General features: G+C 38.7%; 2 long non-coding RNA genes across 2 annotated transcripts, besides 1 other annotated feature; both read right to left on the minus strand.

The window, feature by feature from the left end:
- Positions 1–29,381: 29,381 nt before the first annotated feature.
- LOC105377706 (uncharacterized) lies at positions 29,382–79,486 on the minus strand. The gene is made up of 3 exons (XR_941182.1): positions 79,414–79,486; positions 29,516–29,674; positions 29,382–29,418 (listed from the first exon to the last, which is right to left on the minus strand). It is a non-coding gene; the product is annotated as an uncharacterized LOC105377706 (long non-coding RNA).
- Positions 66,256–67,455: an enhancer, noted in NCBI's record as "MED14-independent group 3 enhancer chr5:166309500-166310699 (GRCh37/hg19 assembly coordinates)". NCBI's record gives its function as "activates an origin of replication core promoter dependent on BRD2, BRD4, P300/CBP and CDK7 cofactors, and independent of MED14, by STARR-seq in HCT116 cells {active_cell/tissue: HCT116}" and the evidence as "EXISTENCE:reporter gene assay evidence [ECO:0000049][PMID:35650434]".
- Positions 79,487–88,982: 9,496 nt separating the features above from the next.
- On the minus strand, positions 88,983–110,131 carry LINC01947 (long intergenic non-protein coding RNA 1947). Its single transcript, NR_108020.1, has 3 exons — positions 109,724–110,131; positions 91,686–91,772; positions 88,983–89,053 (listed from the first exon to the last, which is right to left on the minus strand). It is a non-coding gene; the product is annotated as a long intergenic non-protein coding RNA 1947 (long non-coding RNA).
- Between the last annotated feature and the right edge of the window lie 34,048 nt (positions 110,132–144,179).

Genomic DNA, 144,179 nt, shown 5'->3' on the forward strand with positions numbered 1-144,179 from the left:
CCAGGGTGAGGTTCTGTCTCAAACGAATAAATAAATAAAATAATTAGTGTTTGTATGAACTTAAGAAATCTTTGCTTATCAAAGTAGTCTGGATGCTATTTCAATTCTTTTAAGGTGTCTGTTTTGGAATACCAACAATCAGAGACCTGTCAAAAGTCTTCAAATACTTGTGATTCCCAGTTAAAGGATTTGCCTAAGGTATGTCAGATCTTATCACTACTATTTTCAACCTTTTAATCCAAATGTGAGAGTTTTTAAACCCCGAGCTCTAAAACTCGGTGACTCTGGGCAAGTTTCAGAACCTTGTCTACAGCCCACCACCCATGGCTGGGACACTGTCTGGAGCTGCTGGAAACAATTCCAGCTATGGGATGAGGATAAGGGCTTTTGCTTCCTTCCTTCATTTTTGTTGAATAAATGCATTTATTCCCAGAATAAATTTGGCCCCAGATGACTATTATACAATTGTGAGTCTGTTCTTTTGTTCTGTCTTCCAAACATTTTCTAAATGTTTGGTGAAGAATATCTGTGACTAAGGCGGGGGCTGGGGTCGGGGGCGGGGTTCTGTCTTGTAATTATCTTCACCAGGACAGAAATAATTGGTCTATTACGAATCCAATTTCCACTTCTTTTTAACTTATATGAAACATCAGAAAGCAAATTTCTCCCTAATCTATAAAGAATCAAAATAGACTTCTTAATAATGAAGTTTGAGGCTATTTATTTGAAAATATTACTTATTCCCCTTTATAGCTCAATGTTCAGTGTTAATGGAGGAATGGAATTGAAATAAAACTGTATTAGTTTGCTAGGGCTGCCATAACAAAATACTACAGACTAGGTAGTTTAAATAGCAGAAATTGATTTTCTCACAGTTCTGTATACTGAAAGTCCAAGATCAAGGTGTTGGCTGATTTGATTCCCTCTGAGGCCTCTCACTGTATTGCAGATGGCCACCCTCTCACTGAGTCTTCTCTTGGTGTTTCCTCTGTGCTCATGTAACCATGATATCACTTTTTGTGTCCAAGTTTCCTGTCTTATAAGGACACCATTCATGTTGGATTACAGCCCACCCTAATACCCTCATTTTAAATTAATCACCTCTTTAAGGGCCCTATATCCACATGCAGTCATATTCTGAGGTACTAGTGTTTAGGACTTCAACTTGTGATTTTGGAAGGTTGAGGGAGGCACACAACTGGGCCCATAACAATCACTAATGGGTATTTTAGAAGAATGTGTTGGGGGAAAGTGCCAGATTAAAAAGCAGGCCGGGTGCTGTGGCTCATACCTGTAATCCCAGCACTTCGGGAGGCCGAGGCGGGTGGATCACGAGGTCAAGAGATTGAGACCATCCTGGCCAACATGGTGAAACCCCATCTCTACTAAAAATACAAAAAATTAGCTGGGCCTGGTGGCATGTGCCTGTAGTCCCAGCTACTCAGGAGGCTGAGGCAGGAGAATCGCTTGAACCTGGGAGGCGGAGATTGCAGTGAACTGAGATCGCACCACTGCACTGTAGCCTGGGCGAGAGAGTGAGACTCTGTCTCAAATTAAAAAAAAATCAATAACAAAATAAAAAACTAAAAACAGAATACATTTGACAATCTACAATATGTAACTGTCAAAGAAGCCAAGCGTTCAAGTAACGAATTAAACATGGAAACCCCACAAAACAACATTAACTGAATGTGCAAATGAGTCGGTAGGAGACTGAATAGATGGGGTGCTGAGGAGATCAGGTTTAGTGGCACAGCACACATTAAGCCAAGAGGGATCACGAAGAGAAATTTTCTGATTGAGAAAATTTGAGAGCCGGCTTCAAAGGAGATGAAGATGATGCATTTTCTGGAAAATGGAGGATATCATCTCAGAGAAGAAAATTAAGTACACATACCAAGGCTGTCAGTTGAAATGATAAGATAGTAAGTTATCTTTCCTTGGTTCTTTTCAAGTCTGCCTTCATGGAACTTAGTTTGATGTATACAAACGCCCAGGCTGGAGTGTAGTGGCGCGATCTCCGCTCACTATAAGCCCCGCCTCCCGGGTTCACGCCATTCTCCTGCCTCAGCCTCCTGAGTAGCTGGGACTACAGGCGCCCACCACCACGCCCAGCTAATTTTTTTTGTGTTTTTTAGTAGAGACGGGGTTTCACCATGTTATCCAGGATGGTCTCGATCTCCTGACCCTGTGATCCGCCTGCCTCGGCCTCCCAAAGTGCTGGGATTACAGGCGTGAGCCACCGCGCCCGGCCAAGAAAATAAAAATATTACTAAAGCACCTCTGCAACCAAATTCTCATGAGATTTAAGCTCTTGTTTCTTGAAGGAGAAAAAATATCCCCTCACTCTACTCTTTAACACTAATCAAAATTTACAACTGTGCTCTTAGGAATGTCTCCAAATCCTAGGACCCAGATACCTTGTGGAAGACTTTAATTTCCTGTGGGCATGTAAGAACAACCATCTAATACAGCAGTTCATGCCTGCGATCCGTGAAAGAGAGAAACGTGGGACTATAGCCAGCTCCTCCTGTCATGGCTCAGGACCCACAGCCTTTCTCATGTCTACCAGGGCTCAAGCAAGGCAGCTGTTGGGTATATCCGAGGAGTAAAACACTTGAGAACTGCTTGCCTAATGAGCTACACGTCAAAAACGTAGCAGACTACTCTGTCCATTAAAAATGGAATTGTTATGAAATAAAATTGGACTATACATATTGTTCATTTTTCTCCTTATAAAACTATGCCCATTATTTAAAATAAGTCAAACAATACAGCAGAGGATAAAGAAGAAAAAAAAAAGTTGGCTGAAAATCCCCCACCCTGAATTAACCATTGTTATCTTTTTGGTGACTATTATTTTCAACATCTGTCTATGACTAGGTATTTATAATATTTTACATAATAGAGATCATACCATACTGGCTTATTGGCAAGCTGCTTTTATCATTTAACAAAAAGTCATGGACACCTTTTTATGTCAACATAGTTAGAGCTACATCGTTATTTTTAATGGCTGCATGGTACTCCTTTGTGTGGATAAACCCTCATTTTTAACACTGATTCTCCTTTGAAGAACCTTGAAATTGTTTCCAACTTTTTGCTATTATAAGCAGGCTTTAATGAACATCCTTGTGCACCATTGTGCACTGGTCCTGCTATTTTCTTTGGATAAATTACTAGAATCTCGAGACATTCTTAAAATGGCTGTTTGTGGATAAGATGTAAAATTGTCCCAAAATATATCCAAATATGTCAGCCTTCTCTTCTATTTTTAATCATTTTGTGTAGAATATCTGTGGCTCTTTTTGGATGCCTTTCTCTTTCTTTTTCAAAGGTTCCGCAATGCAGCCCTTTCCCTCAGTCCTTCTGGGTTGGCTGGGATGAGAGAGTATGCATTGTTCTTTATATTTCTAGTTGTCAGTGATTGCTAGTAATGGGTGGGGATGATAGAAACTCTTATGGTAGTTTAGTGGAATGCAAGATCACTGTGAGGTTGGTGATTTTTGCCTAAGTCTTAAAAAAAAAGATAGAATTCAGGTAAAGCATTTTAGGGAGAGAAAACTGGAAAATGGGCAAAGTAATTTTAATGTGCTTGGCATTTGGGGAGAAAAGGAGGGAAGTAGTGATTAAAATACTTTTATATTTTGGCCCAAGATCTGTTCCTCTTTACCTCTCCGGACACATCTCTTTTCATTTATCTTCTTGATGTGAACACCATCTATGGAATGTCTTTCAATTCTTCAAACAGGGCAAGGGTACCTCTGTTTCTGTTATTTTATCTGCCCTATGCCTGGAACACCCCTTCCCTATCATTCTTCTCTCTCTAGAATACACATCCTTCACTTGACTAAAAAATATCACCTACTCAGGTGTTCATCTTATGTTCAATTTTGGAAGACAGTATTACTAGGAAGCCTTCCCTGAATCACTCAGACTGAGCTAGCTGTCCTTTCTGTTTGCATCCATGCTACCACTAACATTGTATCACTTTCATTGGATTTAAATGGCTTATTTTAATTGTCTGCTTCCTTCCATTCAAAGATGACACTCTTGAGTGTAAGCGACTGTGTCTGTCATATTCATCCTCATATCGTTAGAGTCTAATCCGGTGCTTGGAAAATTGTGGACATGGATGAATGTTTTCAATGAATGAATGAATAAATGAACAAAATGCAGTGACAAAATAGTCTTGTTGGAACGGTCACTTATGCAAGCAGATAGTCGGAACTGAGCCTGTAGAATCAGATAGAGCCTCTGTTTTGGAAAGTCTTGGAGGCTGACAATGGAATGTTAAAAACCATATAGCATTAAAATCTTAATCTAGAGGTACCTACAGAACTCTAGAGTATAAAACAAGAAATACCAAGGCTTTCAAAGCCTGGATAAATATTGTAATTAATTGTCTTTTCTTGCAAGATCAATGAAGGCCAATGATAGGCTTCAGACTAGCTGCTGGGGGATGGGGTTATTGCAAGCAACTCTAATTTGTTGGGGGAAACACCTGCTTCTCCAGAAAGCTGTCAGAAGTGTAAAGAAAAAGAAAACTGTAGATAAGATAGGATTCTGTCCAAGTCATGATTAACCTAAAAGAAACTTTTACAAAATGGCGTTTTGTGGAAAACAATTTCAGAATATAATAATAGATGTGTCCAAAGACATTTAAGTTTGGGAAAGTGTCTATAAAAATTTACTTCTTGGAGATTTATCACATGCATTAACCCATTAGACCCTTTGAGGACTTCTATGAGAAAGCAAGTTGTGTGGCTTCTTTTACCATCATATTTCCCAAACTTTATATGACAGCATACTTTTTCTGAAGCATACCTATTTATTTGTTGCAGAAAAACAGTGTGAGAAATACTGTTCTAAGAAGTCAGAGCTTTCTGAGATTATTCAGGACTAAAATATTGATAATACTTGTGCTTCATAGGGTTTATATAGTCTTATGTGCTTTGATTATAATTAAGTTGCTTATTTTAGATTATTTTAAATGCATCTCAGACTCACCAGTTTAAGACAAATCTATAGAGATAAATAGTCGAAGCTAAAGTATACTAATCATAAAATATGTTTGTCATTCTTTTTTTTTTTTTTTTTGAGGGGGGTACTGAGTTTCAGTCTTGTTGCCCAGGCTGGAGTGCAATGGCATGATCTCGGCTCACCGCAACCTCTGCCTCCAGGGTTCAAGCGACTTTCCTGCCTCAGCCTCCTGAGTAGCTGGGATTACAGGCATGTGCCACCACGCCCGGCTAATTTTGTATTTTTAGTAGACACTGGGTTTCTCCATGTTGTTCGAGCTGGTCTCAAACTCCCGACCTCAGGTGATCCGCCCACCTTGGCCTCCCAAAGTTCTGGGATTACAGGCGTGAGCCACTGCGCTCAGCCTGTTTGTTATTCTTGGGTACACATGAGACCCAAATATATTGACAAGGAAGAGGTACTACTAGACTACTTTTAATAGTGATGTAAAAATCATTTGAGATTGGCATACTGTTTGTAAACAGCTACAAGATTTCTATTTTTTTAAGTGCCCCAAATGTGTTTTCCTAAGGAGGATAAATATTCCCACTGAACTTCTACTTATCCTTCTAATTTGCTCATTTCTAAAATTCTATAAGTCAATGAATTTCAAATTGGCAGAGTCTGAATTAATGTGATTTAGATCATAGATCAAAGACTTAGCATTTTAAATGAAAATATATTCTTTATTATGCTTCTATGCCAGAGTTTTGTGAAGTGTATAAAGCACCCTTCATATGAGTAAGCAACTCTTAAGAATTACATATTCCATTCAATTTCAGACTTCTTTGAGAAAATATATCTACTGCTAGAAAGTTATTCATGTGTAAAGAAACACAGTATATAAGAACAACAACAAAAAAAGTAGAGCATTGTGTTTGAAGTCAGGATCATCATCATTACACAATGACCCAAAGCTAGGTTCCAGAAAAGTTGTTAAATTTATTATAAATGTATCTAAGGGCAAAAGCTACTGTATATATAAAGAGTACAAAAGATAATACATTGCAATGGTAGCAAATGTGTGAGTGGGTTCCAATCACAGCTCTACTGCTTAGTAATTCGTGACCTTGGGGAAGTTTCCATTCATAAAATTGGGACAATACCATTATCTCCTCCTATTTATTGAGAGCTAAATGAGAAAATAAATAGAAAGCTCTTAACGTAAGTCAGGTACATAGAAAGTACTAAAAATATTATTTATCATTATTCAAAGGTTATTATAAGCTAGAAAACAACTTAGTCCTGATTCTTTAATTTTCTTACCATTTTCTACTGTTTCAGAAGGCAATTACCTTGTTTACACCTTTCAATACTCAGTGATACACTTTGATACACTGAGGTATTCAATATTTCCTATTTATGTATTAGTATTTATTAATTAGTTGCTTTATTAGTATTTACTGATTTGATAGTATTTAGTTGCTTACGTCTCTAAAATCTATTTTCTTTTTAAATCAAGTCTCTATTTTCCAGGCAATACTCTATTTGATAGCATTTAGTTGCTTATGTACCTACAATCTATTTTCCTGTTTTTTGTTGTTGTTTGTTTTTACCTAGTCTTTATTTTTCAAGTAACAGGGAGAAGTCCATCTCTTCTTTCATTCCTTCATCTCCTCATATCATCATTAATTTATTTTTCCTATCCCAAGATGTTGTCTTTTTCCTTTAGAGATTACTGTTTTTATTTTTATTATTTTATTTTATTTTTATTTTTTTTGAGACAGGGTCTTTCACAGTTGCCCAGGCTGGAGTGCGATGGTGCAAACTTGGCTCACTACAACCTCTGCCTCCCGAGTTCAAGAGATTCTCTTGCCTCAGCCTACCAGGTAGCTGGGATTACAGGCACTTGCCACCACACCCAGCTAATTTTTGTATTTTCTTTTTCTTTTTTCTTTCTTTCTTTTTTTTTTTTTTTTTTTTTTTTTAAGTAGAGACAGGGTTTCACCATGTTGGCTAGGCTGGTCTCGAACTCCTGACCTCAAATGATCCACCCACCTTGGCCTCCCAAAGTGCTGGGATTATAGGCATGAGCCACTGTGCCTGGCCTGTTTTTACTAATAACAATATTATATATGGACAATGTCCTTTCTACTCATTTTGGCCTATTCTCTAGTTAGATTCTTTCATTAGAATTGATTCATCATTCTTACTGCTTCCTGTTTTAGTTTTGTTTTGCTTTCCTTAGAAGAAATGAAAAATGAAGAAAATATTTTTGCCTTGTCCACCAGAATGCACTCTCTGATGAAAGATACTGATAAAATAATGGACTTTGGACACATGCTGACCTGGGCTTGTATTACCTGCTCTTTCCCTTCCCAGCTCTCTCAGCTTGGACAGGTTACTTCACCACTGGCAACTTCAGCTTCCTCGTTGTATAATGAGCATGCTACTAATAACTTTGTAGAATGGTGAGGATGAGAAAACATTTGTCTAGAATAGAGGGAATCTGTAAATGTTAACTCAAATCATTGTCATTTCTCTGTTTTATTATAACAACTCATCATGCAGTTGGCAAATCAACTGCCACAATTTATTTCAATATTTAATTTCAGCAAAATGGGAATATGCTTAATCATCATGTATAATTTAAACCTGGCAGTCTAACTTCAGAATCTTCTTCTATTTTACCTGATGCACTATTGTTTCACTTCTTTTCTTCATATCAAACAAATAGAATTAATTTTAAATTATAAGATCTCATTTTAAAGATTCTAACCAGTGTATGCCTCTTTGTTTGGTGGTTTGTCAACATCTTAAGTAGATATTTTGAAGAGTATGAAGAGCGCAAGGGTTCCTCTAGAAACATAATCTAATTTTAACCTCCAATTTGAATTATATTTCAAATGTGATGCAGTGTAAATGAGCAAACACAAATTTGATGTGTGTATATGTGTGTCTATGTATGATGTAATCTCCTCCTTCCCTAGAGACAGGTAAAAATCTAACAAAGAGCTGAAGAAACCAGACTTTGGGAAGTCAAGTGATTTGTGTGATAAAAGCCAGAGTTACTCAGCAGTAGACCCATGCAGAAATGCATTTGGTAGAGCAGACACCCACAGCGCTGAAGTGGAAGACCTTGGTTTTGGAAGGTACCATTCTGGGTCCACACCATCTTGGCCACACACTGGCTTTGTGACCATGGGCAAACATGTTAGCCTCTTTGATCATCACTTTTTTCTTGGGAATACTAGTAGCCTTCTGTACAACGTAGTTGTAAAGAATAAGTGAGATAACATTCTTGCCATATGGTGACATCTCTCTAATTGCTAGTTTTTCATTTCCTACAGCCCCTCACTACGTGCCAGGAGTGGGTTTTAAAAAAGGATGACTGGCCAGGCTCAGTGGCTCACCCCTGTAATCCCAGCACTTTGGGAAGCTGAGGCAGGTGGAACATGAGGTCAGGAGTTCAAGACCAGCCTGGCTAAGATGGTGAAACCCCATCTCTACTAAAAATACAAAAATTAGCTGGGTGTGGTGGTGGGTGCCTGTAGTCCCAGCTACTCAGGAGGCTGAAGCAGAGAATTGCTTGAATCCGGGAGGCAGAGGTTGCAGTTAGCCGAGATTGTGCCACTGCATGCCAGCCTGGGTGACAGAGCAAGACTCTGTCTCAGAAAAAAAAAAAAAAAAAAAAAAAAAAGATAACTAAAAAACAGTCCCTGCCCTCACACCTCACAGATGCTCCAGTCTAACTACTGTTGGGAGGGAAGAACAGGATAGAGGAAATGAGAGCAACAGTTAAAGATGTTCCATCTGAGGCTTACCCTGTAGGCTAATTCCACACATTGGCAGAGTTTGGACTTGAACATTGATTTGCTTAGGTAATTCCTAGCCCTTCCACCTGTAACTGTGAGTTTACACATGCTACTTAACTCCTTTGAACTTTAATGTTTTTCACCTATATAATAAAATAATAGGAGTCATACATTGTACATTTATATGAAAAGTTTAAGGGCAAAGTGAACTTTTATATTATCACTATTTAAAAATGACTCTGCAGCAAAACAGAAGATATACTTGAGTCATTATTTTAAGAAGAATTTCTTCCAGTTATCCCTAATTCTAGGGGAGCTCACAAGGAAGTTAAACAAGCATGGACAGGAATGATCATTATTATATTCCATCTTTTTCAGACACTCAGACAATGGGTTCTCACTGAGCACCACACTGGGGGCACTGAAGTTAATATTAATAAGAAGGATGATGACCCCTTTATAGCCTCAGAGAAAAGAAAAAGTCATCAGTGTTTTAATGTTCTTCTCAAGAAGCCTACCATTGCCTCCTCTAAGTGCTCAGAACATTATCTTGCTATAGATATCTCCACCCTTGTGGCAGAGTCTACATTATTGTGGTATCTCTAATCATAACACAGTGAGATTCAGATATTTTACTCTAATTAATGTCATTCTAGAGGGTGTGCTGTGATGAATATATGTAAATATCTTATGAATTTGACCATGCTTTCAGCTCTGAACTCTGGCTTCCAGGAGTCAGTGTGAACTAATTGAATAACAGAAAACTCATAATTTAGCAACTGTAAAGAACCTGAAAGTATCCTGTAAACGATGCAACTGGGTCAGGATACATGATTATCTTTAGAATAAAATTTGAAATAATTTTCCAGTTTCCCTGTGCCTTCTGAATATTAGCTGTAGATATTAAATTGAAAGAAAGGACAAGATAAAACTTGGAAAACTGAATTACATTTTAAATGTAATTCCTATGGTACCCAATGCGAAACATACTACTTAGGACCTCAGTGGGGGCGCTCCATAAATGCTTGTTATCCGCAAATAAAAACCACTGGAAAGCCACGAAGGAAACCAGTAAGATTTCTCAGTGTTCTTTTTTCTGGTTTGTATTGCTGTGCATCCTCAGGCGATTTCCTGGCTTTCTCTCTCTTAGCTTAGAGGGATAACAGCCATGTCTCCTCTGTCCCCTAAGGACAGACCTTCATCGAGTCCCACTTAGAATGCTAAAACTGCGCTCTGGTTTGTCTCTCTGAGTATGGCCTCTCCCAGCCTGCCCATATCCGTCAGACTAATCACACTACCACAAGGCATACAGCACATGCCCCTCTTAAAAGGATTTTAAAATGCTCTGAAATACTCTTATCTAGTTAAATAATATGTAGATGAATAATATGTAGAATCAGATCATAACCAGAGATTACAGGCATGAAGCGTGGTAGTAATACTTGTTGCAAGTAGGTAGAACCATGTTTCAGCTGATGTAAACAAAAGACAAACAGGCCTGGCATGGTGGCTCACACCTGCAATCCCAGCACTTTGGGAGGCCGAGGCGGGTAGATCACCTGAAGTCAGGAGTTCGAGACCAGGCTGACCAACATGGTGAAGCCCCCATCTCTACTAAAAATACAAAATTAGCTGGGCATGGTGGCACATGCCTGTAATCCCAGCTACTCAGGAGGCTGAGGCAGGAGAATCGCTTGATCCCAGGAGGCGGAGGCTGCAGTGAGCTGAGATTCCACTACTGCACTCTAGCCTGGGTGACAGAGCAAGACTTATCATTTTAATGATAAAAATACACATTTCACGAAGTAGCGTGAGGATTAAATGAGCTAACATAGTAGGCATTTGTTGAAATGAATTATCCATTATGATTAAAAATCATTATCTAGCCATGTGTGGTGGCTCACGCCTGTAATCCCAGCATTTTGGGAGGCTGAGCTGGGCGGATCATGAAGTCAAGAGATCGAGACCATCCTGGCCAACACCGTGAAACCCCGTCTCTACTAAAAATACAAAAGTTAGCTGAGTGTGGTGGTGCATGCCTGTAGTCCCAGCTACTTGGGAGGCTGAGGCAGGAGAATCAATTGATCCCAGGAGGCGGAGGCTGCAGTGAGCCAAGATCGTGCCACTGCACTCCAGCCTGGGTGACAGAGTGAGACTCTGGCTCAAACAACAACAACAATAACAACAACAAACAAAAAACAGAATTTACTGGCTAAATCAAATGAAATATTCAGCAGGTCATTTGGCTTCAAGCGCACCAGGCAATCATGTTAAGAAGGTCTAGTTTCTTTTGATCTCTTGGTCTCACCCTCCTCCATGGTTTGACGTCATTTTTAGAGGCAATTTTCCTTCACGGTGATACGGATGATTACTAGCAGATTTTGTGAATATTATTGTCCAGGAGAAACAGGTCAGTCTCTTTCCTGATGATATGCACAGATGTCTTCAGATTCTCTCTCATTGGAAAGCTTTGGTCACATGCCTATCCCTGAACCAATGACCGTGACTAGAGGAATGGAATTCACTAATAGGTTTAGGCCCAAATCACATACACCATTTCCAAAGTCCCCCAGAAGTGGTAGACACTGAAAGTACTGGATGGGCAGATTTCTTAATGATGATCAAAAATTATTGTCTAAAGTAGGGTGCATAGATGCTAGGTAGCCCAGACAACATATGTGTATCATGCATGTCTTCTGTCAACTTAACGCTTTGTGTATAGCGTTAGAACAGCTTTTAAACCACTGAACTTTTGGGGATGCAAAGATTTAGATGGATACATAAACATCAAATGCAAAACATACCATTTGCTATAAACTCTTTCTAAAAGAGGTTAAAAAAATACTCTCACTACTTAGAAAATATGCAAAAATAGTTTGTGAACAAATTAGCAAAAACCATAGAGTATCTCCCATATCCACCACCCACTACCCTGAAAAAAAAGAAAGAGAAGGAAAAAAAAGACTAGCTTTGGTGTGATATTTTAAGATAAACCGATTATTCAACAAGTAGAAATGGGATAAGAGGAATAATGCAGGAAAATAAGACAACTTGTTTACCAGTTACTATGTAAGTCAAGAAAATATTTTAATAAAAGATTGAATATTTAACATAGCAATCTTTTTATTTCAAAAAGATAAAGCATATATAGCTTTTAATAATTTAGCTAATTCTTGCCATTTCTGCTAAGTAAGGCAGATGCTTCCAATGCCACACAGGAGTTGTAAGTGAGGGAAAAAGGAAAAGAAAAAGCAACTTTTATTCTGTTTCTGATGAGAGCTATTTCCTTCATACAAACAGAATGCCTGTGGATTCCCCTCTGTAGATTGGTGTGTTGAGCTGCATCTATTTCCCGGATGGTAACTAGCCTCTGAATACGACACTCCCCACATCCTTTTTCCCTTCTATGTTGTTGTACGTGGAATTAATCACATCCTAATGGAAACGCTGGCAATTTCAGAGCAGATTATGATTTTTTAAAATCCCCTCCAGGTAAAAGTTGCCGTCCTTTATAATTTTCAGAGTCAGCTTTCCTATCTTCTCCCACGTAGGAGGCTATCTTGCTGGTATAACCTGCATGAAGTGGACTGTGCAGGGTTAGATATGAAAGCGTCCAGGATCCAGCTGACTCTGTTTGAAGTATTGCCACTCTACTGTGGCAGGAGATGTTTTAAATCAAAGGAACAGAAAGCACCATAGAGAGAACACTCTTTTTTTTCCTGGAGATTTGTATTCCTGGAGATACTGCTTGGAAGCCAGGCTTCTCCCTCCAAAATTGTGATTTCCTGACAGTGAATGAATAGCCTTTACACCGTTTGTAGAGTCAGGGAAAGAAAAATACAATGGAACAACAGAATATGGTGTAGGTTACTCTTGCCACAGTATCCAACAGAAGGGGAAGGGTGAGAAGAAAGTGTTTATTATCTTCAGGATTACAATGGAGATTGGCAACAGCAGTCATCTAAAATAAAAGCAATCACATTGGCCGCGTGCGGTGGCTCATGCCTGTAATCCCAGCACTTTGGGAGACCGAGGCGGGTGGATCACCTGAGGTCAGGAGTTCGAGACCAGCCTGGCCAACATGGTGAAACCCCATCTCTACTAAAAGTACAAAAATTAGCCGGTCATGGTGGTGGGTGCCTGTAATCCCAGCTACTCGGGAGGCTGAGGCAGGAGAATCACTTGAACCCAGGAGGAGGGAGTTGCAGTGAGCCAAGATGGCACCACTGCACTCCAGCCTGAGTGACAGAGCAGGACTCCATCTCAGAAAAAAAAAAAAAAAAAGCATCACACTGTAGGACACATAGAATGTGTGGTCTGGAGCAGAGGTTGAAAAATTAAATCACACCAACCAAATTTGGACCATCACCTATATTTTGTACTACGTGTAAACGAGGAATAACGTTTACATTTTTTAATGTTTCGAAAAAACTACAAAACATTCCATGGACAAATGAAAATTACATGAAACTCAGATTTCTACACACGTAAACAAAGTTTTATTGGCACATAGATACACATTCATATTTTATTGTGTGTGGCTGCTTTCATGCTATAGTTGCAAAGTTCAGTAATTGTGACCTACAAACTACAAAGCCTACCATATTCACTAGCTGATCTTTGACAGAAAAAGTTTCTCAACCCCTAGACTAGAGGAAAGAGGAAATTTATGAGAGGACAACAGATAAAGCTAAAGATCTGGGTGTACTTTGTATGACTTTTTTATAGTTTTAAATTACTTGGTAAAGATGATTTTGCTCACGGACGACTCCTCATTGTTTAAATACCGCTTTAAAAATTCAGTCATTTATTTTATTGTTGTTGCAGGATGAGAATTTGTGGAGATAGAATTTAGGTTCTAATGGGCAACGTCTAATTTAATCTGGCTGAAACTTTTATCCTTCTGGTGGAGAGGATCAGGTGGACTCCTCAAAAATGGATATATATTTTTTACATTGTTATCATCTTCTGACCAGAAAGTAGAACAGCGATGCTCTTCCTCTGCTTCTAAATAAAATAAGTCTAAGTCTCTTAGCTTTGTACACCATTGATCCTTTGTGTCACGGGCACCACTTGACATAGAAAGTACTTCTGTAGGAAATACATGAACATATGAAGTATGTGTGAGCTAATAAAGTATAGATTTTGAACAATTTCACAGCTATCAGGCTTTAAGTGAGTGAATTTTAGCTTTTAATACAGATACTTTTTTTTTCTTTTTCCTTTTCTTCTTTCATAATTTTTTTTCTTTTTCTTTTTTCTTTCTTTCTTTCTTTTTTTTTCTTTTTTTTTTTTTAGAAACAGAGTCCCACTGTTGCCCAGACTGCAGTGCACGATCATAGTTCACCGCAGCCTCAAACTCCTGGGCTCAAATCACCCTTCCGCCTCAATCTCCTTAGTAATTACCACTACAGGCATGCACCACTATATCTGCTTAATTTTTAAATTTTCTGTAGGGACAGGGTCTCACGATGTTGTCCAGGCTGGTCTCAAAATTCTGGCCTCTAGCGATCCTCCTACGTCAGCCTACCAAGCCTACAGGCATGAGCCACTGTGCTCAGCCTCAGAGACGTTATTTAAGTTTGAAGGGAGGAGGCCCAGGTATCATGTTCATTAGTACCTTTATTGTTTGACTAACACAAGAGCTCACATTCATTAGAGTGAGGAAATTAGCCTACTTTTTTTTTTTTAATGATGTGGGAAAATTTTAAAAACTAATCCTATTTGAAGTGAAGATAAATGTAAGCAGATAGACATTGTATGTGCTGTTCTTCTTTAGCATATACGTTTTGACTAATGATTGTGTATAAAAGCAATTTTAGGCTGGGCGCTGTGGCTCATGCCTTTAATCCCAACACTTGGGGAGCCCGAGGAGGGTGGATCACGAGGTCAGGAGATTGAAACCATCCTGGCTAACACGGTGAAACCCCGTCTCTACTAAAAATACAAAAATGAGCCAGGTGTGGTGGCGGGCGCCTGTAGTACCAGCTACTCGGGAGGCTGAGGCAGGAGAATGGCGTGAACCCGGGAGGCGGAGCTTGCAGTGAGCGGAGATCAGGCCACTGCACTCCAGCCTGCGTGACAGAACCAGACTCCGTCTCAAAACAAAAACCAACCAAACAAACAAAAAAGCAATTTTACCCAGTTGGACATTCTCAGAGTTGATAGATATCTATATATTTCTTCTTAATTTATTTTTACAGAACCATTTGATTTCAGTACACGAAGACACATGAAAAGTGCTTGTTTTAAGCAATCATTTCTAATTTTTAAGGAAGACTTCCTAATTGCTTGTCAATTAAAGCTCTTAGCTTCAAGGTTTTACACTTTAATAGGAGGGACATGAACAAGTGACTTAAAACAAGGAATCTAAAGGGAAATGTGGATGGATTTCTTTCTTTTATTCAAATATTTGATAATGGTTCATAATGCCTTATAATTTACAATTGAAAGAGTAATGGAGATATCCAATAATTTAGAATTAGAAATAATTGTTAATAATCTTAGTTTCATACATTATTCACCAATAAATGTAAAGTTGTATGTAAAGATATCTATTAGCAGTCTAGATTTAAATTTTTAATAAACTTGGGAGCCCTTAAATGCAGAGAATCTTAGTCTCAGGAATACTAAGCAAATACCATGTGATTCTTGAAATAATTCAATAATCATAAGTAATTATAGAAAAAATAAAGCTATAATACACATCAAGTCATTGTGTCATGGAAAGTGAGAACTTTAACTCTGTAGTCAATAGTCATGTCCTCTAAAACGTGTGAATATTGTGTATTGATGAAATATAACAATTTTTGACTTTGGGGGAAAACTACAAAAAAAAAAAAGAAATAAAATGGAACATTAAGTTGTAATTATAACAATGTGACCACATAGGCACTACCAGACAAAAGGAAAGGGATATATGTCTGGATGAGTCCATTATGTTACCAGATAACATGCATGTGGACTAAGCGCTGACAATGCACTTACGATTATATAAATCAAGATATTCTACACGACTCTAAAAGAAAAGTAGAATATAGAATTGGACCACACAGGTATATAACTCACGTTAAACAAAACAAAGCAAAGCAAAAACTTATTCTGTCAAAATCAGGTGTTGTAAAGCTATAGTCCATGGGCCAAATCTGGTGTACTTACTGTTTTCATAACTAAAGTTTAATTAATTAATTAATTTTTGGAGACAGGTTCTCGCTTTATCCCCCAAGCTGGAGTATAGTGGCACAATCTTGGCGCACTGCAACCTCTGCCTCCCAGGTTCAAGTGATTCTTCTGCCTCAGCCTCCCCGTAGCTGGGGTTACAGGCATGCACCACCATGCCCGGCTAATTTTTGTATTTTTAGTAGAGATGGGGTTTCACCATATTGACCAGGCTGGTCTCAAACTCCTGACCTCAAGTGATCTACCTGGGTCGGCCTCCCAAAACGCTGAGATTACAGGCATGAGCCACTGAGCCCAGCCCAATAAAGTTTAATTTACATAGCAAATAAAAGACATAAAGAGGCAATTAACAAATGGGGAGATAATAATTATTATCAAATTTGTGGAGAAATTCTCAACATCATTACTAATCAGAAGATGCAAACTAAAGCAAGAATAAAATACCAATTTACATTCATCCGATCAGCAAAAATTAAGAATCTGGACTTTATCAAGTATTGCAGAGGGTATTGCCAAACAGGAAACTTCACCTCCTGTCTCATATGCATTTGAGCAAATTCTTGATGGCGAAGCTGGCAGCAACTCATGAATTTAAGTCTGTTTATTTTTATTTATTTATTTATTTAGACAAGGTCTTGCTCTATTACCCAGTCTGGAGTGCAGTGGCACTATCACGGCTTACTGCAGCTTCAACCTCCTAGACTCAAGCAAGTCTCCCACTTTAGCCGCTGCCTCCAGAGTAGCTAGGACTTCAAGTGTGTGCCACCATGCCTGGCTAATTTTTTATTTAAATTTTTTGTAGAGATAAGATCTCACTATGTCGCCTAGGCAGGTCTTAAACTTCTGGGCTCAAGCAATCCTCCCCGCTCGGCCTCCCAAAGTGCTAGGGTTATATGTGTGAGCCACTGCACCTAGCCAAGTGTCTTAATATTTTGTCACTCGGAGATGTATTTCTGAGTGCTTATCTCAGAGAAATAAAGAATCTCTCACAAGTCCATGTTAACAGCTGTGAAGTGAGATACTTAAGATCCCAAACCAAAATAAACAAAAAACCCCACAAATACCAATAAAAAAATTTAATCATAAAGCACCCTAAAATAAATGTTATTGTGAAGAACTCACTTGGGGTCTCTAGTATAATAGCAGCAAGGAAATTATATAATTTTTACTTTCTTAGTATCAATAGTCTATTAGTAGCATTTGGCTTCTGCAAAATTCTTAGTAACTTGAATTTTAAAAATCCTAAATTGTATATGTAGATGCATTAATGACCAGAATACATCATCTCTTGTGGCACAATTTTTCTCTATTCACAGAAGAAAGAATCTTTTTTTTTTTTTTTTTTTTTTTTTGAGACGGAATCTTGCTCTGTTGCCCAGACTGGAGTGCATTGGTGCAATCTCAGCTCACTGCAAGCTCCACCTCCTGGGTTCACGCCATTCTCCTGCCTCAGCCTCCTGAGTAGCTGGGACTACAGGCACCCACCACCACGCCCGGCTAATTTTTTGTATTTTTAGTAGAGATGGGGTTTGTGTTATCCAGGATGGTCTCGATCTCCTGACCTCGTGATCCACCCGTCTCGGCCTCCCAAAGTGCTGGGATTACAGGTGTGAGCCACCGCGCCCGGCCAGAAAAAGAGAATCTTTACATTTAATCCCCCCTACCTACCCCTCTCCACAAAATGTGAGTTACATGTTTAATAAAAGTTCTTCTAATACAGAGAAAATCTGGATACATTGTTTATTCCTTTTTCCATTGTCCATTTGAACATGTTTAATCACTACAGCAATGATTCTGTAATTCTTACAAATTATCTTGCAAAAAAAAATTGTTGGTAGGAAGAGGCTATCATAGCACAGAAAAAAAGATCATGTTCCTCCCTCATATTTATTTTCAAATAAACTTCATAGGCACTTCTCAAAGTGAGTTAATCATGAATGATCCACTCTATTTTTTTCATTTGATTCACAGAATACCCCCATGTGTACATGCACACACACACACAAATTTGAATATACTCAATTTTGCATAGACAGAGGATTGCTCTAGTCTAAGGCAGGATTCATTGGCCCAGATTCCCTAGTTTCAAGGGAAATCTGCCTCCCGTAACTTTTTCACTTCCTAATGATTACTTTGTGTGTTGGTATTCTTTTGGAGTGATCTTCCTGCCAGTTATGCTTGGTGAACTCTGCCTTTTCACAGTTTGTACAGTAAAGCCCTCTCTAGTCATAACAGTTGGCCTTCTTGCATACTTTTCTAGTAACAAGTACTGCTGCTCTGACAGTATTGAAAGCAAGAACTAAGGTCTGTCTGTGATGAATTGTGGTAGGAGAAAGAACTAGGATTAGTCAAAGATTCTTACGTAACAAAATCCAAAGTAGCATTCCACAGTTTTCAGGAATTATATTTGTGTTAATAGGACTGGCTTTGGAGAATCAAGAATATTAGTGGCTTTTTGTTTTTGGTATCTTAAAAAGAATAAAGAAACATGATCCACAACTTCTATTTGTACCACCTTTAAGATTGTGACCCTTTTACAGTAATGAATTATATAAAGCAGGAACAATTAAATCATTACAGCAGGAACAAAGTGATTGTCATGCATAGCTAACAATTTGAGAAACTATTGCCACTTTGTATTTAATTTCATTTCCTTGATATATTTTAAGCCTGTTTCATGAGAAGTTATATCCATGCAATTGCAAATATGACTTGCCTGCATTTTCAAGTGGTTCCAGGGGGCATTTTCTACTTTCTATGTCTCTCACACTTAAACATAGTCAACAAAGTTAATCATTTCATAGCTGTTGAAACGGTGCCATTCATCTCCTGTGATGTAATTTTACATAGTTGGTCCAAACCGTAGCTGTGCATAACAATTCCATTGATATTCTGTCAAATGTCACAAGCTTTCAAGTTCAGCACCTACACATTTATTGCATTGAAGCTGGAGATTACCTGAAAATCGTTTTGTCAGTGCTTCTTCCTATTAGATATAAAGAAGATATAGAGGGTGAGGGAGGAGGGCCTTGCTGCCTTCATATGCATGGTAAAAAAAAGTTTTCTAAACACTAGCAGTGCTCCAAAATAATGATGGCAACTTATTTATTTTGGTAGCTCAAAACCTAGCAGAATTTCTGGCTGTATTCTTGCATTTGCAAAGAAATGAATAAATGAATAAAATGACGGAAAATGTCTATTGTGAGTCAGCCAAACATTACTTTGCCATCACTGACCTCTGAGTCCTCTACCAAACACTATGTGGATGAATACAAAAGGAAGTAGAAGGAAGAGGAGTAGGAGAAGAAGAGAAAGAAGGAAGAGGAGGAGAAAGGGGTAAAACCGTGTTGTTTTTAACAATATATCATAGTACTTAGGATCAGAAGCTTTGGAGACGAATAGATCAGAGTTCTGAATTTTGACTACGCTGTGTCCTTGTTATGTGACCTGATAGAACAAAAACAACTCTTACTGAATTCTTATTTTGTGCCAGGAGCTGTTTAAGAGATTTACCCATGTAAATTTATTTAACCTTCACAGCTCTATGAAATACACATTATTCTATCATAATTACTAGTAGTAGTATTGCTATTATTATAATCGCTATTTTGCAAATGAGGCAACAAGGCGCGGAGAGTATAAATGACATATTCAGCTAATAAGCGGCAAGCTTGAACTTAATCCAGTCCTCATTCCTTTTTTTTTTTTTTTTGAGACAGAGTCTCACTCTGTCGCCCAGGCTGGAGTGCAGTGGTGCGATCTCAGCTCACTGCAAGCTCCGCCTCCCGGGTTCATGCAATTCTCCTGCCTCAGCCTCCTGAGTAGCTGGGATTACAGGCACCTGCCACCACACCTGGCTAATTTTTTGTATTTTTAGTAGAGACGGGGTTTCACTGTGTTAGCCAGGATGGTCTTGATCTCCTGACCTCGTGATCCACCCACCTTGGCCTCCCAAAGTGCTGGGATTACAGGCGTGAGGCACCGCGCCCGGTCCCAGTCCTCATTCTTAACCGCAATGTATAACCACTAACTCTCTGTTACAATGCTACCTCTCAAGTAATTAAACTTTTCTGAGCTCCACTTTGCAAGCACAGAAAATGGAATCATTATATCTACCCTGTAAGCTTGTTGTGAGAATTATATCAGGAAAATCACAAAGAAAAAAGTGTCTCCAGGACTCCACAGACTGCAGATAGTCATATTAACAACATACATTTTCTGTGTTCTTCCTTTCATTGGGTAACTCAAGGCCTCCAGACCTTCTGTGAAGTCACACCTCCCCAGCTGGCCTTGATGAGAGTCCTCAGTTATGCCTCATATGAGCTCATGAGCCTGCCATCAGATAGAGCTAAATCCTCTTTCTTCCTCTTTTGCTCAACTATTTCCTTATTAGTGACCTATATCCATAGACATCTTTGAAGATGCATTTCTTCCAAGGATATTATCTCTAGACATTCTCCTTCAGCCACCAGTCTTGTAGAAATTGCACGTTCCATGCAAAAACAGTGAGCATCTCTCTACTATAATTTGACCTTCATCATGATGCTTCAGGTCCTAAGCATTTATAAGCAGAGAGTCTTATGAAAATTAACCCTGAGGTTTTCTCTCCAGCCCATATTCTTGATGGGGATTGAAACCAATTCAAAAACTCTAGGCAAGGTAAAGATGTTCTTTCTTTCTTTTTAGTGGTCTCTTGGAATCCCCAGAGCATGCACACATATGCACAAACTTCCTGATTTAGCTTTCAGACAAAAACCAAGAAACTTCAGGCAAGTCTACTTATGCAAATAGATACTACAGATCCTTGTGGTACTGACTAGTCACCAGCAGATGCATTGACATAAACCTAAATTCTTTTAAACTCAGATAGACCAGCTATACACTAAGTACTTATAGTAAACATAGTAAACATTCATTTTTCTCTATTATCATTAGCCCTGGAAACAGACCAGCTCCCCAACCATAAGTCAAGTCATTCATTCAGCAGCTTTCTTTTTTAAAGTACAATCTACAAAGTGTAAAAATAGAGAAAAAGAAGCCACAGTGTCTGCAATCCAGACATTGATAATCTCCTTGAATAAAGGAGACACACATGCTAGAAGCAGTGATGTAATTAAGTAAATAAGTGTGTGAATGTTAACATCCATTCATAGATTCAGCCACCAACTATGCATTGTTTACCATGTAGCAGCACTGTATTAAGAATCAGTAATACCATGATGGATAAATAGATGTGCTCTCAGCCCTCAGGGAGCTTATATCATAGTGGGGGAGATGACAAAAAAAAAGTAATAAGAAAGATTGTGAAAATCTTTATGCGAACAAATAGAGTACAGACTAGAAGAGCAGGATTTTAGAGGAGGAGGCTGCATTAGTTTGCTAGGGCTGCCATAACAAAATACTACGGAGTAGGTGGCTTAAACAATAGAAATTTATTTTCTCCGAGGTCTAAATTGAAGTGTTGGAATGATGGCTTCTTCTAAGGTCCGTCTCCTTGGCTTGCAGTTCCCAAATTTCTTGGTCTTAAGACTCTTTCAACTTGGTGAGGAACTTTTGTACATCTAAGTTGTATCTATCAATGTTACTACTCTAGAAAGTAAAACTGAGATTTTTAGAAAATATTTATTAGTATAGTAAAATAATAATCCAGTATGTGTTGACATAAAAGGTATGTTTTTTATCACTAAGTGTATATATCTTCTAAAACAAAGAAATAAGTTAAAAGAGTGCCATTGTCTTACATTTTTGCAGCTCTCTTTAATAGCCGACTCAATATAAGACATATATCTGGGTCTGAATTCAGTCTGCTGTGATATCACTTATCATGCAGCCTCTAGAAAACTCCACCGTACACTTGTAAATGAATGAAAGTGAAAAGGGCTAATAATGTCTTAATAACATTACTAAAATGGCTTTGATCTCACAGACCCCTCAAAGGGTTTCAGGGATTCCCAGGGGTCCCTAGATCTTGAGCACAATTTGTGAATCACTGCTGTGAATTAGAAGGGACATTTTGTTTTGTTTTGTTTTGATTTTGCTCTTGTTGAGCAAGCTGTGTGAGAAAACATTTCCTAACAGGAATGGCTATGACCTGTTTAAGGATCATATGGTTATCTTGGCTAGAATATAGTGAAGGCTTATTTTCCTTGCCCCAGCTTGTTGTTCTTAGACATTATTCTCCATTCATAAATGGAACTGTCCTTTGTTTGGAGAGATATGCATTTGTACTATTTGTATAGCTGATGTTTTTCATCCCAATTGTTTTATCATTATTGTATTGTAACCCTTGGGAGACAATATAGCCTAATGGTTAAAATCAGGGGACTGCAAACTCTTTCTGTAAAGGGCCAGTTGGTAAATATGTAATAGTTGTCCCTCCATATCCACAGTTTCACTTTCTGGAGTTTCACTTATCAGCAGTAAACTGAGGTCTGATCTTATTACACAGAAAGTTCTAGAAATAATTCATACGTTTTAAACTGTGTGTTGTTCTGAGTATTGTGATGAAATCTCATGCTGTCCTGCTTCATCCACCTGGGATGTGAATCATCCCTTTGTCCAGCATCTGCACCCTGTAGATGCCGCCCACCTGTTAGTCACTTAGTAGGTACCTTGGTGATCAGATGGACTGTTGCCGTATTGCAGTGCTCGTGTTCAAGTCCCTCTTATTTTACTTAATAATGGCCCCAAAGCTTAAGAATGGTGATGCTGGCATATTGTTATAATCGTTCTATTTTATTAACAGTTATTGTTGTTAACCTCTTACTGTGCCTCATTTATACATTAAACTTTATTATAGGTGTGTATGTACAGAAAAAAGCAGTATATGTAGGGTTTGCTACTATTCATGGTTGCAGGCATCCACTTTGGGGTCTTGGACCATATCCCCCTGCCGATAAGAAACTACAGTATTTTAGACTTTGCAGTCTAAGTGGTCTCTGTTGCAACTACTCAGCACTGCTATGGAAGTGTGAAAGCAACCACAGACAATATGTATATACATGAGTGTGGCTGTGTTTCAATAAAACTTTATTTACAGAGGCAGAAATTTAAATTTTATATAATTTTCATATGTCATGAAATGTTTTTCTTGTTTCTTTTTTGAACCACTTAAAATGTAAAAACTATTCTTAACTCTATCTAGAACATACAGAAACAGATGATGAGCCAGAATTGGCTGCTGGGGCAATAGTTTGCCTCATGGTTAAAAGTATGAGATTTGTTTGCAGTCAGATTGGGAGTTAAACAAACACCTATTCAAGAATATTTAGCTGAGCGATTCCAGGCAAGGCAACCCCTCTAAGCCTCTCTTTCCCTATCTGAAAATGGTAATAATGATAACAACTCCATCAGAGCGCCCTGAGTTTAATATACATGAAGTATTAATGGTAGTGCTTGGACCAAATAAATGCCCAATTACTGGCCATTACAACCATTGCTGGTTATTGTTTTGACCAACTGATGTAACGTTCTAGGTTAATGACTTTGAGCTGAACCCTAACATAAGCTTACTTTTTGATCTTATAGTGAGAAAAGCACAATTTTATTACAGGAAAAAGACCTAAACTAATGGTGCATAAATTTGAGCAAGGCGTTTTTCTCTCTGGGTCTCATCTTCTTCACCTTTGAAATAAAGTTGGTGGGAGGCCAGGTCCACTCTAAAATTCCAATGACTCTGAATCCAGAAATGCTAATTGGCTTGCTTGTGTCCTTATTTCCCTATCAAAAAATGAGAGTGAAACAATATGGCTATTCCTCTGGGAAATATAGGAATTTTTAGAATATCCTCTAGAGAAAGAAAGTTCAACATTTCAGGTCATTTTAATTAACCAACAAATATAAGGTCCCATGAGACCATGGAAAAGTATTGACTCCTCTTCCATTTTCAGTTGATTATCCATGCTGGTTGCAAATTTCCAATTTTCTAAATTAACTTTCATGTTTGAGTGAATAGAACATAGCATGCATTTCATTTCATTTCATTTTATTTTATCTCAGCGTACAATAATTTAGTCTGAGTTGAAATAGAGTTCTGGAACAAAGAACTTACAGTTGTGTTATTTAAGCATATTTGATAGGAATAAAGACCCAATCAGGCCAAATTAATTAAACGAGGATTTATTGTATGGTACACATGGAAGTCTCCTGTGACTTGAAAGCTTAGGCTTCCTGAAATCCAGTTTGCCACATCTTGACTTTGTGTTAGTGTCCACTGAGATTTCCTTTCACTCATCCAGTATGCCCAGTACATATGCAGTATTTACAGTAAGTCTTAGAAAGAGCCATTTCTACTGATTTTGACATTATTAGGCAGAGTCCTTTAAACCAACCATACCGTGGAGCACCAGCTCAATATTTATTGAGTATATACTATAGGCAAGGTCATCCATTATGCCCTGGGGATGTAACATTAAGCAAAGCAGAAGACCCTACTCTATGAAGAAAGTAGAAGGAAAAAATGAAAATAAATAAGATATTTTGGAGAGGATAAGTGATAGGAAGAAAATGGCTGGAGAACTGCTTTAGATAGATTGGCCAGTGCAGGACTCTCTGAGGAGGGAATATTCAAACCCAGACCTGCAAGATGTGAAGGGGCTAAACATGTGAAGATGGTGGTGATGGTGGTGGTGTTGATGATCATGATGATAGAAATGGACACATATAGTGCAGATAATGCTCTAAATGCATTACATACACCAACTAATTTAATCCTCAGAATCTTTCTTGGAGGTAGATAGTATTATTAACAAGCTTTGCGGACAAAAGTCAGAAATACATAGAGATTAAATCATTTGCTCAAGATCAGAGCTTATAAATGTTAGGCCCAGAATTGCAACCTAAATCTTAGCTTTTATTTAAAACATTACAGTGAGACAAAAGAACATTCCAAGCAGAAAAAAACAAGTGCAAAATCGGTTTTTTGAGTCAGTCTTGCCCTGACACGGGCAGTGGCTTCCTTGAGCTGGATATTGTTGGTGAAATGGTTTTAGTGAGAGGGGGATGTTGGTTGGGCTGTCATCATGACCAACATGTTGGGTGTAATTCAGCCTGTGTAAACCCCCTCACTACAGTATATTTAAAAAAAAAAAAAGATAATGAGGCTAATTTACAACCACATTGAAAAATGATATACTGGTGCAAATTACTCTTTGAAGTTATTTTCAGGAAAACTGGTTTGACCATTTTTGCTTAAACGAATTGGACCATTTGGATTCAAACTTTGATATTGATGATGTAAAGTAAATTATGCTTTCTATTAGCTTATTTATTTGTTTTGCTAGCTTCTAAAACAAATTTGTTCTTTTATCATACATAATGTGTCACTGTTTTTCTGGCTTTAATTTATATCCTAAGTAACTAAACCATAGAGATTCTCTCAGCCAAATCAACATAAAAACCAAAGAGGTCCTAGAACTTCCATTTGTGTTGAAGATGTGTGCATCACTGCACTGTCAGAACAATTACATGGCATCCTTTTGAAATGTCTTAAGTGTTGTTGGAAGGTATATTAGAAATTGCATCATTCTGTGGCCATGAATGCATAGTGATTTAATAAGAATACCAAACATAGTAGTATATTACAAAGGAGAGGGAAATGAATTCATTCAAGTAACTATTTTGAAAACAGCAGTTAGTGATGAAATTAATATATTTTAATTTCCTAGATATTTTCCAAAGTGCTTATAACCCATCTATTTTACTGTGGGAATTCTTCCTCTGAAAAATCTGTTGCGGTTTTTAGACACAGCCAAAGCCTGAGTTTTCATTTATTTGTAGAAAAATTTTACCTCTTCAACTGAGATTGGGTCATTACATGACATGACAATGGAGAATGATTTAAATAATTGTTCCTTATACTGTATCTCATCCCTCTAATATATACATCATACATTCGACCCTGTATTAATTGAGTACAACAATGTACAAGACAGTCTATCAAAAATATCTGAGTCGGCCAGCGCGGTGGCTCACACCTGTAATCCCAGCACTTTGGGAGGCCGAGGCGGGTGGATCCTGAGGTCAGGAGATCGAGGCCATCCTGGCTAACAAAGTGAAACCCCCTCTCTACTAAAAACACAAAAAATTACCCAGGCCTGGTGGCCGGCGCCTGTAGTCCCAGCTACTCCGAAGGCTGAGGCAGGAGAATGGCGTGAACCCGGGAGGCGGAGCTTGCAGTGAGCCGAGATCGCCCCACTGCACTCCCGCCTGGGCGACAGAGCAAGACTCCGTCTCAAAAAAAAAAAGAAGAAAAAAAATATATATATATATCTGAGTCACAGAGACTACAAAAATCCTGTAATGTAACCTATGTAAGAGACTTGCATAATTTTCATACAATAATAATGACATTGTTGATACCAACATTTATGATGCACTTTCTGTGTGATAGATACCGTGTGATGTATTTTATTTACTTTATTCTCTTTAATCCTTAGGAGATGGCTTCAAAGTAGTTGTTACTATTTCTGAAGAAGCAGAAGATCAGAGAGGCTAAGTAGTTTGCCCACAGAGCTAATAAGTAGCAAATTCAGGATCTAAACAGGTTTATCAGACTCTGAAGAAAATGTCTCTGTATGTTGTGATGACATTTTCCTGTCCGTTCAACAGGATGTTGTGAGGTCAAATCAGTTCAGAAACATTGGGTTGAACAGTTAAACATATTTGTTAACTGAAAGGCTTTTTCAGAGCCTTTAATATGCAAAGTAAAGCTCCAAGGAAATAATATAGTATAAATATTGACCAGGCATATTTAATTGATGAACCCCACATCTACCACCATCCCGCACCCCACCCTCCACATAGTATATGGTATAAGTGTATTGATCCTTGAATACACATTGACAAGCCTACTCCACTTAATATTTTAATGTAGTAAGTTGAAAGAAGGGGTGGCCAGGTGCGATGGCTCACGCCTGTAATCCCAGCACTTTGGGTGGCCAAGGCGGGTAGATCACAAGGTCAGGAGTTCGAAAACATCCTGGCCAACATGGTGAAACACAGCCTCTACTAAAGATACAAAAAATTAGCCGGGTCTGGTGGCACATGTCTGTAATCCCAGCTACTCAGGAGGCTGAGGCAGGAGAATCACTTGAACTCAGGAGGCGGAGGTTGCAGCAAGCAGAGATCACGCCATTGCACTCCAGCCTGGGTGACAGGATGAGACTCCGTCTCAAAAATGAAAGAAGGAAAGAAAGCAAGAAAGGAAGGGAGGAAGGAAGGAAGAAAGGAGGGAGGGAGGGAAGGAAGGAAGGAAGGAGAGAGAGAGAAAGAAAGAAAAGGAAAGAAAAGAAAGAAAGAAAGAAAAGAAAGAAAGAAAAAGAAAGAAAGAAAGGATAAAATGAAAAGGATCTGAAGGACAGAATAGAAAAAAGTTAAAATGTAAAATTTTAACCATGCATTGGGAAAATACAAAAATTGAAAAGGATAAAGGAAAGAGTATGGAACTAAGAGGAAATGCTAGTTTTCTGAATAAACATAGGAATAATCAGAAAGCAATAAAGTTAAAGAAATAGAAATTTCTCAGAGAAAGCACTATAATGACAGAAGATCAAACTTGTAGAGACCATCTCAGTTGGGATTAGAAGAAGCCAAAAAGTAGAGAAACAAAAGAGAAAATTGATAGCATTGAGGAATGGATGCACAGTGAAAATTGTTGTGAACGTGGCAAGGGTTGGGATGACACTGAGGGGGGAAAAATGCACCAAATCTGTCAATTAAAGAATCTTCAGTGAATCTTGAGCCATGAGAGCTGAAACTACATTACGTGGGGTTAAGAAAAGTAAAGGTAGAGAATGTAGAATATCCTTTCTGTTTTTTTTCTTAAGTTGGCTGATAGCTCAGGAAGCAGTTGCAGTGTCAAGGGCAGCTTCAGTTAAGAAAGAAAAATCTGAATGGATGCAAAGGCAAAACACAGGGCATGGTCAAGTGGTGAGAGTGAAGATGATGGATAATTAAGGAACAACATTTCAGATGTGAGTTTAGGGCTTGAGTATAAAAATGTGGTGGGTCTTAGTAGATGTGAAGCTGGCGGGATTTCTGAAATCAGTGAAAAAGTAGATATCAGGAAAAAAATAGACAAGTTCTAAAGAATAAAAATAGAGGGAGTTTCTTTCTTGTGAGCACCTAAATTATCCAGTGAAATAGAAATAAAATAATTTATTCAAAGAGGGGTTGGTAATTCGAGAGTGTTGAAAAGATTTTCAAAACTCTACTGAAAATATTATTTGGAATAAAAAATTAGTTGGGTAAAATCTTATAAAATTGCTTATAATTTGACCTTTTTCCTCCCATATCCATATTTTTAAAACATTTTGTTATGTAAAATTTCACATGGTTTAAACTAATGTTATAAATTAGTCACTGGTGGGATTCAACTGAGACTGACTAACATGAATTTGAAGTCTAAAGATATTCTCTGCAATTCTTTGAGGATTAAACAGTGAAAAGAAGCAGAAAGAAGAAACCAGGAAGTGATCCTGAGAAGGAGTCAAATCAAAATATTAAGGGATAAATAATACGTGGTGCCAATGATTTTATTTATTCATTTATTATTTATTTATTTATTTATGATGGAGTCTCGCTCTGTCACCAGGCTGGAGTGCAGTGGCGCGATCTCGGCTCACTGCAACCTCCACCTCCCGGGTTCAAGTGAGTCTCCTGCCTCAGCCTCCCGAGTAGCTGAGATTACAGGTGCACGCCACCACGCCCAGATAACTTCTGTATTTTCAGTAGAGACAGGGTTTCACCATGTTGGCGAGGATGGTCTCGATCTCCTGCCCACGTGATCTGCCCACCTCGGCCTCCCAATGTCCTGGAATTACAGGCGTGAGCCAGCATGCCCTCGCCGAATGTCTTTGAACAATTGATCAATTAGTAATGGGGTATTTGAAACCAGAGAGGGTTGGTTTGGGAGAGCAGGTCATGTGTAAAGAAAGAGGCTCAAAGAAAATAGACAAATTTATAAATGACTTTTAAAATAAAATAACTTTTAAAATAATGATATACCATTTGTACTTTCCTGGGCAACCGATGCTACTGTCCATGGTCCTGAAACATCAGTGTGCATTCAAACTTGGCTGTTCTTTCCTATCACTTGGAGGCGGGTATTCAAACCTGGACTGGGAAAAAGCAGAAGGGAATGACAGAAAAAGAGAGACAGCAGGTTGAGGGAAATAAGGAAGATGAATGAGCCGGGCGCAGTGGCTCAAGCCTGTAATCCCAGCACTTTGGGAGGCCAAGGTGGGAGGATCAGGAGGTCAGGAGATCAAGACCATCCTGGATAACACGGTGAAACCCCGTCTCTACTAAAAATTCAAGAAATTAGCTGGGTGTGGTGGCGTGCACCTGTAGTCCCAGCTCCTCAGGAAGCTGAGGCAGGAGAATGGTGTGAACCTGGGAGGCAGAGCTTGCAGTGAGCTGAGATCACACCACTGCACTACAGCCTGGGCAGCAAAGCGAGACTCTGTCAAAAAAAAAAAAAAAAAAAAAAGATGAATGAAATAGTCAAACATTATTATTGTACATAGAGGTTTTAAGTAGGTAGAAGAGAGCCATTTTACCTGATTTTCAAGCAATTGTTGTTACTAGGAAACAATGATGAGTTAGGGACCTGTGAGTAGCTTATCTTCCCCAAGTCAACAACCTAGATGATCCTTCCCCCATGTCTCCTACACCGTAGTTTAGGTTCTGGTTCCAAATGGAGACCTTGGTGTTGGTTCCTGAACAGGAAAGGAATTGGAGCTGTTGTATACTAAAACTTTTTTAGAGGCTGTGAGGCTAAGTTATTAAACAGACAATGGATTTTTAATTCTTAGGGGAAAAACTGGCAATACACTTAAGAAAAGTGCATGCTGCTCTTATTCGTCTCATGAAACAAGAGAAATGAGAGAAGGAGAGTCCAGCAATGATTGTTCCAAACAAAATTATATTTGAGAAAGTTTAATTTCACTTAAAATGAGAATATGAAAGGAGTCCATTTTTTAAAGGTGGATGATGTAGTGAAATATGCTTAAGTTTTAATAAAAAATGGCTCAGTATCAGTTTTCTATTTGCTGCCATAATAAATTACCATAAACATAGTAGATAAAAACAGCACCTTTATCGCCTTACAGTTTTGTAGAAGTCAGAATTGTCAGAGGTCTCAACATAGATCTTACTGGGATAAAACCAAGGTGTCTTCAAGGCTGTGTTCCATTCTGGAGGCTCTAAGGGTGAATTCATTGCCTTTCTTTTTCTACGTTCTAGAGGCTGCTGACATTCTGCAGCTCATGACCCCCTTTCTTCATCTTCAAAGCCAGGAGTGCTGCATTGTTATGACCACTTATGCATAATAACATCTTCTTCTGACTCTCTCTTCTTCTGCCCTCCCCCAACTTTAAGCAGCTTTGGGATTACTTTGGGGCCACCTGCACGACCTAGGATACTCTCCCTATTTTAAGGTCAGCTGATTAGCAGCCTTAATTCCTCTTTGCCATGTAATCCAACATATTCACAGTTTCCAAGGATTAAGACACAGACATCTTTGGGGATTAGTACATGAGCACATTTGGAATCAGACATTATTCTTACTATGAAATAGACAGAAAACCCTGCTAACGTACTATTTCATCTCCCGTGATTCCATGATTTCACTGGGCAGATACACTTTCCCTTTGTGAGAGTAAAATGAGAACATGCATATAAAGTTCTTAGAACAATGTTTGGCACATGGTAAACTATGCTGAGTGGTTTTTATGTTTGTTTGTTTTTTCATTTTCTATCTCTTTCCAGGAAATAGTGATTCCAAGGAGAAAGTCAAACTCAGGTCTGATTGACCCAAAGCCTATGCATGTAAACATTACAAGTCTCTAACAAGATTAGACTGTAAATAGAAGAAATAGTATACTGATGTGCTATTGCTTTAACTCTTTCCTAGTAAAAGACAGAAAAAGTAGCAGGGTTTATGGAGGCACTGATTACATTCAATATTTATTGGATAGTTATTGAACACCTACACTGTATCCGGCTTTGTGGTAGGCATTGGGAAAAAATAATAAATAAAAAAATTAATTTCAGGCTTCGGTGGAACCTACATTCTATTGTGTGTGCACGTGTGTGTTGGGGGGAGTTGAGGAAGAGGACTGGGATTTACAATAAAACCAGTAATATAGTTTATGTTTTGGGAGTTCAGAGAGAAAGTGGCTGGTAGAATAATGCCCACCCAACCATTTCAAAGATGTCCACATCTATTCCCCAGAACTTGTGAGTATGTTAGTTTACCTAACAAAGGGAGCTCTGCAGATGTGCTTAAGATAAGCACTTTGAGATAAGAATATTATCCTGGGTTATGGGTCCTTAAAAATGAAAGAAAGAGGCAGAAGAGGAAGTTAGTGATGCAATGTAAGGACTCAACCTACTGTTGCTATTTTTGAAGATAGAGGAGGGGGAAAATGGACCAAGGAATGTGGGCAGCCTCTAGGAGCTAGAAAAAGAAGGGAAATTGATTTTCCCCTAGACTCTCCAGAATGGAAATACCATTATATCAGCTACTCTGCTGATACCATGATGTTACCCCATTGAGATCTATGTCAGACTTTTGACCTCCACAACTGTAAGATAATAAATCAGTGTGGTTTTAAGACACTAGGTTTGTGGTCATTTGTTACAACAGCTATAAACAACTAAAAAAGACAGGGAGAAGAGTAGAAAAGATCATTGCTGACAATCATATCTCCTAAGACATTTTATATACCTAAATACATTTTCCCCTGAAACAATCAGGAATATTTTTTATCATAGGTAGCAGACTAAACTGATCTATATAGAACAGGGAGAGCTTATTATAAGGATACAGGGATATCTCACAAAACTTAAGGAGAGCAGTGTTGCTAGTTCAGTAAAACAGATCCAGAACCAAGAGCAGGAAGATTGTCTAGACGGTTGCCCTTCACATTTGCTTTCTGCTCCTCTGAAAATATTTCTCCAGACTACCTTTCCTAGGGTTTTCCCTCTGTACAACTGAATACAATTGACACTTTCACAGGAACTGTCAGATCTCAAGGTTGCTTGCTACAAGTAAAGCCACCCAAAGGTAGAATCTCAACTGAAACTTCTCTCTTTCTTTGTCTCTCTCAATCCTCTCTGGCATCCTTATTTTTGGGAGAGAAATTTTCACAGTTCTAGCTTGGGTCAGATGCCTTGCCCTGGACCTATCCATCATACGTGGTGAAGGGTGGGTCATGCTTGACATAAAATGGCTGCTCAGAGATCATGTCCTTTGCAGGGACATGGGTGAAGCTGGAAGCCATCATTCTCAGCAAGCTAACACAAGAACAGAAAACCAAACACCGCATGTTCTCACTAGTAAGTGGGAGTTGAACATTGAGAACACATGGACACAGAGAGGGGAACAACACACACCAGGGCCTGTTGGGGTTGGGGGTGATGGGAGGGAACTTAGAGGATAGGTAAATAGATGAGGCAAACCACCACAGCACACATATACCTATGTAACAAGCCTGCACGTTCTATAACATGTATTTTGTTTTTTGTTTGTTTGTTTTTGTTTGTCTTTTGTTTGCTTGGTTTTTTTTCTAGAAGAAATTTAAAAAATGGCTGCTCAGAAAAAGGAAGATTGTTAGAAACTGGACACACAACCCAATATGTTTATTCTCCCTTCTTGATTCTGCAACGGAGAAGATAATTTTAGGAAAATATAGCATTTTCTCTAGCCAATGTTATTCAGTGTTTGTTCAGAACAAAGAATTGTGTGAGGTAATGAGTAAGATACAAAGGCAACTGAGAAACATTTACCAAATATCTATCCTTATGCCAAAAACTTTGTTAAATCCTTGGGTCATAAAGACATAGAAAACAGCACACTCAAGGAATGGAGGAGAGAAGGCAATTTAGACTATTGTGTGTCATATGCTGAACAGAAGGTACCTGCAGAGTGCTGGCACAGCACAAGCAATGACACCGTTTATCCTACTTGGTCGGGGTGGAGTAGGACTGTGGCAGAATTCCAGAGAAGGTAATCAGAACTTCCAGGTGAACAAGGGAGGAAAATGCAGCTCAGAAAGAAGGAGAGTATCTGCTAATCCCACAGTCATGAAAATAATCACTGAGGCCCAGACCCAATGAGAGTGGCAGGGTGGTCAGAGTGGCAGGGCTTGTAGGGGAAGAAGATTCCAGCTCTTGAAGGCTCACAGTCTAGCAGTGGAGACACGGTGGGTAATAAACAACTCTTACAAGATCTGAATACATCAGAATAATATTGAAGTGACAAAGAAACACACTTTGTGAGTTTTGGAGGTAAGCTTGGAGCTCAGGGTCAAGTTAAAATCCAGTTAGGAAGACTAGAAATGTTCCTAGGACAAGCTGGCTTTTAAATAGTTTCATAAATAGTCTATGGTTGACAGGAATGAGCAAAATAGAACTTCAAATTAATTAAAATGCTCCTCTTCGATTTCAAAGCACACAAACAGTATGCAAAGCAACGTACCACCACGTGTACCATCCCAGCATTGACATAGTGTTTGCTCCCCAAGGTCATACAGTTTCTGTAAAACTGACTCTGTAATGATTTGTATCATCTTCCTCTTTTATTTCCAAGAATTGTCTGACTTCTTTAGAGGAAAAGGCTATACTGTGCCAGGGAAAATATGGGAAAAGCATCTTGAATATCGAGTGGCAATGAGAATGCCCAAAGGAAAAGAATTTCCATCACAAAGTACTCTCTTCTCATGGAATCTTTGAAGTATGCCACTGGACTGCACATACCAAATTCCTCCTGCTTTGTTTCTGTTTTAAATTAATCATTTGTACATGTTGGGGCTTCAAATGTTTACTGGGTGATTATAAACACGCTGAAGTACTGAAAGGAAACTCCCGGGACACGATATTCACCCTCATCATCTTCTTAGATTTTATTTTGACGCGCCATCAATTGGAATTTTTAATTCAGGCTATTCTCCAATGTTGCAACAATTTTACATACTAGATTATCAAAGTTCCAAGTCCTTTTATAAGGGTAATTAAACATGCCACGTTTGTTTCTAGAGCTCTGAGCCTGCAGTTGCTCCTCCACTGGTTCTATTACTATACTTAGTTTACTGCTTTCTGTTTTTTAATTTATGGTGCTTGAGAAATCTACTCACTTTTAATTTCTCATAAATTTAGCACCAAAGCTAGAGAAAAAGAAACCCGATCACTTACAGGCTAGGTGGGTGACATTCTCAAAGACATGCCATGCTTCTGAGGCATTTTTTAAAACTGTTTTTCTTCTAAGGAGAAGGCTCCATTTTCTAGGAATCCAATATTGATTATATCACTCTTTTTGACATAATCCCATACTCCTTATGCAGACAAAAACACCATTGATTTTTATAAACTAGTGGCATTTTTTTTTTCTATCACTGGAAGTTTTGTTTGGAAAAAAGAGAATGGAAGTGAGTTCAGAGCAATCTATCTTTCTACATAAGTATTTCTGTGGCACTTATCACAGCGGTACCTGGGCACTCAAAAGCTCTATTAGACTAAAACACATACACTGGAGGAAAAAAAACCTAGATGCTAAGAAAACAGAAAGTTAAAAACATCAAGAGAAATACGAAAAATGTTCTTTGTTCTTGGACAACCAATGGGAGTTGAAGACAATTCTCAGGAGCAATAGGAAAATATATCTTTTCCTACATCCATTTATTTATTTAAAGGTTTCTAAAGGACTATTCTGGGCCTTTGATTTAAGTGCAAAACACCACTGAGATTTGTGTCTAATCAAGGATGGAATATGACTCTCATTCTGGCATTCTGGGTAGTAGACGAAAGATAAAGCATACACATACATACACAAAATGAGGTAGCGACTGATGCTAAGAATGTTTAGAATTCTCCAACAGGACGGTCTTTTTTTCCCTTTGTACTCAAGAAAATGGGCCTGATGCTCATGCAGTTGGATTTCCATAGATTCTGGCATTTGTTATGAGAAATACTTAGGAAATGGATTGTTTGATGGTGAAACTTGCAGAGCCAACTAAAGAGAAAGGGGCTGATGTCATAAGTCAAATTTCACATTAATTTTGTAAGTTAAGTGTCTTTTATTATTTACTGTAATATTAGTAAAATTATAGTAATATAGGCCTCATGTCATACAAAAGGGCAGGACAAATTGTAGTGTCAATGGCTATTTATTCCACTATTTTTAATATATGAGAGAAATTACTGAATAATTGCCTGATTTTTAATCAAAAATATCTGCTGCAATATTATTATATATGAAAATTCATATTTGAAAATAAGCCAGTTTCTTTTGCATATGTAATTTATAGGTTTATGTTACAGTCCAAGCCAACATATTGAGAAAAGCCACATTCATGGAGAAGGAATACATATCTAATTTACAGGAGAGTCACTACTGTAAAGTTTTATTTGTATCGTGATGTAATTTCTGAGTAAAAATACCTCCTGCTCCATTTCATGGTGGGTAATCTGCTGATTCTTAGGATTTTCATCCTGGTTGGTTTAACAAAAACAACCAAATTTTTATGTGACATTTTTATATCAAAAACACTTCGATAGATATTACATTTCAAAGAGTAATGCCATCTTCATTTCGGATTTACGTAGAAATTGGCAAATTAAAAGTATGTTAATAAGGCCAACAGTGATAGTTCAGGAATAAGATTTAAACTGAGCTTCTGTGCCAATGAGTGCATTAACTTTATTCAAAAATAGTGTATGTAAAATGGCGCACAACTGACATGAGCTGATTATGATAATGTCTTAGAGCAAATTTTTGAAAATCAGGTACCATAAAAATATACCATTAACTTTATGTTAATAAAATATTTTGCTTGATGCCTTTTAAATTATTCATTTGAAGTAGTCTAAAGATATAAAAGAACTCTTATTATCATTCAATTTACATGATTACTTTTAAGTTCACTTTTTTGGTTTAACATAAACAGAGTATAAAATTCACATCAAGCTTTTGGTATTTAAAATGTGTAATTTTAATGCAAAAATTGAATGCTGTGTTACATTTTTAAGGTTGTCATTAGTATAAATATAATTTTGACTCCTGATTTGAAACAATTTAACCCTTAGGAGAAATTATGATGTTTCTTAGGTTGACTCATTCTTGCTGCTTTGATTATAGATGAATTTCTTTGTAAAAACACTTTTAAAAGAATCTAAGCACAGGGTTTTCCACAGATGCATTTGAAGAAATGATGGAAAGTACCAGGAGAAGAGGATCCTTTTCTCCCAAAAAGCCTGGCTTTGATTTTAATTATTATTATTTTATTATTATTTTTGTTTTTGAGACAGAGTCTCGTTCTGTCACCCAGGCTGGAGTGCAATGGCGTGATCTTGGCTCACTGCAACCTCCGCCTCCTGGGTTCTAGCAATTCTCCTGCCTCAGCCTCCCAAGTAGATGGGATTACAGGCATGCGCCACCACGCACGGCCAAATTTTGTATTTTTAGTAGGGACCAGATTTCACCATGTTAGCAGTCTGGTCTCAAATGATTTTAATTATTAAACAACCTTTACGTGCCCAGGAATGTGTGGAGCTCTTCATGGCTTTATACAGGAAGACAGCACCCTGGCGGCCTCTAATTGCTTACAGTCAAACTGAAATTTCTACCATGGAGTTGCAACATTTATGGCACAGTGTTAGGCACATAATGCTACCCAGAGAACTGGATTTATATTGTCAAAAAATAATGAGACAGCAAAATTGGATAAAAGTTCTAAATATGGTAGGGTATGACTTGAGTAGGGTGGATGTAATCTATATTTTTAAAGAAGAGAGGGGATAGCCCTTTAGATGGGAGAGGTATTTGAATAAAAGATCACAGCCATCTCCTTTAGAATATATACAACATACAAAGCCTAGTTTCTGTTCTCAACATAAATAATTTAACATTTACATATATATTTATATATGCTTTAGTCTATATGCAAATATAAAACAAGTTACATAAACAAGTACTTTAAGCCACACACAATTCCAAATATATACAGATACACAAAAAATTATCCAAATGCCAGACAATGGGTCACTTATTTCAAAAAGTGTTTTAAACTCTATTCTTGGGAAGGAAGGAGGAGAAGAGGAAAAACGATGGAGAAACTTGACTTGAAGCCTCATGCTTCTTTCCCACATGTGCCCAAGTGATGATTGCCTCACTCCTGTGTATTTAAGAGAATGAGATTCTATTGCATCTCATTTGGGCAAACCATCAATTATAACCTTCAGCATAGTCAGATATGAATTTTTGACTTTTGCGTAATGCTATAGTTTGTGTCCCCAAAAGTATGTCTTGGAAACTTAATTCCCAATGCAACAATGTTGGAAGGTGGGGTGTAATAGGAGGTGCTTAGATCATGAGGGCCCCATGTTCATGAATGAACTAATGCCAGAAAGACATCATAAAAGGACTTGAGCCTGCAAGTTCAAGCTCACTCTCTCTAGCACTTATGCTTTCTTGCTTTTTCACTACGGATAATGTAGCAAGAAACTCCTTGCCAGATGTGGGCCCCTCAACCTTGGACATCCCAGCCACTGGACCTGTAGGAAATAGATCTCAGTTCCCTATAAACTACCTAGTCTCAGTTACTCTGTCATAGCAGCAAAAAATGAACTAAGACCCATGGCTCAGTACAACACTATCTCCAGAATGTTACTAATTTGACACGACTGGCCAAGGCATTAAATGAGGTTCCCAAGAGCTTGGTAATATTTGTAGAATTAACATGCCTTATTCCATCAAAATTGCAAGGAACTGTGCAAGCTAGTCATCTCTCCTCCTACCCAGTTGAAACTCCTTGTACAATATTATTTACAGTGGTTCATCTAAGTTCAGTTTGAATGGTTTATAAAAAAGAGAGGGCAATATTCTGTGGGCACTACTTGCTCGTTCTACTGGTCTTTCAAACATTTGAAGACATACATCACATTATTTTAATATCTTCCTTTGCTAAGCTAAGCGTGTGTGTTCCTTCATCTATTCTTCTCATAAAAGAGCTCTTAAGTTAACTCCCTTCTTTATCTTCTCTGCTTCAGAACACTTTTTTGTTTTGTTTTGTTTTGTTTGAGACAGGGTCTCACTTTGTCACCCAGGCTAGAGTGCATTGGCATGATCTTGGCTCACTGCAGCCTCAGCCTCCCAGGCTCAAGCAATCCTCCCACCTCAGCCTCTTCAGTAGCTGGGGCCACAGGTGGGCACCACCAAGTCCTTCTAATTTTTGTATTTTTTGTAGAGACGGGGGTCTTGCCATGTTTCCCGGGCTCGTCTCAAACTCCTAAGCTCAAGCAATCGGCCCATTTCAGCCTCCCAAAGTGTTGGGGTTACAGGAATGAGCCACCGTCCCTGGTCCAGGGCACTTTTAGGTTTTCTTTTATTTCGTTCTGTAAAGCATATTTATCAATGCTACTCTACAGCGATCCAGTGGAAACACACACACACACACACACACACACACACACACACACACAATGAACTCTGGCCTCAAGAAATTTATATTCAAGAGGGGGAAGGTAAATATGTATCAAAGAACAACACAAATATACCATTATAAGTTGTGTTAAATGTGAAAAAGGACATTACCCCAATCAAAATATAATATCCAGAATGCTACATAAAATTCTCTATCTGATCAGACTTGCACAGAAAATAAAGAAACTATTATTGACCTTGAGCTGAATACTACATTTTTAATACCGCAACCTAAAGATTGCTTTCACAAGTTCATATTGACCACGTGGTTAACTCAAACCTCTGGGTCTTTTTCAAATGAACTACTGTCATACTAACTTTCTTCTCTGCTTATATAATTAATTTTTGAACATCAGTAGAAAACCTCATAGATATGCCTGTAAAATTCCATCATCTTGGTTATGGCCCTAAATGTCTAACATGTCAAAGTCATTATTGAGTCATAATTAAGACAGTTGAAACATTTAGTAAACTTTTGTGTCAGTGAAAAATGTGATCAATGTTACTTCAGTGACTTCAGGAAAGTACCAAACCAAAGGTAGGACCACGAGGTGTGTATCAAACACATGTTCAAGTTGATTTACTGATTCATATACTTAACTATATGTACTAGACTTTTGTTGTTTTTGCTATCCAACATCTATTTCTTCCTCCTCTGGCCATATATTTTTCTTGAGGAACCACCGTTCTGCATTCTCACTCTATATGATTTTGAGGGCTGAGTTTATCCCTGGTTCCCATGCTGTCATGTCATCAAACTTGTCAATGAGAATACCGACTTCCACTAGCTAAAAGATTGGAAACATAATGTAAGTCAGTCTATTGAGTTTAAATTCCTGACCTTTGTAGAAGTGCTGGGAAGAGAGACTTTGTGACTGGAATTGAAACTGGGAAGAAGTAAGATTAGAACTGTTAAGAGTCACCGTGCTTAGCATGCAAGTGACCGAGGCCAAAGTGGAGCAAAGAGATAAAGAGAAAAAACCCAAATCCTCATTGCACCTCCCACAGTTTTAGATCCAGTCATTCTAGAATCAAAGCCGGGTCTAGACTTTTCCGTTACATGAACCAGAAGAAGAACTCTTCTGCTTCAGACAGTTAGCATTAGGTTTCTGACGTTTGCCAAAAATATCCCAACTGATATGCCATGTTACTTAGTCCACATTTTCCTTTTGGTGACCGGAATATCACTGGTGTCTTTGTCATCTCTCTCTCTCTCTCTTTTTTTTTTTTTTTTTGAGAGAGAGTCTTGCTCTATTGCCCAGGCTGGAGTGCAGTGGTGTGATCCCAGCTCACTGAAATCTCTGCCTTCCAGGTTCAAGCGATTCTCCTGCTTCAGCCTCCCAAGTAGCTGGGACTACAGGCCCACACCACCACGCCCGGCTCATTTTTGTGTTTTTTTTAGTAGAGATGGCGTTTCACCATGTTGGCCAGGCTGGTCTCGAACTCCTGACCTCAGGTGATCCGCCCTCCTCGGCCATCCAAAGTACTAGGATTACAGGCATGAGCCACCATGCCCAATCTTGTCATCTCTTTTATAGAAATCCAGATATAGGATCTCTACAATGCTTTATTGGCCAATGATTCTAGTAACCCTTTTGTCTAAGAAAATTAGATTTGTTAGCCACGATTTGTTTGTCTGTAGTAAATTGATGCTGGCTTACAGTGATCATCTCTTTTCTAATACCATCTGTTTAATAATCTACCATAAAAGCTAACTAGTTTATTAGACAAATTCCATTGCTCTGTGCATCATTCACAGTAGAATAATACGTATTTTTTCTCTGATCTTTTGGATATTTAATTTTCTAAGGTCTCAGGCACATGGTTCCCAAAGTTATTGAGTGTGAGCAATTTTTGCAATTGTCAAAAATTATCTCAGACCCCCAAAGTCTGGTAGTTGTACTTTAATAGTTGCTGTTTATTAAAATAAAATACATAATGGTAAAAATGTATTAAGTAACTGTCATCTTTAAATAAAATTCTGTTTTATTAATCAAAGCATTCCTGTAACTTGGAAAGACTATTCCACTTATGTATAGGAAATATTACTTATTCGATTTGTGTCTAAATCTAGTATGAACAACTTTTCAATCTCTTTCAATCTGGGCCCAGGGATAAGTGGGCCGGATGAGGAAGTCCTGTAACAGTGCATTTGTTTGACTATGCCTAACATTTTATCCCTGGCCCCTTTCAAATAAATGCAAGACCCCATTGTCCCTTTCTTCTCAAATCCCCTTCACTTCTTCCTGTCAACCTCTATGGAGGCTGCTCTTTTGACTCTGCTCAATAGGCATCTTGAAATGAAAAGATGACCTGATGCGGAAGAACATTTAGGCCCTCAAGCCCACAAAGAACCTGGGGCATGAGCTGACACTAGAAAAACTTCACTTAGAACCAGAAAGTGCGGTTGGGCATGGAGCAGTTCTTTTGGCTTCCTCTAGCACAGAAAAAAAAAAAAAAGACTATAGTCCAGATACTCACAGGGGATAATTACCTGACAGACTGACCCTAATGAAAAAGCATTGCACAGCCCCTTCTTAAAAGCTTTTGGTGTGTGCTTTTTTAGATAGCAGTGCTCAAATGTGGACAACTGATAATGCCCAAATTTTCTTTCTGTCTGCTTTGGGCAGTTTATTTTTAAAATGAGGTTAAGCAAACTGCAGTTTAGGGGAAAATACACTTATTTTTACCTTAGTAAACTGATTGTCATTTTGACATATCACCTTTATGGTTGACACAACCTTGACAACGTGACACATTAGCTCAGAAAAAAAAAAAAAAGATTTTTCAGAATCAGATCCATACCAAGCAGCAGTATTTTTCTTTAAAAATGTTATTGTTGTTATTAGGATTTGCTCTCTGTAAAAGATTGTGGACTGGAGTCTGACACTCCATAATTCATGGTTGATAATTAGTGTGTTGGGTGTCAAAACCTTGGTTTTTTGCTCCCCATGCAGCAATGGGATACACACTTTGTCCAGTCTCTGCCTTAATTTTTGAGATCATGGTACACAGTGAACACAAAACTGCTGAACGCACTCAATGTCTCCACATTGCTGATTGAAATCTTGGCAAAGGTTATCATTGTCTCCGAACACCAAGACATAAACTGCTTGAATGAAGGGCTTTGTAATGCATAGGTTTTAGTCAAACTTGTCACAAGAGGTGTAGCACATGAAGTTGAAGGATCTCAGAAAATGGTCCTCTTGATGTCTGGATTAATGTGAATAGCTAAAGAGCTGCCATATCCAAGTTAAAATATCTTTGTAAGTGGCCAGTTGTTTGAAACCTGGTAATAATGACACTTAAATTATAATACCAGGCCTTTTACTTTTATTTTTCCCAAATATCCTCCTGCAGAAGCAGTTGGTTGTGTGACTCAGATTAGGGGAATAACTATCATTCTACAAACATTCCAGCAGCTTGAGACTTCGACACCTGATTATCCAACTGGTCTTCTTGTTTCTGATCCACTTCGCTTCTTTTCTCCAGAAAAATCTTCCTAAAATACTCCTTATAGCACATATTTTTTTTTCCATCGCTCTGCATTTGCATTTCAGGTCTGCAGCCTAGGAGGGAATAAATAGCCTTCTACATGCTGGTTATTACAAGTCTCAAATTTAAAGTGATGAGGAAGGCCAGGCGCAGTGGCTCATGCCTGTAATCCCAGTACTTTGGGAGGCCGAGGCGGTTGGATCACCTGAGGTCAGGAGTTCGAGACCAGCCTGGCTAACATGGTGAAACCCTGTTTCTACTAAAAATACCCCCCCGCCCCCCCCAAAAAAAATAGCTGGGCCTGTAATCCCAGTTACTCAGGAGGCTGAGGCAGGAGAATCGCTTAAACTCAGGAGGCGGAGGTTTTAGTGAGCCGAGATCACGCCATTGCACTCCAGCCTGAGTGACAGAGCGAGACTCTGTCTCAAAATAAATAAATAAATAAATAAATAAAATAAAAATAAAAATAAATAATGAAGTGACGAGGAAATGTCCTTCACTTTTTTGTGATATTCTTGTACCCTAGCTGACCTTCTTTCTCAACTCTGTGGGATGGATATGTTTTAGGGATAGCAAGACACAATGAGAAGCAGGGTGACATAGTAGAAAGATCACGATTTAGGACAGGGTTGGAAAAATTTATCTGGAAAGAGCCAGACAGTAAGTATTTTAGGCATTGCACACCAGACAGTCTGTGTTGCAACTACTCAACTCTGCTGTTATAGTATGAAAACAGCCATAGACAATACCTAAACACATGGGCATGGTGTTCCAATACAATTTTATTTATGGACACAGTAATTGGAATTATAGAATTTTCATGTGTCATGAAATATTCCTCATTTAAACATTTCAATCTTTTAAAAATATAAAAAACATTCTTTTCACAGGCCACACAAAAACAGGTTGTCGGCCAGATTTGGCTTGCAGGCTATAATTTGCCAACCTCTAGTTTAGGAAAGAGATTGATTTGGATATGAATCCCAGCTCTGTCATAGAGATGACCCTAGTGATAGATTGTTTAGCATCTCTGGACTTTAGTTTAACAGTTAAGTAAGTGTGTGTGTGTGTGTGTGCATGTGTGTGAGAGAGAGAGAGAGAAAGAGAGAGAGAGGTATAGAAAGGGAGAGAGGGAGGAGAAAACCATCTACCTGTTGCAGGAGTATTTGACATTTGATAAGTTATCATAAGTAGAACAACTAGCATGGTATCTTGATCCAGTAGGGGCTCCAGAATTATGACATGCCTCTGTTCTGGGAAATCAGATATTATGTCTCTCGTATGTAACCATAAGAACACCAGCAACTAATAATCACTCATTAATTACTGCTAATGTGGAAAAGACTAGATTTCATCTCTTTACTCTCTTACTCAAGGAGCTATGGCACCAGAGTGAAGAACTAAAGTTCTGAGGTCACGTATCTCTGATTCCAATCCCATCGTACAGACCTGGGGAATTTTCTAAAATTCTTTGACTTTTTAACACTTTATCTTTTTTTCTTTTCTTTTCTTTTTCTTTCTTTCTTTTTTTTTTTTGACGGAATCTTACTCTGTCACCCAGGCTGGAGTGCAGTGGTGTGATCTTGGCTCACTGCAAGCTCCGCCTCCCAGGTTCAGGCAATTTTCCTGCCTCAGCCTCCCCAGTAGCTGGGACTATAGGCATGCACCACTGTCTCTTTGTGTAGAGATGCGGTTTCACCATGTTGGCTAGGATGGTCTCCATCTCCTGACCTCGTGATCCACCCACCTCGCCTCCCAAGGTGTTGGGATTACAGGCATGAGCCACTGAAACCGGCCAACACTTTATCTTAAAATGGGAATAATCGTGATTCCTACCACATGAGGTTGCCATGAAGGTTATACGAAATACTGCATGTAAAATGCTTAGATGGTGCCTATTCCTGAAGGATTACTCAATAATAAAAACTTGGCCAGGTGCGGTGGCTCACGCCTGTAATCCCAGCACTTTGGGAGACTGAGGTGGGTGGATCACCTGAGGTTGGGAGTTCAAGACCAGCCTGGCCAACATGGTGAAACCTCGTCTCTACTAAAAAAGTTCACTGGGAGTGGTGGTGGGCACCTGTAATCCCAGCTACTTGGGAGACTGAGGCGGGAGAACCACTTGAACCCAGGAGGCAGAGGTTGCAGCAAGCCAAGATCACGCCATTGCACTCCAGCCTGAGCATGACAGAGTGAGACTCCTTCTCAAAACAAAACAAAGCAGAACAACCTATAATAATAATAATAAGTTAACTATTAGTAATAGTACTACTACGACTAATATTATTAAATAGCTTCAGGGAGCCTACTGAACAAAGTTCAAATTACACAGCTTTATTAAAACTGTCTTATCAACCAGTCTATCCTAAACTTTCGACGTTCTCCTCTCTGTGTGTCAAATACTTATCTGCTTGTTTTACCCTATCCTGCTCATAACTTCCTCATTTCCACTGAAATGTCGTTGCTCATGAGCTTTCTCTTATCTGAAAAATCTTTGCTCTAACTTTACTTCAATGAAACGCTGTCAGAATTTCCTGATTTTGGTTAAATTCAACCTCTCCAGGGCCCTTCCTAAGAACTGTAGACCCTGCTGATTTTTTTCTGCACTTTTAATATCAATTACAGTTTTCTAGTGTCTAATATAATTTTGCACCTTATTGTATATGACATTGTTTCATTCTCTAATTATTCCACATTTATAGGTCTTGTCTTGGGAACCAGAGTGCAATCACCTGTAAAGGGAGGGATGGTGAGAACTGCTTCTTCTGGATTCTGCTTATTTCTAATATAACCTACATCACTTTGCCCGCCTATCTGTTGATTGATACAGTCACTCGAGCAGATCAAATCTACAGTATTCCTGATCCTGGATCCCACCCTGATCCTGACCCTTAGTACAGACCTCTCCATATGACGAAATACTCTGTACCCACTGGGGGGATGTATTACATAGTCCATTTTTCCTAATGCCTAATTTCTATAATATCACTGTTCCAGCCCTGGCTGAACCCACTGCTTCTGGTGACACAGGCAGATTTTACCTTTCACAGCAGTTTATTTTGTTGAATTTTTAATGCAAATCTTCGACCTTACACTTAGGTAGAACATGTCCTTTTAAGGTTGAGTGTCTGGGTTCCCTTTTGAATATCTCATGGATTCTCAGTTATTCACCACATGATGGCTGCTTTTTTCACTGGAGTTTATTAGCGACCCAGTTAATTGTAATGAATTGGGTAGCATTTGGCAAGGCTGATTTTGGTCATTCAAATACAGATTTTCTACTTCTAGATACTTTGTCTTCTGTTGCATTAGAGATTAGAGAGACTTATACTTTCTTTTCTTCACCCTGCCTTTTTTGCTCAAATATTGTATATGATTTTTCATTTGTGCTTTTTATTTTTTATTTTTTTATTTTTTATTTTTTTTTTCAGAGGGAGAGAAAAAAGCCAAAGGGTGGGAACTGGAAGGAGGGGAAGAATATGATGACATTGTTACTTTCTGCCAGGAGACATCCCTTCTTCTCAGTGCCTCTGGCCAAGGAGGTTCCAATCATATGCCCTTCCAAGCTAGTAAGCTCCTCTACCCTATCAGCCACAGGGTGCATGGCAGGGTAATGTATGATGCTGCTCTGCCCTGCAGACTAGACCTTCTGGTCTCACAATCCCATAGCCCATGCAAGAAGGAGAGGGAAAGCTGCTTTGGTACCAAGTTGCAGAGTGGCGAAAATTGAAACAGACTTAAGTGGAAAAAAACGTTTTTGCCAGCTCCTCTATTGGCCTACTATCTCCTTCAGCAGGAGAAGGTATCAAGCTGCTGAAATTTAAAATGGTTGGAAATATCAAGAGCTGTGTCTTCTTGAATAAATCTAGTTCCCCCTGAGCACTGGAAAGAACGGCTAAACCCCAACACTGGTCAGAAAAACTGGGCATCTTTCTATGAGCTCTGGCCTTTGGAAAAAAATTAATGACAAGAAATGCCTCTCTTTATTATCACAAAAGAATGGAGGAGAAATATTTTTCAGCCAGAGCTCTGTCCTACCTTGCTTTATCCTTTTGTTTGGGCAGCATTCGCAGACCCATATGCTAAGCGGTGGAAGATATTTTTCAGAAGCATTTGTCTCCTTGGGAGGCTTCTAAGCTTGTTTTACTGGCAACTGTGAAATCACCACTGGGTCTGTTGTGAGGTTATTCTGCAGATGGTTTGCATGGGCGGCTTGTTTCTACTGGATGAAATCTCCCTTTGGACTCCAGCTTGGATTTAAGAAATTCATGCATTACTACTCTTTGCTTTCTTATGATAAAGTCCTCACACTGTTGCACCTGGAGACCTGTTGTCCTCCAGAGTTATTTAGGGTAAAGGGGGTGTAACAGGGTGGAGGTCCTGTCAAGTCACAGTGGTGGAAAAGGACAATCTCTGAAGCTTCATCTGCCATCATGGTCAATTCTAGTATTAGTATGGATGGGTGGCAGGTGGTCCGGCAGTTTTCTCAGTACACGTCGAAATCAACGTCCAATGGGAGCTCAAAATAACCTTATAGAATTTCACCTAAAGGCAGATGGCAACAGTTATCTTGCACTTGTGGTTTTTTTTTCTCTCTCTCCTCTTCTTCCCCAAAACAACCACAATTACACATGCAATTCATGCCAGGGACATTTATATGTGCCCAAGAGCATGCAGTCCTTTTAGATATACTCATTTCAGCATTATCACTTTAAAAATAGAACGCTAAAGTATAAAATGGATCACTCTAGTTTGCAGAGGAGAAAAGTTATGCTGTAACTTTTTAAAGACTTTGGTTTATTTTAATTTCTTCAATGGCCAAAAAGATTCAAAACCAAATGTACTTTTCATGAAGTCAAAGAGAGAACGGACTTGTGTGTCACGGAATTGGGTTTTTTGACTTTTCCGAAATAAGTTCGAATGTCTGTACCGTTGCTCACTGGTGGTTGGACTCTGCTAGGCTATTTAACATTTCTGAATCTGTGTGTCCATCTGTAAAATAGGGATAATACAGCCTCGTTCAGAGACGATGTGGTGATTAAGCATGTATTAGGTTGGTGCAAAAGTAATTGCAGTTTTTGCCACTGAAAGTAATGGAAAAACCACAATTACTTTTGCACCAACCTAATAATTTGTAAAATCTTAGCAACAGGTTGTCACCTAATACAGTCAGCTATTGTTTATTGAGTAGTTTCTTTTGGCTAGGCTTTTTTGTATTTTTTGGGTCTTAGCTAATTTTCATTATAACCTTGTGTGCCAAGTAACATGACTATACCCTGCTTAGATGGGGAAATTCAGGCAGGAAAAAGCGTCAACTTCCTCAAGGCTGCAAGAGGAGTAATTCTTTGCAGTGTTATTTGAACCTGTGCTTTTAGTGACTGGTCCATTTTGGCTTTCCATGTAGCATATAGATAGGCAAAGAATTTGAGAGCAAAGAATCACTTCTCTTTGCTCCCAAATTTCTGGGCCTTCATTTAGCTCATTTGTAAAATTTATGTGAGTAGATGAGTGAGTCTTAAAAGAGATGCACATTCAACACACCTGGGGAAATGTTTTTTAACCTGCTCGAGGCCAGACCTAGCATTATGAAGCTTCTGTCTTTATGGTATTTATTGAGGGTCTTGAAATCTGAGTTATTCTGATGCAATAGTATTCTGATGCAAAGCTCCTAAAAAGTAATCAGGTAAAAAAGTTATACTAACCAACAATTACTCTTAATATTCCATTTCTTGAAGTTTTGCATTAATCCAGAGGCAGAAGAAAATCTGTCTTTGAAAATATTTAGTATGCCTCCCCTCGGAGGGTCGCTAGTGCCAAAATATGGCTATGATGTTTGTCTCGCGAGTGCCTCACCACCTGGTTCTCCTTTGTAAGTGACCTTGGGACTTTCAGATACTCACATGGAGTTGTCTTGCTTTTTGTATTTTAAACAATTCTCATTTCAGCAACGTGTTTGACAGCAGCCTTCCTCTACTTACGTGGCAGTAGTACAATACAGGCTTTTAAACCACCCTTAACAAAACTACCCCCATGCTGCTTTCTTTCTTGATATGTCATTGCCCTTAGTTCATTTTTAGCACTTATAAAAGATTGTATGCTTTTTATAAGCATTGATCTAAACCAAGTGTAAGTTGTGATCAAATTTCTCAATGTTAATAAGTGGCAGAGAAAATTTTTATGGCATTGAAAAGAAAAAGTGAATTCAAGTTGACTGTGCTTCCAAACATTAATCTAAAGGAACCTCTTTCTTAGCATGTCAACCAGCGAATGTGCCCACTTTAATTGAAAGTAGCAGAGTAGCATCTGCTTAGCAATGAGAGAGAGTGAGAGCGAGAGAGAGAAAGCGTGTGTGTGTGTGTGTCTGTGCATGTGTGTGTGTACATGCCTCTTGTTTTTTGGGGAAAAACTAAAGATTAAATATGACACATACTATCAAAAATCATTGTGAAAATTACAACAGATATCCTAAGTATATGAGGGTTTGATATCAAGCATCATAAGGAAATCAAAACCTGCAAATATTTGTCTTTTCAAAATTATCTTTTGCATCAAGAAAAAAAGAAACAAGTCTTCAGCAGCATGCAATAAAAGTTTTTTTTTCTTTTTAAATTAAGAGTGATTGAATGCTTGCCATGTCACAGTTACTGCTGTAGTAATAAATGCTTTCGTGTGTGGTATTTTATTTAATCATCATGGCAAACCTATGAGGTAGGTGCTATTATTGCTGTTTTTTCCATCTCTCAGATGAAAAAACCTGACTCTCAGAGATATTTGAACAACTTATCCCAAATCATTCTGCTAGAAATGGTGGAGTCAAGATTTAATCTGATTCATAGCCTGAGATCGTTATCACTGTGTGGTATAGCTTCCCAACTGGGCAAGTCAATAGGTCAGAGGTCCTAATAGACAACTGTTAAAAGTAAAATGTTGTTGCTTACACGACTCAAAGGAAAGCATGGGAGCATCCTCTGGCTGCTATGAAAGTCAAGTTGCTCGGCCAGAAAGTTGAGAGTCAGGGGAGAAGCAGGAAAACTCTAAGAAGGGAGAAGGCTAACAAGGGATAGAAAAGTGAGGCTCCTAATAACAAAAACAGCCATGGAGAGATGAAGGAGCTTGCAGGTTTGAAGTGCAGAGAAGAATGCTGGCTCCAAGGAGAAAGAAGAGAGGAGAGCTCTTCAACTAGCTGCTTAAATCTCCGTTGCCCCTCGGGGCACCTCGATGCCACATTAAAGGCACATCCATCATTGGACAGATCTGCAGTGGAGGCAGGCGCTGGGGCATTTAGTGAACTGGCCTGCCAGGTTCTGTTTTCTGCTGTAGCCTCTGAGAGCGTGCGTCATCATTGTCACCTAATTCCACTTTATGCTAATCAGGACAGATCATGGGAAGGCTTAATTGGGAATGACATGAAGCCATTCATTCTACTGCAGTGGAAAACTAAACTATGCTATAGTCGAATATACGAGTTATAACTGAAAATATGTAACATAAAAGCTGAAGTTTAAAATGCATCCCCAAATGTGCAGTTCAAATTGAAGGAAAACCTTAGCGTATACCTCTAGGGAAATTCTAATTTTCTCTTTGAACAAACCTGGACAGTGTACTTACCTGGCATATAATTGACAAAGAGGGAAGAAAATAAAGAGAAAAGTGGGAAGAGAGATGGAAAGGAAGAAAGAGAGGCAGGAGAGGAAAAGAGGATGGAAAATATGTATAAATAACTGTAATTAGGTGAGTATTGTATTCCTGTTAACTTTAGTGCTTTTAAATAAGACATGATAGAAAGTTAATGCAACTGGCAGCAATCAACAAGTAACTCATAGAGTCACAAAACTATTTTATGGTTAGTTCAGAGAAAAGACCTTTAAACACAGCCAATACTTCCACAGTTTTAAATGGCCGATTAAATCCATATGTTTTAGTTTAAATTAGTCAAATTGAACCTCAATTAATCTTCCATTCACCCTAGATTTTCATAAAAATGATAAGTAATTGGGAGTTATCATTATTCCTCAGCTTTCTAATATGCCAAATATTTGACAGAATGAGTTAGAATATACATTTCTGGTCAATTCATTGACCTTTTGGTCCATTCAATGAATGATCCTTTCAGAATGGCAGACTTATCTGAGGAAAGTTAAGCTAATCTACTGTGTGAACAAAATGGAGTTTACCATGTGGGGACAGAGATGGTGCCATGCACTCTTTTGTTTTTAACTTTCTTAATAGGTGTTAATATTGCTTTACAATAGCACCAGAATCTTAATCAGAACATTAAGGTACCATATAGAAAGAATATTCAATCCCATTATAACTTTAAAGATCAAATGTTTATGTTTCTTATATCTTAATTTCTCTGAGTATCCAAGAGTCTTCTGTCAAAACCATGAATGTACGTCCCATCTCTATGCTATCAACTTCTGTTTATAAACACTATGTGAGATTTGAAGTATCCTCTCTTTAAAGCTCTCTTGAAATTGTATATTCTTCAAGCACTGTCCCCACCAGTGAACACATGGTGAGTAAGTCAAACAAACCTCTAGATGTAGACTTATAAGGTGAAGATTTTAGTCCTTATGTTACTAATGTAGGAATACTACCCTATGTTCTGATTCTTGTTGACAACACAAAGGAGAAAGAGAGTACCACGGAAGAAGGCCATTTTTCCAGAGGAGGGGGAAATTGCTTGAAAGAGTGAGATTTTGAACTCTGATTCTCTAATATAATTTGTAGAATGTTTGCTGTGTTATGTCTTTCCAGAAGTCTGACACATAAACATCCTTTTCTCCATTTTTTTTTTTTTTGAGTTGGAGTTTCACTCTTTTTGTCCAGGCTGGAGTGCAATGGCGCAATCTCGGCTCATGGCAACCTCTGCCTACCGGGTTCAAGTGATTCTCCTGCCTCAGCCTCCCAAGTAGCTGGGATTACAGGCACCTGCCACCACACCCGGCTAATTTTTTGTATTTTTTTTTTTTTTTTTTTTTTTTTTTTTTTTGAGACGGAGTCTCGCTCTGTCGCCCAGGCTGGAGTGCAGTGGCGGGATCTCGGCTCACTGCAAGCTCCGCCTCCCGGGTTCACGCCATTCTCCTGCCTCAGCCTCCCGAGTAGCTGGGACTACAGGCGCCCGCCACTACGCCCGGCTAATTTTTTTTGTATTTTTACTAGAGACGGGGTTTCACCATTTTGGCCAGGATGGCCTCCATCTCTTGACCACGTGATCCGCACACCTCAGCCTCCCAAAGTGCTGGGATTACAGGTGTGAGCTATTGTGCCCAGCCCCTTTTCTCCATTTTTAAAGAAAGATGCAAATATTCCAAATAAAGCCAGCTAATACTAAAAGATTTTTTTCAAGAAAATAAATTTTTGGTATAGGAGTTATATTCATTTAATCTGCAACCCACTGGGCCTCACACCTGTGAATAGAACCATAACTAATGAACATAACGAATACCTTATGCTATCAAGAAAATGTTAACCATTCTGTGTTATCTAGTGTTTTATACTATAGAAGGCAGAAAGGCATTCAACAATTTTAGAAAGAGTTCTGCTCCCCAGCAAAGAACAGTTTTAATATTTGATTCTTTGAAATGTTATATTAACTACTGGGGAAGATATAATTATCTACAACAATGTTCAATGCCCAATAAACAAATATATTGCTCCCCAAGTAATTAATCTATTCTGGTGAAACTGTATAGAATTAATTCTGAAATTAAATTTCAGAGTTTCAGTCCTGGTTTGCCATTTACAAGTTGTGTGACCTTTAACATGTCGCTTAAACTCTGGAAATCTCAATTTTCTCAGGTAGAAAATGGGGGGATAATAATGCTTATCTCACAGTGTTGTGAAGTATAAGTTGAATACATCACACAGTGTCTGGCGCAGTGGGCAGACTTAAGAAATGGTGCATATTTTTGCTTTACATGAAGAATTACTGTATTTAGTGACAATCTATGAGTTTCTAAACAGTAATTAATGGCAATCTATTTTCCAAAAACTTTGAAGTCATGCCCTTTAAATATAATTAGCATGAAACTCAACACAAAGGTGTAAGTTCATCGATAGTCATTAGTCCTGCTGTGTCCTTCATGATCTCCAGCAGTTCAAACAGCCTTCAGAAATCCCAAGGCTAGATGAGACACTGTTGTCAAATCGTGTTGGGGTCACCTTATTGTTCTCTGCCTTGGCCTCATCAGTGCCTGCACAGCTTCGATCTGATGACAGCCAAAAAGGACCTGATGTGTTTATAACCAGTACGGCCATAGAAAGATTGCTTTTACCAAATACATGCTAGGCACTAGGCACTAGGATAACCGTTATGTGTGTAGGAGCTCGTTGAGCATGGTGTTCGTAAAAATGGGTTTTAAAGCTGATCACGTTAGGTTAAAGTCTTAGCTCTGCCCCTCGTTAGCAGGATGACCTTGGTATGCTTTCTTTTCCTCAGTTTTAAAATATTGATGATGATATATTTGCCTCAGAGTACTGCTGTGAGGTTTAAGTAGAATAATGAATGTTAAGTCATTATGGCAGTATTTAGCATATTGTAAGCTTCTTCTTGGACGTTCTTCTAGCTCCTATGACTACCTCCAGTTTTCTTCCAGCCACGTGGGCTGCCCCTTCTCAGGATCCCTGGCAGTCTTCTGCTATGATTCACTGGAAAGAAAGTGCCTAAATATTATTTTTTCTTTTTTTTTCTTTTTCTTTTTTTTTTTGAGACGGAGTCTCACTCTGTCACCCAAGCTGGAGTGCAATGGTGCAATCTCCACTCACTACAACCCCTGCCTCCCAGGTTCAAGCGATTCTCCTGCCTCAGCCTCCTGAGTAGCTGGGATTACAGGCACCCGCCACCACGCCCAGCTAATTTTTGTATTTTTAGTAGAGACGGGGTTTCACCTTGTTGGTCAGGCAGGTCCTGAACTCCTGACCTCGTGATCTGCCCGCCTCGGCCTCCCAAAGTGCTGGGATTACAGGCATGAGCCACCGCACCCAACGGACAGTGCCTAAATATTCTGACCTCGGCCCTTCTCTTCTCTGTCTACCCAGTCTCCCTAGGTGGCCGCGTGTACTCCCGTGAGCTATGTGGCCTCCTACAATCTCATGCCACCTATTTCCTAATAAGAGCTCTCACCTCCAACTTCCTAACACTGCCACAATAGTTTAAAGAGGCTAAATTGGCCACAGTCACATATAATGTAGTCAAGCTGGCTTAAAACCTACATTTATCTGACACTGAAGTCCAAGTTAAACACGCAGAGGGAGAGGCAGATTTAGGCACACCCAAGCAACAAGTCCCAAACTCAACAAAAAGAGAAAAACTTTTGAATGTTTACTTGACTTGCTATATCTGAAGAAGTCATACAGTTTTTCCATATGACAGTACGGCTTATCCTTTAATCAAAATTTTTAAAACAGTTTTTGAAGGTTAAGGGTTCTATCAAAAACTTCACATCATTTTCAAGGAAAATTAATGAAAATTATTAATTGTTATAGCTCATTTATAAGAATTTAGATGAGAACATTATGAAAAATTAGTGAAATTATTATCAGATGGAATAATTAAAGATCAATTGTGAAATAATCACATAATTCTAGCTATACGCTGTATCGCTCTTCATTAATCAAAGATAATCTGGAATTGCAATACTTAATTAAATGCAAAAAAGTGTTTGTGTGTTCTGGCTCTGAAAGGAGATAATTGGAGAGTGCAGAAGCTGTACAGTTATCAGCTTTTACTGATTTTCTGAGAGTCTAGAAATGTAGATTCTACAATGTGGGGGTTGCTCATTTTATGGACTGTTGAAATCTCACCTAAAATAGATACTACTGTTTTCAATGAGATATTTTTCTTTTAATCTTGGGAAAAAAAAGGATTTTGATTTTAATTCATCAATAAGAAGAAAGTAATGCATCTGATTTTGGCAGATGTATTAGATCTTAAAGGCCTATGAACAAATTCCATCTTACTTTACTTTCTTCACTGCCAAAGTGGAAACCTTATTGGTTGATATCTTTGGTGATCCTCCACAGGGAAAGTAATTCTGTTTTTTCTCTCATTTGTAAATAAGGCCATATATAATACTCATATGAAGCTCTATATTTCTGCAGGAATTATAATGAAGTTACATATCAGTTTCAAATGTAGTTTGTTTTCAAAACAATAATGTTTATTGAGGTAAAATTTACCTACAATAAAATGCACATATATAAGTATATTATATTATATATACTTATATATAATATATATAATATATTAATATATATAATTAATTATATATATTAATATATTATATATAATATATATAAAGATACATATTATATATAATATATAATTATATTATATATAATATATATGTATATATTATATATAATATATACATATACATTTACATATATGTATATTATATATATAATATTATATATTTTATATATATATATAATATATATGCGAGTTTTGACAAATATATATATACCCGTGTAATCAAGATAGGGAACATCTCAGTCACCCCAAGGAGTTTCTTTTTGCCCTATCCCAACCAATCCCCATTTGTACTTCAGCACCAGACAACTCCTGATTTGCTTGTCTGACCCCATAAATTAGAGTTGCCTTTTCTAGAGTTTTGTCTAAATGGAAGCGTACAACACATATTCTTTTGGGTCTGGCTTCTTTTTCTGCTTTTCTTTTTTTTATTTTTATTTTTATTTTTTTATTATACTTTAAGTTTTAGGGTACATGTGCACATTGTGCAGGTTAGTTACATAGGGTCTGGCTTCTTTTTCTTAGCGTGATACTCTCGGATTTCACTTCTGTTAGCTCATTCTTTTTTTTCCTCTTCCTGAGTACTAATTCATTGGGTGAACATCCCAGAAACGTGCTTATAGTTAACCTGTTAATAGATATTTGATTTATTTCCAGTTTTGAGTTATAATAAAGTTACCATGAACCCCTGTGTATCAGTCTTTCTTTTGGTCATATCATAATTCACTCTTTTTATGTCATTTTAAGTCATTTTTCACCCTTGTTCACTCTGTCAACCAAGTAAAAAATCTTTTTTAAAAATATGTCCACAATGGAGAAAAATTGGTTTTCATGCTGTATGTGGAAATATATACAAATATAGAAATGTCTTTATTCAAACATAAAATATTTTTATATGCTTTGTTTCCTTCCTCCTTCATATCAAGCCTTTACAAGAAATAGCAAACATACTATTATTACTCTTAGTTTACAAATGTGCAAACTTGGTCTCAGAGGAATTCAGTGATTTGCTGAAGACCACACAGTTTTCAAATGCTGCAGTCAAGACCAGAAGCTGCTTTATAATTTCCTAATCCAGTGCACTTTCTACTCTACCACATAGAAAATTTTTCACTTCCTTTAACATGTATTTATTAAACACCTGCTACTGGCCCACCTCTGTATTAGGATGTAGGCAATCACACAATATACAAAAACAATTCATGTGTTTCCTCAAGGGACTAATGATTTAATTGAAACTACAATACTTCTACATGGAAAAAAAGGTGAGTGCAATTGTAAGGCAATAAATTAAGGATGTTAGAAACATGTTTTATGTGCCACATTGAATACAGGTATTGAATTAATAGGTATTTAAATGAAGGAGTATGGAGTTATTTGGAAGAGATTCATTAAGGAGGTGACATTTGTGTTAGACATAACAAACAAAAATTTTGGATTGGGAAAGAGCAGATAAGAGGTAAAGCTGGCCAGGTGCGGTGGCTCATGCCTGTAATCCCTGAACTTTGGGAGGTCGAGGCGGGTGGATCACCTGAGGTCAGGAGTTCAAGACCAGCCTGGCCAACATGATGAAACCCTATCTCTACTAAAAATACAAAAAATTAGCTGGGTGTGGTGGTGCACTGCTATAATCCCAGCTACTCAGAAAGCCAAGGCAGGAGAATCGCTTCAACCCGGGAGGCAGAGGTTCCAGTGAGCTGAGAACACATCACTGTACTCCAGCCTGGGCAACACAGCAAAACTTTGTCTCAGAGGAAAAAAAAAAAAAAAAAAAAGGAGGTAAAGCTGAGTTTATATGAGTTTATATGTCTATGTAACGAGGAGAAATCTGAAATCAGCAGGACTAAAATGATTTACCTTCAAGTTGAATATATAGGGTGGGCCAGTTGAATGTCAAGTTGAATTGTGTGGCATTTACTCAATGGACAGTAGGGAGACATTGTAGATTCTTTAGCAATGGAGAGCAGTGAGTGACATAGCATGAGTGAGGTTTTAGAAAGAATCAGTTGGTCTCGGCTTGCAGAATGGGGTAGATATAGGAAAGAAGATCAAAGAAGACACCTCAAAGACCTATTGTAAACTAGGTTTGCGGTGATGAAGACCCAGACCTGGGAAAGGAAAAGACAAATCTATGCTTTTACAAAAAAACTGACAAGTTATTACGGCTCTTCACTGACTGGTATCGTAATTCAGAGACATTCACACAGAATGTCTTTAGAAACTAAATATCCTTGTGCTAACAGAACCAGGCTTCACAGCTATAGAAATGGTTATAAAGCTAGGATGTTTTATGAGACTTAATTTTGGCCTAGAGCTTAATTCCTTTTTGCTACAGTTCACCACCTGTCAGTGTACCAAAGGATGCACTGACTTGCTTATTTCAGCTTCTTTCTTTGGAATATAGTTTAAAATATAATCCATCAGTCTTAATCTCAGCTATTTTCCAAAATGTTTCCCAAATTAATAAGTGCAGTATTGGAAGCAGTGACCCCATAGGGAAATATGACAAAAACAGTTCACTCATAATTATAAATAAAACCTCCTTTCATTGAGCAATAGCAAATTGGCAAAACCCAGCAGCTTTTCATACTGTGCTGTTCCAAGGGGTTCCTAGGCAAGTGCTCCCTAAGTCCTCTCTCCTGCTGCCCAGTGGTCTGAGGGCTGCTTTGATTTTGTTCTCCATTATCAGGCTGTCAGCTTCAGCCTCATTCATCACGTTCTGGGCACACATGTAGGTTGGATTCCGGTACTTAAATGAACCATCTTTATAAGCAGATCTCAATTCAAGGTATTTACGGTCATGGGAAGCTGAAGACCCTCTTTCCCGCCTCTCTAGAACATAGACTAAAGATGTAAATCTTGATTGATTTGGAAGGAAAAGAGGCCATTATTACCAACACAGAAGTTGATAATAATGAAGTTAAATGTCTCTTGTCTTTCTGAAATCACGTTCTTTGGTTCTCAGTCCAGTAATGTTTTCTATGTACTATGAAAGGGAAAACCACATCAACTTGGGGAGACGAACTGCAAACCCATTGCCTTCGTTGAGCCGTCAGCAGCGTTTCTCACAGTGGAGCACTTCCTGCTTCTTGAAATTCTTCCTTTTCTTGAGGTGCATGACACATCCCGGTTTTCCTGCAGCCATATGCATTCCCCTTCTCACTCTCCCTGGTGTCTTCTGCTCTGCTTACCTAAGGAGACTTCTATCTACATACTCTCCTAATTCTGTGCCTTAGAACAACAACAGTTTTCCAATGAGTATCACATTTATATCTCTTTTTGTTGAACTTATTTCAAACTCCAGGGTCACATCACTTTCCTCCAATCTGACATATCCACATTGATGCTGTGATAGGCAACTTGGTAATAACATCTTAGCCATACTTTTCCTCTACTCACCTGATCTTCTCTGGGTTCCTCCATCTTATAAATGGCACCATATCACTTAACTGCTAGAACCAAGATCTAGGATTTTTCCTGATTTTTCTCTTTCTCCCAACCTCCATATTAAGGTTATTACTAAGAACTGTCAGTGTCACCTCCCAAATCTCCCAAATCTTGCTTCTGCTCTCTATCTCTACTGCTCCTACCCTGGGTCCATCATCCTTACTTGGGCCAAAGTAAAACATTATAAACTGGTCTATCTATATGTCTTCTTGCTTTCTACAACCCATTGATCACGCAGGAACCAGAGCTTTCTGTTTAAAACTTAATTCCAAACACATCATTTGCTTTCATAAAAGAATTTGCTTAAAATCCAAATGCTTATCCAACTTTAAAAGTCCTGTTTATTCGGCGCATAAACTTTTATCTTAACTTCTCCCACTCGGCTTCTATCACCTCAGCTTTCCTTTCCTTGAATATATCAACCTCATTCCTGCTTTTGTGATGGGCTTGTTCTTAGGAATAACTGCTTTGTTTTAATCTCATCTCTTCAGAGAACACTTCTTTCCTGATGTTCCAATCTGCAGTACCTTGCAACTCTGCCTGAATCACAAAATATTCTTTCTTTCCTTCCTTCCTTCCTCCCTCCCTCTTTCTTTTCTTTTCTTTCTTTTGTTTGAGATGGACTCTTGCTCTGTTGCCCAGGCTGGAGTGCAGTGGCATGATCATGGCTCACTACAACTTCTGCCTCTCTGGTTCAAGCGATTCTTGTGCCTCAGCCTCCTGAGTAGCTTGGATTACAGGCGCCTGCCACCACGCCTGGCTAATTTTTGTATTTTTAGTACAGACAGGGTTTCACCGTCTCTCCTAAGGATGTTCATCGAACTTCTGACCTAAAGTGATCTGCCCACCTCGGCCTCCCAAAGTGCTGGGATTACAAGAACCATGCCCAGCCCACATTTACATCTTTAGCACAGTCCCTGCTGCTGCTCTCCCCTCAGCTCAATGTGTCTCTTCTTTGTGCGTGTGTTTTTTTTTTTTCTTAATTCTATGTCTATAAAGAGTAGAGGAGGGCTGGAGATGGGTCTGTTGCATTTTCTAGTCATCAGTATTCAGAATTGCTGTTAGTTTTCTACTCTTACAACCTCACTGCATTGCCTGTGCACCTTGCACCAGGATGCTTTTGCTGGCTTCTTTTTAATTTGTAAAGAGAAGGAACAGGAGGCCCAAAGGTGATTACCAGTCAGAGCAGCTCATCATTAAAAGGTCTGAGACTTGTGGTAAGCAGATGACTATAAGATACAGGTCAAATGGATTTTGCACTATTCAGGCTCAAGCTGAATTACAAAAATTAAATAGCACTCTAATTAACCAGAGTAGTTAGCACATAATTCAGATCTTTGGGTCTCTACATGATGGTGGATTAAAAAAAAGTTTTATACTGAATAATGTACAAATAACAAAACAAAATAAAGCCTGCTCTTGTTGGTCTTCCATATACAGGCTTCAAGGGTAAGAAAACATTACAGATTTCTGCAAAAACAGAAATGTTCTTACTATACAAGAGAAAAAAGGTGAATTCTGTTTTTCAAAGAGAATAAAGAATTAACATAGCAAGGGATGAAAGAAGTTTTGCATTTCATTTTTAAGCATTGCACATAGCCTGATGTGGCCCTTTTAGAGCTATACCACATGAATGAAACAGGTAGAAGAAAAGGTGAAAACAATATCATATATAAGTTTTATAACTAAATCTGCCTTTATTGATTGCTTCCTAAAACTATGGAATACCACCAAATATAAGTTAACACACTAGAATACAACTTACATAAACCTGAAATTTGCTATAAAAAGAAAATGATGACATCCACAAAAATTACTTACATATCTAATAAATAGATGAAAAACATGTTAGGAAACTCCTAAGAGAGCCTTGAGATATGAGAGAACACTGTGTGAATACTAGAGAAATTTTGGATGTATAGCCTCTGCACAGAAAATAAAAAAATAAAATGAAGCTTGCCTTTTTACTATTGCACAAAAAAGAATTGGGAAGTCATCATGAAATGTGAGCATATTTAAAAGCTGGGACATGGAGCAGGCAAATGCATAATCTGGAAATTAGAGAAAATATTCACAAAAAGAGAATATAACAAAGACTGTGTTTTTAGATCTAAACTTCAAAGGTCAATTACAGTCATTCAAGTTAAGGTTTAATTTTACATGTTTTACAATGTCACTTTATTAAAATTTTTTCTAAAAGTAATAATAGGATAATAATAACAACTAACACTTAGTGAGCTTTCACTATGTCAGACACTATGCTAAACATGTGCATTATTCCATTTAAGCTCATGACTCCACAGTTTCATGAAGAAACTGTGTCACAAAATTGTAGTAAGTCGACCAGAGAACTCATAGATAGTTAGAGGATGAATGATCAGCCTAAGGGTTTCTTCCTCCAACATCTATATCTTTAGTGCCCTCTGCTATCTCTCTAACCTAAATTGTACTTTCTCCATGAAAACAAAATAAACAACTGATTAATATAAAATTTGCTCATATGAATCCACTTGTAGGAGGCTATAGTCACCATAATATATTGCTTGAAATGTTATATGATTAAATTTGATAAAGTGGTTTGGGTGTCTTTCTTTTTGTCCATATCAGAATACTGTTTGCCCCAAACCATGATGCTATATAAACAAACAATTATATATTTTGTCTTCTTCTGTGTCAGGGTTGTCCTACAATTATCTAGTAACTGGTACAATCTAGGCTTTAGTACTTATTTAAAAAAATAAGAGAGTAACTCACGGGTCTTACAGAATGACACTTCTCACACTATATTTTTCTTTATGGCCAATAAGAATAAAGGCATTTTATGCTCATTTTTTTTAAAGCTACTTGAAGTTTAAAATATTGAGGAAAATTACAGTGGAGTTTTCATCCTTTATAGCCTTGTGCCCATTGGGTCATTTGTTAGTTCATAAGTGTTTTTCAGAATAAACTCATTTTAAAAGTAAACACTTTTATTTGAGAGCAGGAGAACAAAGTTTATGAATTTTTAAATACCTTTTAATAATAAATCTATTCAATGGCAGCCTTACAATTTATAGCTATACCAGTAAAAATGGGATAGGTTGTAATATTATAACTATTGCCCTTAATTTTCTGTTATAGACAGCAATGTGTGTGTTTTTCTCAACTTAAGTGAGCCAATACCATGCTGTTCAGATTACTACAGCTTCATGGTACAGTTATATTTTGATAGGAGTTTGTGTGATGCCTCCAGCTTTGTTCTTTTTGCTCAAGATTGTTTTGGCTGTTTGGGGCCTTCTGTGGTTCCACAAAAATTTTATAATTCATTTTTCTATTTCTGTGAAAATGTCATTGAAAATTTTATAGGGAATACATTAAATCTGTACATTACTTTGGGTAGTACGAACGTTTCAAAAATATTATTTATGCATATTCATAAACATGGAATATCTTCCCAATTATTTGTTGTTTTCTTCCATTTCTTTCATCAGTGAGTACATGAATCTTTTACTTCTTTGGTTGAATTTATTCTGAAGTTTTCTTCATTTATATAAAATTTATTTATATAGGCATAAAATTGCATATGAGATTGTTTTCTTGATTTCTTTTTTGGAAAGTTTGTTGTTAATATATAAAAATGCTACTGATGCCGTATGTTGATTTTGTGCCATGCAAAACATTATTGAATTCATTTATTAGTTCTAACAGCTTTTTGGGTGGAGTCATTAGCATTTTCTATACATAAAAGATTATGTCAAAACGGCATAGCAGTACCATAAAAATAAAGATATAGACCAATGGAACAGAATAGAGAGGACAGAAATAAATTGACTCATTTATAGTCAATTAATATTTGACACAGGGGCCAAGAACACACAATGAAGAAAGGACAGTCTCTTCAATAAATTATATCGGGAAAAGTGGACATCCACATACCGAAGAATAAAATTGAACGCATATCTCATGCCATATACAAAAATCAACTCAAAGTATTAAACATTTAAACATAAGATCTGAAACTATAAAACTTTTGGAAAAGCCGGGCACGGTGGCTCACGCCTGTAATCCCAGCACTTTGGGAGGCCGAGGCGAGCGGATCACGATGTCGGGAGATCGAGAACATCCTGGCTAACACGGTGAAACCCCCCCTCTACTAAAAATACAAAAAAAAAAATAGCCGGGCGTAGTGGTGGGCGCCTGCAGTCCCAGCTATTCGGGAGGCTGAGGCAGGAGAATGGCGTGAACCCGGGAGGCGGAGCGCTTCTTAACCTTGTTTTTGACAATGATTTTTTTTTTTTTATATGACCTCGAAAGCATGGGCAACAAAAGCGAAAAGAGACAAACGGGACTGCACCAAACTAAAAAGCCTCTGAGCAGCAAAGAAAACAACAGGGTGAAGAGGCAACCTATGGAATGGGAGAAAATATGCGCAAACCATACATCTAATAAGAAGTTAACATCCAAAATATATACGAAACTCAACACAATAGCAAGAAAATAAATAACCCAATTCAAAAACAAGGAAAGAACCTGAATAGTTATTTCTAAAGGAAGACATACAAATGGCTACAAGTATATGAACAAATGCTCAACATCATTAACCATCAGGAAAATGCAAATGAAAACCACAATGACACTCATCTAAAAACAGAGGTGATAGGCCTGGCGCGGTGGCTCACACCAGTAATCCCAGCACTTTGGAGGTCAAGGCGGGCAGATCACGAGGTCAGGAGATCGAGACCATCCTGGCTAACACAGTGAAACCCCGTCTCTACTAAAAATACAAAAAATTAGCCGGGCGCGATGGCGGGCACCTGTAGTCCCAGCTAGTCGGGAGGCTGAGGCAGGAGAACGGCGTGAACCCGGGAGGCGGAGTTTGCAGTAAGCTGTGATCGTGCGGCTGCACTCCGGCCTGGGCGACAGAGCGAGACTCCGTCTCAAAAAAAAAAAAAAAAAAAAGAGTATAGGTGATATAAACACACACCTCTAACTTTGGGAAGGTTAATCACGATACATAGAGTTCATAGTACTGTGCCACCACAGGATTATAACAAGAGCTAACTATGACAGGCACAGTTATAACCTCAAGTAATAATACAATTAATACAGACATAATACAATAGTACAACTTACATCCTTTTTTTCTATTTCAAGGGTCTTTTGGTTTTATTCCTTGTCTATTTTCATACTTCTGAAATGCCTAAGGGGAAAAATCCAAAATACGTAACAGATACACAAGGGCACTGTGGAATATGGGCGCTGCACCTGTTTACAGTCTCATTAGGGGTGGCGGTGCGGTGGGGAGTATACAAGGCACGCCTTTAGTGATGAACAATATAATTTTCTTTTATATATGGAACTTACAGGCTAGTCGGGCGGGTGGAGGCAGAGACACAAACAATAGGAAAATTTCAAATAATATGAACTGCTATGAGAAATATAAAGCAAGGTGACAAGATAGAATAAAATTGATGGGTGAATGTGGCCATTTTAAAAAGGGTGGTTAGAGAAAGCCTCATTGAAGATGTGACATTCAATCTGACACCTTTATGATAAAGAATGAGCCATGCAAAATTCTGGGGGAAGAACATTCTGGGCAGAGAAAACAAGGGCAAAGGCCATCAAATAAAAACAAGTTTGGTATGTTGAAGAACAGAAAGCAAGCCAATGTAACTAGAGCATAGAAAATGTGAGATGAATGTTGAGAGGAAGTATATATAGGCATGGGGATAGGTTTTGGTAAAAAATTGGACTTTATTTTAATTGCAATAAGAAGTCATTGGAGGGCGATTTGCAACTTGGAGGATTAATTCAGAGCTATATAAATTATCTAAGAACTTTGGATGCCACAGCTAGAACAGTTTCTGGAAGCCTCAAACAAAAACATGACACAGAAAAAACATTAAGAGTGCTGTGAGCCATAGAGCTGCCTGGAAACTAGAGCTTAAGCCCTCATATCCAGATTCTACTTGTTAAGATACATCTTATACATTTAACTCATTAAGATACATTTACAATTAATCATTGTGACGTGCACTGTTTTAGGCACCAGGGATACAGCTATGAAGAATAAAATTCTTCTTAAATTCTAGGTTAAAGAATAAAGGAAATAAATATACTGTAACACTGAGCAGCTATTCAGGGTTTTAAAAAAATAATCTGGGCCAGGTGTGGTGTCTCATGCCTGTAATCCCAGCACTTTGGGAGGCCGCAGCAGGCAGATCATTTGAGGTCAGTAGTTCGAGACTAGCCTGGACAACATGGTGAAACCCCGTTTCTACTAAAATACAAAAATTAGCTGGGCGTGGTGGTGGGCGCCTTTAGTTCCAGCTACTCAGGAAGCTGAGGCAGGAGAATCACTTGAACCTGGGAGGCAGAGGTTGCAGTTAGCCAGATCGCACCACTGCACTCTAGCCTGGCGACAAAGCGAGACTCCGTTTCCAAATAAATAAATAAATAAAATCTGTCTGTGCCTGGTGGCTCACACCTGTAATCCCAGAGCTTTGGGAGGCCGAAGTGGGCACATCACCTGAGGTTAGGGGTTTGAGACCAGCCTGGCCAACATGGTGAAACCCCATCTCTACTAAAAATACAAAAATTAGCTGGGTGTAGTGGCCAGCTCCTGTAATCCCAGACACTCGGGAGGCTGAGGCAGGAGAATCGCTTGAATCTGGGAGGTGGAGTTTGCAGTGAGGCGAGATCGTACCACTGCACTACAGCCTGGGTGACAAAGCGAGTCTCCATCTCAAAAAACAAAAACAAAACAAAAATTTACGGTCCTTGCTAGTATTTCAACTTTACAACATGTCAGCATTATATATCAATTGCGATAGCCCTACAACCTAGTAAAATGCTTCACACATAGTAGATACTCAATAATTCTCAAACCGAATTGAGCAAGATTATTATATTAGCTCTAATCTGACTGATACACAATATTCTATTTTGTGAATGTATCTCCTTTAAAAAAAAACGCTGTGTCCTATTTTTGATTAATATATTGGGAAACCATTTTTTTCCAAAAAGACTGTTTTTTTTTTTTTTAGGGCTTTACTATATTAATCACTATATTATCTTTATTCTGTCATGCATTATACCTTAAGCATATGGATTTAATTCTCTATGGTGTATATCTATTTTGGACTTAAATTATATGAAGTCAGTTAAACCCACAATTTTTTTCTAAACAATTTATTTTCATAGTCACCTAAGTATGCCCTATTTTGTTTTTGCACATCATACAGAAAGTCATGAAATGGATAACCTTTGTCCTTTTCCATTTTCAGCTATACGTCCTATAAGAAAAAATAAAACTATTTTTCAATTATTGCAGAAGGCAGCTTAAAATGCTGTTGTATTTTGATCTTTTGCTGGCCTTTTCCTTCACTCTCTGTTCTCCAGGTCACGAGAACTGTGAACAGTTCCCCAAAAGTACCATGGTCTGTTTCATGGTACCCATTCAACATTGGAATGTCTTTTCTGTCTTCTTATTCTCCCTCCTAGGTAATTTGTCTTCAACTCTCAGACCTCAACTAAACTTTTATCTCTAAAAATCTTTTTTGACCTCCCATATCTGGTTAGTTGCTTGTGTTTTTCCTATTACCAGCACTATCACATGCCATTGTAATTTCTCTATTTATTCTCAAATTCTTTTATAGACTATCAACTCCCTGAGGGCTGGGACTCGTTGGGACAGTTCCAACTCTACCTCTTAACCCAATGACTACCCAATAAGAGACCCTTAATAAAAACACATTGAATGAATGAATAAATGAATAAATTAGCTGTCATTTTTCCAAGGCAGATTGTAATTTAATTTGTTCTTATCATCTGGCATATTAAAAAGGGGGCTTTGTGCATAATTTGTGACTTTCCCAGTCTCCTGAGTTCTATTTTTGTGACTCTCTTTTATTTTATATAGTTTGATACTTAGCATGTTACTTCAGAACAACATAGCTCTTAAGTCTGTGATAGAAAAGAAAGAGAAGACAATCTAGTATTGTTATAAATCCGCCCTTAGGACCTATTTCTCAGGAAAAGCAGACAGGAATGAGTAGTGGTTGAGGATCTAAGAGCAGGCGGTGTCATTATAAAAACGAGAACAGGGCATCATTTCCACATTCACTTTCATTCCTCTGATATTCCCGCTCGCAAAAGCTCTGGCTTGATTGTTGACAGTCAACGAGTGAGAACTGTGGTTGCTACCGCCTTTATACAGAAAATCAGTGCGGCTGTATAAGAAGGGGTGAGAAATGGTGTTTCCTCTCATGAATAAAAACTATGTATCCTGATGTTGCTGACAAAGAGCTGAAGTTACTAAACCAATGATATACTCTCAGGGAAATGTACGTGAAAAGATACTTACTATTTTTTCTTTCTTTTCTCCCCCCTCCCCAGCTCTTTCCAGCCAATTCAACCGAAGGAACCAGGAACTGAGGAGGAAGGAAGTAATTGACATTCAAAGCCTCTATTTTTAGACACCTTTACACTTCCCTTTGCTTCTAACTAGCAAGGATTTTTCCAAACAAGCTTTTAATTAGCAGGTGAGTTTAATTGATATGTGGGTTTCTCAGAGGGGGAAAGGACTTCAGTGTGGAGAAGGAGGGAGGAGGAAACTCCATCACTCTCACTCACAATAGAAGGACCATTAATTCATTTGCACCTGGATGTTTTAAAGGATCAATTTACTGTAGCAAAGAAAGAAGGCAGAGAATCAAAAGGTTGGAATCTGTCAGACAAGAACAGAGGCACTATAATTTAACATGCTAGGTGGATGATTTAGAACTTGGAAAAATATTGCTACCAACGTCCAAATACAGAAACTAACCTATTTGCATATAGTCAGGTTCTGTCCAAGTGCTGAGAAAAGAGTCATGTTTCAAAACCAACGAAGTTAATTTTTAAAAAAATTTTAGTCTGCAGAAAAGTTAAAAAAATACATATTAAAATCACTGTTATTGATCTTAAAGGGGGAGTGCTTCATTAATGTACCTAAATGGTGATTTTAACTCACGAAGACGTTTTAAAAGTTTCATCCAAAGTAAATAGTCTGCTTTCTTGTCGGGGGAAGAGAAGGTGGATATTCTGTGTCCAGTTTTGCAAAATGAGTGCTTGCGGGAACCATATGAAGGTATATACATCATGAATCAGAAAACCATTGGTTGCATGCAATAGAGAAAAATACTGACTAAGGAAAGCAGAAAACCGAAAGAATAAAACATATTGGCTATCCTCACAATCACATGAATGGCTGAGTAATCAGGCCTCACAAAAAGGTAAGAATTAACGCAGCTCTGAAATCTAGAAAACAGAAGCCAGTAGAGAATCCCCTGAGGCATCAGCATCAGAATGACTCAGCACTTACCATTTTATTTCCTACTGTTATTTAGATGGAAATCCCCAATTCCCAGATCTGACTGGTCTAGCTTGATTCATACAACCATTCATTGACAAAGGAGGTAACATTCTTCAGTCCTACCGATAGTTGGTGGGGGAGAAATCGTTCAAGTAAAAAATTTCAGAAAGCTGATGCACATTTTGATCTACTCTAAAGCTATATATATGTGTATAAACACATGCATATAACATATAACCTACACATGTATATGCAGGTATATACGTCGTTACAAAATTGTAGTTATCAAATTTTTGTCCGCTATTCCAGCACCCATGCTTCCTGCCTGTTGTAGTGTGATTACAGGTGTTGAATGGGCATGGTGAAGCCTTGTGCACACAAGCACTGTTAAAGTGCAGATTCTCCATCAGCCACAGTGGAAGTCTGTGTTCCAGAGGAAGAAAATTCTCATTCGACTCCCTGCAGCTAGGATCCGTAAAAAAAAAATGGCTGCACTTTCACCCTTTAAGATGCCTTTTCAGATTATTTGATATTTATTCTTTAAAAAGCCTTAAATAACAGCTTGGACCCTGCTGAGTTCACCATAGAACTGTCTGAGACCTGTATTTATTAGGCAAATGGTAGTTACATGGAATACAGCGTCCTAAGAGAGAAGCAGGTTACATCAACATCTCCTACCCCTAAATTTCTGCTTCATGATGGGCCCAAACCAAGACACTTAGTATTATTCCAATAGAGAGTCATTCTTTGTTTGTAGTAGGAAGGGATAATTTATTATTTAAGAATGATCCACCCTCTTCAGGATAAATTTCGGGGATTCTTAATACTTATCTTGAAAACTGAATTTGTTTTCTTTATTAGGAAAAAGAAGAGTGAGAATGTTTTGAAAAACTATTGCCTGACCTTATGGTTAATCCTAGTGTTTTCTGGTGGAAATGCATTTCTGTCTTGGGCATAATATTTAAATCCATAAATTGGGTAACTTGGCTTACGTATAGGCACTTTGGATATTTGTAAGAGAAACCTGAAGAGAATATCATATCCAATTACAGTTCTGCCTTGTATGATTTGTGGTCTTTTATATCCTTCTCTAGAATGTTATCAATGCAAGCTCTCACAGCAAGCAGCTACCCGAGTGTAGTGTGTGCCGACGATAGGAAAGTAATGAAAATAAGAACCCTTGAATGCTGTAATTGGTGATCCAACCTCCTAGACTACTGAAAATTAATTGGCCAGATGTTCCCTACCCAACCGTAATGGGGGATAATGTAGGAGACTGAGTTTTCAACCTTCCCCAGGTGTGCACATTTGAGCAGAGAAAAGTGATTATGAGTGACATGCTGACAGGTGCAGTGCCCATGTTCCACAGTGCCCTTGTGTATCTGTTATATATTTAGGATTTTTCCCCAGAGGCACTTCAGCAATATGAAAATAGACCAGGAACAAAACCAAAAGACCCTTAAGATAGAAAAAAAGCTTGGAAGTTGTGAATATTATATTATGGATATATTAATTGTATTATTATTTTAGGTTACATCTATTCCCGTCACTGTTAGCTGTTACTATGTTTATGTGCCAAACACTGTATTAAGCAATTTTAGAGGTGGCTTCTTATATCATCTCTATTTTTTAGATGTATCAACTGATGTTCAGAGAGATAGAGTCAATCTGTCACAATTACACAGAAAGTAAGAGAGTAGATCTTGAGGCTCTAATATCAGAGCTCGTGAGCCTTATCTACTAAGCTATATAGTCTCCAAAAGAGCAGATTTTTTCACCTCTCCAAGCCACAGTCGCTTTGGTAAGTCCATTGCTTGTATTATCTCATTTAATTCTTACAACTACCAAGAGAGTTACAAATTACTTTCCCCATTTCACAAAACAAGACACAGATGTTAGAAGAGTATGATGAACTTGACCAAGGTCACATGCTACTACAGAACAGAGAGGGTGCTCAAATCTAGTTTTCTCTGACTCCAAAGCCCAGGTCTTAATCACAATGAAGCAGTGCTACAGAAAGGATTTTTTTTATATGAAAATATAGCATCATTGCTTTAAGTCTGACTTTTAAAATTGTCCTTATTCACATGCTGACATTCACAACAAAAACAATTAGGTCTCCATCTTCTCCTATGCAACATTTCCTTTTCTTCAGTTTTGAATGGAGCCCAAAGCACCCCCTGATTAGACCATGAAATTGCCCTCAAGAACTATTTAGAAAGAAAATGTTGTTCTTCTAATAAAACAGCACAGCTGTCTCAAAGAGCTTTTAATCCATCTTTTTAAAAGATGTGGACTTTCTAAAATAATGTCGCCCCCATTTGTCTTCTATGAAAGAAGATATTTCAAAACTAGGAACACCTATCATAATAAACCATTAAGATGACTCTAGCATTTCAGTGTATTTTTAGAATTTCATATTTCACCAAATGTTGTTATATATAATTCATGTAGTGGGATATGATGGGATTTGACAGTTATCTCATTTGTGAAGAAGGACCAAATAACTCATTGTCCCACATCCACAAAATAAATTATTCTTGTCCCCAAGCATGAGACTTTGTTAGTTTCCTCACCTTAATGGATTTTGTTTTCTACATAATACTTTTTGCAGAAGACTATGACCCTAAACATATATTGGGCTATTGTGAGAGAATGAAATTTCTGAAAATTAGCCTCATAGATCTAAAAATGAAGCATTAACAAAATAGTCTCTACTTCTAGAAGTAAAAAGAGACCCCAAGTGAAAATTGTTTCATAGGATTTCATTCAGTGTTTCTGTCACTTGTCAAACATGTGAAGAAAAAGCTTAAGTTTTTCCTGCTCTGTGAGTGGATACCATCTGTTTTACCTCAAGAAGGGTCTAGAGTTCTACTCTTCTTCATTTCCTCAATTTCAAAGTGTCCCACATTGGATTCTAACATTACAATGCTATAGTTGACTCTAGAATTTTCCAAAAATTAGATGCGTAGGTCTGAGTGTAATGCTTTGGTCCACAAGACATTTAAAAAGCATACATGAGGCTGGGCATGGTGGCTCACACCTGTAATCCCAGCACTTTGGGAGGCCGAGGCAGGTGGATCACAAGGTCAAGAGATCGAGACCATCCTGGCTAACATGGTGAAATCTCATCTCTACTAAAAATACAAAAAAAAAAAAAAAAAAAAGCTGGGCATGGTGGCACAGGCCTGTAGTCCCACGTACTCAAGAGGCTGATGCACGAGAATCACTTGAACCCAGGAGGCGGAGGCTGCAGTGAGCAGAGATCACGCCACTGCACTGCACTCCAGCCTGGGTGACAGTGTGAGACTCCATCTCAAAAAAAAAAAAAAAGTATACATAAATATAATTAAATGAAAATTTTTCCTAATTAAATTACATCAATATGTTGCATATATGCCTCACTGAATTTTGACTATGTTTTCACATTTTGTTCTTCATAATCATGCATATTTCTTACGGCTTTTAATTTTACCTGGTGTGAATAATAGTTTATGGTATCCTAGTTGATCAACTTCCTCGGGGACAGATGTTTCCTATTCTTTTTATTCTCAATTTATTGGCTATTCATAAAAACACTCGGTAACTCTTTTTCAAATTGAAGTAAGATTACCTTAATGCTGTTTGAGAAACAGAAACAGTCCTGAGTTGACTCCTTAAGGGTAAAGGTGAATTGTAGAAGGAGAAGGTGGCCAGTAAGGAAGCATTTGGAGGGAATACTAACTTGCAACTTCACTGTTTTTATTCTTGGAAAGTTTTCCATGGGAAATTGTGTCATAATACATTTTTTATGTCTCATAATAAAATGTTTAATGTCTCATAAAAAAATCTAAGCAGGTATTTATAGGATGACTAAAGGTACATATTCATATTTTGATCATAAACAGTCAATATATACTATATAAGTATACATAGAGTATATATAGAGCACTTAAATTTACAATTATATATGTTTAAGCTAGCACAAAATGACTTACTTGGTCAAGACATCACATATTTATACATTTATTATTGTACTTATATATCATAATCCAGTTATAATAGGTAGATATTTATAGCACGTGTATGTATTCCATTTACTAAAAGGATGTGTGTGTGTGTGTGTATGTGTGCAAATAACACTTGTGGCATCAGGAAGCATGGATAACTTAGCTCTAACCTTTTCTGAGGATATATATATGGCAGAGGCGAAAAACATATCTAGGTATCAGCAATAACCACATCTCAGCTGGGCTTCCTGGATTTCAATATCATCTGAGTGCAAAGCTAATAGTAATTCCAAAAGTTAGATGGCCACTGGCCTCCCCTAACAGTGCCCCAGAAGGTGTTTTTTAAAGCCCACTGCAATTGAGAGTTTTCAAGAGGTGAGAGGATCCTAGTAATATCTTTTTAATAACACTTGTGAGACAGTCAAATTGTAAACCACTAGGCCATTTTGCTTTAATTTTGGTTCATTTTCAGTAATCAGGTGATTAGTAGAAATATACAAGCAGGGATTCTTCAACAGATTCCACGAAGTGTGATTGTTTACTTGGACCTGCAGTAGTCCACAGAATTCTCCTGCTTACGGCGTTCAAAATTTAACATCAAGAGTGAAAGGTGGAACATTTCACAGATAGGATTAGAGGAAGACCCATAATCAAAGCACTTCAGGCAGAATGGCGAGGATGCTGAACACATTTTGTGTATTTTTTTTTGAAACTGAGTCTCACACTGTTGCCCAGGTTGGAGTGCAATGGCGCCATCTCAGCTCACTGCAACCTCCACCTTCCAGGTTCAGCGATTCTCCTAACTCAGCCTCCCTAATAGCTGGGATTACAGGTGTCCACCACCATGCCTGGCTAATTTTTTGTATTTTTAGTAGAGATGGGGTTTCACTATGTTGACCAGGCTGGTCTTGAACGCCTGACCTCATCATACACCTGCCTCGGCCTCCCAAAGTGCTGGGATTACAGGCGTGAGTGACCACGCCTGGCCCACATTTTGTGTATCTTTGAAGCACTGATTCCTCTAGCAGGTATGTTATATCCTTCAGGTCCTTTAACTCTTATAGTCATCCTTTGAGGTAAACTGGTTGTCTCCTGTTTCCAGGCAAGGAAACTGAAATTCAGAGTGATTGAGTGACTTGCCAATACATTTACTGCTAGGAAGACTTTCTATCACCATCAGAGTTGGAGACGAGCATCCCTGTAATGTAATCACTAGTTTACTATATCCCCGCTCCTCGAACTTAAGCTCCATGAGGACTAGGAATTTGTTTATATTATTAATTATTGTATTTCCAAAGCTTGGTACATTCATGACATCTATGCAACAAATATTTATTGAGTGCACAACATATGCTGAACACTAAAAAAAAAAAAAAAACTAAAAGCAAACAATACTGTAGTGGAGAAAGGCAAATCATAAGATAAAAACAATGTAAAAATGTATAGAATGTTAGATGGAGAAAGGCACTAGGGAAGGGGTAAGGAGAGAGTGGCTAGGGAAGTCCTTGCTGAGAAAGTGACAGTAGAACCAAGACCTGGCGGAGGGAGGCAAAGTGGGGAGCTCTGAGGATAGATCAAAGCGAAAAGCATCCCAGGCGGAGGGCACAGCCAGTTTGTAGGTATGAGATGGAAATGAACCTGGCATGTCTGAGTATAGCAAGGAAGCCAGTGTGGCTGGGGAGGAATGAATTAGAGGAGAGTAGTAGGGTATGCAATCAGACAAGCAGTGGGTGGAAGAGAGGGAAGAAGACCTTCTAGGCCCTTATAGGCCAATATATGACCCTGGCTTTGGGGAATGAGAAGCCAATGAAGAGTTCGAACAAAAGGACAACATGACTTGATTTACCTCTTTGTAAGATGATCACATTACCACATTGAGAAGACACTTAAAGAGGTCAAAAACAGAACCAGGAGGAGGGAAGTTTGGAAAGTATTGAAAGAATTCAGACATACACAATCACATTCAGCTTAAATGAGGTGGAGAAACAGTGAAGGTGGTAGGATGTAGTGAGCTGGGCTGGGGGCGGTGGCTCACGCCTGTAATCCCAGCACTTTGGGAGGCTGAGGCGGGTGGATCACGAGGTCAGCAGATCGAGGCCAACATGGTGAAACCCCGTCTCTACTAAAAAATACACAATTTAGCTGGGTGTGGTGGTGCGCACCTGTAATCCCAGCTACTCGGGAGGCTGAGGCAGAAGAATCACTTGAACTGGGGAGGCAGAGGTTTCAGTGAGCCGAGATTGTGCCACTGCACTCCAGCCTGGCGTCAGAACGAGACTCCACCTCAAAAAAAAAAAAAAAAGTATTGAGCTTCTGGATATATTCTGAAAGTAAAGCTCACAACATGGTGTTTGATGTGGGGCATGAGTGTGCTAGGCAAGTCAGGGGCGACCTGAGGTTTTTGGCCTAAGAAAGTGGAAAGATGGAGGCACCATCAACTGCAACACAATATGTTTTGGGGGAAAGATCTAATGTTGAGTCTGGGGCATGACACATTTGAGATGCCTATTAGACCCCCTACCTGAGATCCTAGGTTGGCTATTAGATAGCGGAGCCTTCTAGAGTCCATGGGAGAGTTTGGAGCTTGGGATATAAATATGATGTCATTAGTGTAGAGAGAGTATCCAAAGCACGGGACTGGGTGAAATCTCCACGGGAATGAGTGAAAGTCTAATTCCTAGTGGAAACTTTTAAATGATCTGTAAATGAATAAATGAATACATGCAACAAAGGTAAGATTGGAAGAAACCTAGTTTGTTTAATAGCAGAGCTGGGTGTAGATCAAAGTTTTTACTTGTCATCAACAGAAAGTCTCCCTGGCTATTTCAAACAACCCCCCTGAAAAACAGCAAGAAATATTTATTTTAAAAAGATATTGAGGAACTCACAGAATATTGTTTTGAAAACTAGAAACCAGGCTTAAATGCTACATAATCAGAAACAAGACCTACAATTACTACACAGGCATTTTGAAAAATAGCAACATGTCAGCTTTAGCCACAGAATGAGAATGATGATGGTCATCGTGATAGTTGAAATTAAGGAAAAGGGGATCATTTTTAATGGACACCTACTATGTGATAGATAATGATTTTTTTTTTTTTTTTTGAGACAGAGTTTTGCTCTGTCGGCAGGCTGGAGTGCAGTGGCGTGATCTCAGCTCACTGCAACCTCCAACTCCCTGGTTCAAGCGATTCTCCTGCCTCAGCCCAAGCTTGTAATCCCAAGCAGCTGGGATTACAGGCATGCACCACCATGCCCAGCTAATTTTCGTATTTTTAGTAGAAACAGAGTTTCACCGTGTTGGCCAGGATCGTCTCAATCTCTTGACCTCGTGATCTGCCCACCTCGGCCTCCCAAAGTGCTCAGATTATAGGCGTGAGCCACCACACCTGGCCAGATAATGATTTTTAATCATGATGGATAATTCATTTTAATGAATGCCTACTATGTTACTATGTAGCTCATTTAATTCTCACACCTCTTTGTGAAATGTGTATTTTTATCATTATTATTTTGAGATAGGGTCTTGCTTTGTCACCCAGGCTGAAGTGCAATGGCACAATTACAGCTCACTGCAGCCTCCACTTCCCAGGCTCAGGTGATCCTTCAACCTCAGCCTCCTAAGTAGCTGGGACTATAGCTATATGCCACCATGCCTGGCTAATGTTTTTTAAAAAATGTTTGTACAGATGTGGCGGGTCTCACTACATTACCAAGGCTGGTCTTGAACTCCTGAGCTCAAGCAGTCTTCCCTCCTCGGCCTCTAAAAGTGCAGGATTATAGGTGTGAGCCACCATGCTCAGCTGTGATATTATTACTCTCACTTTATAGATAAAGAAACTGAGGATCAGAGGGGATAAGTCAGTCTTCCATGTCACGCAGACGGTGGGCACCAGATTTGCTTCATTCCATTTTACCAGATTGCCTTCCCAAAGCAAAAATAGGCTCAGCATTTCATAAAAAGCCTCATTTTTTCCCCCGGAACATGAAGTAGGCAGGGCTGATGGTTTATTCCTGTTTAATAAAAAGGAAAACGAGGCCGGGCGCGGTGGCTCACGCCTGTAATCCCAGCACTTCGGAAGGCCGAGGCGGGCGGATCACGAGGTCAGGAGATGGAGACCATCCTAGCTAACACGGTGAAACTCGGTCTCTACTAAAAATCTAAAAAAATTAGCCTGTAGTCCCAGCTACTCGGGAGGCCGAGGCAGGAGAATGGCGTGAATCCGGGAGGCGGAGCTTGCATTGAACCCAAATCGCGCCAGTTCACTCCAGCCTGGGCGACAGAGTGAGACTCCGTCTCAAAAAATAAATAAATAAATAAATAAATAAATAAATAAATAAATAAATAATAAATAAAAACACGAAAGTTATGAAAGTTAAATAACCTGGCCACCTCGACAATCTCTAAAAGCAGATGAGATATGAGATTTAACTCACTGTCTCAGTGTGACTTAGTGCTCTCGCCACCACTCGGAACTGAGTTTAGCAAAACTAATGCTGGTGTTAATGAAAACATCTTAACTTTATTCTTTTGGAAAGGGTCTTTACAGTTTATTGATTACCTTCAATCACTGAAATATGTGAATATACTAAACACCTATATTTATTGATTGTACAGTTGGAGTTCTTTGACAATCTAATGGTATCTCTTTATGTATTTCCGCCCGACTTAAATCCTAATTGTGATAGCATTTTCCCCAAGTAACACACAATTGCTAATAATTTTCACTTTTCACTTGATTTTTATTTGATTTTTTTTTCCTTAGTTGCTTTCTCCCTTCCGTCAAACCACTCGTTTGGAAACAAGGAACTATCTCCCCTCACTCAGTTTCTCTCATTCTGATGTAGACAATCAATCTCTCTTGTCAATACCATATTTCTCTGCCCACTTTGTCATTTATTGTTGTATTGGATTGCCTTTCACTTTATTTCTGTGGTCCTTTTTCTTTTGAATCTTTAAAAATTTATTTCTCCCAACTGAATCATTTCAGTTCTGAGGAATGAGATTTTACGTGCTTTTTCTCCCTCAACATGTTATGTTTATCATGAGATTAACATCTTTATTTTTTGGCTCTGAAGACTCTTGAACATTCTCTCCCGGTCATTTTTATTTTCTTTCTTGCTTTTGTGGCTCTATGTTGTTAACAGTTCTTCATGGCCTGCTCTCCACCTATCTTTTGGTTTGCCCTGTTTTCCTACATCAGCTTCTTGGGAGGTTTTATTCTTCAATTTTTTTACATGATGATATCACAAATCTTTGCTACCAGGTACAGTCAAAGAATTATAACTCCTCTGGTCTGTTCCACTCTCTGCACATGTTTATTAGTAAGCGGATAGTATTGGAAGAGTTTCCAATCTTATACTCTGCTTGTCCAGAGCTTATATTTATTTTTAAAAAGTACTTCAATCTAAAAGAAACTATATCTCAAAATAAGATTCAGGTTTATTCGCTGCTATTCGAGTGGTGTTTGCAACCCACAACCCCTACCCATATTCTTCTGAGTAATTGCTTTGTACAGAGATGTTTTAACTTTTTTTTTTTTTTTTTTTTTTTTTGAGACGGTGTCGCCCTCTGTCACTCAGGCTGGAGTGCAATGGCGCGACCTCGGCTCACTGCAAGCTCCTCCTCCCGGGTTCACACCATTCTCCTGCCTCAGCCTCCGGAGTGGCTGGGACAACAGGCACATGCCACCATGCCCAGCTAATTTTTGGTATGTTTAGTAGAGACAGGGTTTCATCGTGTTAGCCAGGATGGTCTCAATCTCCTGACCTCATGATCTGCCTGCCTTGGCCTCCCAAAGTGCTGGGATTACAAACGTGAGCCACCGCTCCCGGCCTTAACTTTTGACTAATATTTTAAAAATTAAAAGTATAATAAGTGGATCTAGTAAACATCTTAATAGTATCAAGAAAATTAGGGCAGCAGTTGCCTATGGTGTACAGAGTTGAGCTTTGGAGGTAGACATGAGTTTGAATCCTGGTTTCACCTTTTTCCAGCATGTGATCTTCAGATACATTAATTCACTTTCCTCAGTCTTAAGTTCCTCTTTCCTTAAAAATCGGGATAATGGGTCGGGTGCAGTGGCTCACGCCTGTAATCCCAGCACTTTGGGAGGCTGAGGCAGGTGATTCATGAGGTCAAGAGATTGAAACCAGCCTGGCCAACATGGTGAAACCCTGTCTGTACTAAAAATACAAAAATTAGCTGGGTGTGGTGGCACGCGCCTGTAGTCCCAGCTACTCGGAAGGCTGAGGTGGGAGAATCACCTGAATCCGGGAGGCGAAGGTTGCAGTGAGCCGAGAGCGCACCATTGCATTCCAGCCTGGCGACAGAGCAAGAGTCTGTCTCAAAAACGAAGAAACAAACAAACACACCAGGATAATTATATCTGCTTTGTGATATAGTTGAAGGATTAAGTAGTTTGTATTAGTCTTCTAGGGCTGCCATGATAAAGTGTTTAAGCTGGGTGCCTTAAACAATAGAAATTTATTCTCTCACTGTTCCAGAGGCCAAAAGTCCAAGATCAACATGTGGACAGGTTTGCTTTCTCCTGAGGCCTCCCTCTCTCTTTGGCTTGCAGAGAACTACCTTTTCCCAGTGTCTTCACATGGTAGTCCCGCTGACTGTGTATCTGTATCCTAATCTCCTGTACTTATAAGGACATGGTCCTACTGAAGGAGGCTCCACCCTAGTACACTTATTTTACGGTCATCATCTCTTTAAAGGCCCTATTTCCTAACACAATCACATTATAGGTACTGAGAGTTAGGACTTCAACATATGAATTCGGGAGGACACAAATCAACCCATAACACCTTCTATAAATATTTTTATTCAGCAGCTAACACACTGTACATTCGTCATAGCTCTTAGCTATTGTTTTTACTATTTTATATAGAATGTCACTATTTCTTTTTTTTTTTTTTTTTTTAATTTGGACCAAGAGTTTACTTAACTTCATGGAGTATTTAATGGTGGAGATAAGACACAATTCCTTATTCCTTATATGAGCCCTCTGCAGATGACATCCTCAATAACGTTAGCTAAAATTAGCTAGTTAAGAGTACTACACAAGCAAGATTACCATAAATTAAGGCTTCAGGAAAATTAAACTCTAACTCTGAAAGTATTTGCCCACCTAGTCAATTCCATCTACATCCGAAACCTTTATTTTTCAGCCTGGCCTCCCTCTTGAGAGTTGCTGTTTTTCTGGATAACTGAAATTTGACATAGGCAATTACTTCAACTTCTACACGTCAAAACATCTCAGGCCAGTCACCAGCCAAAGCAATGCTCGACTACATTTTCCAATATATGTCAGTGGATCCCATTATTTTCCTAAGTCCCTAAGCCATCCTGTAGACTATCATGCAATCATTTATTCAGTCATGAGTTCTATCATTCAATCTCTGGCCTTGGTTTCTTTTTCTTTCTTTCTTTTTTATTTTTATTTTTTTGAGACAGAGTCTCACCCTGTCACCCAGGCTGGAGTGCAGTGGCTCCATCTCAGCTCACTGCAACCTCTGCCTCCCAGGTTCAGGTGATTCTCTTGCCTCAGCCTCCGGAGTAGCTGGGACTACAGGCGCTATTGTATTTTTGTAATCCCAGCACTTTGGGAGGCCGAGGCAGGTGGATCACCTGAGGTCAGGAGTTTGAGACCAGCCTGGCCAATATGATAAAACACCGTCTCTACTAAAAATACAAAAATTAGCCGGGCGTGGTGACATGCGCCTGTAATCCCAGCTACTCGGGAGGCTGAGGCAGGAGAATCATTTGAACCCAGGAGGTGGAGGTTGCAGTGAGCTGAGATCATGCCACTGCGCTCCAGCCTGGGCAGCAGAGAGAGATTCTGTCTCAAAAAAAAAATTATTCTGCAGGTTTGTATATATAACAATCACATGAGATACATCTTCCCCATTCTGTAGATTATGAGAGATGTAAATGATTTTTGTGGGTAATTTCACCTATCTTTGATTTCTGCCTTACATGCTACTTTACAAGGTAAGCACTGTTTAATTTGGGACTCCATAGTCCCATTTCTCAACCACTTAGGTGGCCATTTACTACCTAAAGAATAAATCTTGAGTTTTTAAATCTCTTATGCAATTCTTCAACCTCATCTTTTATCCCTCTACGGACCCTCAAGTGCAGCGCATCAGGCCTGCTTACTTTCCTGTGTTACAGACAGTGTTTCTGCTTTGAAACTTTGCCCCATCCCCTTTATCTGCAATCATCTCCCTCCATTTCCACCTAGAGAAATCCTACCTATCTAGTAACTTTCAGTTAATCACCCACAGCTGGAAATAGGCTCGCTTTCCTCTGAACTGTAACACTTGGCTTCTAACAGACTTTTATGCCTTATCCCCACCATGTTCACCGTAGAAAAATGAGCAATGCAGAGAAACAAGAAAGGTAGGGATAAAAAAGAGAAAAAAAAGACTCATTATCTCACCCCCAGAGACAACCACCATGAATGTTCAAGAATATGCCTTTCTTGATGTTTCTTCTTTTCATATACATCATCGTCTTCCTTGTCATAATTAAAAGAGGAAAAGTAGAAAATGCTATCATTATTTTCTCAGGTGCCAGATACTATGTTAAGATTTTACAACCATTATATTCTTTAATCTTCACAACTACTGTATGAGTATTTTATTTTTATCTTCATTTGATAGAAAAAGAAACCCAGAGGCCACTCGAGGTGGCTCACACTTGTAATCCTGGCACTTTGGGAGGCTGAGGTGAGTGTATCATTTGAGGTCAGAAATTCGAGACCAGCCTGACCAACATGATGAAACCCCATCTCTACGAAAAATACAAAAAAATTAGCCGTGCGTGGTGGCACATGCCTATAATCCTAGCTACTTGGGAGGCTGAGGCCAGAGAATCGCTTGAACCTGGGAGGCAGAGGTTGCAGTGAGCCAAGATCGCGCCACTGCACTCCAGCCTAGGCAACAGAGTGAGACTCCGTCTTCAAAGAAAAAAAAAAAAGAAAGAAAAAGAAAAGAAACCTCGAGCTTAGAATGTTAGGCTAGTTTCCCAAGGTAACAAACCTACAGAGGTAGAAACTGGTAGAGTCCACGTTTGCTTTACTTAACTGCAACTAGTCGTCAACCTTAACTGCAACACAATGCTGCCTGTATGTGTGTCTGTGTAGGTGTTTGTGTGCATGTGTATGCTATTAGATAGAATTATAACAAAATTATTTTTCCTCATATATAAAAAAATAAAAACTTTAAGAAGACAATGGAAAAATGAAATCTCTAAGACTGCAAGCCAAATTCTATATTAAAGTGTCCCTCTGAAAGGACAGACTCAAAATTACTCATAAGAATAATGATTACGGGCCAGGTGTGCTGGCTCACTCCTGTAATCCCAGCACTTTGGGAGGCCAAGGCGGGCAGATCACCTTAGGTCAGGAGTTTGAGATCAGCCTGGCCAACATGGTGAAACCCCATCTCTACTAAAAATACAAAAATTAGCCAGGTGTGGTGATGGGTGCCTATAATCCCAGCTACTTGGGAGGCTGAGGCAGGAGAATCCCTTGAACCCAGGAGGCAGAGGTTGCAGTGAGCCAAGATCCCGCCACTGCATTCCAGCCTGAGTGACAGAGTGAGACTCCATCTCAAAAAAAAAAAAAAAAAAAGAATAATGATTATGGTTTACATATATATGATATATATGATGCTTACCACCTGCTAGGCAGTATTTTGAGTTCACTAACTCATGTAGCTTTCACAATAACTTTGTGGGAGAAGTACTATACCTGTCACTATTTTACAAATGTGCAAACTGAGAAACAGACAAGGGAAGTGACCCGCCCAAGGTCACAAGGCTATTGTGACGCCTCAGCCTACAGGAGAACATGACACTTTTCTATGTAGGACAATGATGTATATTTAACTTCCACCTTCTCACCTTCTGTCTTTGTACCGTTTATAACCACAGTGTACTTACCTTGGCTGTAACATGATATTTAATATGTAATCAGCAACTCAAATTTGGGATGATTCTTGAGCCAGTTTTGTTTGCAGAAGCAGGGCACTAACTTTAATTAACTTTAACTAGAACCGCTTGTAGCTCCATGTGAAAAGAGACACAAAAAGGCCCATTAACTCTGAACATCATTTCCGTGTTTCTGCTCCGTATGCCCTCAAGATAGTACTTTTTCCCTGCTGTTCCTTGATTTTTGCCTCTTTTTTTCATTTTTTAAAATGGATTAGCACAGGGTGTTAGTGCAAAATTAGTCATGTATTTACTATAGCCTTTTAGTTCACCTAAACACATTATTTCTGAGAAAATGGTAGAGAACTTTGAGGAATATTCTATTTTAATGGTTGAAAACCTTTCTTTTTAGGAATCCCTTCATCTAATTCATGGCTAAGGTATTCGGTCTCAATTTTTTCTGAATCTGTGTGTGTGTGTTTTAAAGACATTCTCCTTAGCCAACTCTATTTCTTTTTTCTTTTCTTTCCTCTTTTTTATTTTTATTTTTCAGACAGTCTCACTTTGTTGCCCAGGCTGGAGTGCATTGGCATGATCTTGGCTCACTGCAACCTCCGCCTCCTGGGTTCAAGCAATTCTCCTGTCTCAGCCTCCCAAGTAGCTGGGATTACAGTCGCGGGCCACCACACCCGGCTAATTTTTGTATTTTTAGTAGAGACAGGGTTTCACCATATTGGTCAGGCTGGTCTCGAACTCCTGACCTCAGGTGATCCACCCGCCTCTGCCTCCCAAAGTGCTGGGATTTCCGGCGTGAGCCACCATGCCCGCCCAGCCAACTCTATTTCTAAGACACTTGTTTTGAACACACTAACAGTAGACTCTCATTCTCGCTGTAACACATGCTTACCTGGTTAGGTAAGATTCAATGAAAATTGCTAACTTTCAAATATTTACTATGTCATAAAAACTTGCTACATGATTCCACACACAAACATTTTCTGAAAACTAGCATTTGGAATTACTTTTTACTATTTTTGTGACTCTAGACTTTGAAGGAATGCTTCAATGACAGCTGAGGCAAGACATTTAGCAACGTCTGCCACTGTCTTCTTTGTATTCCGTGCCAGGCACAAGGACTCTTTCTGTTGAAAGTTTTATCATGTACAAGGCTATTAACATTATGAGGATAGGCTGAAGCATGAATAAATGCTGAGACTTACTGATGATGTCATTACACTGGTCAATAAAATACATAGAGGCAAGGGCTTCCCATGATCTCAGGCTCGACTAAATCAGGATACACGAGCAATTAACTCTTTAATTAAGACGAATGGGTGACATTAGCCCTCCTTAAACTCTGCTCGTCAGCATTTACAAATAGAAAAAGATAGATGCCTCCTTCCCAAGAAATATAGGTTTTATTTTTCATTCATTGACACAGTCTCATTCTTCCTACTTTGTAAACAAAGTCACTGGAGTATTGGGATGGTCAGAGATATTTTAATGTGTTCCTTCCATCAGTCATATCTCTTACTATGAAAGGCTCCATATTGGAATGTATTCAGTGTTTTATGAAGCTAACTTTACCACTATTGTTACTGAACACAATTGCTTTGCCTTTCTCCCCAATGCACACAAAGAAGATTCACGTCAGAATCTCATAGAAAAAGATGAATGCAGCACAGCATGAAGACAGTATTTATCCATTTGTTCTACTAACAACTGTCCATTGATATCCGCTACTTTGCCAGTAACTTATTTCAAGACTGGAAATCTAGAGCTATATACTTGAGTTCTGCTGTGTCTCAAATTAGTCAGTCTCTTGACCCTACGCAAAAATGTCTCTGAACCTCTGTTTTCTCATTTGTAAAATCTGGTTGCTGGAACAGTTGATCTCTTAATTCTTTTTCAGTAATGTTTAACACAGTAAAAATGGACAACAATGGTATGCATCATTGTAGGAACAAAGCGTCGAAACCAACATTGTCTTAAGAGAAATAAAAGGTGATTCATATGATTCGTATATATAATTTAAAATTCTCTAATAGCCACATTTTTAAAGGTAGAATTAATTTTAACATTTCATTCAATGTATCCAAAATGTCATTCCAGCAAGTAATCATATGTAGTTATATGATCTATTTTATATATATTACCGATTTTATAATATTTGTCGTACTATGTCTTTGAGATCCCAGTGCACACTTCAATTTAGACTAGTCTCATTTTGAGTGATCAAAAGCCACAAGTGGCTAATGGCTAACTTATTGGACAGCACACTTCAAATGTCAACAAATATGAAAACAAATACAACTATATCCTTTAAATATTTGTCTGTTTTGACTAAATGTTTTGAGCAAAAATTTGTCAAATGTATGTTTTATTATTTATTTATTTATTTATTTATTTATTTATTTATTTTTTAGATGGAGTCTCACCCTGTCTCTAAGACTGGAGTGCAGCGGTGCGATCTCGGCTCACTGCAACTTCTGCCCCCTGTGTCCAAGCGATTCTTGTGCCTCAGCCTCCTGAGCAGCTGGAATTATAGGCATGCACCACCACGCCCAGCTAATGTTTTGTATTTTTAGTAGACAGGAGGTTTTGCCATGTCAGGCAGGCTGGTCTTGAACTCCTGACCTCAGGTGATCCACCCACCTCAGCCTCCCAAAGTGCTAGGATTACAGGCGTGAGCCACCATGCCTCAAAAAAAAAAAAAAAAAAAAAAAAAAAAAAAAAAAGAATCAAAAACCTTGGATTGTCCATAGGCAATATAATTTACCTGAATAAATTTGATCTCATAAAAAATCACTATTGCGCAAACTTTTTTACCACTATGTGGCATAAAATGAAAACATTCAGCTATAGAAAGAGACAATATCCTATTTACGCTCCATCATAAATGGGGACCACTGTCTATTCTTTGCTTAAAAGACACTCAGATATGTGGTTAATGATACCATCTATCTAATGAATCAGATGTTATTATAAATAGAAAGGTGCTACCTATACCATAAAGAAATATACCATTTAAAAGCTGGGTGCAGTGGCTCATGCCTGTAATCCCAGCACTTTGGTAGACTGAGGTGGGAGGATCCCTTGAAGCCAGGAGTAAAAGACCAGCTTGGGCAACAAAGCAAGACCCTATCCCTGAAAAAAAAAGGAAGGAAGGAAGAGGAAGGGAGGAAGGAAGGAAGGAAGAAAGAAAGGGAGGGAGGGAAGGAAAGAAAAAGAGAGGAAGGAAGGAACGAAGGAGGGAAGGAAGGAAGGAAGGAAGGGGAAAGAAAGAAGAAATATACCATTTAAAAATCCATCTTTTGGCTGGGCGTGGTGGCTTACGCCTGTAATCCCAGCACTTTGGGAGGCCGAGGTGGGCGGATCACGAGGTCAGGAGATCGAGACCATCCTGGCTAACATGGTGAAACCCCATCTCTACTAAAAATACAAAAAATTAGCCAGGCGTGGTGGCGAGCGCCTGTAGTCCCAGCTACTCGGGAGGCTGAAGCAGGAGAATGGCGTGAACCCGGGAGGCGGAATTTGCAGTGAGCCGAGATCGCGCCACTGCACTCCAGCCTGGGTGACAAAGCGAGACTCTGTCTCAAAAAAAAAAAAAGAAAAAAAAATCGATCGTTTATTTCATAACTTACTTTTATTTCTTAGCTTCATTTACATTTTTACACATTAAGTGGAAATCATAAAATTTCAGGGGTAGTGGCAGGTCCATATTTTCATACTTGGCACATTTCACTCTAGCTGATTCTACTTATGCATTTTTCTTGTTTAACTGGACTCAACAAATACAGTCATGAAGTTAAAAAATAAATCGAACTATAGAAAAATATTTTGGTTAGAGATGATAGGTTTTTAAAATTGCAGTTCTTTGTTATCTCACATTATGTGGATGTTTTCAATTTGAGATATTTCCTCTCATCAATAATAATAATAATAATAATGTTAACCAAACTATATTTAGCTTTTTATAAGTGCTAGGCACTGTGCAGTGTTGTATATTTTATATAATAGTATCTAACTTAGGTCTGCCTGAATTAAAAAACTCACTGAAAAGTAACCTCTCTAATTCAAAGAAATCTCTCTCATTTATAAACTCTTATGGAAGTTTATTGATACCATTATTTTCTATATCTATGAATGTATGTTAATTACCTAGGAGCTTCAGCACTGAAAACATTCAATGAATATTTGTTGAATAAACTATTTAGATAGACTATAAGTTTTCAAATAAGACATTTACTCAGTAAATATCTACATTCAATGTGATAGACCCTTTTTATAGTAAATGAAATAAATATTTTAAAAACTGTCTTTCTATGTGATAGACCTTTACCAATTGAAGGGTATACATATTAAAAAATAATCACACACAGTTCTTTGTCTTGTAGAGACTCACAGTCTAGTGTAGGAGACAGATGTTAAAATCAATAGTTCTAAGACCACATTATAAAATGCAACTGTAGAAGATTCAGAAAAGCTGGGAAGAAGAGGCTCAGTTCCCCAGGAGAGTGTAGAACATAGAGGAATGGGGATACTGCAGAAGAGTTTAGAAGAAGTAGTAGAACATTTATTTCTTTCCTTTTCTTTCTTTCTCTTTCTTTCTTTCTTTCTTTCTTTCTTTTCTTTCTTTCTCTTCTTTCTTTCTTTTCTTTCTCTCTCTCTCTTTCTTTCTTTTCTTCTTTCTTTCTTTCTTTTTTTTTTTTTAGACAGTGTCTCATTCTGTCGCCCAGGCTGGAGTGCAGTGGCACTATCTCAGCTCACTGCAACCTCTGCCTCTGGGGTCAAGTGATTCTCCTGCCCTAGCCTCCCAAGTAGCTGTGATTACAGTGTCCCACCACCATACCTGACTGATTTTTAGTAGAGACAGGGTTTCACCATGTTGCCCAGGCTGGTCTCAAACTCCTCGTCACAGGTATCTGCCCGCCTCTGCCTCCCAAAGTGCTGGGATTACAGGCAAGAGCCACTGCACTCAGCCAGAAGTAGTAGACCATTTCTAGGTAGCATAGCAGAGGGTGTCACAAACCAAGGGGACACAAAAATGGGAAAGAATGGAGTGGGCTCTTTTGTCAGTAGCCTGCGAGCTTAAGAATTGGTGCATAGTGGGAACTGGCAGGACCTGTGGGTGGAAAGATGCTTGGGAACTTTATTGGGGATGACACATATGTATATATCATGTAGAATTTGACTTTTGTTAGCAATGGAAAATGATTGGAAGTTTTTAGGTAAAGACATAAAGTCAGATTTCGGTTCACACACCATAATTGTGGCATGAAAATGGTGAACGATTTGAGAAAGCCAGACTCTAATTGGAGGCCACTGCAATAAATGAGGGGAGACAAAATGAGTGCCCACGCAAATGTTAAAGGGTAGGTGAGGAGGAGGAAAGGATTTCAAAGCCATTCCTGGGGCTGATTCTACAGTGTTTATTACAGGCAGGTGATGGGAGAAGGGAGACAAGTACAGCTATAAAAGCTCTTAACTAGGTGAATGCTGGTTTTATTAAATATTAAAACAACACTGGACTTAATGTAATCATTTTTTCTGGTTTCAAAAGCACTTTCAGAGTTTAGCAATGTTCCCTGTCAATTTGAGTAGTAGTTTATTGTAATGTTGTGGAAAATACCCCGAACAGAGTAAGAAAAACTATTTCACAAACTGCCTCTGCAAATTGGGCACAAGAATCCTTAGCTCTGAAGAACTCATAGAAAATGGTGAGGATTAAAGCTATAAGCAACCTTTGGCTGTGGAAAAAAAACATAACTTCTCTGATTCTTCTTTCTAGTCTAGTATTTGGAGACAAAGTAGTTAATTAAGCACATGTGTGTTTTCAAAATCAGTCACAGTAAGTATTCTTGAGGAAAGACCTTGCAATCATACCAAATGTTCCCCAAAATATAAAAGTTAGTTAGGACTTTAATGAGATGGGGAACATAAAGCAAAGCTGTATGTGCTTTCTCTTACACCCCCAAAAGACAAAAACAAAAAGTCTGGAGAAACCAAATGACTATCTAAAACTATCCTTTTTCAAATCTTCCCAAAAGAAAAAAGAGAATTAGAAGGTCAGTTTAGACAAAGTCACAAATTGTCAAATTGCTATTATTAATAGTAGTAATATAAAAATAAGTCATCATTATGTTCCTATTGATACATTATGATATTACACTTGTACTGTAAACAGGACCATCACTGGCCACATGAATCTTTTGAGTTGTGGGATACATAATTCAGTGGCTCTTCCTTGAGAATCATTTGCTTTCCAGGAGACATTTCGCAATTTTTGGTTGTCACAACTGAGGATTCTTGTTGGCATCAACAAGGTCGAGACCAGGGATGCTGCAAATATGTTACAATGCACAGGACGGCCCCGGCTCACCTCCGATAAAAAAGTATCTGGTCCGTCACACCTGTAATCCCAGCACTTTGGGAGGCTGAGGCGGGTGGATCACAAGGTCAGGAGATCGAGACCATCCTGGCTAACACAGTGAAACCCCATCTCTACTAAAATACAAAAAATTAGCGGGTCGTGGCGGTGCGTGCCTGTAATCCCAGCTACTTGGGAGGCTGAGGCAGGGGAATCGCTTGAACCTGGGAGGCAGTGGTTACAGTGAGCTGAGATCAAGCCACTGCACTCCAGCCTGGCGACAGAGTAAGACTTCATCTCCAAACAAACAAACAAACAAACAAGCGTATCTGGTCTAAAATATCAGTAATGCAGATATTGAGAAATGTCGATATGGACTATGTATGAAGCTTCTTAGGAGATTCTGAAGGTTGCGGTTATAATGTACAGAAAGTCATTTAATACTTTAAATTAAAACATAATCAAGTGTGGCAATTCATGAATTAAATGCTGCATGAAATTCAAATGGAAGACAGAAATATAAAGACTGTGTTGCTCCAGATTCTCTATCAATAAGCATGTTTTTCCCTGCTCATAGGACTTATGTTATTTGAAGTCATTCACGTGCCATTTAACATTTTCTCTGAGAAACTGCCTTAAAAAAAAAAAAAAACCTGGGTGAAGTTGTAATAATAGGGAATACTGAATGCAGAAGGTTTGGAACAGTTTTCACCTTGGGAGTGGTACCCTCTAGCTTGGTCCGTTTATATCCGCTGAGGACAGAGAACTTAACTTTATAGCTAGGATCACAAATTTAAATGCCTAAGGCAAGGCTGGTATTCAGCACTAACTACAGTCACTCCCACATCAGTTGGAAGATATCTGCCGGCTCAAACTCCCCAGGCACCCCCAAACTACCCCAGGTGCCCTGGGTGATCTCCTAGTCTCTCTGGGAACAGTCCTACAACCAAGGGGTTGATAATGTAGCAGGGAGCCCAGGAACTCTTCTAGGTTGTAAAAGCAGGGCCTGTAATAATTCCTATTGGTTGGTGTCCAAGCCATGCTTACTATTATGTATTTATCAGTCTGGGTGAAGTAAACCTGGTTGAAGTGTCCCAGCTGTAAAGAACTATTCAAATGGTGACGGTGAGCCATACTGAAGAGCAAAGACCAGCAAACACCGGGGAGTGGTGGGGAGAGGGGGCACTTGATACTACACGCCCCTGTGAGTGTAAGCAGCCCCGACTCAGCCCCAGCAGATGGTCGCCATGTGGGAACGCAGCTCGAGAGTTGCCAGATTTTTTGAGAGAAGCAGTGAAATCTAATGATTTTTAAACATTGGCAATTAATTCAAATGTAAAACACCATTCAGCTACCACTGCAGCCTATATAATCCCTTCTGGGGATAACCTGTGGGCCAGCAGTTGGCAAATTCCACTTTAGAAGGATGGTGAGAGGACTGTCTTTATTCCCAATTCCAACATGGAATGATTTCTCAGACTACAAGCCTTCCCTATACTAAAGAGGATTTCTCTGAAACACCATTCCAGGTGACTTCAACCTGCTGCTGGCATTTAAGACGACCATGGGCCTGCCTCTTAGGGAGCTAAACAATTGACACTTTGGGCTATGCCTTTTATGGTACAAAACTCCTATCTCCACATGACCAAAGAAAGAGAGGTTGTGTGTACTCACTTGTCAAGTTTTCAGGAAAACATGCTCTATAGATGGCTTTAATATGAGCTTCATGTGAAGGTCAGGTGGCCATGAAATTCAGGGACTATATTTATGATTTTACCTGAGGAAATGCACCAAGTAAAACACAAATGCTCAATACTGCTTTTCTGAGTAGACGTTGCTAATTAAAATGCCTTATGAAATCATTTAAAATGAACCCAGAAAAAGGTGACAGAAACATTTTATTTGATGATAAAGAGTGGACAAGTGAAACATTTCCATAATTCTTTTGCTCAATAACTGATCTACTAAAATGCCTCTGTTTTTGCTTTTTATTGATACCTCGGTTGATGTTTCAGAATATTGGGGGATATTTGGATCACTTATTTGCACTTATTTGGGGCACTTATTTGCTGTCCCATTCCCAGTTTTATGGTCTCTATCCCAGAGTAATAATTTGTATAATGACATGATTGAGGGAAAAACATTTCATTGAAAAAACTGGAAAAAGAATTTTATCAAGTTTTCTACATAGGGCTACGTTGTAGAAGCCTCAGTTATGAAGATGATTCTGGGAGGTGCAGTAAGCCACTTGGAAGGGAGGCCATGTGCAGGGGGTTTGAAAAGGACTCATTTTCTTTAGCCGGTTATAAAAATCCAAAATAAATAAATAAATACAAGGCATAGAGAGGGCTCATATGAGCAAGGCCACTCAGTTCACAGACACAGTCATATCATGGATAGTTACCCCTGGAATGTTCTTCGGAAGAAGTAACCTTCAACCCTTTCCTGCTACAGCAGAGGAAATTGAGGCCCAAAAACTAATGTTCACAGATGTCCCCAAAGTCACAGAGCTAGTTTTCTGATGACTGTTTTCTTTATCGCATTTCCGTCTGCTGACATTCCCGAAGCCCTATGTCTTGTGGCCATTTCATGTGACAAGGGTAAGAAAATAAGAGAAAAAACTTATGGGTGGGGGGTGGTGTGTGTGTACAAGTGCACGTGTGTGCATGTTATTTGTTGGTAATTTTATTCAAATGTTCAAGGGGAAGGAAGTTGCATTCAAAAGTAAAATGGTATTTTAGCATACTAATAATTCTTAGCTCTCTCTCATGCCAAATAAGTTAAAAGCTGTCAATACAATAACTAAAATAAGTTCTGCGGAATTGACAGCTTTCAAGAGGAAGAAAAGAGTATACATACATTATCTCGTAACCTCCTATAAGCTTTTAGGTGCTCATGAAGAGTCTGGGGCTGAAAGGGGTAAAATAGCTTTCACCAAGTCGCCTTGTTGATTACTGGCAAAGCTGGCAGTATGAGGTGGTGAATAGAACATTCCCCTTTAGCTCAAGGCTTGGGTTTGACTGCAACACTGGGTCTGCCCACCAACTTGGGTTTGACCATTGCCTCCAACACTCCCAAGACAGAAGACCTTGGGCTACTTACTGGAATCTAAGTGTGAGTTTCTTATCAGCAAACTAGAGTAATAATAGTTCTCACATCATATGCAAAATGGTAATCAAAACTCATAGTAGTAATTTTTGAGGTTGTTTGAAAGATTCAGTGAAATAATTCACATAAAGCACTTAGCTTATGTTTGCTGCATAGTGAATGCTCAGGAAATATTAGCTGTTATTATTATCATTATTTCTGGGGCTCCAAGGTGTGTGCCTTTTTTTCGTGGTATCACACATTGTCTTCATACGCCTACCCTAGTTTATCACCTTTATACACACTGACATGTTAAAATTTTGTAATGATGATTTCCATTTTTCAAGGATCTACAGGCATTTCAGCAATAGTTTATCTTCATAATGAAGAAAGTGTTAACAACACTCAGTTGAAAATTAGGCTGGATGATTGAACCCAGAATTCTCAAACACCCCCTCTGCACCCTTTTCCTAATCATCAACACCTTGACCACTTTCCTAATGTGATGCATGCAGATTAAGTCCTTTGTTTATTGATTGGCCAAATATATGCAGGGCGAATGTATGCTACTTCATCCTTGGCTCTGCCAAGGGAGACTGTTACCATGGTAACAAAGGCATCCTTTGACTCCTATTTCTACACAGAATTATAGAAATGCTTCTTAAAAATACTTACAATAATATTTAATGTCGAATCAAAAGTAATTTTTCTCATTGTTTGAGGAGTAAAATTGATTTTCTCTGGGCAAAGTTTGTTTGGATGCCCAAATGTACTGTTTATAGTAATGTGTTCCACCAAATTTCTTTAAAAGCCAGTTAAACATATTTTGTCTTAACTTCTAATCTAATTTCATCATTTGGAAGTGCTTCTTGCTGCACCGTGCCTATTTTGATTTGGAAATAGTGCACATTCCATCTTTGCTATGTCAGGGTAAGGTGGAGGGGAACAGAATGAATCATTCGATTTCTTATGTCAGGAAGGGAGAGGGAGACGCAAGCTTGAGTATGTTCAGGAGTCTATGGCTTATTTTAATGCTGAGATTTTCAGGTGGCAGCTCGTGCTTGGTTTATGATTCCAGTGGATCAAAATCCATTCTTTCTCAAGAGGCATCTATTTTTATTTTTTCAAAATTAAAACTAAGTTTGGTTCTCATCATAAGAACAATACGTGATTTTTCGAAAGAGTCAGAAAATATAGAGCAATAAAATAAAGACACCCATAATCCTACTTCCTAGAGATAACCATCATTGCTATCTGGTAACAGATATTATTCCAGAGTTTCTTGTGTTGATATATGTTTCATTTTACAAAATAAGACTTACCTCTGTAATGTTTTGTAACTTGCGTTTTTCATTTATTCATGTACTGGATGTGTTGAAAGATCACTTCTGATGCACTATGTTGAATGGCTGCAAAGTTGTAAAATATTGATAATTTGAATTAATATTCATTCATTGAATATTTAGGTAGTTATTAGATTTTCCCTAATTGAAGGAGAATTGTATTGAATTCTGTTTGTTAACCTCTTCATCTGCTTTTCAGATACCTGTAAATGAGAAAGGATAAAGCTAGATTCTTGCATCTTGCTGAGATTAAAGGAATGTGAAGGATGGTTAAGGTGGCTCTCTAGTAAACCTCTGCCTCCCTTCATGGGAGAAGACCCAGAGAATCCCCGCATGGTGTCCGCATCTCGCAATTATAGCCGTGAACTCCATGTCAGCTTGTCTTCTATGGCCTTGAGCCATTCACACGTTAGACTCCAGCATCAGCTACCTAGTATCTTCAGAGGGATTTTAGATCTTTATTTTTTTCACAAATATTTGACGAAGATCAATTATATCCTAGTACTCTGCTATCCTCTGTGAATTATACTACCTACCCATCATGCACGATCATGTACACAAATGTTTAAGTGACAGGATGTAAAACAGCATGGGCTTTCACCTATGAGAATTACAGGTCTGAATCCCAAGTCTTCTACTAAACAGTTAATTAATATTTTTGAGATTTGGTTTTCTCATCTTGAAAATGGTAGAAATAGGCCAGGCACAGTGGCTCATGCCTGTAATCCCAGCACTTTGGGAGGCCAACGTGGGCAGATCACTTGAGGCCAGGAGTTTGAGACCAGCCTGGCCAGCATGGCAAAACCCCGTCTCTAATAAAAATACAAAAATTTACCGGGCGTGGTGGTGCATGCCTGTAGTCCCAGCTACTCGGGAGGCTGAGGCAGGAGAATCGCTTGAACCCAAGAGGTGAAGGTTGCAGTGAGCTGAGATCGCGCCACTGCACTTCAGCCTGGGTGACAGAGCAAGATTCCATCAAAAAAAGAAAAAAGAAAAAAGAAAGAAAGAAAAGAAAAAGAAAATGATAGTTCCTTTTCTCTTCAGGATTCCATGAAAATATATGAAAAACGCTAGGCACAATACCTGGCAGATAGTAAGATAAAGGCAATGGTGGGGCCAATGGAGATGAGAAAGCATGGAAAAGGGAGCTGCTCATCCCTTTTAGGGGGTCAGGGAAGCCATCCAGCTTCCATTTCTGTGCTCAATAGACTAAGCCCAGAGCTGCAAGTTTAAAACTGCATGTCTAAGTGCCAGCTCTCCATGACTCACTGCCTGACCTGGGGTTAACCACTTAATCTCTCTCTCTCTCTGCCTTGGTTTTCCTCTCCATACCATGAGCATAATAACTCTTACCCCCCTCACTGGGGTAAGAATGATTAATCACTGTTTATAAAGCTCAAGAAATCCTTTGAGTATGAAGTGCAGTGAGATTGGAAAGCATTATTAGTATTAGCTGCTTTCTTAATAACTAAACCAACATTCTGGGGACTGCTGAATGGAGTACTTTGGAGTTAGACCCTCATCCTATATCACTGTCAAGCACCTCAGTTCCTTTAGCCCTGCCCCTCCGGATATCAGTTTTTCTACCATCTTAATGCTTGCTCTTCAACAGGCTGCAATCAATTTCCTGCTTATAGTCAAGTGCCCATAGCCACCCACACCCATAGGCAATGCTTTTTCACTTCAACAAGTATTTATTAAGCAATTGGATGGTGCTATGCTGGATGCTAGAGATACAGGAATGGATGAGGATCAATACAATCCTTACCTTCAAGGTACATAGCACCTATTATACAGGATAACAGAATCCTAGGGCTCCACATACATGCACATATGTAGTCAGCAAAGTCTTCCTGCTAGAGGTGATATGCAACTGAAAATTGGGAGGGAAGAAACTTATAGCCAGGGAAATATTGGGGGAAGGGGAGAGAAACAGGAAAGAGTGGCATAGAGCGAGGGAACTTATTATCCAAGCCCCAAAATGAGAAAGGGTAAGGTCTGGTAAGAAAATTGAAAGAAGTTTCATAGGATTGAAGCCGAAGAAAGGGAAAGTGTCATATGAAATGATACTCCCAACAAATATAATTCTGTCTGTTGGTCAGGCGCAGCCTAGTGACCTGGTCAGTGGTGTCCTTTATTTAATGCACCTCCAGGCCTGGAATGTTGGCTTCTCTCCAGCCTGGACATTTGAACTGACTACTTCTTCCTGAACTCTTGGACTCTAGACTCCCAGGCCTTCCTTTACTTACTTTCTTTCTCTTTTTTTTTTTTTTTTTTTTGAGACAGAGTCTTACTGTCACCCAGGCTGTAGTGCAGTGGCACCATCTCAGCTCACTGCAACCTCCACTTCCTGGGTTCAAGCAATTCTCATGCCTCAGCCTCCCAAGTAGCTGGGATTATAGGCATGTGCCACCATGCCAGGCTAATTTTTTTGTATTTTTAGTAGAGACAGGGTTTTGCCATGTTGGCCAGGCTGGTCTTGAACTCATGACCTCAAGTGATCCTCCCACCTCGGCCTCCCAAAGTGCTGGGATTACAGGTGTGAGCCACCGTTCCCGGCCCCTTTAGTTTCTTAGTGTTGATATTAATAAACACTTTTTGTCTGACTACTTGCTGCTGTCCTGTCCCTTTCCTTGTAGCTATCACCTATTTTTTAGTAGAGTTGTCAATCTCAAGTATGCTGTTGGTATAAATTGGGCCCCAACATTCTAAAAACCAAAACTCTGTACAGATAAAATGAAACAACTAAAAAAGAGAAAGAGGCATATCTGCAAGCAGTTAAGTAAAACATCACTATGATGTTCCTATGTATAACTATGAAAGAAATGCATGTGGTTTAGGTTCCTGATAAGTAATGCATATTGTACATTAATTTTGCAAGTATATAAAAGAAAAGCCTTGAAAATAGCACCAGTAAGTGTATATATCAAAACCTAAATGGCATAATGAAACCTTAAACAAGCGGTGAGAATTAAATGGAAAGAACTAGATTCCCCCCAAAAAGAAAAGAGAGACTTGTCAGTAACAAAAACATAGAATAAAACTTTAATCAACATCAGAGTTAATCAGCTCATTTGGTAACTGACAGTTCAATGAAGTATCTGTTTTAAAATCATGGGCAAAGCAGACTGCCAAGTTTTATTTGTCATCTGATATAAGTTGAGCTATAGTCCGAGGTGGTGGAAAACCTTTCTTGTTGGATTTTACCTCTTTAATCTCAAATGAAAACTGGCATTCCATCTGGCTAATGTCCAATGTGACACATTTTGGGAGCCATCAACTACCTAGCCTTACAAATCAAGAACACTGATTAAATAATCAAGATTTCTGAAAGCCTTGAGGGAGCTATACGTTTTTTGCATCAGTAATTGCCATTCTGTTTGTAGCACAAGACGTTTTTGAGCTCTGGAAGAAATCTTGTGTTTGACATACAGGCATTGAGTCTCTTATTTGTGGGTTAGCAAGAGTTTGACATCCTTAGAAGTAATATGATAGCAAATATGGAAATTGTGAGATTTTAAAAATGTCTTAAACTAATGAAACTTGTCACTAAGAAGATGAAACAAGATAAGTAATTATTTGGTTATTTATTTTGAGGGGAGAATAAAGGTAATGATATTTTGCCTAGCATCCATTAAAATAAAAGCTGTTATTGTTCTTTCTGATGATGTTATTATGTAACAAATATCTACATAATTATTAATCCTCCATACACATATTCAAAAGTCACCTCTCCCCTATACTAAATAGAAATGTAAAGATGGAAAATTCTTCTCAAGACACGTGGTCAAACACACCTTTATGGTGATTTAAAATAACCATTGCTCAAAGTAGCAAGACATTGATTAGAATAATAACTGATTTCCCTGAATTGCATGCATGAAGGAATAATTCTTTCATTTCAGATGTCAAAATTAGTCCAGAAAATATCAATGAACATTATTAATGTTACATTCAGCTTTGGCCCTAGGCAAAATTGTCAATTTGGTGAAGTTATTCCTTGCCATTTCTCAACATACCTTTGAAGGATTTTATTTATGCTGGTATTAAATCATTTATTCATTCAACAATTTTTTACTGAGACTCTACTAGATGGCAGTCATAATTCCCAGTGCTAGAGATACAGCAACAAAAAAGACAAACACCTTGTGTATCTAGACCTTATATTCTGAAAACCAGAGTGGAATCAGATAATTAAAAACCTAATTCAGGCTGGGCACAGTGGCTCACGCCTGTAATCCCAGCACTTTGGGAGGCCGAGGTGGGTGGATCATGAGGTCAGGAGTTCAAGACCAGCCTGACCAATATGGTGACACCCCATCTCTACTAAAAATACAAAAATTAGCTGGACGTGGTGGCACATGCCTGTAATTCCAGCTACCTGGGAGGTTGAAGCAGGAGAATGGCTTGAACCCGGGAGGTGGAGGTTGCAGTGAGCCCAGATCACACCATTGCACTCCAGCCTGGGCAACAGAGCGAGACTTCATCTAAAAAAAGAAAAAAGAAAAGAAAAACGAAAAAAAAAAGCCTAATTAAGCTTAAAAAGAAGTTTGTAGATTATGGTAAATGTAATAACAATAATAGAATGATACATTGGAGGTTATCTGAGGCTTTCTTTTTTTTTTTTTCTTCTTTTTTGACCGGGAGTCTTGCTTTGTTGCCCAAGCTGGAGTGCAGTGGCAATCTCAGCTCACTGCAACCTCCACCTCCCAGGTTCAAAAGATTCTCCTGCCTCAGCCTCCTGAGTAGCTGGGATTACAGGCACGTGCCACCACACCCAGCTAATCTTTAGTAGAGACAGGATTTCACCATGTTGGTCAGGATGGTCTTGAACTCCTGATCTTGTGATCCGCCCACCTCAGCCTCCCAGAGGGCTGGGATTACAGGTGTGAGCCACTGTGCCTGGCCTATCTGAGGCTTTCTTAAGTGTGGTGGTCAGAAAAGACCTCTTCAGTGAGCTGAGACCTTAGAGCCAACCATTACCATTACAAAATGGTGGAAAATGTGGAAGGAACCATTACACATAGAATTACAAATAGAAGAACCTTCTATTACAAATAGAAGAACCTTGGCAAATTAAAAAACCTCAGTTCCGTGGAACTGAGACCAGGGAAATGCTGGGAGTTAATGGCCAGAAAGAAGCTCTGTGAGACCAAAGTGTAATTAACAAAGAGAGAGTAGTATAAGATGAGGCAAAAGAGCGATACATGGGTTTTTGGCTCATGTAAGTTCTCATAGGCAATGATAAAAACTGCAGTTTTCATCTGAAGAGAACTTTGCAAAATTTTGGTAAATATCTATCCTCTTTCTCCTTTCTGTCTTAGAACTTCCATTCCCTTGCTTCTGAGAGTCTCCTAATATTGCAGCTCTCCCGTTAGCCCCTTGTCCAAAGATCTTTTTTGGTCTTTTCTCATGTAATGTGCCTTCCAGCTTCCCACTTTCTTAGGGACCTACCAGGCAATTTGTAAACTAATCTGATAAACCAATATGAATTAAAGCATTCATAGGTAATGTCACTTAAAATGGTATTCCCCTAAGATAGTATCTTTCCTATAAAACAGCCTTTATTATCTAGACTGCAAGGAGTAAATACTTTGGAAGTTACAGCTATTTAACAGAAAAAAAAAAAAACCCCACAATATAAGCAGCTGCTTTTTTCCCCTCCCATGAAAAGGAATATACTTGTGTGAACTGTTCAGTTCAGCTGGTTAGAAATCAGGAAGTATTATTATCACCCTTGGTTTAACAATCACTAGGATTTATTAAGCCCCTCTTGTGCACCAGGCACTACACTAGATACTTTATATACATAATTTCATTTAATTATCATTACCAGTCCCATAAATTCCCAATTTATAGATGAAGAAAGTGAGGCTCAAAGGCTTATCTGCCTTGCACTGTGAACTTGTGATGAGAACAGGTTTCGAAATATAAAAGGCAATCCATAAGAATTTGCTTAATAAATGCATGATTGGAATGAATAAGTGAATGAATAAATAAGTAAATAAGCCACACAGCCTGGGAGTTAGTGGATAGAGCTATGATTGGATTCAGCCCTCATGGACATAGAAGCCCATGCTATTCTATATAATGATGCCTTCCTCATTTAGTACGTGATGAATTTGATATTCTGATCTACAGTTCAGAGCATAGTTTATTCAAAGGCAAAAGGAACATGTCCAATGAGGCAGTTAGAGGATTTCTGTCAGTTAGAGGATCTCCTCCCTTAATTTTTCTGGTTGTGGGGAGCAATTTGCTACGTCTACTGAGGAATTCAGCCTGATTAGATGACTAAATTCTGATAGTAATGTTATTTTGATAAGACCAAAAATTTCCCCAAAGGTGTTTGCAAGGAACGCACACACATGTGTGCACACACATGCATACACACAGATAGGTAGACACGTTCTGTGAGTGAGAAAAATGCCACATGGACATGGAAGGATCCAGCTCTTGCCTCTAGTCAGTGTTTATAACTAAGCTTGCTTCTTTGGGGTGATGTTCACTATCTTACCCATTCCAAAAAATAAATAAATAAAAACCCCGTGGTGTCTAAGAACGTGATAAGAGTTATCTTCAAGGAATACAATTTCATTCTTTGATTTTATTGAGATCTACACATCTCTGTCAGAAGTTGAACTAGTGCCAGAGTCTTTAAAACAGAAATAAATAAGCGTGTGGCTCTGATTCATCCTCTTCCGAAATCATACTGAACTCTTGGATGGGCACTCTCCTGAAGAGACGATGCTTCTATTTGTGTTATAAACCTGAACTTCAGGATAAGTGAGAGGAAGCTCTCCAAAAAGTGCTCTTGCAAAGCATTCCCCTTGTTACTGTATTGAAAGAAAATGTTCTTCAATAAAATATGTTTAGGAAATAAAGTGAATTATCTGATCTCTTAGCAATTTTCAAAGAACATTATTAAAGAACCTAAGAGGTCCTAAAAACCAAATAAATAAATAACAACAATCTATATAACTTTGTTTACCCAATATATCCCATACAAATCTGGCCACAGTACACCATAAAAAGTACATGTAATTGATTAGTGGTCCATTGAATATCTTTTGGGAAATGCTGACTTAGGAACTTTAAGTGGTTCATGATGGGTAGAAAAGTAAAATTTTTCTGTGTGCGTATAGCTGTCGTAATCCCTAGGGACTTGTGGGATAATTTGTAAGATTTTAAATGGGAAACATCTTTAGGGTAATGTGTGCTACTTTTTTTTTTGTTGTTGTTGAGATCGAGTCTCCCTCTGCCACCCAGGCTGGAGTGCAGTGGCGCGATTTTGGCTCACTGCAATCTCTGCAACCTCCGCCTCCCAGGTACAAGTGATTCCCCTTTCTCAGCCTCCCCAGTAGCTGGGATTACAGATGTCCACCACCACGCCTGGCTAATTTTTGTATTTTTAGTAGAGACAGGGTTTCACTATGTTGGCCAGGCTGGTCTCAAACTCCTGACCTCAGGTGATCTCCCCATCTTGGCCTCCTAAAGTGCTGGGATTACAGGCGTGACCCACCACGCCCAGCCGTGTGCTACTCTTATATATGGTAAAGTTACATCTGACTCTACCTGTAGGCAGCAACGCATGGCAGGCGTGAAGGAGCACAGACTGCAGAGTCAAGTCCTACCATTGCCACTTACCACTCATGTGACTTTGTATGACACTTAAATTCTTTGAACCTGATCTATAAACAGTACTTAGCTCGAAGGAAATTATGGAGCTAATGTAAACAAAGTGATTAGCATTGTGCTGGGCAAATACTAAGTGCTTAATAAGAGGCACCTGTTTTATATCTTTCTCTTTTTGTCTGATGCTTCTTACGGGTTTTTGTAGAATCATTCACATTCTCTTATAGAGCCCTCTTCTTGTCAGGGCATGCATTTGTAAGAAGGCCAAGTGGGTATTAACTATCTCATATATAGACCTCATTAGTGCAATTCACAAACCAAGACCAGAGTTTTATGGAGACGGAATGTAGAGTTATTTCTTGCAATGTTACCCACACTCTTCTTTAGCTATAATATGCAGTTAAGTGGCACTTTGAAAAGCTATTAGCACAAAAATCACTTATATTAAAACTAGTCTTAACATTAAAAATCAGTTTTTTATAAAAATCTGTGAATATCTCTTATGCTATTATTAAACCTGTGCAGGGATGTCCCCTTAAAAACCAAAATGGGTCTCATAAAATCATCCCCAAAGGAAATTTATAGTACAACATCCTGGAATGATGTTTACCATAAGTACAGACCAGCAACTGCCAGACAAACATTTGTGTTTGCCAGGTATGCGAGTGATTGGTGGAATTTCAAACAAGGACTTTAAGTTATCCACAAAGACATTTGCTGCTCATACATCTGTAACTGACATTTATAAAGGAAAAATCCCACTGTAGGCTTATAAAAAGATTTTGCACTTGCGTTCGTAAGGACTTCAGTAGGATTTCTATACTATACATTACGTTTATTAATTTCGGAGTCAGAACATGACAACAGTTATTGTGTTAGGCTGACTATAATTATCAAGCTTGTTATTCCTTTGCCCCAATGCATAGGTGCTCCATCTCATTCAGAGTAAAAGTGACAGTTCTTGAAAGGGGTTACTAGGCCCTCCGATCTCATTTAACCTCATCTCTCCTCCCCACTTACTCACTCTGCCATAACGACACCATTCTTCTTGTTCTAGGCATGCTCCTACCTCAGGCCTTTGCATTTTTGTTTCCTTTTGTCTGTTTTTTTTTCTTTTCTTTTTTTTTTTTTTTTTTGAGACGGGGTCTCACTCTGTCGCCAGGCTGGAGTGCAATGGTGTAATTGCGGCTCACTGCAACCTCCGCCTCCTGGGTTCAAGCAATTCTCCTGCCTCAGCCTCCTGAGTAGCTGGGATTACAGGTGCCTGCCACCACACCAGGCTAATTTTTGTATTTTTAGTAGAGATGGGGTTTCACCATGTTGGTCAGGCTGGTCTCGAACTCCTGACCTCGTGATCCACCCGCCTTAACCTCCCAAAGTGCTGGGATTACAGGCGTGAGCCACCGCACCCAGCCTTCCCTCTGTCTTAAATTCTTTTCTTCAAGATACTCACAAAATTGATGTCTCAGTTCCTTCAGGTCTCTGCTCACATGTCATTTGTAAACTAACATGGTTTCCTCAAAAGTTTCTTCACACTTTATCCACCCCTGCTTTATATTTCTCCATAGCACTGAATACTATATGACATAGCCATACCTGCTCATAGAATTCAATTACTAAATTTCTCAAAAATTTGCCACGTGATTTTTTAAAACATTAAAACTTGAAATTGGCCATGTTGCAAATATTTACACCACGGTGACTGGCAATACTACCAGTCATGACTTTTATTTAGAGAGCTGGTTTACCAGAACATGACAAGACATAATATTTATGTGCTTACATATATACTGTTGGTCAACACTATTGTATAATCTCAAAAAAGTGCAAAGAGTCTGTTTTGTTCACTACTGTTTATCTAGTGTCCTGGACAGAGTCTGACACACTTATGTCGAATGAATGATTGATGAGGATATCAAAAATTAGGATTCTATGGCAGTTAATATTTGAGAAAGATGAGATTGGCCTTATCATCCATTCACTAATTTCGTCATTCAGTAAATATTTTTGAGAGCTCGTGTACTAGGTGCTCACACTGTTCTAGGACTCGGAGACTTTTTTTATTATTGTTATTATTTTTAAGACGGAGTCTTGCTCTGTCACCCAGGCTGGAGTGCAGTGGGGTGATCTCGGCTCACTGAAGCCTCTACCTCCTGGGTTCAAGAGATTCTCCTGCCTCAGCCCCCTGAGCAGCTGGGATTACAGGCGTGCACCACCACATCTGGCCAGAAACATTTTAATAAACAGAAGAGAAATAGTCCTTACCTTCACGGAGCTTACATTTTAATAGAGGAGAGAAAAACAGTGAACTAAAACAAACAAACACAAAAGATAAAAGCTGTAAGTTCAGATACTGATATGTTAGAAAAAATAAGTTTAGATATTGCTAATGCTTGTAAAACACTAAGACCACAACAAGGGAATGAATAGAGAGGGGCTGGAGGAGGAGTTGATCTTTTACATACAGAAATCAGGTACAGCCTTTCTGAAAGTTGATGTTTGAACCGAGACATAAATGACAATTAAGTCTGCCAAACTCAGATCTAAGGAAAGAGCATTTCAAGCAGAAAGAAGAGCAAAGTGCAAGGCCCTGATATTGGACTGAGTTTGGTGAGCTGGAAGAACAGAATGAGGATCACAACTCTTAAAACATACTGGCTGGGCGTGGTGGCTCACACCTGTAATCCCAGCACTTTGGGAGGCTGAGGTGGGCGGATCACGAGTTCAGGAGTTTGAGACCAGCCTGGCCAACATGGTGAAACCCCATCTCTACTAAAGATACAAAAAATCTGCTGGGCATGGTGGCACGTGCCTGTAATCCCAGCTACTCGGGAGGCTGGGGCAGGAGAATTGCTTGAACCTGAGATGCAGAGGTTGCAGTGAGTTGAGATTGCACCATTGCACTCCAGCCTAGGTGACAGGGCGAGACTCCATCTCCCCCCCCCAAAAAAAAAAAAAAAAAAGAAAAGAAAAAAGAAACATATTGGGTTAGGAAGAGAATGGTGGTGGATGAGATCAGAAAAGCAGGCAGAGTCAGACCACTCAGGACCTTCTAGGCCATGAGAAACTCAGAGAGGAACATGATACAGTGTCAAGTTTGCAAAGATCAAAGGCAACAGAGGATGGTAAGTGACCAATTACAAGCTAGTGCAGTGGTTCAGCATGTACACTGCAAAAATATACAGTCTGTGAGTGATAGTATGGACCACAAGGGATCCTGATCATTTTAGAGGTGAATTTAGCCAAAACATTCATGACATAATATCTTTGGCTTTTACACACTGTTCAAGATGAGATGAAAAGATGTAATATTCTGTACCTTTTATTAAAAGCTAATATAAACTTGATACTCAAACCAACCAAGGAAAGTATAAGACAGTTACAGCCAATCTCATTAAAGTTTTACATGCAAAAATCTTATTTAAAATATTAGCATGCTACATAAAGCAATGTGTTAAAAATGCTTTGGAACCGGAAAAGGTTTCCCTCAAGAATTCATGGATGGTTTAACATTAGAAAAAACTACTAATGTAATTAAATATGTTAACAGGTTAAAGGAGGAAGGAATAAATGGTCATCCCAAAAGATACAAAATAATTGGATAAAATTAAAGTCCATTCTTGATTAAAAAAAAAAAAAGAATCCAGGGAATCTAAGAAAACATTGCTAATATGATGAAGGTTTCTAGCAAAAAACTTACAGCAAACTCCTTAATAATAAAAGTTAGAAATACTCATTTTAAAGTAAACAAAAGGTTAACTTTTTCTTTTTCTCCATTCTATTTATTTCTTCTCCTTCTTTTTTTATTTGTTTTTGAAACAGTCTTGCTCTGTCGTCCAGGCTGGAGTGCAGTGGTACAATCTCGGCTCACTGCAACCTCCACCTCTCAGGTTCAAGCAATCCTCGTGCCTCAGCCTCCTGAGTAGCTGGGATTACAGGTGTGTGCCACCATGCCTAATTTTTTTTTTTTTTTTTTTTTTTAAGTAGAGACGGGATTTCACCATGTTTGCCAGGCTGGTCTCAAACTCCTGGCCTCAGGTGATCTGCCCGCCTCAGCCTCCCAAAAATACTGGAATTACAGGCTTGAGCTACCACACCCAGCCAGAATCTAACCACTCTTCATCATGTATATTTCCAGTATTATAACAATAGCTTTCTACCAAGTTTCCCTGCTTCTATTTGTGTGTGTGTGTGTGTGTGTGTGTGTGTGTGTGTGTGGAGGTAGAATTGATTTTTTGGTATATAACAATCTGTGCATAATTAATGTATACAACTTGGTCAATCTGGAGATGAGTGTACACCCATGAAGCCACCACCACTATCTGTGTCATAGACCTATTCATCATGTTAAAAGCTTCCTCCCAATCTATTATATGTTACGATTACAAATTTTTGTGATAAGCATGCTTAACATGAGTTCTACTCTCTTAGAAAAATGTCAAGTATACAATACAGTACTGTTAACTATATTCACTATGTTGTACAACAGATCTGTAGGATTTATTTATCATCTATAACCAAAACTTTGTACCCTTTGATGAACATCACATTTTTCTCTCTCCTCATCCTGTAGAAACCACCATTTCACTATATGCTTCTATGAATTTGATTATTTTAAATTTATCACATATGTTGTATCATGTAGTATTTATCCTTCTGTGTCTCATTTCACCTAGCATAGTGACCTCTAGATTCATCCATAATGTCACAAATAGCAAAATTCCCTTTGGTTGAATAATATTTCATTGGATATATGTAACTCATTTTTATTCAAAATCACTAATTATCAGGGAAATGCAAATCAAAACCACACGAGCTATCACCTCATACCTGTTAGAATGGCTATTATCAAAAAAAGATAAATATTGAAGATGTGGAGAAAAGGGAACACTTATACACTGTTAGTGGAGTGTAAATTCATAAAGCCATTATAGGAACCAGCATAGATGTTCCTGAAAAAACTAAAAATAGAAATACCAAATCACCTAGCAATAGCACATCTGGGTATATGTCCCAAGGAATTGAAGGCAGAGTCAATTACAAAAGGTACAGATCTTTCTGTACTCCCTGTTCATTGCAGCATTATTCATAATAACCAAGACATGGAAGCAACTAAATATCCATCCCTGCTTCTATTCTATGTGTATCTTTCACAGGAGCCTCAGTGATCTTTTAAAATTTTAATTCAGATCACAGCTCAGAAGCCTGAAGTGACTCTCTGATCTTCGCTCCAACTTCTTTCTCCCTTGCTTTTTCTGGTGCAGCCACAGACTAGCCTTCTTGCTGTTCTTAAGACACGAAAGGCATGATCCCACTTCATGGTCGTGGTTCTAGCTGTTCCCTTTGTCTGAAATGCTTTGTACTGCCAGAAACTACTTGGCTGATTCCCATGGCAATTTCAAGTCTGATCAAATCTGCCCTTAATGAGACTACTCTGACCACAATTTTTTTTTTTTTTTTTTTTGAGACGGAGTCTCACTCTGTTGTCCAGGCTGGAGTGCAATGGTGCGTCTCGGCTCACTGCAACCTCCACCTCCAGGGTTCAAGCAATTCTGCCTCGGCCTCCCTCCTGAGGAACTGGGATTACAGGTGTGCACCACCACGCCCAGCTAATTTTTGTATTTTTAGTAGAGATGGATTTTCACCATGCCGGCCAGGCTGTTCTCGAACTCCTGATCTCGTGATCCGCCTGCCTCAGCCTCCCAAAGTGCTGGGATTGCAGGCGTGAGCCACCAAGCCCGGACACCACAATGTTTTATGACACAACTTGTACCATTCTCCTTACTGTGCTCTTATTTTTGTTTATTATTATTATTATTATTATTATTATTATTATTTTTTTTTTTTTTTTTGGGACGGAGTCTCGCTCTGTCGCCCAGGCTGGAGTGCAGTGGCGTGATCTCGGCTCACTGCAAGCTCCGCCTCCTGGGTTCATGCCATTCTCCTGCCTCAGCCTCCCTAGGAGCTGGGACTACAGGCGCGTGCCACCACGCCCGGCTAACTTTTTTTCTGCATTTTTAGTAGAGAGACAGGGTTTCCCCGTGTTGGCCAGGATGTTCTCAATATCCTGACCTCGTAATCTGCCCACCTCGGCCTCCCAAAGTGCTGGGATTACAGGCATGAGCCACCACTCCCAGCCCTTATTTTTTTATTTTGCATATCATCTTGCAAAACACCATATATTTTACTTATTTTTCATATTCTTAATTTGCAAGATAGTGAGCTCCACAAGGGCAATATTTCATTGCTGTTGTTCATTGATGTTTTTTGAGCATATAAAAGAGTGCCTAGAAAGAGTGGGTGTTCAATAGTACTTGTTGATTAAATGAATGAACAAATGAATGAAGGAAAATCAATAAGAAGGTAGAAAAAGAGAACGTGGATAAGTAATATATAAACAGACAATTCATTGAACAGAACAACCAAATGACTAATAAACACAGAAAAAGCTGCTCGATCTAGTAATAATCAATACAATGAAAAACGAAATCAAGATAACACTTATTCTCATCTGAATGGCAAAACAAATTAAGTCTAATAACACAAAGTATTGGTAAGAGTTTGTAGAAGCAAGTAGTGATGTAATTTAATATAAATTTGAAAGACTATTTTGAAGTTCATTTTATAATTCTGAATAAAATTATCCATATTCTTCAGCCTAGTGACTTCACTTCTAGATACATTTCCCAAATTAACTCTCCTACATGGACAAGAGAGGTTAGCAGCACTATTTATAATAGTAGAAAAAGAAGCTACTCAAATCCTTCAATAGGACAAATATGAACTGTGGTTTATTCCTACAATGCAGTTTTATACAAATTTAAAAGTAATAAGCCAGAACTACATATATTAATATGAATTCATATAAAAAACTGAATTTGGAGTAGAATTAGTACAACATGCAACCCCACTGGAATTTTTTTTTTTTTTTTTGAGATGGAGTCTCAGTCTGTCACACAGGCTAGAGTGCAATGATATGATCTCGGCTCACTGTAACTTCCTTCCCTGGTTCAAGCAATTCTCCTGCCTCAGCTTCCTAAGTAGCTGGGATTACAGGCGCCTGCCACCACACTCGGCTAATTTTTGTATTTTTAGTAGAGACAGGGTTTCACCATGCTGGCCAGGCTGGTGTTGAACTCCCGACCTCAGGCAATCCGCCCCCCTCGGCCTCCCAAAGTGCTGGGATTACATACGTGAGCCGCCACGTCCAGCCTGGAACTTTTTAAAGACACAACAATAATATCTATATTCCATATGGCTTTATATGTGTTTATGAAAATGCAAAAAATGCATGGGAATTGTAATACGTACTTGAGGAGAGTGATAACTTTTGGGAGAAAACAAGGAAGAGTTTAGATAATGGGGCTTTTGCACTATGAGTTATTAATTTCTGTTAAGATTTTTATGGTAAATATGATAACACCATGTATTCAAATTTAGTGTGGGAGTCTTTCATGGTATTTTCTGTGATGTAATACCAAATTTTAAATTTTAAAATTTTAAATCAATATTTTGGCAAATAAGAGTAAAAGGGAGATGAAAAGAAAGATTGGGTGATAGCATAAGGGGGCAGCAAGGAAAATATAAAATGCTATTGGGAGAGGTGAGATCTGAGTATATTTGTAAGCAGGACAGAAGGGGCTTTGAAAACGGGGAAGCAGGCCGGGTGCGGTGACTCACGCCTGTAATCCCAGCACTTTGGGAGGCCAAGGCAGGTGGATCACGAGGTCAGGAGATCCAGACTATCATGGCTAACACGGTGAAACCCCGTCTCTACTAAAAATAGAAATAAATTAGCCGGGCACGGTGGCGGGCGCCTGTAGTCCCAGCTACCTGGGAGGCTGAGGCAGGAGAATGGCATGAACACGGGAGTCGGAGCTCTCAGTGAGCCGAGATCGCGCCGCTGCACTCCAGCCTGGGCGACAGAGCCAAACTCCGTCTCAAAAAAAAAAAAAAAAAAAGGGGGCGGGGGGGATGCAGACAATATAAGAGAAAAGGTAAAAGTGTAAAATATTGATGTCATGTGTAGGATGTCAAAACTAAGGCACATAAGTAGCTGTTAGTTTTGACAAGAGGGAGTCATATTTCTTCTACAAGAGGAGAGAAAAGGAAACACTAGTTGGAGGTACAGAGTTATATTGAAATACAGAAGAGAAAGATAAAGGGCACTCTAGCAAATTTAAATATTCTCAGTCAAGTTGAAGACAATGGGATATCAAGGCTATTTTCAGCCAGTAAGGTAATAAAGAGTTTTGATAATTTGAGGAGACCAGAGAAAGTTTGAAATCTCTGCAGGTATGTAGTAAGAAACTACTGCAGGTCTGTAGCAAGTAAATAGGAGAGTTACAAGCAACCCAAGCCTTATAAACCCAACTGTGTTAGAAATTGGTGAGTTTTTAACTATACGTGATTTTCATGCTGTACTTGATTTTTTAACTTCTTCCAGAAGTTCTCAGTAGCCAAATACAGGAAATGGATAGAGGGGCTTATTCAGAATTGAAAATCACCAGAATTATAAAAGCAAAAAGAATAGTGAATCCATGAATCTATGGTGTTCAGGAGAGCATCAATTAAATAGCTAAGCCTAAGATCAAGGCAAGGAACAGAGGCAAATGAGAACCTCCAAAATCTCATAGAATGGAGAAATAGTAAGTTGAAAACATGAAGAAGTTGAAGTTATGATGAGGACAAAAGAACATTTTTAGCAAGACTACAATGACAAGAAGAATGAAAGAGGGAAGAAGTTGGCACTCTAGAATTTTGCAGTTTGTCATCTTTGATATTAGTTACTTCAGGATAAAATCAAGAAGTGCTTAAAGATGGAAAAAATTGAGTGAAAATTATCATTAAAATCTGGGTGAGTCATACGAAACTCAAATACTAGATGATATAGTAAGTTTAAATGAACTAACAGAGGATGATGGAAACCATGAAGTAGAAAGGACACACAGATAGCTGTTAAATTATTAGAGTATACTGCTATTATTTTAAAAACAAGGGTTAGGGGTGAATGTTATTTTTATTCAAATTTTTACAATTATTTTACTCAATGTTATGAAGTTTGTTTATAGTGATAGCATGTAGATATAATTTATTTGCAATTTTTCTAGTATTCATTTGCATGAATGCTCTCACATTTATTATCCACTCTCTAATGGTTTTCAGTTTTTTTGTTCTGACAAAATAATGCAAATATACATTTTATTTTAAAGTACGTTTTATTATAGTATGCACACATGAGGAAAGATCTCTAGGACATTTATGTGAAAGGGAAATTCTAGGCTCCAGGTATATATATCTTCAACTCGAATATGCAAACTACAGAATGATATATACAGTAAATGACATTTTTGTAAATTTTTAAAATATGTAAACTTTATATATTTTCTGTGTTGGTCCAGTTTGCATTGCTATAAAGAAATGCCTGAGACTTGGCAATTTGTAAAAAAAAAGAGGTTTATTTGGTTCATGGTTCTGCAGACTGTACAAGAAGTACTGCACCAGCATCTGCTTCTGGTAAGGCCTCAAGAAGCTTTTAATCATGGTGGTAGGCAAACAGGGAACTGGCATACCATATGGCAGGAAAGAGAACGAGAGAGAGATGGGGGGAATCCCAGACTTTTTAACATTAGATCTCATATGAACTCAGTACTCTCGGGAGGGCTTCAAGGCATTAATAGGGATCCAGCCCCATTACCCCAACGCCTCCCATAAGGCCCCCCTCCAACAGTGAGAATCATGTTTTAACATGAGATTTGGGGAGGACATCTAAACCATATTACGTGCATATCAACTAAAGATACAAAATTTGATCAGGAAGTGCAAGAATAAATATGAGGACAATGGTTACTCTAAAGAAGGAGACTTAGGCCAGGTGCAAAGGCTCACTACTGTAATCCCAGCACTTTGGGAGGCTGAGATGGGTGAACCACCAGAGGTCACGAGTTCAAGACCAGCCTAGGCAACATGGTGAAACCCCATCTGTACTAAAAATACAAAAATTAGCTGGGCACAGTGGCATGTGCCTGTAATCCCAGCTACTCGGGAGGCTGAGGCAGGAGAATCACTTGAACCTGGGAGGCAGAGGTTGCAGTGAGCCAAGATCACACCACTGCACTCCAGCCTGGGCGACAGAATGAGACTCTGTCTCAAAATATATTAATAAAAAAAAAGTAGGTGTTTAATATTTACGCATGTCATAAATTTGAAATATTTCAAAGTAAGATTAAAATAATATCTTTTCAAAATGATACTGTTCATTGTAAAACGTTTAGAAGTCAAAATGAAAGTAGTAGATGAAAATAAAAATAACCTTCCATTTCAATACCCTGAATAAGAACTACTAATATTGTGTCCGGAATTGGTGGGTTCCTGATTTCACTAACCTCAAGAATGAAGCCGCAGACCCTCATGGTATAAGTGTTCCAGTTCTTAAAGACGGTGTGTCCGAAGTTTTCTCCTTCTGATGTTCAGACGCGTTCAGAGTTTTTTCCTTCTAGTGGGTTCGTGGTCTTGCTAGCTTCAGGAGTGAAGCTGCAGACTTTCGTGGTGAGTGTTACAGCTCTTAAGGCGGCGCGCGTCTGGAATTGTTCATTCCTCCTGTCGGGAGTTGTTCATTCCTCCCTGTGGGTTCGTGGTCGCACTGGCCTCAGGAGTGAAACTGCAGACCTTTGCGGTGAGTGTCACAGCTCATAAAGGGAATGCAAACCAAAACAGTGAGCAGCAGCAAGATTTACCGCAAACAGCAAAAGAACAAACCTTCCACACTGCAGAGAGAAACTGAGCAGGTTGCCACTGCTAGCTCTGGCAGCCTGCTTTTATTCCCTTATGTGGTCCCACCCACATCCTGCTGATTGGTCCATTTTACAGCAAGCTGATTGGTCTGTTTTACAGAGGCTGATTGGTCCGTTTTGGCAGGGTGCTGATTGGTGCGTTTACAACCCCTGAGCTAGACTCAAAAGCTCTCCAAGTCCCCACCAGATTAGCTAGACACAGGGTGCCGATTGGTGTACTTACAAACCTTGAGGTAGACACAGGGTGCTGATTGGTGTGTTTACAAACCTTGAGCTAGATACAGAGTGCTGATTGGTATGTTTACAAACCTTGAGCTAGACACAGAGTGCTGATTGGTGCATCTACAATCCCTTAGCTAGACATAAAGGTTCTCCAAGTCCCCACCAGATTAGCTGGACACAGGGTGCTGATTGGCGCATTCACAAACCTTGAGCTAGACACAGAGTGCTGACGGGTGCATCTACAATCCCTTGGCTAGACATAAAGGTTCTCCAAGTCCCCACTAGACTCAGGAGCCCAGCTGGCTTCACCTAGTGGATCCTGCACCACGTCTGCAGGTGGAGCTGCCTGCCAGTCCCCTGCGGTGCGCCCACACTCCTCAGCCCATGGGCAGTGGTTGGGAGCCAGCGGCTGGCGCTCATAGAGGAGGTTCCAGCCGCGCAGGAGCTGACGGCGCAGGGCAGGCTCAGGCATGGCGGGCTGCGCGTCCCGAGCCCTTCCCCCGGGACGCAGCTGAGGCCTGGGGAGAGTTCGAGTGCAGCTCCGGCAGGCCAGCACTGCTGGGGGACCCGGCGCACCCTCCACAGCTGCTGGCCCGGGTGCTAAGCCCCTCACTGCCTGGGGCTGGCGGTGCCGGCCGGCCAATCCGAGTGCGCGCCCGCCGAGCCCACGCCCACCCGGAACTCGCGCTGGCCCGCAAGCGCCGCGCTCAGCCGCTGTTCCCACCCACGCCTCTCCCTCCATACCTCCCTGCAAGCTGAGGTAGCCGGCTCTGGCCTCGGCTAGCCCAGAAAGGGGCTCCCACAGTGCAGCAGCGGGCTGAAGGGCTCCTCAAGCGTGGCCAGAGTGGGCGCTGAGGCCGAGGAGGCACCGAGAGCGAGCGAGGGCTGCAAGGTCTGCCAGCACGCTGTCACTTCTCACTATTTTGGTATGTTTTCCACTAGACACACACATGTATACGTAGATTATATTTTGTATCATGTTTTAAGATGCACTTCTGTTTTACTTAACAACAAAAATGTTACTAAACTTTGGGTTTCAGTTTCAACATGTGAAAACCTCAGAGGTTATCTCCCATCCTTTAAACAGACAAAAGCAGAATGAACTAAAAACCATTGACTTTTCTTGGACTCATCAGAGAACTGGTGTTGCAGGGCAAACACCCTAGTGCAAAATCTAGAGAGAAAAGAGAATCCAGAGAGTCATAGCCTGATCTGTATACTGGAGCAGACCCTACTGCAGCCATAAAGTGCTAGGAACACATAAATGGTAATTGTAACAAATTGTTGTAGATTTAACGTAGATGAGCTCCAGAGAGTGAAACTCCTGGAGGCCATAGGCTTAGCAGCTCTCTACACAAACTCACCTCCACGGACTCTACTAGGTTCTTAGTGCAGAAACAAGAGTCTCTCATGGCTCTGGCAGGGGAGGGGAGGAGTGACCATTGTAAAATATGCCCAGTGCATTCTTCATTATGAAGGTCTACCCTTCAGGGGAAAAGACTTCACCAGAAACTTCTCTCACATGAGGAAACAGAACTTCCCCAAACTAAGGCCCTTGGAGGAGTGAGAGGATAGGATTCTAAGAAATACATTGTGAAGGTCACAGTCTGGGGATACATGGCCACTAAAAGACTAAGATTTAATCATGTAATTATAGAATGCTCCCCCTGTCTGATACTTTTTCACCACATCAGCAAGGCTCTGGTATAATAACAGTGTATTAAAGGTGAAGAAAAAAAGCTGGAAGACACAGATTTTACCTGAGGATAAATTTTTAGGGAAATCTAAAGGTAGCATGGGAGTCTAAAATAATGATTCTAGAGAAGATTGACGCTCTGGCACCTATAGCTGTGGCAAACCTTAAGCAAAGATAAACTCCTACCCAGTTTAACATAAAACCCCACACTACTTTAGGGCTATTTTACCCCAGTTTACTATTGAGGCCTATTTTACCCCAGTTCCTGTTACACTATACGTCATGCCCAGCTTTTAACAAGAAATTATGAAACATGCTAAGAGGCAAGAGAAAAAACACAGCCTGAAGAGACAAAGCAAGCATCCAAACCAGACTCAGATATGACAGATTTTGGAGTTATCAAACAAGGCATATAAAGTAACTATGTTCACTATGTTAAGAGCTCTAATGGAAAAAGTGGACAACATGCAAGAACAGATGGTCAATGTGCTAAGAGAGACGGAAAATCTAAGAAAGGATCCAAAGAAAATGTTAGAAATTAAAAAAAAACAAAACAAAACATAGTAATAGAAATGAAGGATGCATTTGAAAGTCTCATCAGTAGCTGAACATGACTAATGAAACAATCAGGAAGCTAGGCTGAGTGCAGTGGCTCATACTTGTAATCCCAGCACTTTGGGAGGCCAAGGCAGGTGGATTGCTTGAGCTCAGGAGTTCAAGACAAGCCTGGGCAACATGGCAAAACCCCGTCTGTACAAAAAATACAAAAATTAGCTGGGCATGGTGGCTCATGCCTGTGGTCTCAGCTACTTGGGAGGCTGAGGTGGGAGGATTGCTTGAACTAGGGAGGCAGAGGCTGCAGTGAGCTGAGATCATGGTACTGCCGTCCATCCAGGGCAACAGGGCAAGACATTGCCTTAAAAAAATAATAATAATAATCAGTAATCTCAAAGGCAGGTTAATAGAAAGTTTCCAAATTGAAATGGAAAGAGAAAAAATATTGAAAAAATAGAACAGAAATCACAAAACTGGGACAGCTTCTGAGGATGCATATATGCAAAATGAGAAAACCCAAAGAGAAGACAGAGAGAATGGATCAAGAAATACTTGAACTAACAGTGGTCAGTAATTTTCCAAATTTAATGAAAGACATACTGCAGTTGCAGAAACTTCAGGACATATCAGATGAGATAAATACCTAAAATCTACATTTAGGCATATCATATTCCAGCTGCAGAAAGCCAAAGACAGAGAGATCTTGAAAGGTCCTTGGGCACAGGGGGCAGTACAAAAATGCCTTTCCTATGGAGAATAAGAATTCAGTGGACTTTCCATCAGAGCCACCAAGGAATAAAAGAGTAAGGTGAAGTATTTATTTATTTATTTATTTATTTATTTATTTTTTAAGATGGAGTCTTGCTCTGTCACCCAGGCTGGAGCGCAGTGGTGCGATCTCAGCTCACTGCAACCTCCACCTCCCGGGTTCAAGCAACTCTCCTGCCTCAGCCTCCCAAGTAGCCGGGACTACAGGCGCCCACTACCATGTCCAGCTAATTTTTTGTATTTTTAGTAAAGACAGGGTTTCACCATGTTAGCCAGGATGGTCTCGATCTCCTGGCCTCGTGATCCGCCGGCCTTGGCCTCCCAAAGTGTTGGGATTACAGGCGTGAGCCACTGTGCCCGGCCTTTATTTTTTGAGACGGAATCTCACTCTTGCCCAGGCTGGAGTGCAGTGGTGTGATCTTGGTTCATTGCAACCTCTGCCTCCTGTGTTCAAGTGATTCTCTTGTCTCAGGCCCCCGAGTAGCTGGGATTATAGGTGTGCACCACCAAGCCCGGCTATATTTTTGTTTTTGAAGAGACAGCATTTCACCATGTTAGCCAGGCCGGTCTCGAACCCCTGACCTCAGGTGATCTGCCCATCTCAGCCTCCCAAAGTTCTGGGGTTACAGGCGTGTGCCACAGTGCCCGGCCTATTTATTTATTTATTTGAGATGGAGTGTGGCTCTGTCACCCAGGCTGGAGTGCAGTGGTGTGATCTCGGCTCACTGCAACATCCACCTCCTGGGTTCAAGCAATTCTCCTGTCTCAGCCCCCTGCGTAGCTGGGATTATAGGCATGTACCACCAAGCCTGGCTACGTGTGTGTGTGTGTGTGTGTGTGTGTGTGTGTGTGTATTTTTAGTAGAGACAGGGTTTCACCATGTTAGCCAGGCTGGTCTTGAACTCCTGACCTCAGGTCATCCGCCCGCCTCAGCCTCCCAAAGTTCTGGGATTACAGGCATGTGCCACAGTGCCCAGCCTATTTATTTAGTTATTTGAAATGGAGTCTTCCTCTGCCACCCAGGCTGGAGTGCAGTGGTGTGATCTCGGCTCACTGCAACCTCTGCCTCACAGGTTCAAGCGATTCTCCTGTCCCAGCCTCCCGAGTAGCTGGAATTACAGGTGCCTGCCACCACACCGGGCTAATTTTTGTATTTTTAGTAGAGATGGGGTTTCACCACGTTGGCCAGGCTGGTCTCAAACTCCTGACCTCAGGTGGTCTGCCAGCCTCGGCCTCCCAAAGTGCTGGGATTACAGGCGTGAGCCGCCACACACAGGGCCAAGGGTGAAGTATTTAAAGTGTTGAAAGAAATAAACCACCAACATGAAATTCTGTATCCAGCAAAATAATCGTCAAAAGTGAAAGAGAAGTAAAGGTTTTCTCAGCCAAACAAAAATTGAGGGAATCCATCTCTAGGAGATCTTCTCTGTAAGAAATTTTAAAAGTGTTTTTCGGGTAGAAGAAGTATGTTATAGGTCAGAAACTCAGATCTACGTAAAGAGTGTCGGAGAAAAAACAAAATCAGTAATGGTAAAATATGTCTTGTTTTTCATTTTCTTTTTCTTTTTTTTTTGAGACAGAGTTTTGCTTTGTTGTCCAGGCTGGATGTGCAGTGGTGTGATCTTGGCTCACTGCAACCTCTGCTTCACGGGTTCATGTAATTCTCATGCCTCAGCCTCCTGAGTAGCTGGGATTACAGGTGCCCCCCAACACACCCAGCTGACTTTCTGTATTTTTAGTAGAGACGGGGTTTCACCATCTTGCCCAGGCTGGTCTCAAAATCCTGAGCTCAGGCAATTTGCCTGTCTCGACCTCTCAAAGTACTAGGATTACTGGCATGAGCCACCGTGCTCGGCCATTTTCCATTTTCTTATTTGATCTAAGGGAAAGAAGCCAGTCTTAAAAGGTTACAGATTATATGACTCCGGCAATTTTATGACATTTTGTAATGGGCAAAACTAGAGCAACAGTATGAAGGTCAGTGTTTGCTAAGAATTCCGGGTGTGGGAATGTGTTGAATAGGGGAAGCACGGGGGCATTTTTAGGGTAATTTTGTAACTATTTTGTAAGGTACTGTAATTATGGACACATAACATTATACATTAGTGAAAACCCAGAGAACTTTACAGTACAAAGAATGAACTTCATGTGTGCAACTTTAAAAAAAATCACTTAGGATTTCCAAGGATTCCAAGACAGAATACATTGGGATTAAACAATATAAGTGTATTCCAAGTCTATGAAACAAACTTGCTGAAAAGGTTGTAGGAGAAAAAAACTGATTAAAGAACGTGAAATGAATAAGGTCTGTAGGACTGAAGTGACAACAAATTGCACGTAAGCACTGTACTCTAGTTGATAAAATTGATACCCACAGGAGTATAAGTTAGCAATTCTGAATTACTGTATGTGGATCCTGGAATGGAACGTTAAGTAAATTGATGGCAGATGGCAGGAGGCAGGAATCTTACTGTTGAAGTGGGGGTTTACAGATAAGCAAGGGGAGAGGTGTAGAATGATCCATGTAGCAATGGGTTAGGGTTGGAGACATCAGTATAAACTCCTGTTTAGATTAATGTAGTTATAAACAGTTAAATATGGAAATATTTACAGGTATATGTATACACTGTATTTAGCATGCTCATATTTCATTACTCTGCCAGGCCCCATAGCAATGACACTCAGTAGCAGTGAGAATAGCTAGTGCCCACATGGTTTGGTTTATAATACCATTCTTCGGTAAAAAGGAACCAGAGCACCTTGGAGAAAGGACTGGTTCTAAGACTGGGGAAGGAAATATGCAAGATGAACTTGGAGCATCTTAGATTGCCAGAGAGTAAGTATAGTGCTAAAGTAGCCCAACAAACAGATAAGCCCCAAACAAACAAACACGGTGATGGGGATATGTTAAAGGTACATGGGAGTCAACTGAAAGACCACCCAATGGCCAAAGCTCAAACAATTTGAGCAATAAAATAAAATAATATATAAATTGAATTATGACTTTGTGGACCTAAATTATCTCAGACAGATCTCAGTAAATTTAGAAAGTTTATTTGGCCAAGGTTAAGGATGTACCTGTAACAGAGCATCAGGAGGTCCTGAGGACATGTACCCAAGGTGGTCGGGTACAGCTTGCTTTTGTACATTTTAGGGAGACATAGCACATCCATCAATATATGTAAGATTTACATCGATTTGATCTGGAAGGATGGGACAACTTGAAGCAGGGGCTTCCAGGTTATAGGTAGATTTAAACATTTTGTGATTGGCAACTGGTTGAGTTAATATCAGTAGAAAGAAATGTCTGGGTTATGATAAGGGGTTGTGGAGACCTAGGTTTTATCATGCAGATTGAGTCTCCAAGTCGCAGCCTTTAGAGAGAATATACTGTATATTCTTCTTTTTCTTTCTTTCTCTCTTTTTTTTTTTTTTTTTTGAGATAGACTCTTTCACACAGGCTGGAGTGCAGTAGCGTGATCTCAGCTCATCGCAACCTCTGCCTCCCATGCTCAAGTGATTCTCCTGCTTCAGCCTCTCGAGTATCATCTGGGATTACAGGTGCATGCCACCACACCCAGCTAATTTTGTATTTTTAGTAGAAATGGGGTTTCACCATGTTGGCCAGGCTGGTCTCAAACTCGTGACCTCAAGTGATCCTCCCACTTCGGTTTCCCAAAGTGCTGGCATTACAGGCGTGAGCCACCGTGCTGTGCCAGTGACTGTAGATGTTTATCAGACTTAAGGTCTGTGTTGATGTTAATGCTGGCGCGATATAATGAGGCATGTTCAAGCCCCTCTTCCATCATGACCTGAACTAGATTCTTAAGTAACTCTAGAATGCCCTTGGCTGAGAGGAGGAGTCCATTCAGATGGCTGGGGACCTTAGAATTTTATTTTTCATTTACATTCTCCCCCTTCTGGCCAAGATTTTCTAGAGGCAACATCAATGGCCACCAGATTTTTATTTTGTCCCATAGCATTGCCGGGGTGGCTGGCATGGCCGCCTGCCCTGGGTCCATCCTGTTCCTCAGTGAAACTCCCTGGGGTCAAGGGACTTAGAATCAAAAGACTTATAGAAAATTAAATGTTCTAGGCCAGATAGAAATGGACGTGGACAACCATTCATTACCCCTTATGTATAATTTTTATTTTAAGTAAAATGCCAACAAACAAAAAGCCAAAGATGAGGTTACAAAACTGACTTATCTTCAACTTCTATGCATTGAGCTTCTATACTGTTGGTTTTGGTTACAGACTTAAAATAATTAGCTATACAAAACATAAGCATTGTTCTGGAAAAAAATTTTAATATGTATCTATCTGCACAACTCATAACTGGGAGTATTGTATCTAGGAGGCTTTGTCATGAGGTATTTCTATCCTCTCAGTAATTATTTTCTTTTAAAAACTAAGAAAACTGAATAATGTATAGACTAATTAATAATAATTTGTCAATACTGGTTTATTAATTGTAACAAATGTACCCTACCAATGTAAGATGTTGATACTATGAAAAACTGGATGTGGATATCTGGGAACTCTCTAGACTGTCTTCCCTTTTTTTATTTTTTGGTAAATTTAAAACTTTTTAAAAGCAGAGTTTATTTAAAAAGTGATTCTTCTAAATATTTAGATGGCTGTATACTGATTCTTTGCATAGCTAATGCATTTAAACAACCCTATCTTATGAACAATCAGTTATTTATTTTTTACTATTATAAACAATTATATAATTAAGGTCTATTGTAAATATTTGTGCGTATGAAGTTACTAATTAACAGAGGATTTATCTGTTAAGTTCTTCTAAGAAACTTATGTTCTTTTACTACTCATAGTGACACATGAAAGTCCAATTTCCCTATCCTCTTGGCAACACTGAATATTATAATTTATTTAATTTTGGCTAATTAAATACATGAAAATCACACCTCATTTTACTTTGAAAGGTAGAATTTTAAAATATTTTCATTGGCTATTTTAACCTACCCTTTTACAAAGTTCAGGTTAATTTTAAAATATAGATTTAATGAACTCCCACTATATTCTGGGGAACATTCACATACCTTACCTTAAGTTATCTTTATTATCCCTTGCATCTGGATGCAAGTAATAGGAAACTCAGTTCAATCTGGCTTAAGCAACATGAAGAAGCCATTATCTCATGTAAGAAGCAGCCCAGAGGGAAGGTGGTTGCAGGAATAATCTAACCTGCTTAATCATGTCAAGGTTTTGATATTCTCAGCAAGACTTGCCCCACATTTGTATAAGATGGCTATAGAAATTCCAGAAATCAAGTACAGAGGGAAGAAAAATTCATGTCAATGTCTTATTTTCCTTTAAAGGATAAAGAAACCTCTCTGATTCATACCACCCCAGGCAGACTTCCCTTCATAATTTACTGGACAGAACTGTATTGCATGCTAAAGTCAAACCAAAGACCACTTGGCAAAGGAAATAAGATATGACTTAATTAGACAACTTAAGATTTTCTGCACCCCTTGCTCTCTGCCCCAAACTGAGGAAGGTCTAGCCTCCCTGAGGAATAGAACAGTTTAAAAGAGACTGAACAAAATCAGGGTTGGGAAAAAGTAAGGAATGGCTGTGGGATGAGCAATCAACAGTATTTTCCTAATCATCCCAGTGGCCTATTGTAAATTAGGTATTCTTATGCCTATTTATCCCGTCAAGATGCTGTGCCTCCTGGTTTGCAATCAAAATCTCTAAATCCAATTACAGATTGGTATTGTGTCCGGAATTGGTGAGTTCTTGGTCTCACTGACTTCAAGAATGAAGCCACGGACCCTCGCGGTGAGTGTTACAGTTCTTAAAGGCAGCGTGTTCAGAGTTTGTTCCTTCTGATGTTCGGATGTGTTCGGAGTTTCCTCCTTCTTGGGGGTGCGTGGTCTCGCTGGCTCAGGATTGAAGCTGCAGACCTTCGCGGTGAGTGTTACAGCTCTTAAGGCGGCGCATCTGGAGTTGTTTGTTCCTCCCGGTGGGTTCATGGTCTCCCTGGCTTCAGGAGTGAAGCTGCAGACGTTCTTGGTGAGTGTTAACAGCTCATAAAGGCAGTGTGGACCCAAAGAGTGAGCAGTACCAAGATTTATTGCAAAGAGTGAAAGAACAAAGCTTCCACAGTGTGGAAGGGGACTGGAGCTGGTTGCCACTGCTGGCTCTGGCAGCCTGCTTTTATTCTCTTATCTGGCCCTACCCACATCCTGCTGACTGGTCCATTTTACAGAGAGCCGATTGGTCTGTTTTACAGAGAACTGATTGGTCCGTTTTGACAGGGTGCTGATTGGTGCGTTTACAATCCCTGAGCTAGACACAAAAGTTCTCCACATCCCCACTAGATTAGCTAGATACAGAGTGTGGACACAAAGGTTCTCCAAGTCCCCGCCAGAATAGCTAGATACAGAGTGTCGATTGGTGCATTCACAAACCCTGAGCTAGACACAGGGTGCTGATTGGTGTGTTTACAAAGCTTGAGCTAGATACAGAGTACCGATTGGTGTATTTACAATCCCTTAGCTAGACGTAAAGATTCTCCAAGTCCCCACCAGACTCAGGAGCCCAGCTGGCTTCACACAGTGGATCGCACACTGGGCCACAGGTGGAGCTGCCTGCCAGTCCCGCACCCTGCGCCTGCACTCCTCAGCCCTTGGGCGGTCGATGGGACTGGGCAGTGGATCAGGGAGCGGTGCTTGTCAGGGAGACTTAGGCCACACAGGAGCCCACGGAGTTGGGGGGAGACTCAGGCATGGTGGGCTGCAGGTCCTGAGCCCTGCCCCGCGGGGAGGCAGCTAAGGCCCGGCGAGAAGTGGAGCGCAGCAGCTGCTGGCCTGGCTGCTAAGCCCCTCACTGCCCATGGCGGTGGGGCTGGCTGGCTGCTCTAAGTGCGGGGCCTGCCGAGCCCACGCCAACCCCGAACTCGTGCTGCCCCACAAGCGCTGCGTGCAGCTGCGGTTTCTGCCCGCGCCTCTCCACACCTCCCTGCAAGCAGAGGGAGCCGGCTCGGCTGAGGCCTTGGCCAGCCCAGAAAGGGGCTCCCACAGTGCAGCAGTGGGCTGAAGGGCTCCTCATGTGCCGCCCGCCAAAGTGGGAGCCCAGGTAGAGGAGGCACTGAGAGCGAGCGAGGGCTGCGAGGGCTGCCAGCACGGTGTCACCTCTCAGTATTAATTGTAAAAATTTTACAATTGTGATCAGCATTAAGGGAGAGAAGTTGAAGTTTTGTTTTTTGTTTTTTTTTTTTTAACACAGAATTTAGCTCTGTTGCCCAGTAGAATGCAGTGGTGTGATCTCGGCTCACTGCAAGCTCCGCCTCCTGGGTTCACGCCATTCTCCTGCCTCAGCCTCCAGAGTAGCTGGGACTACAAGCGCTGCCACCACGCCTGGCTACGGTTTTTGTATTTTTAGTAGAGCCCGAGTTTCACCATGGTAGCCAGGATGGTCTCAATCTCCTGACCTCGTGATCCACCCACCTCCGCCCCCCAGAGTGCTGGGATTACAGGCGGAGCCACTGCTTCCGGCGAGAAGTAGAGGTTTTACAGCATTTGTGGGGAGCAAATTGTAGGAAAAACCTGGTTGGGGGAATTGAGAAAAAACTTCCTGAGAAAATAACATTTTAGTTAAGCACTAAATGTTGAATGCCATCTTCATAAATTAAATCCTTTACAGTGGCAGCATCTGAGCTATTTTTTCATTTTGCGTGGATGTGACCTGTTTATTGTACTGATGCAATCACAGCTCCGTAACAGTAGTTACTGAAGCCAGGGGCATGGTGACAAGAGAGGCATTGGGAAGCAACTCTGAAAACAGTAGGCAGGTCCTCAGCAATGTCCATGAACCTACTTGAGGAGACTTCAGTGAGCTGGAGAACAGTTCACAGTCCAGTTCAATGAAATACCCCTTCCAACATGATCCTATTATTGGTGCCACGACAGTGTTTGATATAACATCATAGGACAGAATGCTTGGTATTTCTTTTATTAGTCTGGTCTTACTTTTAAAATGTAGCAAATATCAATATCATAAAGTACACATTATAAGACAGAGAGCACAGATGTCCACTTATACTTGGTAGAAAAGAAAGGAAGGGAGGGAGGGAGAGGGGAAGGAGGAAAGAAGGAAGGAGAGAGGGAAGGAGGAAAGAAGGAAGAAAAGAAAGGATGGAAGGAAAGAGGGAAGGAAGAAAACAATAAAAAGGCAAATCAGATTCCAACTTGTAATAGGTTTCATTACTATTTAGGTATGACAAGGCCAATGATGAGACATTGTAAGATGGAAAGATGACTGTTATTTAAAAAATAGTTTATTCTAATCATAAGTAGAATAGAATTTATTCAATTTTCGAGAAAGTACAGGTCACACCTGGGTGAGGGGGCACACAGAGACCACCCGGATGTATCACAAGATAGAGGGAGAGGGGGCGACTGGGTAAGTGCCTTTTTTGTGGTTTCCACGAGAAGGAACTGGCAAAGCCAGCTAAGTAGGCTTAGGATTTGTTAGTATGAAAAATATCTGTGGGCTCTGGGGCACAGAGGATATTTCAACTGTCTTTTATCTGGCCCTGGGGTGATTAGGGTGGGTGTACAGTGGTCCAGAGTACAAGAGTCCCATAAGAGGAAGTGGTTGTGGGTGTGGATTTAATTGGCTGCTCAAGAAAGGGAACTGATTGGCCTCTACCCAGGGCCTCAAAACTGGGTCAAGACAGCATTTAAAAAACAATATTACACAACTGAATGCGACTAGGTTTGTAGAAGCAATTTATGTGTTCTCTCCTCTATTAGGGGGAGAAAGGGCTTATTCTCAGTTTTAGCCACAGATTTTTAGATGATTGAACAAACACAAAGCACAACTCAAAATAGTTAAGGTCATTGAGAGTTTTTTAAATCACTTTGCATGTTAAAATCAACTGCAACATACCGATTAAATGAAGTTCATCTTAAACAGATGTACGACAGGATTTATCTGAAAGAAAGGTAGCAAAACTCCTCTGCATTGATTATCTTAACATTTGGTTTAGTACTATTCACAAATTTGAGGCAATCTATGCTGTTTTATGTACGAGGTCCAGCAGCATTTACTTGAAAATCACTAAATTCTGGTCTGCTCTTACTAATGTCAAAGTCAGTTTCATATAGAGATTCATGGAAGAGAGAAGAATGAATTTGTGTGCCCTGAAGATTAGTCTGCAGGTGATACAGAAAATGTCACTAGGAAGCCCAATGATGTAAGCAAGCACCAAGCTTGTTATCTTGGATTTACTAATAAAAATGGCGCTGTAAGGCCAGGCGCAGTGGCTCACGCCTGTCATCCCAGCACTTTGGGAGGCTGAGGTGGGCAGAGCACGAGGTCAGGAGACCATCCTGGCTAACATGGTGAAACCCCATCTCCACTAAAAATACAAAAAAAAAAAAAAAAAATTATCCCAGCATGGAGGCAGTTGCCTGTAATCCCAGCTACTTGGGAGGCTGAGGCAGGAAAATCACTTGAACCCAGAGCAGGGAGCTTGCAGTGAGCCTAGATCGCACCACTGCACTCCAGCCTGGGCTACAGAGAGACTCCATCTCAAAAAAAAAAAAAAAATGGCGCTGTAAATGAATTGGAAAAATTAAGGAAACAAGGACAGGTAGTTAAATTCTGTAGTTAAGTATAAGACTCTCCATCTGTCCAAAGAGCTTATATTGACATAATTTCTAATATGAATAAAACATCACCAAGATCAATATCTAGTGTATGTTCCAACCAAAATGTGAGAATAATCTATCCATGGTAGCATTTATTTGATCAAATACTTTATAGTTACTCAATGTATTTAACAAAAAAGCAATAACATTTTACTGAAAATTAAATTAGGGTTTTAAATGCAAGGCTATATTCTTTCTAGAAGTATTTTGGCAGGAATCATTCATTCCAACAGGGACATCTTTATCTAATGATATCTAGCACTTATAAGGCATTTTCATCTTCCAAGTGTTTTACTCACACCAATTAATTAATTTTCATTTTATTGAAACAAGATAGGTAAATACAAGTTAAAAGGAAGCTAATTTTCTTCCAGACCAGATGGGAAGTCAATGTCAAAATTTAAATTATGCTTAGGATTTTGGCTTCAGCCCTCTGTCCTGATCATTAAGTAAAAAATACCTACCTCAGTATCATTAAATGTGAAATCATGTCTTTGAAAAAAAAAAAAAAAACACAAACTCCAAAATCAAAGCTGATAATTTCAATTTTTTAAGACTTCCTCCTTGTGCTTTTCAAAAAAAAGATAAAAATAAAAAAAAAGCATAGTGCTTTTCCTTTTTCCCTCTTGATAAAATAGCGTTCTAGTCCTGATGGTGTTGAACTGTAGTCTTTACAATGTGAAGTATGGTAGTTTTCAAATTATCTTTAAAAAAACAGATTATTTCTCGTAAAAGTGTTGGTGAGAAAATACTGAAAAGAATCAAATGTGCAAACTATTTGTTATAGCTCAAGGATGTCTGCATAACAATGTGAGAGAAAGAATTCTTTTTAAATCCACTTACACTCAAGGTATCTTTATATATCTGAGACTAAAAAAAATATATAAGTTTGAATAATGCATACATGCTTTTGTTATAAGATTGCATTCTTTAAATAAATAATAAATATCTCACAGTGCTGTTCTTAAAAAAAAAACATATGAAGATTTCAAACTATGGTTAACCAAAATGAAGGCACTCCGTTTGCAGAAGTTGTTGAGTATAGAGAGCATTTTATATGGGCAAAATAAATGTCCAGCCATAGCTGTAAATCAGAGCAAGGTAAAAGCCAAAATAAATTCTCTAGCTTGTGTTGAAAAAGCTTCAAACTTAGGGTACTTTTCAGAATTTGGCAAGCTATGGACCATGGGCCAAATCCAGCCACCCGCCTGTTTTTGTAAATAAAGTTTTATCGTAATACCGTCATCCCCATTTATTTACGCATTGCCTATTGACACTTTTAAGCTTCAACAGAAGACTCCAGTAGTTGCAACAAAGACCATATGGCCTGCAAAACCTGAAATATTTACTCTCTGGCTCTTTACAGAAAACATTTGCCAACTCCTCCTCTACTAAAGCTGACTTGTTGAGTCCCTGAGAGAAGTCAGACGACACTCACTTAGGCAAGAGGGAGGCTACTAAATTTGAAAAGGAAATCTATTTAAATTTGTGCTTATGTAGGGAGTACCCAATTTCTGAGCCAGGTGTCATTCAAAATTCATTTGTAAGTCATTTATGCCTCACTCTGACATATTCATTAATTCAAAATATGACTTTCTAATCTACAACATAGAACAAATTGGGGTCAGGTTCAGATGATAGACAAAGCATTGTTTCTCCCCATCTTTCATGAACTCCTATGCATCTTAAAGTTACCTAGAGAAGATCAAGATACATCCTATTCAGAGCATTTTATCCTTATGAAGCCAGTAGAATCCATTGAGTGTGAGCAGCGAAACATGCTTAGCTTGTTTCAAAGGTGTAGGATTAGGGTTAGGGTTAGGGTTACCCAGGTGAGCTGAGATCATAAAAATGGCTTCTTCACCATGGATAGCAAAAGGAGACTTCCGATATCCATATTTTCTGGTGTTCTGTATTTTGTACGATATTCATGTAAAGTAGCATTCTTTGATGTTTTTTACTTTCTCAGATTCTCTAGAGCAAGCTGAAATCTTCAAAGTTTTCTTACTTTTAATGATGATAACATTGATGACATGCAGTGGTTACTGAATGTGTACTATGTTTACTCTGTTGTTCTATGTTTATATATGTGTTTAATCACTCCTCATCACAACGCCATGAAGTGGTATTGTTATTATTCTTACTTTACAGATAGTAGATACAGACGGTAAGTCATTTTTAATAGATTACACATCTAATAAGCATTATAATAAAGGAGAAAATAGGTCTCTATCAAAGCCTTAAAGATTAATTTCTCTAAGCCTTGTGAGAGCTCAATTTGAATGTGATATATATATGTATGTATGTATGTGTATATATATATATATATATATATATATATATATATATATATACATTCTTAATTGGTGGGTCATATGGGTTTAATATTAATAAATATTGTTTTTGGCCGGGCGCGATGGCTCACGCCTGTAATCCCAGCACTTTGGGAGGCCAAGGCAGGTGGATCACCTGAGGTCAGGAGTTCAAGACCAGCCTGGCCAACATGGTGAAACCCCGTCTCTACTTAAAATACAAAAAATTAGCTGGGCATGGTGTTGCGCACCTGTAATCCCAGCTACTCGGGAGGCTGAGGCAGGAGACTCGCTTGAACCCGGGAGGCAGAGGTTGCAGTGAGCTGAGATTGCGCCATTGCACCCCAGACTGGGGGACAAGAGCGAGACTTCGTCTCAAAAAAAATAAATAAAATAATTTTTTTACATTGTTTGAATATTAATATTAGTTACTAGATTAGACAGTTTCAGTAAAATTAATGCTGTAAGTATTAAAGTTTTCTTCAGCCTTTCTCATAATTTGGCTAGTTAGTAATATGGATATTATTTTTATCAACTTTAGCAATAAAGTATAAATTTTAAATATTTTAGTTTATGACCTAAATGATAAATCATTCACATCATTATAAAATATTACACTGTTATTTCATATTATTGTATACAATTAATAGGACTTCAGCTTCTAGTAATAAATCACTGAGTAATTCAGACCAAGATTTTCTGTGATGATGCCAGTGAGAAAATCTAGATAAAACCTAATAAATGCCTTTTGAGCCATCAGAAAACAAATACTACCAGGCTAGGACCTGTAAGAAGGTAGAGACCCAGAGAAAGATCTCACTTTTAGGACTGTATTTCCCCTTGGGTACTTTCTAGTTACTGAGCAGATCATCTCAGAGACTAAAGATTAAAGAGCACTTTAAAATAGCATATGGGCCTAAGATACAGCAAATGAGCTCCAGAGCCCACAAAGGGAAGGAGAGTGGGGCAGTTGTTGAACTGAATCCCTTGGGTTTGGGACTCTGAGGTACTAAATCCCTAGAACACTGGAAACTAGATAAATTCTTACAGTGACCTCAGACCAGTTTCAAACTAATTCAAACCTGAAACAAGATTGAGGGATTATAGATTAACTGTGCTTCTGAGCATCTTATGGAAGTAAATGCTAATTTTTTTCAAGAGAAAAATAACATCGCCCTAGTTGAGTTATTTCTATCTTTTTATAATTCAGTGTTCAGTACACATTTTTTAAAACCACACAAAATTATAAGATAACACATATGAAAACCAGCACAATTAACACACATCGTGAATAAAAATCAATGCAAACAACAGACAATAAAGTCAGATTCACTTAGACTTTAGATATTCAACTTATAGTGTATATATTTTAAAATAAGCATGCTTGCTATGTTCAGGAAAATAAAATAGTAATAATTATGGAAAACCCTGGAAATAAGAGAAGAATAATATACAGACTTCAGAACAGAAAAAATGCAATAACCAAGGTTAGGTACTCAATGGGTGATTTTATCAGCAGATTAGACACAAATAAAGAGAGGCCTAGTGATCTGGAAGATAGATAAGAAGAAAATATTAAGAACACACCAAAGAGACAAAAATACGGAAAAATCACAAGAAAATATAAAATACATATAGGATACAAGAGGAGATCCAACATGGGTGCAATCTGAATCCCATTAATAAATGGAAGAGGGAATTGGGAGAGAAGTAGTATCTAATGCCACAAAGACTGAGAACTTTCCAAAACTTATAAAATGTGTTAAACCTTAGATTTTAAAATCTCTATGAACTACAAGTAGAATATACAACAAGTAATCTATGCCTAGGCATATAATATTGAACTTTTGCAAACCAAAGAAAAAGAGAAAAAATGTAATGCAGCCATGTAAAAAGGATAGATTGTCTTTCAGAAGCAAGTATAAGACTCACTGTTGACTTCTTAACATCATGACATAGCCAGAAGATTAACTATAAAGTATTAATAGAAAATAATTGTCAAACTAGAGTTCGATACACAGAAAAAATGCCTTTCAAGATTGTTGAACTGAAATAGACGTTTTCAGACAAATAAAAAAATGAGAATTTTTGACCTAGCGTTGTGGCTCCTGCTTGTAATCTCAGTACTTTGGGAGGCCAAGGCAGGCAGATTACCTGAGGTCAGGAGTTCAAGACCAGCCTGGCTAACATGGTGAAACTCCGTCTCTACTAAAAATACAAAAATTAGCTGGGCATGTTGGCGGGCGCCTGTAATCCCAGCTACTCGGGAGGCTGAGGCAGGAGAATTGCTTGAACCTGGGAGGCGGAGTTTGCAGTGAGATGAGATCACGCCATTGCTCTCCAGCCTGGGCAATAAGAGTGAAACTCTGTCTTAAACAAACAAACAAACAAAAACTGAGAATTTTCTACCAGAAATACCTCTTGAAGAGTGTTACTCAGGCCAAGTGAAAATGATCCCTAATAGAAGATTAAAGATGGAGAATAAAATGACAACAATAAAATGATGAACAAATGGGTAAATATAAGTGAATATTAACTATGAAGTAATATTAATATTACTAAATAATAAAAGGCTGTATGGTAAATATTAATATGTCATGTCTCATTGGATTTTAATACACCACCACACACATAAAATAAAATGGGGTTAAATAGTAAATGAAGTTAGGCCAGGCGTAGTGCCTCATGCCTGTAATCCCAGCACTTCGGGAGGCCAAGGCAGGTGGATCACCTGAGGTCAGGAGTTTGAGGCCCGCCTGGACAACATGGTGAAACCCCGTCTCTACTAAAAAATACAAAAATTAGCCGAGCATGGCAGTGCTATAATCCCAGGGAGTAGCTGTAATCCCAGCTACTCGCTCCTCGGGAGGCTGAGGCAGGAGAATCACTTGAACCTAGGAGGTAGAGGTTGCAGTCAGCCGAGATTGCACCACTGCACTCCAGCCTGGGCAACAGAGCAAGACTCTGTTTCCAGAAAAAAAAAAGATAGTAAATGAAGTTAAAGAACAAGGCAATAACCAATTAATATTACACTGATAAGGCAAGAATGAAATATATCATTTCTGGGTCACCTCTAAAAGAATTGTAAAAGACTATGTAACTCCTTAATAGAGAGCAAAAAAATAAGAACAAAAAATTATCAATAAATTGAAAAGGAGGCAAAAAAAGAGAAAAAAGAGGAGAAAAAAATGTTAGGACAAAACACACAGCATTATTTTATGTTTAAACTCAAATATTAAATGTAAAAAAACTAGGTGTTCAAAATAAATAGAAAAATTATCAGGCTTGTTTATGTAATTTTTATAAAAGTCTCATCTAAAATATTCCAAAATAAGGATTCCAAATAGTTAAAAGGTAAAACAACAAAAAAGGAAAATTGTATACCTTGTAGATATGATCCAAAAGACATTGCTTAGCTATATTAACATTAGTCTCAGTAAGTCTTAAGATTAGCAGAATTACTAGAGATAAAGAGGAACACTTTATAATGATAATTGGATGAATTCACCAGAAAGATACAACAATTCTAAATGCGAGTGCACTGAAAACTTAGCTTGAAGATGTATAAAGAATAGTTGAAACTATGAGGAGAAAAGGAAAAAAAAAGTCTAATCACAGTGGGATATTTTTACACACTTCTTCTCTCACACATAGATAAAACTAAAATTAATAAGAATATTAAAAATTTGAATAACATGAGTAGACTGGATCTAACGGGCATAGCTAGTACATCACTCCCTATAAAACTACAAAATGCATCTTAACTGCGGGCATAACATTTGCAAATGGAGCATTTGCCAGGTCATCAAGCAAGTTTTAAGGAACGATTGAAATTATTCACAGTGTGTTTTTTGACCGTGAAGAAATTAGCTATCAAATATTACAAAAAGCTAGAAAACATTCATATAGGCTGACAATTAAGAAATACTCTTATAGATGATCTAGTCGATCAAGAAGAAATCAATAGAGGAATATCAATATTTTGAATTAAGTAATAATGAAAGTGCTGTATTAAAGTGTGGGCTGCTACAGAAAAACATTCTTAGATGCTAATCTGTGCCATTAGTGCATTTATTAAAAAGAAAGATGTGAAAATTAACTTTCCCAGAATTTAGAAAATAAACACAAATTGAATATAAAATAGAAAAATGAGAAACCAAATGAAATAGAAAATAAACATAGACATTAACAATGCCAAAAGCTGGACCTTTGAAAGAATTTTTAAAAGTAATAAACTTCTGTTGAGACTAATCAAGAAAAAGACAAAAGGCACAAATAACTAATGTCAGGAACAGAGAAGGGGTCAATACCACATCTCTACAGATATTAGATATTTAAAGGTCTGATAACTTTATGCCAGTAAATATAAACACTTAGATTAGATAAATCCACAAACTAATTACTAAAGAAAAATAGAAAATCTAAGCATACCTATAATTATTAAAGAAATTCAATAATAAATTAAAACTTTCCAGCAGGGTGCGGTGGCTCACGCCTGTAATCCCAGCACTTTGGGAGGCTGAGGCAGGCGGATCATGAAGTCAGGAGATCGAGGCCATCCTGGCGAACATGGTGAAACTCCATCTCTACTAAAACTGCAAAAAATTAGCCTGGTGTGGTGGTGGGCACCTATAGTCCCAGCTACTTGGGAGGCTGAGGCAGGAGAATCGCTTGAACCTGGGAGGTGGATGTTGCAGTGAGCCGAGATTGTGCCACTGCACTCCAGCCTGGTGACAGAGCGAGACTCCATCTCAAAAAACAAACAAACAAACAAACAAAAAACTGGCAAACTTGGGAGGAAGATTACCTTAATTTTATAAAAATTACTTACAAAAGAAATAAATAAATCACAATCAATATTATATTTGGAATAATGTATTGCAAGCTTTTCCTCTGAGATTGGGTACAAGTAAGTCTAATAACATGACTTGTATTTAATATTATAATAAATGTTGTAGCCAATATAATAAAGCAAGAAAAAAAGAAATAATGCAACAATTGAGAACAAAGAAATAAAACTTAATTCACAGACAACATGATTGACTATATGAAAAGTTAAAAAATCTGCATAAAATTGTTGTAATGAATAAGGTCAATATATAAAATCAACTGTATTGCTTTAAATGAGCAATTGGACAATTTCATGAAAGCACGCCATTTATGAGAGCATAGGAAAAACCTCTTAAAAGAACAAACCTCATAAAAGCTGTGCATAACTCTACCAATGAAACGTAAAATATTATTGAGAGAAGATAAAGACGACCTAAATAAATTGAGCTAAAATTGTTAGAATTTATTTCTCTTGGTATAACTTGTAAGTTGATGGCAAATGCATTTGGAAATGCCAAGGGTCAAGAATAGCCAGTTAAATCTAAAGCAATAAAACAGAATTGAAGGACTTATTGTACTCACTCTCAAGATTTTATTATTAGGTTATAACAATTACGACAGAAAGATATTGTGTAAACATAGACAAACTAAGCAATGAAACAAAATAAAAATTCCATAAACAGACCCACCTATGTATTGATTTATGACATAATTTGCACTGCAGAATGAGGGAAGCACAGTTTTCTTAAGAAATGTTGCTACATCGGGCTGGGCGGGGTGGCTCACGCCTGTAATCCCTGCACTTTCGGAGATCGAGGCGGGCGGATCATGAGGTTAGGGGTTTGAGACCAGCCTGGCCAACACGGTGAAACCCCGTCGCTATAAAGATACAAAAAATTAGCTGGGCGTTGTGGTGTGCACCTGTATTCCCAGCTACTCTGGAGGCTGAGGCAGGAGAATCGCCTGAACCCGGGAGGTGGAGGCTGCAGTGAGTTGAGATTGCACCAGTGCACTCCAGCCTGGCAACAAGGCAAGACTTCATCTCAAAAAAAAAAAAAAAAAAAAAAAAGTTTCTACCTCAATTGGATATCCATACAGAAAAAATACGAGTCTACTTCTTATCATATACAAAAAATAATTTCACGTGAATTATAGCTTAAATTATGAAAGATAAATAATGTTTATAGAACATAAAATTTGTCATGGGGAAGATTTTGTGAAGAGATATGATAGGTATAAAATAAGGAAAAACATAGGTATTTAGGCGGCATTTACATTAAGAACACTGGTATATGAAAGCACAGGATTAGCAGCTTATATCCAAAACATACAAAGAGCTCCTGTAAGTTAATTAGGAAAAGAGCTATAATAGAGTAGAAAAGAAAGTGGACAAATATTTGAAGTCACTTCACAAAAGAAGATAACCAAATGCCTAATATATACTTATAAAATATGCTCAGCCTCATTTGTTATCAGAATTTTGCAAATTAAAACCATAAGTGATACCACTACACATCCGGCAGAATGTTTAAAAATAAAAATACTGAGGATACCAAATGCTAGCAAGGATGTGGAGCAACTGGAACTCTCATAGGCTGTTAGTAGGTGTGCACACTCTCCTGGGGGAACTAAAGTTGGAAATACACATACCCAGAAATTTTACTGTTAGGTATCAGCTTGAACCATATAAAATTGCCAATATTTGCCATTACAAATGACAAGTTTATACGGTCCGCACTAACATATCCAGTTGAAACGCATACAGATACATCGAAAGTGTATAAAATATTCATTGCAATATTATTTGTAATGGCTCCAAACCAGAGGCATCATAAATGATAATCAGCTGTAGAGTGAATAAATAAATTGTGGTAAATTCACCCAATGCGATACAGTATAGAAATGGAAAGAAGTGAACTACAGCTATGCACAATGAAATGAATATAAAGGAGGGTGCTTTATTATTTCATTAGTAAAAAAATGAAAACAGGCAAAAATCATAGTGTTTAGATAAGTCTAGGTGTGTAAACAATAGGGAAAAGCAAGGAAATGATGATCAAAACAATTACTTTGGAAAGGGAGGGAAGAAGTATAATGGAAAGAGAGCACAAGGAGGCTTCCAAGGTGCTGGCAACGTTCCATTGCTTCACCAGGAAGGTGGTTATGTGGATGTCCATTTTGTAATACATCACTGATCTGTACATTTTTATTTTGATCTCTACATTTGAAAATTTTACAGTAATAAGAGGTTCAATAAGATAATAGTGTAACAGTTAATATGTGTGACAAATTATAAACAGAATATTATTCCCCAAAATTACTCATTATCAAAAAGGGAGTCGACATATTTGATTTGTTACATGGGGAGCTCCCTCGCTTATGTTATTTTTGAGCAGTAGGATGACCTATTCAACAACAATTTTACCTATTCAGCAAATATTTAGTGCCTTGTAAGTACAAACACTTTTCCAGATACTGTTTCAGCCATGAGGACAATACAGAAATCTCTGCTTTCATAGATCTTATACTGTAGTGGGAGAGAGAAATAATAAAGCAAAGTAGATAAGAAAACTATATAAATGTTAGAAAATTGTAAGTGTTAAGGAGGAAAATAAAGCAGAAGCGAGAGTTTTTTTTAATGAATTCTCAAGTGGGGTTACAATTTTAGATATGAGGACCTCTGTGAAATGAAATGACAATTCAGCAAATGAGGGATCTAGCCACATTGTTATCTGAGGAAAGAGCATCCCAGCCCGAGAAACAGCGAGTGCAAAAAGTAATAGAAAGCACGCTGTCCAGAAATTATCTCAATCAAAGAAACTTCTGGATTCTAACAGAAATCAACCAATGAAACTGGGAAAATAAAGGAGACAAACTAATGCAAAATTAGTAATGATTCTTGTAGTCTGACCTCACACTTGTAAGCACTAGGTATCATTGTAAACAAGCCTTGACAAAATTTTATTTCAACAGCATTAGACTATGTGGCTACATCTTGGAGACTATCTATATGAACTTTTCCAGATGAATGAGAAAACAAGCAAATGAGCAATGTGTTCAAATGTTATATAAAAGAGCTCTTGTGGATCAAGATAAAATTTTAAGGGAGATCGTCACAGATGGATATTAAAAGTTCTGTGTTGCCAAAAAATTAGAATAAAAGTGAAAATTACGTGCTCTCAAACATTGTTATCAGTCAGAAAGTGACTTTACTGCTGATGAAGATTGATGTTGAAGATGCCTGTGAAGAGTTTGAATGAAGTTATTTCAGGAAATGTGAAAGTATTAAAACATGCATAAATTAATACTTAAAAATATCTAATCTTAGGTATATGTCCAAACAAAAACTGTACATGAATGTCTATAGCTGCATTATACATAGTAGCCAAAAGGTGAAACCCAAATATCCATCAACAAAAGGATAATTAAAATATGGTAGATCCATTCCATAGAATATTATTTGGTTATACAAGGAATGGGGATACTGATACATGTTACAAAATGGGTGAAATTGAAAACATCATGCTGAGTGAAAGAAAGCAGGCACAAAAGACCACATTATATAATTCCACTCATATGAAATACCTAGAAAAGGGGAATCTATAGAGACAGAACATTGATTATTGGTTGCCTGGTACTGGGGGAGGTGATGGAGGAACAAGAAGGTAATAGCTGAAGGGTATACGTTTCTTTTTGAAACTCTGTGAATATACTACAAACCATTGAACTGTATACTTCAAATAGTTGAATAGTATGGTACTTGAATTGTATCCAAATAAGTGTTTAAAAATAGATAATCTTGAATAGGTATGTGTAAGTAAATGAAAAAAAATTAAATAGAAGTAGACATTTGATGATTTCAGCTATAGGTCTACCCCTGTACATGTCTACACTCATCACAAACATTTCTTCCTGGATCTTCTCTTTGGATAAATGGGGGCCCACTCCAAAGACTTCCGAAAATGTTCATTCGCTTGGTTAGATATAGCAATAAAATAGTGGGCCATGTGAATGTTGAAGAATTTTAGTTCATTCTGCTTTCTACCTTGATCTTCCTCCCCAGTTTTGAGCTGGATCCCTAAGTATTTGTCTCTGGGTCCCTACTTTTCCCTGGGACAACTTTAAATGTTAGAAGATGGAGACAGGGACAGATTAAGGCCTAAGTGGTTCTAATCAGGGAATGACTATGTTGCCAACAGCTATATATAATTCAAAATAAGAGCAAACCAAACCTAAACACAAATCTTACAAGTAGGTGGAAATTCAATTAGCTTTTTTGATTGTAAAACTGTAGATCAGCTAGCTCATCAGAACTACCTCATCTCTCCTTTTTCTCTCTCTTTTTGCTCGGATGGCATACTCTGTCATGATACTATTGCCCTAAGTAATATTTCACCAGCCTGTGGGGCAACCTAGCATGGAAAATGGGAAAAGGCAGATGCTGAGCACCAGGATTTATCTTACTTTGGCGCTGGGTAGAGAAATCAGTATGTATATAAATGCAAAAATATAACTATGTTGTGATTTTAGCATTTACAGAGAAGATGTTTTTTTCTTTTAGAAATTAATTTGCTTCTGCTATAAATCCTCAATTTAATTCTCTTTGTCTCTGACAGTGTAAAAGATATCTTAAGTAGTCACAGAGGAGTAGGCCAAAGAGTTTGACTCGATATGGGCCAAAAGTGGCAGAAATTTATTAATTGGATCAACCTGGTTTTCTGTAGATTTCTATAAAAATGAAGGAGACTAACAGGAAAACACAATCAACATGTACATGCAACCGTAAACCATGTCTGCCTGTGTTCCCATAATGATTGAATCATTAGTGGTGCCATATTGTATCGGTATTTTCCACACTGCCTTAGGCGTAACAGTCAAAATGTGACTACCACATCCATTGACAGTTTGACAGTTTCTACCTGAATCAAAATCTCAAGAAAAGCATGCCAGCTTAGAAAGTAACTGCCATCACAAAATTAAATTGGAAATAATTTACAAATACATCAGCAGTTACTTTTTAAGCAATCACTTTACAATTAGCATTTTACTAGGCCTTTTTAAAAAGGTTTTTATTTGCTTATTTATTGTTCTTCCACAGTGTTTTAAGAGACCTTTCCCCACACAATTAAAATTAAATAGCAGTTTTAGTACTGTGAAAATGGTAGAATTTCAAACATTCATTAAAAATGGGGAAATGCTACAATATATTGTATTTTACATACCAAAAAAGACAATTAGAAAATTAAAATATATGGAGGGATTTTATCTGCTTCATTCATATGTTTAATATCATGGCAATAATTCAGTCTTGATTTTATAATTCTGGAAACTTTTCAGTATTCTTTCTCCGGTAGCTAACCTGTATTTACTCAGAATATCAATCAGTTGCATTTTTTGTAGTGCATAAAACACTCTCTAATTAAGCTTTATTTAATTTGTTTTAACTCAGAGTGTAAAGGAGATGGCACAATGTGAATTACTAATTATAGTAACCTCTCCTCAAAACTACAAATGGGTATGAAGTGATATCTGTGTGTGTGTTTTTATACTATCACATCACTCACAGAAGCGGTTCCTCACAAAGATGATAACAATAGTAATGATACTTAGCATTTATATAGCATTTTCTATCTTCACAACGCTTTATAAACCCTAACTAAATAATGGTACTTGCAAGAATGAGGTTAAGGCACCAATGAATCAGCATGTAACGTTAGTCCTCTGAAACATCACCTTTCGCTGTCAGTTCCCGTGGGATAGACTGCCCCTCATGATGGATTGAAACCAGATACAATTGATTGGCTGGTCTCAGCCTGCACTCCAAAGGAACCTCCATAGCCTTTGGATGTTTACACTGATTAACTCAAGCACAGGCATCTTTATTTGTGGTCTCAGACCAGCCCTCCACTGACAGAGCCAAGTGAAGACTTTTAAGTAATTATTTGGACAATTCAGTCTCAAATCTCCTCTCATTCTGAGGCACACTAAGATAGTTGCCTGACTACTCTCTACCTGGATTTTTCAAAACTCAACTATATTGACATTTGGGGCTGGAAAATTCTTTGCAGCAGAGAGATATCCTGCCTATGGTAGGATGTTTAGCAGCGCCCTTGGCTTCTACCCACTGGGTGCCAGTAGCACCCATCCCCCCCTCACCCCTCAGGTGTGAAAACCAAAAATGCCTTCAGATATTGCCAAACATTCTCTGTGGAGCAAAACGTCTCCCAGTTGAGAACCACTGCTCTATGCTTTGTGATGGCTAGACATCCTTATTCTGTGTCTTAACAATGCATATTTATTTGTCTCCAGCAGTGCCTCCTTTGGCAGTGAATTTCAGGTGTGTTATTCCAGTTTGACTTCGCGAACTGGAAAACCTCAAGGACTTGGTTTAGGAAACTTTCAAGTCAGTTTGGATAACATTGCCTCACTGCCTTCCCCAGTACCCAGAGTAAGGAATTCTTCCACACTGTGCACAAAACAGCAGTATCAACATACCCTGAAAATCAGTTTAGCATTACAGTTTATGAAAAACTTATTTCACAGGGTTTTGAGATAAGTTGACAGTGGCTAGTTTGAAAGCTCAGCCTTACACATTTTGCTTCTCAGCTGGGCTTAGAAAATTGTTGCAACTGTAGTTGTAAGGAAAATACTACCTCAAGGCCCGATCATAAAAGCTTGTATCAGACAGATGTCTGCAGTTATTTTTGGTTCTGTATTCAGTAAGTTTTATATGGACCTAATTCCCAGAAAAACTCTCCAGTCTGTTTACATGGACAGGATAAACTGGCTGTGTTTTCTTTGCATTCCTAGCGTGAGCTGGTAATTATCCATCTACTGCTGGGATATTTCATGTAAATGGTGGACATTTTAGACACCATGTGCATCCTTAATCTCCCTAGGATTCTTTAGGAACAAAATTATTTGATATGAAAACCTTTGATATTACAAGTTGTGTTTAACATTTCAAGCCTCATTTGCATCAGTTCAGTTCACTGATCTGCTAAGCACACAGGACGACGAATCATGGAGAGAGGGAAACCTATAGATGCACTCAGTAGCCTGAAGGTATATTACACAAAATAGTACAAGTGAACTGCTGAAGAAGTATCTAAAATTTATTAGCATAGGGTACAGTTAGTGAGGCAGTTGAAGACTATCTCAGAATACTTTTCCAAATAAATAAATAATTGAAAAGATGCGTTGATGGTGAAGATGAGTAAGAATTTCTTGATGTATAGATTATGCAGACTATGCATCTGGCACATTCCATTGTGAGCTGATTATCCAAGCATGAATGTAGTAAATCCTTTATTGATCTAAATACTACAGCATCAAATCTTGGTCTTTTTTTTTTTATTTTCTGCAAATCGCTAAAGGCTTTGACAATTTCCACGTGGGCTAGAACTAGGCAAGCAGTCAAACAATTCCTGTACATCAAGGAGGTACTTACTAATGGCTGTAGCTGAAACACCTGCTAACCTGCTATTGTAAGCATTTATCCGGTATTTGCCTGCGGCAGAAATAAATGAATAAATAAACTTTCACCAGTCATACTACATGAGTTAATGCATTATAGCATTATGTAAAGTAGCAAAGCGCATTCTTCTGGGGCTTTTTAAAAATCATTATTTGTGGCAGGTTAGAACATATCTGCTAGCTTCTCTGCTCCATTTTCCTCACTTAAGTTTCTGTCAGAGCCCTCACAACTACAGGGCTAGTTGGCCTTTGCTCTCTCAAGAATACCTTTGAGAAAACCGCCTTCCTAATCCTCAAAGAGTTTTAAAATGGCATTACAAAGGGGATGGATATATTAAACACCTCAGCTGTCAATGAGCAGAATCAATAACTGTGGGTACATAGCTTACATTATGTCTACTTACACAAGGCTTGCAATATTTGGAAATGAGAGCTTTTCTTTTGACAACTTGGCGCCAGCTGTTTCAAGAAATAACACAGCTGTATATCCCTAACACACCTGCCTCTCCTTCCATAATGTTAGAAGAAAACAAAAGTGTAAAACAATGACCAGAAAGGTCAGACCACTGCCAGAAGCCTGATTTGCAACAGTATTTTCATTTGAATGTTTAAAAAGTAATGAGGCTACATTACCAATTAAAGTTAAAAAACAAGACTCTAGAGTTGGTTTCTCCAAAACTTTAAAGCTTGAAGGGAACAATGCTTCGGTAAGTAGAGTATATAAAATATATCACTGGGACAGCAATATCATTAAGTAAAATTCTTATAATAAATAACATCACTCAACATAATATAAAAAAATGCATTGTGTTTCAAAATATCATGTCCATAGACTTGTCTTGAAATATACTTTGAAGGCTAAATTTATTTTTATGCTTTCTATAAAATTTGCTGCAATTTTTAAAAACCCCTTTTCCTTTCTAATTAATAAATCCTGTCAGGAAGATTGTGTGTGTCAGAACCTCACATGAGAGTATATACTGTCAGCCATGCATGTTACCTAAAATAAAGAGAGAGTTTAACCCATATCATTTTTAGCATCTTACTTAAACATCTGCATCTTACTGTCTATTGGAGATATGTTCCTAGTTTAACTTCTTCAGCTGTTGTTGCCTAATTTTCTTATTTGGCAACAAGAGTACAATGGTAGAAGTTAAAAATGAACAACATCCTTGGCGTTATACAAATTTGCACAAAATCAGCTATCTGTTATATTTCTTTGAAAGGCAATTGACTAAATCATTTATGTTCAATATATTAAATTTTGGATATATCTGTAAAAATTAAATTAAGGGAACAATTCCATTTTCAATAGCATCTAAAGGAATAAAATAATTAGGAATAATTGTATCAATTGGAGTATAAGATACGTACACTGAAAGCTACAAAATAATGTTGACAGAGATTAACAAAGAACTAAGTTAATGGAAAGAAACCCAATGGTTATGGATCAAAAGAATGAATATAGTTAAGAATGCAATATTCCTCAAATTGATCTACAGATTCAACACAATCCCTGTCAAAATCCCAGCTTGCTTTTTTTTTTTTTTCTCTTCAGAATGTCACAACTGGATCCAAAAATTCCTTTGGAAATGCAAGGGACCCAGAATAGCCAAAATAATTTTGTAAAAGAAGAACAAATTTGAAAAATTCACACTTCCTGATTTCAAAATTTATACTGCAAAGCTTGAAATACTCAAAACAATGTGGAACTGGCATGAGGATAGACACATAGATCAATAGAATAGAAGATTCAAGAAATAAACTCACATTCTCATGGCCAAGTGATTTTCTGTACAGGTGGCAAGACAGTTTAACAGGGGAAAGAAAGGTATTTTTTGACTAATGGTGCTAGGACAACTGGATGTCCACATGCAAAAGAATGAAGTTGGACCAGTACCTCATACTATACACAAAATTTAACTCAAAGTTAATCGTAGGCTAAACGTCAGTGCTAAAACTATAAAAATCCTAAAAGAAAATATAGAGTAAATCTTTGTGAGACTGGGTTGTTAATGGTTTCTTAGATATAACAAATAACAACAAACGATTAAATTAGACCTCATCAAAACTTTTTTTTTTTAAATTGTGCTTCAAAGGACACCAGCAAGAAAGTAAAAAAGAAAAAACTCCACAAAATGAGAGAAATATTTGAAAATCATTCATCTGATGACTTATATTCAGAATATGTAAAAAACTCTAGAAATTCAATAATAAAAAGAAAAATAATCCAATTAAAGAATGGATAAGAGATCAGGATAGACATTTCTCCAAAGAATATGTACAACCAAGAAACACATTAAAAGATACCACATTACTAATTAGGGAAATGAAAATCAAAGCCACAATGAAGTCTCACCTCACACTCATGAGATGGACATACTAAAAAAGATAGACAAGCACAAATGTTGATAAGGATGTGGAGAAATTAGAACCTTCGTACACTGGCGGTGGAAATCTGAAATAGTGCAATCACTTTAAAAAATAGCTTGCCTCAAAGAGTTAAACTTATAGTTACCCTATGACCCAGCCATTTCTCTCCTAGGTCTATATACAAGATAGATGACAACACATCTACACAAAAACTTTCACAGAAATGTTCATAGCAACATTATTCACATTAGTCAAGAAGTGTAAACAACCCAGAAGGGCATCAACTGATGAATGGATCAACAAAACATTGTATAACCAATCAATGGAATATTATTTAGCAATAAAAAGAAATGAAGAAGTACCAGTGGTGCTACAACATAGATGAATCTTGGAAACATTACGCTAAATGAAAAAATCAAAAGCCACTCACAAAAAACCAGGTATTGTAAGATTCCATTTGGAAATATAATAATATATAATAATAAAGGAGAACTAGGCATGATGTCTCTTTGTTTTTGCTTTTGTTGATAACAAATCTTAGTGTTTTTCAATGCCAATAACATAATATATATATATGTGTATATATATATATATATATATATATAATAGTGCTACCAAAAGGAAAATCATTCTCATTTAGGTACAGAAATTTTTCCTGAAGTAATATTTATTTATTTATTTCTGAAGAGGAGAGGGTTATGGTTTGGGTCAAAATACTAATGTTAATGCATGTTGTGTGTGAAAAACATAGTTTGTGTAAAGGTAAGTAAGCCGCTAATTTCATTCATTTACTTAAACAAAACTATGTAGTGTTCACTCCTTATGTTGTGTTCAGTGCTACCTGAGGCCAAAGATCTTTAAAGGTGAACAAACTTCAGTTTTAAAAAAAAGGATGCTTAACAAATGAACAAATACAATTATAAAGTACTTGATGATGATGATAACTTCTATGAAGAAAATAAAGGAGAGTAATGGGATAGTAATGGAGGGGAGGACTGGATAAGGGACAAGATCTGCAAAATCTAAGGAGGGTACTCCAGGAAAGTGTAAAAGGGAAAAGTCAGTTGATAAGGAGAAATCAGTTTGAAGTTGTCAGGAGCAGGAAGAGCCCGCAGGGCCTTGTGGTGATCCACACAGCCTGGGAGGAGGTCAAACGATTAAGCAAGGCTGGACCATTTGAGAACTAGTAAGACCACCAAGGAGTCTGGATCTTATTCAAACTATAATAGGAAGTCATTGGAGGGCTGTAAGTGAGACAGTGCCATGATCAGATAGAATTTTTAAGAGTATATTGACTGTGTAGGAAGAAAGTGGGGCCAAGGGGGCCTTGTAGCAGCTCTTCAGGCAAAGGTCAATGGTACTGTGGGCTAGGATGGCAGCCACAGAGTTAGTGAAAAGTTCTCAAATACAAGTGACTTAAGACATTTCTTTTTCTGCTTGATTTTATTCTTGTGAGATGTAAGACTATTGAACATTTTGTTTAGCGTTTAAAAGTGAATTTCTGACTGATTATCTGGCCTTGCCAAAATGAAAGGCACACAATGGCATCTGACTATTTTTCTGGGCAGCTCCAGCCACCTCTACCTCAGTACTTCGGGTGTAATCAATAAACATAACAGAGGCTATTCATTCCACCAGGATGGATTCCAACAAAAGGCCTCTGTTCACACTGGTAATAGGCAGACTTCACCCGCTCCATCACATTATGTATTATGTCTCGCACTCTTCAGTCACCTACCTGCTTTACTGTTCAGTGGTAATGAAATGCTCTGTTGACATAAGAATCATTATAAAGCTGAGCTGTTTACACTTGTGGTGGCCAAGACAATGTCCCTCCAATGGAAGGCAAAGCACTGCTCATTCCTAAAGGACAGATATTCACACATTTTTGGGATTATGAAATTCAGCAAGTTCTTGGCTTGGGTTGGGTTGTAAAGGTGACCTACAGAAAATAATATGTTCAATGTAACCTTTTAAATTTATGTTAATAGGCTTAATACATTTGAGTGGGCACATGCTACTGAGAATAACTTTAAAGCATTTGTGGAGACTTGGTCATTATTATCTTTTGTCAGATTTCTTCCATTGTGAGGAGAACCTCTATCTTTTCTCAGATTTGAATTCACTAGGCTAATGGCCATAGAGGTACCTACAAGCACTTGTAAAACAGTTAACATTCATTAACGTGAATTTTTCAGTAGAAGGCTGACTGCTCTGGGTTTATTTCAGAGCAATTAAATATGATTTATTCTCCATCATTTATTGACTTATTCATCCAGCAAATGATTATTGACTGCTTACTGCTATGTTGTACAATGTGAGACATACAAAGAAGGCTAATTAATAATAATAATGGCTAGCGTTTATTGAGTAGACACTGTGAGCCAGTACTCACTTAGCGTTTCATATGCCTTATCTTATTCTTTAAAAATACCTGATGATGCAACTGCCATTATTATTTCCAACGTATAGAGATGAAAACTAACGCATAGAGAGCTTAAACTATAAGCCCAAGGACACCAAGATGGTGCATGGCAAGGCTGTATGTGCAGATCTGGGAATCGAACACAGGGACTCTGACCCAACAGCCCTTGAATAAGTGCTAAGGTATTCCACCTGCCAAGACATGGCAAACATCCTAGTCTCAAAATGCATGCAGGCTAGCAGGAAAAGCAAGGTATTTATGAAGACAAGAATAGTTTACAGTAAGTTCAAGTTCAACACAGGTAAAAACAAATAGCTATAAGTATTGAAAACAAATCACTTCCATCCAAAAGCACTGGCTGTCAGACTTGGCTGCAGGTTGAAATCACCTGAGGAGTTAAAAAACATACAGATGCCTTGGGTCTCCACCCTAGAGTTTCTGACTTAACGGACCTGGCATGCGCTTGTGCAGCTGGATTTTTGAAAGTTCCCCAGGTAATTCTAATGTGCATCCAAGTTGAAAAACACTGAACTAGAGGTACTAGGGAAAATGTTAAAAAGGAGAGAGAGTCAGAGTTGATATTTCAAGAATAAGTCACTATTTCAAAAGTCAGAAATGTCAGGGGGTGAGAATGGAGATGGATGGGCAGGTTGAGATTTGGAATAGATCCCTTCCACTCCAGTTGTGATCCTGCGACCAGCAGCATTGACATCCCATGGAATTGGTTAGAAATGTGCAATCTCAGGCTGTCTGTCCCAGACCCCCTGAATCAAAATCTGCATTCTCAAGTGATTTGCATTTGCATTATAGCTTGAGAAGCGCTGGCATAGGGGAAAATATCAAGATAAGAAACGACAGACAATTTGGTGATGGGCAAAGGGGACCCATGGCAATAGATGGAATATAGAGCATAGCACATAGTGAGGTAGGTGCCACACAGTGGAGATCAAGTCATCAGGTGCCTTGATCACTATAATAAGCAGTTAGGATTTTGTTTTGTGGAAAGTTGGAAGTCTAAGAGCTCCTAAGTAAAAGTGATGTGTACAGAGATGGCTTAACATGATCATCTGGTGACCATTTGTAGACCAGATTAGGGGAAGGAGAGACCAGAGGTATGGAGGTTCTTACAGAGGCCTCCACATGAATTCTAAATTCACAAATATAGAGTGAAACTCTCAGACTTGGGTGCAATTCAGGAAGCAAGTTCTTATCTTCAAAACACATTGTTTTACTTTCAGGGATTCTTATCTCTTCTAGCAGCCTGACATTGGAGTTACGTTCTGTATATGAATAGAGACACAGGCTGCATCTTACTCTGAGTGGCAGCCAGTGTACATACAGCAGCTTTGTTATTTTATCCATAGTATACTTTCCCCTCAATACTGGAAGACTGTAGAGAGGAACATAAAGAGAGTTGTAATAGTAGAAGAAGACATTCATGTTTGTCTAGCAGCAATATGATAACTATCATACCATAAATTTTCTATGTGGTCATGGTCTAGGGTGTTGCATTTGATACAATATTCTGGTTGAGAAAGATTACTATTAATTCTTGGGAAATGATATTCTTATATGTTATATCAACTACACATTCTTAATCCTGAAACTACACAAAATATAATTTTTTCTTTGACGGTCCTTTCAGATCAATAGCAATGACAGTGCCTAAGGACCACTGTTATAAGTGTCAGCAACCATTTTA

The sequence above is a fragment of the Homo sapiens genome, chromosome 5, assembly GCF_000001405.40.
Source record: "Homo sapiens chromosome 5, GRCh38.p14 Primary Assembly".
NCBI lineage: Eukaryota > Metazoa > Chordata > Mammalia > Primates > Hominidae > Homo > Homo sapiens.